General features: G+C 44.2%; 2 protein-coding genes across 2 annotated transcripts; both read right to left on the minus strand.

The window, feature by feature from the left end:
• Positions 1-18,379: 18,379 nt before the first annotated feature.
• On the minus strand, positions 18,380-58,697 carry SMC3 (structural maintenance of chromosomes 3). The gene is made up of 29 exons (XM_066354982.1): positions 58,558-58,697; positions 57,572-57,647; positions 51,267-51,305; positions 49,417-49,484; positions 47,821-47,892; positions 47,396-47,475; positions 47,065-47,143; positions 44,587-44,704; positions 42,729-42,904; positions 42,124-42,204; positions 41,729-41,893; positions 41,331-41,452; positions 39,896-40,109; positions 35,881-35,984; positions 35,600-35,699; positions 34,615-34,775; positions 34,100-34,241; positions 31,897-32,047; positions 27,956-28,108; positions 25,162-25,313; positions 24,240-24,398; positions 23,100-23,207; positions 22,509-22,617; positions 21,736-21,983; positions 21,437-21,649; positions 20,940-21,131; positions 20,613-20,790; positions 19,371-19,477; positions 18,380-18,793 (listed from the first exon to the last, which is right to left on the minus strand). The coding sequence occupies exons 1-29, from the start codon at positions 58,570-58,572 to the stop codon at positions 18,722-18,724; spliced, it is 3,654 nt and encodes a 1,217-aa protein (XP_066211079.1). The 5' UTR covers positions 58,573-58,697; the 3' UTR covers positions 18,380-18,721.
• Positions 58,698-120,243: 61,546 nt separating this feature from the next.
• On the minus strand, positions 120,244-134,953 carry DUSP5 (dual specificity phosphatase 5). Its single transcript, XM_066354988.1, has 4 exons — positions 134,349-134,953; positions 128,813-128,961; positions 124,988-125,207; positions 120,244-121,647 (listed from the first exon to the last, which is right to left on the minus strand). The coding sequence occupies exons 1-4, from the start codon at positions 134,725-134,727 to the stop codon at positions 121,241-121,243; spliced, it is 1,155 nt and encodes a 384-aa protein (XP_066211085.1). The 5' UTR covers positions 134,728-134,953; the 3' UTR covers positions 120,244-121,240.
• Between the last annotated feature and the right edge of the window lie 9,226 nt (positions 134,954-144,179).

Raw genomic sequence — 144,179 nt, forward strand, 5'->3', positions numbered from 1 at the left:
ATACAGAGTGCCAGACTTGAAAGATTCTCTGTTAAGTCACTACTGCTGCTCCAAGCATGTAAGAACAATAGATCAAACACTTTAAAAATTAATCTTGGCTTAAAAGCACAATGAACATCTCTGTGGACTATTCAGAATGAGCCAGAAAACCAAAATTCTTAAGCACACAAAGAAATATAACCTTAAGAAAGAAAGCTAATAAGACCAAACAATAAGCCCTGGCCAGGTAACCCAGCTGGTTAGAGCATCATCCCAATATCCCAAGGTTGTGGGTTCAATTCCCGCTCAGGGCACATACAAGAATCAACCAATGAATGCAAGGATGAGTGGAACAACAGATTAATGTTTCTCTCTCTAAATTCAATAATTTTTTTAAAAATTGTAAATCAAACAATAGGCATGGAAATTTAATACAGATTAAGTTAAAATAATAGGATTATTTTACAAATATTTTAAGTGATATGTTTAGATTACATTTTTCTTTTCTTTTTTTTTAAAAATTTTTTTTTCTTTTTTTCTTTTTTCTGAAGCTGGAAACGGGAAGGCAGTCAGACAGACTCCCGCATGCGCCCGACCGGGATCCACCCGGCACGCCCACCAGGGGACGATGCTCTGCCCATCCGGGGCATCGCTCCGTCATGACCAGAGCCACTCTAGCGCCTGGGGCAGAGGCCAAGAAGCCATCCCCAGTGCCCGGGCCATCTTTTGCTCCAATGGAGCCTCTGCTGTGGGAGGGGAAGAGAGAGACAGAGAGGAAGGAGAGGGGGAGGGGTGGAGAAGCAGATGGGCGCTTCTCCTATGTGCCCCGGCCGGGAATCGAACCCAGGACTCCTGTCCGCCAGGCCGACACTCTACCACTGAGCCAACCGTCCAGGGCCAGATTACATTTTTCTCATCTCACCTTAGCAAGTGGTACAGTTTCAGTCTGTCCCATTAACAATGGTGCTCATTTTTAAAAGATCTTATTTATTGATTTGAGAAGTGAGGGAGGAGGGGAGGAGCGGGAAGCATCAATTCGTATGTGCCTTGACCTGGCAAGCCCAGGGTTTTGAACCAGCAACCTCAGCATTCAAGTAAACTCTTTACCTACTGTACCACCACCACAAGTCAGGCTCTTTATTTTTTTTCTTATGGACTTTTTTCTTTCTTTCTTTCTTTTTTTTTTAGAAAGAGACAGAGAGAGAAAGAGAAAAGGAGAGAGAGAAAAGAATCAACTCATTGCTCCACTTAGGTGTGTATTGATTGCTCCTCATACATGCTTTGACTGGGGATTAAGCTGGTGACCCCTGGCTCAAGCAGGCGACCTTGGGATAACAAAGATTACATTTGATCACTTGGTTAAGATGGCACCTGCCAGGCTTTTCTACTGTACAGTCACTCTTTTCTCCTGTATAGTTAAGAAGAATTATGTGGGGAGGTCATTAGAATGTTACTGCATTTGTGCAAACTGCAGTCAGCAGTGCATTCAACTGAGATAATGGCAAAGAAGGAGACATACTTCATAAAACTCAGGAAATAAGATCCACAAGCTTTGGTAGCTGGTCAGCTATGAGGAATGAGAGTGGGGAGAAGCTAATGATGACGTTAAGTATTCTGGTGGATGGAGGTGAACTATGGCACACAGGAGAGCAAGCAGTCGTGGGGAGGTGGAAAGTCCAGACTGTGTAAGTTCTCACTCCCAAACCAACAGTCATTATTTTTATTTTAAATGTATTTACAATTTAATACTTAAGTAAGTAGCATATTTATGTGGTATGAAAATATTAAAAATAATCAGAACATTTTATTTAGAAACTAAACAACACACTTCTAAATCATCCATGGGTCAGAGTAGAAATCGCAAGGGAAGTTAGAATAAATTTGGAACTGAATGAAAATAAAAGCACCAGGTACCATCATTTGTAGGATGTAGTTAAAGTGGTACTTAGAGGGATATTTATAGCTTTAAATGCTCATATTAGAAAAAAAAGGAAAGATCTAAAATCAATGATCTAAGCTTTTGTCTTAAGAGCCAACTAAAACAAGAACAGATTAAATTCAAGGTAAATAAATAGAAAAAGGAAATAATAAAGACAAGGCAGAAATCCAAGAAATAAGAAATGGGCAAATGGATAAAAATCAATTAAACCGAAAGCTACTATGTACTTTGAAAGGATCAATAAAATTGATTTTTTTTAAAATCTAGCAAAAATAGCTTGACCAGGTGGTGGTGCAGTAGATAGAGCATTGGACTGGAATATGAAGGATCCATGTGCAAAACCTCGAGGTCACCGGCTTGAGCATGGGCTCACCAGCTTGAGCACGGGGTCTCTGGCTTGAGCATGGGATCATAGACATGACCCTGGGGTCACTGGCTTGAGCCCAAAGGTTGCTGGCTAAAAACCCATGGTCACTAGCTTGAGCCCAAGGTCGCTGGCTTGAACAAGGGGTCACTCACTCTGCTGTAGCCCTCTGGTCAAGGCACATACGAGAAAGCAATCACTGAACAACTAAGGAGCCACAACAAAGAATTGATGCTTCTTATCTCTCTCCCTTCCAGCCTATCTGTCCCAATCTGTCCCTCTCTCTGACTCTCTGTCTCTGTCACACATACACACACACACAAAATCTAGCAAAAATAATAAATTAGGTAAACACATAATGACAGCCCATATCAAATTCAGAAACACTATGTTGAGCAAAAGAAGCCAAACACAGAAGAATGCATAAAGTATCACTGAAATTAAGGTGACCGATCATCCTCCTTTAGGGAGGACAGTCCTTCTTTTTTAAGTTCCGTCCTCCCTCAAAAAGTGTCCTCCTACGTGTCCTCCTTTTTGATATTAGAAGACTAATCTGTAAATGTCCGTATTCAATCGATGCAGTCAGTCCATTGCATGTAATGTGACATATTTGTATCTAAATGAGTACTTTTTTCTTGCAATTATTATTAAAAATTAATAGATATGTAAACATAATTACAATATAAGATATTAAAAATGTTTTTATTATGCATTTATCATATTATAGTGTATTATTGTTGCAATGAATAAAATGTTTCTTTTATTTACGATATTGTTTTCTTCAATTTATTTTTGTCCTCCTTTTCATTGTAAAAAAGTTGGTCACCTTACTGTAATTCTGGAAAAGGCAGATCTAGTTTATAGTGACAGAAAGCTGACTGGTGGTTTCCTGGGATCAGAGTTTGGAGGATTAACTAAAGGGGAGGTGAGAGGACTCAGGATGGTAAGAATGTATTCATTTCTCTGAGGCATATAGCTTTGAGTAGAATAGCTAATCATAGGATGGTTTATGTTTAGTTTTTTGAAACTAGCGGACCTTTTCCAGACTGGTTACACCAGCTCCAGTCTCACCAGCCATATCCGGGACATTTCCAGGTGCCCTCCCCACCCCCACCAACACTGGGGTTTGTGAGTCCTGTTCCTTCTAGTTGTACGGAGGGCAGGCTGTGTGCAGTGGTGACTTCTTACATCATCTTAGTTTACATTCTCTGAAGACTTTGCACTGTGTCTTGGCTTTTGGGACATTCTTGTTGAGATCTTTCGCTCATTTTTAAATGAAAATTGGGTTTTCTTTTTCTGATTATTTTGTAGAATTTCTCTGTAGATTGAAATTGAGTCATTTGTTGGACATAAAGATTAGTACATCTTAAATCTTGATTATCTTTTTTGTAAGTGATGTTAAGCCTCTTTTAATATGCTTACAATCCATTTGTCCTTTCTTTTTCTGAGAACAGTCATCTTTTGCCCATTTTAAAATTAAGTTTTGGTCTTTTTCTCATAAGTGACTAGGAATTCTTTACATGTTATGGAGATTAGCCTTCTGCCTTAATATTGTAGTATTAGCAATTTCCCCCTGGCTTAGCATTTATATAATTTTATATAAATATATATATGGCTTTGTACAATTATAGTGTGGTTCTTTTTGGCCATGGGGGGTTTTGGGGTTTTGAGTGTGTGTGTGTGTGTGTGTGTGTGTGTGTGTGTGTGTGAGTGTGTGAATGCGTGAATGCAGTTGAATTTATCAATCTTTTCTACTATGTGTATGGTCCTTTTTAAGTCCATTTTCTCCCATTCGACACCAGAGAGAGATGACTGCAGGAAAGCTCTAGCAGCATCGGACAGAGCCTGGGACGGGCCTGAGCTGGTGGGGAAGGGACAGAGATCCACTTCCTCTCTCTGCTACGGACTAGCCCTGAGTCCTTGGACCAATTCCCTTACTCTCCTGGGCTCAGTCGGTTTCCTTATTGGCAACATAGGGATGAGGCCCGGCTTAGAGAGTTGTCAGAATTAAGTGAGAGAGCACGTGAAAAGCAGTGCACGTGCCCAGCACAGAGTACAGACCCTCCTACAAGGTACTTCTCCTAAATCTCCGCACGGTGTGTGTGCAGGTGTGTGTGTGTGTGTGTGTGTGTGTGTGTGTGTGTGTGTGTGACAGGTGGAAATGTGTGTGTGTGCTTGCGGGTGGGAGGAGGCAGACCCGGTGTGCAGGTGTGTGTGTGTGTGTGTGTGTGTGTGTGTGTGTGTGACAGGTGGAAATGTGTGTGTGTGCTTGCGGGTGGGAGGAGGCAGGGCCGGCTGTGGGATACAGCACACAGTTGGCTCAATTCCTCATCCTGAAACTAAAAATGTTGCTCTCAGCATCGACAGGCCCAGGAGGGTTACCAAGCCCACAGCCCTGGCCCCAGGCCAGCCCACTCCTTGCCCTTCGCTCCCACCTCCTCCGCTGGTGGCCACAGCCCTGCTGCCTTACTCCGTCTCCGGATGGCCTGACCCATGGGTGCCCAGGTCTTGGAAGGCCACAGAACATCAGAAACTCCAGGTGGGCCTGAAGGGTCCTAAGCACAGGCCAGGCCCCAGTGGTCTGCTGGGGGTTTGGAGACCCCCTCTGGACCGCTTGCCTGCTCTGAGGACCTCCCTAGGTTTGATCAGTCCAGAGCCAGTGCACAGAGGGACACTCAGCCTGGGCCAGCAGGGGAGCAGGTCCCAAGTCCCTCCCACCCTGGAGCCCCCAGAGCAGCTGGTGTGCTTTGGGCCCGGCCTTTCTGAGAAGGGCCGGAATTCCCGTTTCTGTACACCCTTTCCTGTTGAGCTTTGGGAGGCCCAGCAATTTAAAGGACTCCTGCTGTGAATCTACTTCTAAACAGATCAGCCACCTCCTCCCTGCTGGCTTTATAAAGCTGTTTTCCTGTGACTCTGCTAGAAGTAGCGAGAGGCACACAGACACCTCTGGAAAGTCAGCATGAAGCCAAGCAGGCCTCTCTCAGTTCCCCCAGAAGTTCCAGTTAGCCCCATGGGGATGGGAGAGGAGACCGGGGGGGGGGGCAAGCAGGCCTCTCTCAGTTCCCCCAGAAGTTCCAGTTAGCCCTATGGGGATGGGAGGGGAGACGGGGGGGGGGATAGGGGGGGAGCAAGCAGGCCTCTCTCAGTTTCCCCAGAAGTTCCAGTTAGCCCTATGGGGATGGGAGGGGAGATGGGGGGGGAGTGGGGGGCCAGGGGGGGTGTTGATCCTGGGGCAAGATTCCCTGGACAGAAAGTCCAATCCCCCTCTCATCCCGCTGACCAGAAAAGTGGGGTGTTGACAACAGGGCTGTCCTGAGGTCACCCACATTAGAAGCAGGTCCAGACTGAGGTCTGGCACTAGGAATACTTGCTTGCCTATATCTGTGTTCCCAGAATTAGATCTAAGACCTCAAGTGATACTTTAACAGGGGCTCAAAGTGATGCTGAGCTGGGCTCAAACCCACGTCTCGTTCTACTCCCCTAAGATGCCACTGAAGAAGTCCCGAACAAAGAAATACTTAGTAAGATTCTACATGAGGGTGACTGGGAAATTAAAGATGGCTGCAGCTCTAGCCAGGTAGCTCAGTTGGTGAGAGCGTCACCCCAATACCCCAAGGTTGTGGGTTTGATCCCCAGTCAGGACACACACGAGAATCAACCAATAAACACATAAATTAGGTGGACCAACAAATTGATGTTTCTATTTCCCTTTCTCTCCCTCTAAAATCAATAAATAATTAAATATATATATATATGGCTGCAAAATCTTGGCTCCTCCCCCCATCAAGAGTAGGGCCCCATCCCCTCACTTTGGAGCTGAGCCTTGTGACTTGCTTGACAATCAGCACCTCTGATGTCATACCAGATATGACATGATGCTATCTTAGACCCTCCGGGTGACCCAAATCCCACTTAGGTGACCATCATCAATGCCACGTGGTTGATGTCCTGCCCAAATTCTTGACCCACAAAATCATGAGATATATATAATACATGGGCAGTTGTTGTGTCTACTGAGTGTTGGTGTTCTGTGTTGCATGGTGATTGATAACTGTATAATAACTGTTCATCTTGAACATACCACAGCAGCTGTCTGTTGAGTCCTTTCTGAAGCGAGTACACACACCCCTACATTTTATATATGTTGTATGCATGGGTTTCTTTCAAACGTCTCTTAAATCTATTCCTGGTCCCAAAGATTACAAATGTGACTTGGATGCCAATTGGCACAAAATATTAAATCTATTATGGAGCAACCACTATATGCAAATCAATTTGTTCTCATTTAATTCTCAAACCACCTTATAAGATAGTTTCATGTGGTGTCTCCATGTTACTGGAAAAGAAATGGAGACAGGCTAACAAACTTGCCCGAGACCACACAACTAGCAGAAGGCAGGGTTGGGACTCCACACCCGTTTTCTCTCCATGCACTACCTCCCTCGGTGGAAGGCGCTTCCCTGGGGCCCTCCCCGCATGTGAGACAGCACACCAGGCACACCGTCCGGTGTCCATCGGGATGCTGGGGCAGACGCGCGGTGAGGGTCCCAGCGCCCCGCCCCGGGAGAGCTGCCTCCAGGATGATGAATGAGCACAGCCTCTGGCCCAGCCTCTCCCCACCTGCCCGAGCCCCCTCCTCAGGCCCCTGCCGCAGCTGTCACCATCACAGCCTCTGATCCGACCACCGACCCCTGAGCCTCTGGCTGCCTCCTCCTCTTCCTTCCAGGGCACAGGGAGGCAGAGACTGTCCGTCCTGGAACAATGCTAAAGCTGGAGGCCCAAGTTATCAGAGGCACTGCCAGCTGCCATCATCCCTGTGGCCCCGCCCTCTGAGCTCATCCCTGGGGTCTCAGGCGGCCCGCGGTGGCGATGTGCGGAATCCTGCAGTTGGCTTTGTTTAGATGTGGAATACTGCACAGGCCTGGCCTCTGCACCTGCTGCAGGAGGAAGTCCCCTCCTCCTCCCACCCAGAGCACATGCATGTGCACACGCACACATGCACACGCACACACACGCCAGAGGAAGTCCCCTCCTCCTCCCACAGAGCACATGCATGTGCACACGCACACATGCACACGCATACACACGCCAGAGGAAGTCCCCTCCTCCTCCCACAGAGCACATGCATGTGCACACGCACACATGCACACACATACACATGCCAGAGGAAGTCCCCTCCTCTTCCCACCCAGAGCACATGCATGTGCACAGGCACACATGCACACGCCAGAGGAAGTCCCCTCTCCCTCCCACCCAGAGCACATGCATGTGCACACGCACACATGCACATGCATACACATGCCAGAGGAAGTCCCCTCCTCTTCACACCCTGTGGCTTCCCAACACACTATTGGCTCAGGATCCCCAGGCCTGGATTAACTCTGGGCTTCACCATTTATTAATATGGTGACTCTGGACCTGCTCCTAATCTAAGCTTCAGTTTCCTCATCTGTAAAACGGGGTTCATCATAGCACCCAATTCACGGGTTTTTATATTCCAGCTCCTCACCAAATGCTTATTGAATAAAACCAGAGTCACCTCCCCTCCCAAATCTGTCCAGCCCTGATGGTGCAGGTCCTTGACCACCACCCTCCCCCACACCTCCCTTCCTTCCCTCCATGCCCACACCTTTTCAGCTGGACTTGACTTGAGTTGTTCTTGACTAGGACTCCCCCTTCCAACCCAGGAAGCTACTTTTCTCACGCTTCTGAGGGTTGGATGGAGTGGTCAGACAAGCTTCAGGTGTTTAGAAAATGTATCCAGTACTCAGAAATAAGGCAATAGGCCTACTGGGTGCTCTTTCAAAGTCACACTAGAGCACTGACCAACAGACCCCTATGGGTTATCTGACTCTCTAAGGCAGGCGTCCCCAAACTACAGCCTGCGGGCCACATGCAGCCCCCTGAGGCCATTTATCCGGCCCCCGCTGCACTTCCGGAAGGGGCACCTCTTTCATTGGTGGTCAGTGAGAGGAGCACATTGACCATCTCATTAGCCAAAAGCAGGCCCATAGTTCCCACTGAAATACTGGTCACTTTGTTGATTTAAATTTACTTGTTTTTTATTTTAAATATTGTATTTGTTCCTGTTTTGTTTTTTACTTTAAAATAAGATATGTGCAGTGTGCATAGGAATTTGTTCAGTTTTTTTTTATAGTCCGGCCCTCCATTGGTCTGAGGGACAGTGAACTGGCCCCCTGTGTAAAAAGTTTGAGGACCCCTGCTCTAAGGGAAGGTCACTTTGCTTATGCCCCTATTTTCTACTGAGTAAAGCCCAGACTATAAAATTAGATGTTTACTTCAAAGAAGTGGAGGGTTAGGGAGTTGGAAACAATTCTCATAGGCTAGAAAGATAACCCTAAAGGTATGGTCACATTGACTTATAGGTTTGTCATCCTGCTAGTTCTGTCATGAATGAAATAAATCCCTGCTACACACTCACTATATTGTGTATGAGAATTGTGTTTTCAACTTTTCAAAAGGTATGCTTTGACCCAGATCTCATGCTTTGGACGAGGCCGGAGCTGGAGCGGGAGGACCCCTGAGGGTGGAAATTGGTAGGAAGAAGGTCAAGCCCTTGTTGATGATGTCAGGGGGAGAGATGGAGGGGGAGGCAGAACTTAAGGTGGGAAGTGCACCTGTGTCCTGAGGAGGCGGCAATGCTTAGGGTGCTGGTGGTAACACTTGTGGCCGGCTTGCGGGCAGGTCGGGGTGATGGACAGACCTACAGACCAGAGATTGCTGAATAGTAGTGGGGAAGCCAAGTGGCCATGGAGAGCCAGGAGCCCATGGGTCCGTCTCCCTACACCTGCGAGGCGGGACATGAGAAAACGTGGCCTCCATCAGAACGGTCAGAGAGGAGAGATTTCACAGGAAATCCTCAGGGGGGCATTAAAAGAATATTTCAGGTCTTGAGATTGAGGCTGAAAGTTGCAGAAGGCTTAGAAATGTAAGAGGTTTTTTGAGAAGGTGGGGCAATACGGAAGATGGCAGACTGCAAGGGCCTGCTCCTCGGGGCCAGCAGCCTGCGGCAGGGAGCCGTCTGGAAGGGAAGCCTAGTGGTAAGGCCTGGACAGGCGAGGCCAGCGGGGGGCTTCCTGCCAGGACAGGCCTGGTGCAGCGTCCCAGTTAAGGACGCTTCAGGTCTGCCTCTGGGCTGCGGAGCAAGAGCCGCTGGGGGCTTCCCAGTGGGTGGGCTCGCTGCTGGGCGGGGGTGAGGGGGCAGGCACAGACGACTGACGGCCACCGAGTTGGTCTGTCTGTCTCCCTTTGGCGCTTTCACCTAAAGCTCCCTAGGAACCAGGGGTGCACCGGGCAGGCGTCAGGGCGGCAGGCCCTCCAGCTGCAGGCTCGGAAACCCCAAGGCTGCGGTTCTGCCCCAAATCCAGTCTTCAGAACTGCCGGCAGGCTTGGACCCTCGGCGGGGACCTGCCAGGTCCTGTCTACTGAGAAGGCCTAGGAGTCAAGCTGGAACATTTAAAACTACTCCCTCCTCTAGGCAGGAGTTTGCTTAAAGCCCCCACATAAAACGGGGGCCGTGACTCTGGTTCGGGCACCTCCGTCGATCCCGCCCTCGAGCTCCCTGACCGCTACTGTCCAAAGTGCTGCCAGTTACGGCCCCCACCCCCACATCCAGCCACCACCCACCGTTTACCTTAGATCAGATGGAAGTTTCACTTTCTCTCTGGATAAAAGCAAAACCTACCGTCTGCTGCTTTCCTTCGCACAGGTGCCTCCGAGGGGATTTCTCCCAGGTTCGCCATCTTTTGTTCCAAAGGTCAAAGGGCTCCACAGGCCTGGCCCCACTCTCTGAGGTCAGTAGGTTTTCCTGGTTAATAGGTTTTACGTGTGACCCTCCTGCCCCCCCCCCCCCCCCGACCTGCTGATTTAGAACCTTCATGGGGAAAGGCTGGAGAAATGAGACCTCCAACCACAGCTCCAAGTGAATTTGATCGTGAGGCAAGGCCTGGGTAACGCAGGTGTGGATTAGAACCGCTTCAGTTTGGTAACGAGATATTGTATATATGGGGTCCTGCATCCATTCCTAGACAAGGTTCTGGCTAAATTATTCCAGATTCTTACTTAGATACCATGTTCACCCAGGGGTGGGACCAAGGGGGGCCCACGCCCTCTTCTCTGTGGGAAGAACTGAGTCAAAGAGAACCACGTCTGAGGTAGACAGAGTCTGTGTGAGAAGCCTCTGAGGGGAGAGGCCGCATGGGGTGGCCCAGGAAACACCCACAAGCAGGTGGAAGGCTCCTTGATGGGAAGGACAGATCTGTGTTGAGTCTGGCTGCCCCACTTAGAGCCGCACGGCCATGGGTAGGCGAGTAGCCTCTGTGAGGCTCAGTCTCTGTTTTTGGAAAGTGCAGAGAACAGTCCTTCTCCCACGGTTGCTGTGAGGCTTGTCTGCTGTAAGGAATAGCCATCACTCAGCACAGGGCCTGGCACCTAGTGAGTGCTCAGCACGTGTCAGCTGCTGGTACAGTTATTCATCCATTTATTCAGTCATTTATTCCCTGGATAAAAATGGCGAAAACAAACAACTAAACCAGCCTGACCAGGCGGTGGCGCAGTGGATAGAGTGTCGGACTGGGATGCAGACAAACAACTAAACCAAAAATAGATATGGTCCCCACTCATAATGCTTATAGCATAGAGTCTTGAAGGGATTCGACTCTACAGTAAATAAAAGAAGACAAAGGTTTTGGTTTTTAACGTGACAGAGAAAAAGAACTGCAGGAAAAACACAGGTTTGATTCAGAATATGAGAGTCCTGCCCTCAAGTCCCGCTTTCCACTCAGTGGGTTGGAGCAGAATAAACTGTCAAGTCCCAGGAAAGGGGGGGAGCGGCGACACTGAGAACTTAGAAACGTCAACCTGTAGAACAGATAAAATTGATGCCCCTGCCCAGACCCCTGCGCTCATGTCTGGTAGCTTGGTAACGTGGAACTACACTTAGTTCTACCAACTTCCATAACCTTCGTGACCTCAAATGTCTCAAGTTACCATTTAAAAACCCTTCTACACCTGCACATGCTACAAAGTGGAGATTTGAGGACTGAAAGCGAAAGGGGACGATGGCGGACCCAGACCCACAGTCCTGCTCCTGGGAACTGGAACTGCAGGATGAATGAACCGAACCCAGGCTCTTCCCCGGGAGAGTTGAACGCTCCTGCAAGGGCTCCACGCAACCTTTCCCTATTTAAAAACTGGGAGCGCAGGGTAGGGTTGGGGGAGGTGAGCAGAGCTGAGGGTTAACCGCCAGAGGATCCCAGACCCCAAAGCACCCTGCTCCACAGAGATGCGTGCGGCTCCACTAGAGAGGGCAAGAGGCGGCTCCTGGCCTGGGTCTGCAACTTTCTTGGGTTCCTCGGGGATCTCGTTGCAACAAGGCCTTCTGCCTCTGGGGCCTGACATCCTGGGGATGAGTGGGGGGGCGGTGAGGAGGCTGCAGGAAAGAACAGAGCTCCACACATGCACCTCCGGTTCGTAGACAGCTCTGAAGCAGCTGGTCAGAGGTGCTTGCCCCCTGCCTAGTGACTGGTGGGTCAGTGAATCAAGTCTTAAAAACAAAACCAGAAAAATTAGGCAGCCATTGAGGTCTGGAGAAGCAGGAGAGACCGGGTCTACTCTTAGCTCCACCACTTTCTGATAGAAAGTTTTAGGCAAGTTACTTCATCCTCAGGGAAGCGCCATGTCCTCTTCTGCAGAAAGGTTACCAGTCACCCACCCCAACTTGTTGCCCTGGAGTTAGATAAGAGGGCCTGTTTGGAACTTGGTAGGTGATCCGTCAGCAGGGAGTCGCTTACACAAGGCCGCCCCGCCCCGTGTCAGTCAGGCAGACAGGGAAAGCTGCAGCTCTGAAGAGAAACAAGCAGTGCTGTTGCGGGAAAGGGCTGCCATTTCGTCCTCAAGATCCCACTGACCAGCTGCAGTGTAGCTGTAACAATGCAGCCTGTCGCAAGTACGAGGTACCTTGGCTAACAGCATCCAACTTCTAACTGAGCTGCAAGCAGTTAGGACTTAGCTCATAAACTCCTGCAACCGAGAAATCTCAAGGATATTGTCCATCCACCTTCTCATTGCTCCTGGAAATTTATTAAAGGAGGAACTAGAGAGGGCACGAGTTTGAAAGCTAGACTGAAAAGAAATGGAGTAAGGGTTGACATATGTCAAGGTCTCCCTCTAGCGGTGCTGGACATAAATGAATTAACTTGAGATTGAGGATATTGGCAGAAAACAGCAGTTTAGACAAAGCTGAAGTGTCAACCTTACCAAACTTTGCGGTCAACATTTCTAACTCTGAGATGGTGTGATAGATTTGTGTTTGAAAAACCTCTTCTAGCAAAGATGTGTGCCTTAGAAATGGCACGGTTCTTTACCATGTTACACGTTAACTGCCTCTGTGACCTTAGTCCCAAATGATTTGGCATTACACCCATGTCCTTCAAGTTCAATTTTCTACCGTGGTTTTTCTCTCTCATCTGTATATGCTCCTGTTTCCAGTGTCTCTAACCATTTTTTTTCCTGTTTTTTTTTTTAACTTTTTTTAAGGACTTTATTCATTTCTCAGAGAGGAGAGAGAGAGAGGAAAAGAGGAATAGAGAGCGAGAGAGAGAAGGGGGAGGAGCAGGAAGCATCAACTCCCATATGTGCCTTGACCAGGCAAGCCCAGGGTTTCAAACCGGCAACCTCAGCATTTCCAGATCGACGCTTTATCCACTGCACCACCACAGGTCAGGCTCTAACCATTATTTTTAATGGCTGAATAATTTCAGACTTAATTTATGAGGCTAGGGTAGGACTTGGTATCTTTATACACTTGAATGTTCTACATAACCAACATGCCAGGCCCTGGTCCAAACCACACAGGACCCATAATGGTTAACATTCAAGCACTAACAGCGTTCTCTCTGCAGTGGACTCATCCCCACCCATGCAATGACTTGAGAGAGTAAATATATCCCTGTTCTCCCTGCAGACCTACCGGTAATCTCTGAGCGGCCTCATCTCCCTGTGAAGTTACTGGCTGCCACAAGGGCTCTTACACCCAGGAGACTCTCTGTCTCTAGGAAGGGGAGACTGAGTGTCACACAGTGGCAGATTTATGGAACAACACTGGTACCTTCCAAGCAGGAGACTGGCAGCCAGTCCTCCTAGGACATTGAGACAAGTGATCAGAGTGTACCGAAATAGGTGAGGTCTAAAGAAAACAGGGGGAGGGCGGAAAGGGAAAGGGTAAAGATAACTAAAGATGGTGACTCACCCATATCTGTTACCCTGATATAGAGGATCGATCACCACTGTACAAATATAACACATCTCCCCCATTTTCAGAGTTAACCAGGAAGAACAGTTATTGCACCAGAAATGTTCTATATAAGTGGGACAGCCTGGGTTCTGTCTGGCTGTCAGTCACTAAACTTAGTGCGCTCAGTCATTTGGGTTGCTTACCTGGGCATTAACCTGAGCTTCAGATTTCCTCAACTCTAAGATGAAAGTATTAAACTAAAAAACCTTGTATCTCTAGGTCTTATGTGTAAGGTCTGGATGATTTTAGCTTAGAGTGTGTTGACCAAAAAAGCTGTATTTAAGAGGACAGGCTTTACAAAAATCTGAGTTCCTGCCAAACAAAGATTCCTTCTAGAAGTGTAACTGAATCAACCCACTTTATCAGGAATTACTTATCATGACCGAAAGAAAGGCCATATCACACTTCTAGGCAATAGACATTGAAATAGATTGTCATTCCTTTTTTCAGAAGAGCTATTTGTTTTTCCCAAAAGAAGGGGGTATCACTTCTTGCTTAATCCTTAGACAAAAGTAGAGGATAACCCTAGCCAGGTAGCTCAGTTGGTCAAGGCATTGTCCTGATACCCCAAGGTCGCGGGTTTGATCCCTGGGCAGGACATATACAACACTCAACCAATGAATGCATAAATAAGTGGAAAAACAAATAATGTTTCTCTCAAATCAATAAATAAAAAAATTTAAAAGTAGAGGATGATTTGTACCTAGTTACATGACTTTAAAAAAAAATCAAGAAGGAAAGACATTCCTAGTTTCTTGGTAGGTTAACATTTGCTGTCACCAATTTTAAAAGCATTGGTGTGCATCTGCATTCCGATTCCTCTTCCCCTGTTGAATATGCAAACTTGGATTACTCATCAGTATTCCAGGAGAACGAGAGGGCTGAGTAAAAGGTGAAAAAAGATGAATACCATTACTACTATAAAAACTGACAGCCAATACCTTCTGCACCTCTCTGGCCAGCATCCCAGCAGCATGGTGCCGCCCCAGGGTAAGGTGACCATTTGCTGGGTGACAGTGAAATCTCAATCTGTTTTCTTTTCCTTAGCACTGGTATCCTATCCTCCCTCTGCTGGAAGCTGAACAGAAGTGCCAGTCCTCTATCTTGAGAGCTGGTCCAAAAGAAACTCCATTTAAGAATTAACTGTTCTAAAGACAAGGTTGCTATTGCTTAAATTTTTTTTAAAAAAGAAACCCTTCAAAACTCATCTTGCACCTTTTTTATATTTCTATTGTATGACTATTATACTAGGATTCATATAGTTCTATACACTGAATCATTCTCCTTAAAATGAGTATTTGTCATGTATTTGGGGTAGACAAATGCTTAGCCCACTTTTGCTAATCATTCCATTATTTTATTTTTGAGAAAGGTGCAAAAATTATACAAAACAACCTTTATAAATGTTCAAACTCTGATTTCTAAGAATCAATCTTAGGAAAATAGTCCTAGATTCCTGAACAATTTTATGTATTGAAATGTGTTTGGTTTAGGGGTTGGTTTGTTTTGGGTAATATAGCTAAAAAAAACTAAGCATCCAAGTGGAGATATTTAAATAAATTAGCTATTTCTATTTGACAGAATTTTGCGACTATTAAAATTTGTTTCCAAAGAGATTAAACGCAGGGATACTTTATATTGTATTACTATGTAAAAAGTTTAGGACGTGAAATTATACACTTAGTATAAGCATAAAAATAACCATAAAACTTCGAATAAAGATTTGAAGGAAACACCCCAAAATATTAATAGGGACACTCTGGCTGATAAGGTGATTTAAAAATATATATTCCTGCCTGACCTGTGGTGGCGCAGTGGATAAAGTGTCGACCTGGAAATGCTGAGGTTGCCGGTTTGAAACCCTGGGCTTGCCTGGTCAAGGCACATATGGGAGTTGATGCTTCCAGCTCCTCCCCACCTTCTCTCTCTCTCTCTCTCCTCTCTCTCTCCCTCTCTGTCTCTCTCTCTCCATTTCTCTCTCCCTCTCTAAAATGAATAAATAAAATAAAATAAAAAGATTTAATAAAAAAATATATATTCCTCAAACTTACTAACATATACACTTCGTCTTTGTAACAGTATTAAAATCTCAAAGTAGCCCCGAAGTGCAGAGGTTGCCAGTTTGATCCCCAGTCAGGGCTCATATGGGAGCAGATCTATGTTCCTCTCTCTCTCCCTCTTTTGCTAAAATCAATCAATAAATTTTTTTTTTTAAATCTCAAAGTAGAAAAATCAAGAAAGGACTATCCAGTCACAGAAGCACTTTAGATTATCTTATAAATCACTCACTAATTCCTGGGGTCAATCTCCATTCTTTTCTCTAAGTTTCTGGGTTGACCAAGATTTTCACATTTTTTCTGTTCATTTTCATCAGGACAATTTATACTAAGATATAGCAAAAAATATGAGTTTTAAACTTGTATTCTATGTTTCAACATTTAGAATAAAGAACACTTACAATTTATTATCTGCATTCATAAGAATACAAATAGAATTTAAACATGATCAAAAGGTATGAATAGACATCTCACCAAATAAGATACAAAAGACCAATAAACACATAAAAAGATGCTTACCATCATTAGTTAGCAGGAAAATTAAAACGAGATAGCTCATGGAATGGCTATAATTAAAAAAAAGACTAACTAAGTGTTGGTGAGGATGTAGAAAAACCCTAACCCTCACACATCACTGGTGGAAATGTCAAATGATGCAGTTCGGTTGGGAAAGTTTGGCTCGTCCTCAAAATGTTAAACAGTTCCCGTACAACCCAACAATTCTAATCGTAGGCATGTGCCTCCCACCAAATGAAAACATGTATCCACACACAAACTCATTCATAAATATTCATAGATGTATTTATAATACCCAAAATGTGGGAACAATCCATGTCCAACTAACGAATGGACGAGGTGACAGCAGTCATCCAACGGGGTGATGAGTGAGGTGCCAGTAAGCGCTACGGGAATGAAACTTGAAAACACTCTAAGACAGAAACCAGTACAAGTCTCCATAATGTATGACCCCATTTATAGGAAAATCCAGAACCGGCAAAATCCACAGTATGAGCCATTTGTGGTTGCCAGGGGTGAGGGAACAGGCAGATGTAGATTGTGGACAGGTACAGGGTTTCTTTTTGGGGTAATAAAGGTTGTTTGAAAATTAAGATTGTATAGATGATTGTACAATATACTAAAAAACAGCACAATTTTAATGGGTGAATTTTATGGTGTGTGAATTATCTCAATAAAGCAACTTTTTAAACACAATGTTTCAATTCTAATCAGAAAAAACCTGTTTGATCTACTTTGCAAGGGCACTTGAAGTATATTTACTAATAAAGACAACTAACACTCTGCCTTTACCCTCATTAGCCTTGATGCCGAATTCACTCCCAGGCCGTAAGTTTTTGTTTCTTCGCTCCCTTCTGGGTTATCTTTTCCTTCTGCGCGACCCCTTCTGGGTTAGGACAACCCCGTCTTCAGTGAGGACCCTCGCACCGTGGCAGGGAGAGCCCGTGTGTGAGTTCATCTGCCCACAGACTCCAAGTTGTGCGCTGCACCTTGAGAGCTTTGTTCACCTGGATATGCTCCATGACCAGAGAATCTGTATCTAAACCCTTAAGTTGTTACTCCATATTTTTAAGCATGTGTGGCAAAGATTCAGCACTATTTTTGGGCCACCAACCTTGTGTCCAGCCCCACTATTTGGTATGAAATTTTCACTTGATTACATGATTTTTGTAGGATTTTCTGGGTCTATTGAACATTTTCAGAGGTCACCTTAGGTCACTTACAGGAAGAGGGCTCAATAAAGCAATTTAAAAACAATAAACAATAAAGATCTCATCTGAGAAAAAAAACCTGTTTCAACATTTTCCAAAACTATTTACTTACCCAGAAAAACAAGAAAATTTTATGGCTCAATTTTTTAGCTGTAGTGTTCGCAGTTACTCTTAACACTGTATTTCCAGATATGCTGTAATATATTGCCATCTTAAATTAAAAATAATTTTTAAAAGACTCATATATTGAGTTTAAAGAAGGGTTCTAGCCCTGACTGGATAGTTCAGTTAGTTAGATCATCATCCCAATAAGCAAAAAAAAAGAAGGGGGAGAGGAGGAAGCAGGGAAGGGGGGGGGGCAGGGAATCAGAGGTCTGCCCCCTGAAGATGATCAAGAGTAGTCAACCTTTCATACCTACCGCCCACTTTTGTATCTCTGTTAGTAGTAACATTTTCTAACCGCCCACCGGTTCCACAGTAACGGTGATTTATAAAGTAGGGAAGTAACTTTACTTTATAAAATTTATAAAACAGAGTTATAGCAAGTTAAAGTATATAATAATTACTTACCAAGTACTTTATGTCAGATTTTCGCTAAGTTTGGCAGAATAAATCTTTATAAAACAACTTACTATAGTTAAATCTATCTTTTTATTTATACTTTGGTTGCTCTGCTAATGCCCACTATGAAAGCTGGAACGCCCACTAGTGGGCGGCAGGGACCAGGATGACTACCACTGATATAGAGAATGACTCTTGAAGTGTTTAAAAGCTTCCCCCAGGGTATTAAGCATGCAGCCAGGACTGGGAATCACTGATGTAATTCAACTATTGTTTTTGAGGTAAAGGCAGATCTTCACTTTGCCTTTTAAAAAGCTTATTTTACTCTTTTTGTTTTGAAGGCAGACCTTTCCTTAGGCAAAATAAAACATAGATATCTAAGAAAAAATGTGTTTCTAATTGTATAACTATAAACGAAAAACCATATAGAACACAAAATTAGTCATAAAACCAATTATTTAATTGAAGCTATAAAAAAAGGAAATATAATTGATATAATAATTAGGAAACAATACTTAGCACATGTCGAAAGATTTAAAACAGGAACAGGACATTTTACAAAAAGTTGTGTGGGAAATAAAATTCTTACACTATACATAGAAATGTAACATTACAGAGTATCTTATAAAATACAATGACAGAAATATAAAAGGACTGTGGGTGTTCTAAGTCTGGAAACTATTAATAATGACCAGATATTTAGGTTTAAATTTACAGTTCCTGGGTACGAGTACCATACTATTATACACATCTTCCAAAACAGTGGGCAATGTTTTCCAATTAACCATGAGTGGTATCATCTTCTACAAAGTCTTTGGCCATCTCTGCTGTGATCACATCAATATGACTAACCTGAAGAAAAAAATGTTAAAATCTGTTAAATCTCAAAAGAAACATATCAGTGTTCCCAACATATTTAAAATATATAGACTATCACCTATAAAATTTATATATTAAATCAAATGACTCTAAAACACTAACTGATGAAACCTTTATTTATGTTTATTCAATGTTTAAGTTTAAAAATATTCTGCATTTTAGTGCTCTGAAGATACAGACAAGTACTTATGCCTAAACATTAGCTCGCTATTTCAAAGAACCTTAAAAACTTAAAACATCAGGAAAAACTTTGTGGTCCAGCCAAATATAAATCAATGTACAAAACTGTTAAAGACTTCATTAAATAAGCTCTGAATAGACTAGATAGAAAGATATTCTCTTAATGCCAATGAAAATAGAAACAGTGCAATAAATGCCACAAAAAATTGCTAAACTTCACAGCATCTCAATAAAAGTTTTTTCTTTGCAAAGACATCATCAGATAAGCAACAACTTTTGAAGGTGTTTTTTCCCCGTGCCTTAAGTAACATAAAATGACAACTCAACAAACATAATGGGTTAAACATTACAAACCACATAAGAAAATTACCTTATTTCTGAACTTTACGCCATAGAATTTGTCAGCTGACTCAAGCAGTTCAGGCCTAAAAGTAGTTGTAATAAACTGAGCATGTACAGCAAGTTCCATAATCATATCTGTTTAAAAAAAAAGGTAATAAAACCCTTTTCTCAAATCTTAAAATTTGAAAAGCATCTATCTTTAAACTTATTTAAAATTCAAAAACAGCTTGTAATTCTATTTTTCATGCATATACCTACAGAAATTACCACCTTAATTTCTTAAATTAGGGATAAATCTTTAACCCCAATATCTTAGTTATAGAATATAAAGAAGCAGTAACTTTTAAAAATTAATTACAACTTATTAACTGATTTTGAGAGAGAAATATCGATTTGTTGTTCCACCTACTAATGCATTCACTGGCTGATTCTTTTCTTTCTTTTTTATTTTTTTGTATTTTTCTGAAGTTGAAAACGGGGAGGCAGTAAGACAGACTCCCGCATGCGCCCCACCGGGATCCACCCGGCACGCCCACCAGGGGGTGATGCTCTGCCCATCTGGGTCCGTTGCTCTGTTGCAACCAGAGCCATTCTAGCGCCTGAGGCAGAGGCCACAGAGCCATCCTCAGTGCCGGGGCCATCTTTGCTCCAGTGGAGCCTTGGCTGCAGGAGGGGAAGAGAGAGACAGAGAGGAAGGAGAGGGGGAGGGGTGGAGAAGCAGATGGGCGCTTCTCCTGTGTGCCCTGGCCGGGAATCGAACCCAGGACTCCTGCACACCAGGCCAACGCTCTACCACTGAGCCAACCGGCCAGGGCCCACTGGCTGATTCTTGCCCGTGCCCTTACTAGGGATTGAACCCACAAATCTTGGCATATCGGGAGGAGCTCTAACCAACTGAACTACCCGACCAGGGCAAGAAGCAGCATTAGGAATAATGTGAGAGCAAGGTAAGTTTTCTCACACAAAAGACAAACCCTTTCCCCTGCTACTCACTCCACAAAGATCTTCTGACCTTACTAAAGATCAAATACAGATTCTTTAAACACAGAATCAACCGTGTTTATGACAGGAACTACTCAAACATTGAGAAATACTAAGTTTTAAAACGAGACTTCTACATAAAAGTTAAAGTAGAATTTTCAAATGATTCAAAGAATTACATCTTTCTCACAGAACTAACCTTTTAAAACCTGTTAAAAGAGGCAGGAATATTATTTACTAAAAACACATACCTACTTAGTACCCCCGATAAGCACACAGCAGACTGTACCTGACACAGCCTTCCTGTGCTGAGCATCCAGAGCCTGGTCAATCTCATCAAACAAGTAAAAAGGAGCCGGGTCACATTTCTGAATGGCAAAAATCAGAGCAAGAGCCACCAAGGACTTCTGTCCACCTGAAAGCTGTTGCATTTCTCTCATTTCACCTTGTTTTCCTGTAAATGACACCTAAGAAAACATCTGAGTTAACATCCTAAAGGGGTAGTCACAAACAACTCTTCAAATTAAATTGCATATAATGTATCAATTCAGATTTGCAAAATATTCTATAAATTCTACTATAATGAGTGAGGAAAACTGGATGGAAAGGTATTTACCCTAATTCCTACTCCAGTGAACTGGTCAACTGAGGGGACACTGCTCTGTGACCCTGAGCCCCTCTCACTTTCACCACTCCCTTCTCCTTCATCCTGAGACTGACTGCCCTCCACGTCTCCTTTCTTCATCACCAAAGTAGCTTTGCCACCAGGTACCAGCTTCTGGAATACTTCACTGAAGTTCTTGGATACCTTAAAATAAATAAATACATAATGTTGGGTTTCAATTCAAATTACATATTACTGCTTAAAACAGATAAATATTTATATGCAATCAGAAGGTCTTTTTTTAATAACAAGAATAACAGATTGAAACCTTTTCAGAACTATGTAAAACTTTCTATATAGTTATTATGTTAGCTACTTATATGCTGGATTTATTCACATGTATTAGATCCAACTATCCATGGAAAAAAGCTTTAAAATCTTTACAAACTGAACAATAAACTGAACAACAGCTGAAGCTTGTCTTGCGTATTTACTACAAAGGAACATACCTGTTTGAAAGTTAACTGAATAGCCTCATATTTTCGAAGTTCAAGCACATTCATCAGTTCCATGATTGACTTGTATCCCCTATCCAACTCTTCTTGTCGCTTTATTAACTTTTCTTTTTGCTCAGAGAAATTTACAAATTGATCTAAAGCTTTCTTGTTAACATGGCTATACTTCTTCAATTCTGTGTTGCACTGTTCAAGTTTTCGAAACAACTATAAAGAGGAAAAAATTGTATACATAAATTCATACACACAAACGTTTGCAATGAGATTTCAAATTTAAAACCAACATGAAGTACCTGTTTGAGGCTCAGTGTCTGGTATTTTTCAAACGCTTCCTGGGGAAGTGACCCGAGTTCTCGGATCTTCTTCATGCACTCTTCTTTCTTCTTCAGCAGCATGCCTTGCCGGTTTGTCATCTTTTCCAGCTCCTTAGTGTCATGATTGATAGCATCCATGTGTTCTTTCTCCATATTTTTCCAACGCTCCATACTCTTCTGAAGCTCCTTAATTCCAGCTTCTGTTTTATCAATGGAATTGTCCAAATCTAAAATGGGGAAAGAAACAAATTAAGCCATAACAACTATTTTATAGCCAGAGTATTATCTGACCAAAGGCTTTGTTTTAATAATCTAATCTATCAAAATAATTAGATTCTTTCAATGTTTGTTTAAATTTTACTGTGAAAATTCATTAAATGCTTAATTCAGGATAAAATTAGTAGTTTACACAAGAATCACTCAAGATAGTTTTTATTATTTGTTTGTTTATAAAAAACAAAAAATAATTTTCTTCTCAGCAATTAGGTGATAAGAAAATTCGTCTATTTCATACTTTCATCAACAAAATTAATAATTTACAGTCTCAAAAATTTCAATTAAACAAAGATTACTATTTATAATCAACACCCTAAACTTTATTCACTATAGATCATTTATGATGATGAAAAACAAAATCATTACTAGATGCTTTTGCCTATTTAGATATTTCATTTTGTAGTAAATAATGTTATAAAATGAATAGGCTAAATTTAACTAAATACTTAAAAAAACTTTACTAAATAATAATTCACCTTCTGATCGTGCCATAGTATCTTTTACTCTTTTATTGATGGCTTCAAGCTCTGAGGTTGTAGCAGTGAGAACAGTGCCCCCTTCTGTCTCTCTCAGTTCATTCAGTTCCTTCAACACAAAAGGAACTTAGAAGCATTAAACCAGGAAATAGGAATTTTGTTAGTTTCAAAATGTTATGACTACCAAGTTTCTATAGCTGTTATGTTTCAACAATCAAGAAAACAAAAGTATACTTCATATAATTTCAAATAGCACCATTACAGGGAAAAAAAAGTAATGTATATAATTAACTAAGAAATTTCTCAGAATCTAATTTTTACTGAGTTACCTAGATTGGGCCAGGACAATCCTACAAAACAGTATTAGTGTTATGCTTACTTTACACAGGAGGAAAACTAAAGCTTAGGAATATTCAATGATTTATCCGAGATCATACACCAGGTGGCAGTGCTAGGACTACAACTCCACAGGTGGTCAGACTTGCTAGTCTTTGTTCCCAAAGTCCATGCTCTCAAATCAGAACCTCTTATATGAGCACTTTCAAAAACTTAGTCAACAAGAACCTCTCAAAAAAAAAAAAAGAAACATACCTGTTCTACTTGGTCCAAGCGTTTTCTCAAATTCTCATTGAGATAAGTTTCTACTCGAGTAATAATACCTTCTAATTTAATTCTTTCATTTAGCAACTGTCTGTTTTCCTAAAAGAAAAGATAATTATATCTAAATAAGCATGTACATTTCACACACAGGAATGCTGTTAATTTGCTGTCATCTCCATTAGTTGTGTTCAAATGAGCTGAAGTGGAGTTTCATACCCTTCCAAAAAGCCCTATATTTTCATTTTTCTCCCTTCAGAATGCTAAATTTCTGTGCCTGGTTCTTTTTATAAGTATGCTACCAAAAAAATGTTTTTCTTTTCCTGCTTTTCACTTCTTGGATTTAGTGCCATTTACATCTCTGTTCCAATAATAAAATGTTATTAAAATGTTTAATCAGCCCTGGCCGGTTGGCTCAGTGGTAGAGCGTCGGCCTAGCGTGCGGAGGACCCGGGTTCGATTCCCGGCCAGGGCACACAGAAGTGCCCATTTGCTTCTCCACCCCTCCGCCGCGCTTTCCTCTGTCTCTCTCTTCCCCTCCCACAGCCAAGGCTCCATTGGAGCAAAGATGGCCCGGGCGCTGGGGATGGCTCTGTGGCCTCTGCCTCAGGCGCTAGAGTGGCTCTGGTCGCAACATGGTGACGCCCAGGATGGGCAGAGCATCGCCCCCTGGTGGGCAGAGCGTCGCCCCTGGTGGGCGTGCCGGGTGGATCCCGGTCGGGCGCATGCGGGAGTCTGTCTGACTGTCTCTCCCTGTTTCCAGCTTCAGAAAAATGAAAAAAAAAAAAAAAAAAAAAGTTTAATCAAAACATTACTAAACATGTAAAGGTGGTCAGCTCAATAAATACCCCAATAATAGCCCAATAAATACCTCAATAAAAAGCTAACAAGCCCCAACATTACTAATGATGTGTACTAAATAAGATCAAATAAAATGAAGATTTCTTGTATAATCTTAACATATACACAATGATTTAAAAAGACATTGAAATCTTATTTTATTTATGTTTATGGATGTAAGTCCAAGTGCCATTTTAACATTTTCTTAATAATCCTTTGCATTTATTTACTAGCAATAAAGATACTTCGCAGTAGCCAGTTTTCACCAGAACTTTCCCCATCAGTTGCACTTGCCTGCTGAAGCTGACGAATCTCATCGTTCAGGGCGTCGACTCGCTTCTGGTCCTCCAGACTAAGTTGAGAAAGCAAATCAGTTCCCAGCTCCGCTTTCAAAGATTCTCTGGTAGACTCCATAGCATGCAAACTTGCCTCCAAACTTTGTAAGCTACGTTGCTGTGAGACCGATGATTCATTTATTGACAGTATTAATGACTGAATCACTTATAATAGAAAAAAATTGGCAACAATCTATATTTGATATTAAAATGAGCTAAATAATCATATCAATACAAATAAATATTAGGTACCCATTAAATTTGATAATTAGAACTATGCAGCAACAATATTCATGATGCAATACCATGGGGCTGTGTAAACACTATATCCCATAATCAAACTATATAAAAATAAATCTTCATATTAATAAGAAAAAATAAGTTGTTAGAATATGTTCCGCTGAATAATTGTGGGCAATTTTTAGAAAACACCTGTTGTTCTAGCACTACTAATATACCAAATTAATAGTTTTTATCAAATGGCTTCACGTTTACTAAGAACAGTATGTATTATCATTTGTAACAGCAGTAACAATTTGCATTCTCATTTTAATACTCTGGACAAAATGCAATCAAATATTCAAATAACGTCATAAATAGTACTTTACAGATAAAAATCTCACTGACACATTATTATCAGACAGTATTATTATGCCACAGGTCAAAATGCCTATTTGTTTAATAAAGTTGGAAAGTCTAAATATGGACTATGAAAGGAGACTTTGGGTTCCCTTGGATGCGTGGTATAATAACTGTAGACACCGAAAAAAATATGGACTAAACAAAAATGGAACACATGAAATCCAAGGATAACCTCCCTAAGATGGCCCGCGCAATTCCCCAGAATTAAAACACCTGTAACACAAGGCTTACTTACGAACCTTCGGCATAAAGGTTTTCTCTGACTGCTGCCTCTTCTCTTTTAGCATCTTCATTTCTGATAATATGCTATCTCTAGACGCTTTAAATTTTCTTTGTTGTGTCTCTATCTGCTGCATCTGGTTCATCAACTGGTCAATTTCATTATTAATCCATATACAAGGCTAAGGAAAATTCTCTTCAAGTTGTAAATGTATCATATGTTCTAAATTCTCCTCAGTTCTTATAAACACATTTTGTATCCCCTTTCTCTACACTTAATAAACAGTTTCCTCGTATTTATGAACCATAACAAAGTTGAATTAAATGGTGCTCACCCCACCATTTCTTTTCAAAATAACATATTATTTTATAAGGTCTAACAGAAAGTTCTGTCCGTTTCTATCACAAGTTTCGACACGTAAGCACGTTTATTTGGCACATGTGTGCCTCTCTATTTTTATCACTTAATGTATATATACTGATGTAGCAAATTAACTAAAACAAAGTTTAGAAAAGAGGCCGGCGATATTCAATAGGAAGAATATCATACTGCATCATGATAATGCCAGGCCACATGCTGCTCTGGGGACTTGTCAAAAAATTGCAGAACTAGGCTGGGAAATTCTGTCGCATCCACCATATTCCCCGGACTTAGCACCCTCCGACTATCACTTGTTTTTGTCCTTACAAAATTTTTTGAAGGGCAAAAAATTAAAAAATGAAGAAGATATCAAACAAACACTGGTTCAATTTTTCACATCAAAAGATAAAACATTTTTCAAAAATGGGATATACAAATTGCCCTCATGTTGGCAAAAAATCATTAATAATAATGGCAATTATATTACTTAATACAGCTTATTGATGGCAAGAAAAATTTGTATTTTGTTTTATTCCAAAAACAAACAACTTTCCAGTAGACCTTATACTAATAGCTATACCAATCAACCAATAATCAATATTCTTAGGAAGCTAAATAAAATTTAATAGTATTATTTTTTTTTACAACTTTTCATTCAACAAATACTTGCTGTGTAATCTATTATGCTTAAAGCATCACATATGGAAGTTCTGTATGAAGAGGCCTGGTTTTAACCAATGTGGAAGAGTAATCCCACCTCACTGGACTATCTAATACAGGAGAGTAATTGGGGTATGCTATCAATTTCCTCCTATTCCTAGTACCCCACCACGATCTCTTAGTGCTAACATCTTGCCAAATTTGGACAGTTCTCAAAGTGAGGCGCACCTGGAGTTCTCAAAGACCTTTGCAAAGTGAAAACTAAGACGTTTACCTTTTTTCCTCTGCACCGTTGCTTACACTGATGGCTGCTCAGGAATCTTTATTTTCAATATCATGTGACATAATGTGAAGTGCACATAAAGCACTTTTGCCTTATACCATTGTTTTAAGAAAATGTACAGGCATAATTTCAGTTGTAAACTGAACTAGCCCATGTGTGTGTGTGTGTGTGTGTGTGTGAGAGAGAGAGAGAGAGAGAGAGAGAGAGAGAGAGAGAGAGAGAGAGAGATTTTGAAAGTATGTATCAGCCCTGGCCGGTTGGCTCAGTGTTAGAGCGTTGGCCTGACGTGTAGGAGTCCCAGGTTCAACTCCTGGCCAGGGCACACAGGAGAAGCGCCCATCTGCTTCTCCACCCCTCCCCCTCTCCTTCCTCTCTCTCTCTTCCCCTCCCGCAGCCGAGGCTCCATTGGTGTAAAGATGGCCCGGGCGCTGAGGATGGCTCTGTGTGGCCTCTGCCTCAGGCGCTAGAATGGCTCTGGATGCAACAGAGCAAAGCCCCAGAGGGGCAGAGCATCGCTCCCTGCTGGGCATGCTGGGTGGATCCCAGTTGGGCGCATGCGAGAATCTGTCTGACTGCCTCCCCTGTTTCCAGTTTTGGAAAAATGAAAGAAAAAAAAAAGTATGTATCAAAGCTGGGGAATGTCAAACAAACAAAGAAGGGCTTAGGATAAAAGAAGCAACAGGAGAGAGCCTGCTTTGACTGCCGGAAACATGAAAAGAACTGAGCCACACAGGGCCATGTGGACTGACTGAGAGGTAAGAGTAGATGACAGAAGTGAGCCACGGTGGGGGGCTGCATTTAGCTCACTGCAAAGTCAGAGTAACGGGAGCCTTGGAAACAGGTTCAGGGGGTTAGCCTGGGACGAGCTGCCGCTGCCACCGCCCCCACCACCGCTTGCCTGGTTGCAAGTCTCATGGGGACCCTTAAGAGTTTTTAGGAGAAGCCTGTCTGAAAGAAAGGTGTGGGTATGCAGGGAAGGGTGGGCACTAAACTAGCCACTCTTAATGAACACCATTTTTCTGAATTTTGACAGCCATCTCCTCCATTAACACTAAATCTGAACCAAATGACCTCAAGATAGTCAAATCTAATGGACATTTTCAATCCCTATAGATTTTACTCCTCTGAAGTATGTAGCACTCCTGATATGCCCGACCCCACCTATCTCCCATGAAACAATACTCTCATTTTCCCTCTACAATTCTGACTCATCTTCCTCAGTTCCCTTATAACCTTAATATTCAGTGCTTCTTGAGCTCTTAGAAGTAAGCTCACTGCTACTATCTATTTAACAGCAAAGCAAAGGGTCAACGTTAAAATAGTTTTTAGTGTTTTCCATCTTCAGAAGTTATATAGACAAATATAAGCTCCTGTGCTTAAATAAAAGTCAAAGTAAAACACATGGAATTTTCTCCCACAGCATTTGAGAAGACACACCCAACATGCAAAAGATTATATATTCCAACCAAAATGCAGTTCTTTATCCATAGTACACAAGACAAAAAGATATTTTCAATATTTCTGCGCAGGTTTTCATTGAGCTTTGCTTCAAGCTCACCTAGTTCTTCTTCTGCTTTTCTAACATCTTTTTGTAATTCAAGTCTAGACTTCCTTGTATCATAATAGCCTCCAGTTAGCGCACCCCGATGGCTAACTTGGTCACCTATAAACAAAACATAAGAAAGGCTTTATTCAAGGATACACTGACTTATAATCAAACAACAAATCTAAAGGCTTTACCTATTTAATGAGAATTAAAAATAATTTAAGTTATTCTGAAAAAGTTTGCTTTCTAATACTGAAATTTACATTTAAAAAATGTACCTTCCAGGTGAGTTTCAACATCTGCCATAAAAGAAGGAAGTGGTAAAAATTATTGGAAACGTGAACAGGAACAGAAACTAGCCTGAAATTCCCATGGGCCATATTTAGGAAAATTTAATAAAAAATAATAGTGACAATGTAATAACACATCATATAAGAGAAGAATCCATGAATTGCAGTGATAATTTAGAAATAATAATGAAAGGAGAGAGCTTTCTTTACAGAAGAGTACGAGTTAATAAATACAGGAGTCACCATTTTGAAACCCCTAGTGTATTAACTGAGTCAGCTAAGGATCAACAAAGGAGGCTAAATCATTGGTAAAAGTTTGGGGAAACATGGTTTGCAGTATTCTTTTTTTTTTTTTTTTTGTATTTTTCCAAAGTTGGAAACAAGGAGGCAGTCAGACATTCCCCGCATGCGCCCGACCAGGATCCACCTGGCATGCCCACCAGGGGGCGATGCTCTGCCCATCTTGGGGCATTGCTCTGCGGCAATAAGAGCCATTCTAGCGCCTGAGGCAGAGGCCACAGAGCCATCCTCAGCGCCTGGGCCATCTCTGCTCCAATGGAGCCTCGGCTGTGGGAGGGGAAGAGAGAGACAGAGAGAAAGGAGAGGGGAGAGGTGGAGAAGCAGATGGGCACTTCTCCTGTGTGCCCTGGCCATGAATCGAACCTGGGACTCCTGCACACCAGGCCGACGCTCTACCACTGAGCCAACCAGCCAGGGCCAGTTTGCAGTATTCTTAACTCTTTGAGTAGTGAGTTTTTTTCATGCTCGCTGACCCCCGGGAGTGAGTTTTTTTTTCAAATAAAATTATCAATAGTTCCAGTTACAGTTTTATTAACTTAAAGTCATGTTTGTTTGATAACCAATTTATGGAAACAAGAACACACATTTGCCTTTAATGTTGCCTTACACATGTATAATCATACTCTGGATGGTCAGGAGGCATGAGGATGTACATGAATGTTTGTACTACTCAAAGGGTTAAAGGTCAAGCCAATATATCATTTATTAATTACAATAAGGAAAAGGTACCTTTACAACCAAGAGACTTGCTATTGGCCATATTTAGCATCACTAACAGTGATACAATATGTACGTAGCACTTAAGCCAAAACATTTTAACCTGAATCTAATGATGAAGAAGCAAGGAGTCAAATCCAGAGGAAGGAGCATTCATTCTTTAAGACCATCAATTTCTGGGGGTATGAAGGAAAAGGGGAAACTTCCATATTGCAAGAATCTAAAAAAAAGACATTGTATGCATCTATTTTTTTTTTTTGGACAGAGAGACACAGATAGGGACAGACAAGCAGGAAGGAAGAGAGATGAGAAGTATCGATTCTTCATTGCAGCTCCTTAGTTGTTTGTTGATTACTTTCTCATATGTGCCTTGACCACGGGGCTATAACAAACTGAGTAACCCCTTCGGCTCTAGCTGGTGAGCTTTGCTCAAACCAGATGAGCCCACGCTCAAGCTGGCGATATCGGGGTCTCAAACCTGGGTCCTTCACATCCCCATCTGATGCTCTATCCACTGCGCCACCACCTGGTCAGACAGACATTGCATGCATCCTTCATTTGGATCATGGATAGAAAAATATTCGGAATGCGGTAATCACTTCATAAAGTATATAATATCCAATCACTATGATGTATACCTGGAACTAATATATCATTATATATCAACTATACTTTAAAGATTTAAAAAACATTTTGAGGCAATAGAAAACTTGAATATAGATGCTTTTTAGATTTTTATTAGGTCAATATCAAGTTTCTTACATGTAACAATGATCCTGTGGTTATAAAGGAGAATATCCTGCTCTTAGGAGATACATGCTTAATTTTTAGATATCAAGTGTCAGTATATTAAAACTTATTACCAGATGGTTCTAAACAACAACAAAAATGTGTATATAGAGAGAGACAAAGCATAAAGGTGATTTATGTTCTTTTATCAACACACAAATTATAGAGAAGAAAAAGAAAAAAAAACAATGAGGGCAGGTGAACCTATATACCAGAGGCTCTTAACCTGGATTCTACAAGTTAAATTCAGAAGATCCATGCCTTGAGTGGGGAAAAAAATTTGCATCTTTTTTTTTTTTTTTTTGTATTTTTCTGAAGCTGGAATCGGGGATAGACAGTCAGACAGACTCTGGCATGCGCCCGACCAGGATCCACCTGGCACGCCCACCAGGGGGCGACACTCTGCCCACCAAGGGGTGTCGCTCTGTCGCGACCAGAGCCACTCCAGCACCCGGGGCAGAGGCCAAGGAGCCATCCCCAGCGCCTGGGCCATCTTTGCTCCAATGGAGCCTCGCTGCGGGAGGGGAAGAGAGAGACAGAGAGGAAGGAGAGGGGGAGGGGTGGAGAAGCAGATGGGCGCTTCTCCTGTGTGCCCTGGCCGGGAATCAAACCCGGGACTTCTGCACACCAGGCTGATGCTCTACCACTGAGCCAACCAGCCAAGGCAAAAATCTGCATCTTTATTTCTATGCTGACCTCAAATGAAATTTAGCAATTCCCTCTATAATGAATAAGAACCACTGTACTATTATCAGTATTTGTGACTTTGTTACCAAGAGAAATAACAAATATTTTCTATCAGATAATGTCATAAATCTCAAAATTTTGCTTACATGCAGCAATGCTTCAAAATTATGACTTAGTATGCCTGACCAGGCGGTGGTGCAGTGGATAGCGCGTCGGACTGGGATCCGGAGGACCCAGGTTTGAGACCCCGAGGTCGCCAGCTTGAGCTTGGGCTCATCTAGTTTGAGCAAAGCTCACCAGCTTGGACCCCAAGGTCGCTGGCTCGAGCAAGGAGTTACTCGGTCTGCTGAAGACCCGTGGTCAAGGCACATATAAGAAAGCAATCAATAAACTAAGGTGTCGCAACGAAAAATCGATGATTGATGCTTCTCATCTCTCTCTGTTCCTGTCTGTCTGTCCCTATACTGCTAAATCTTGGTTTTAAATACCTTGAGAACTATGTCAGTTTTAAAAATGTTGCGATAACCATGCCAATACGATTATAATTGTTTACGATCCGAAGTACATGCATTTAAAAACACTGAAAAAAGGCCCTGTCATGTTGGCTCAGTGGATAGAGCATCGGCCCAGTGTATGGACATCCTGGGTTCAATTCCCAATCATGCCCACAGAGAAGTGACCATCTGCTTCTCTCCTTCTTCCTTCCCACTTCTCTCCCTCCTCTACTCCCACAGCCAGTGGCTCAAATGGTTCAAGCGTCAGCCCCAGGCACTGAGGATGGCTCAGCTGATTCACACATTGGGCCAGATGGGTTGCCTGGTGGATCCTGGTCAGGGAGCATGTGGGAGTCTGTCTCATTATCTCCCCTCCTCTCACTTAAGAAAAAAAAAAAAATTGAAAAAGTGTCCATAGGCTTTAACAAATGGCCAAGAGTCCAAGGTGTGAAAAAAGTTAAAAAAAAAAAAAAAAAAAAAGATTCTACTTAAGAAACATCAATTCAATATAAAGTGTGGACCATGTTTGGATTCTGACTTAAATAAACCAACTATTTTTAAAAATAAGAAATAACTGGACATGAATTTTCAAATACTCTTAAAATGGCAAATAAATTCCATGACAAACCTTCCAGAGTAATGCAGTCCATAGTGAAAGCACGGGCCAGCTGGGTTGAAACTTCCATACTACGACAAATAAGTGTTTTTCCAAACACATGTTTGAAGGCTTTGTCAAATCTGGGATTGTACCTCAATTTACTTATCATAGGAATAGCATCCTAAAAAAATGAATATTTTGTCAGCAAGCAGAGATCACAACACAAAACATGTTAGCAGAATTATCAATTACATTTTTATGAAGCAGAAATAAATACAAATACTCTTATATTTCAAAACTACTGGTTTCATACCGAAGAAGTCAGAAAAAATCATTCTCCTGAAATAGCCTGGAAATTGTGCTCATGTTGTCATCTAGGTTTTCAATAGTAGAGCACACTGATAGAGAGCTCAGTGACAAGCTGCCGAACCTCTCTATGTAATAGTTTCTTCATTGACAAAATTGCAATAACAGTATTTTCCTCATAAAGCTGTTAAGGCTAGATGAATTAATATGTGAAACAGGACAGCATGTCTCATAGAAGGGCAAAATAAATGCAAACTAATATTTCCTCAAAATGTTTTATGTCTTAGAAAACTATTTTTTTAGATAACTTATTTTCCCCCCTTTTTCCTAAACTGTTAAAGCAAAATTTTTAGAATTTTTGAATTAGGAAATAAATCCTATATATAAAAAAATGAAACGTGTTAAGCTTAAATTAGTAATTATAAAGAAAATAATAAAATCAGAAAGCAGGACAAGAAACAGAACACTGTTGAAATCCAGAAGCCATGAGTGTACCCCTTTCTAATCATGTAAAAGTGGTTGTCTCCGGGTGGCTACTGTTATAATTATGACAATTCTTCCTTGCATTTCTTTCTCGTTATCTAAGTTTAGTTTTGTTTAGGTAAAGAAAACCATACAACATGCATTCTTTTGTCTTGCTTCACTCACACATCATATTTATGACTCCATTTCTCCTTCCCCAAACTTCAAAGATTATTAGTAGATTTAAAAGAAAAAGTTGGGCCTTTAAGTAGCTTATAAGATTCTTGCGGCCCTGGCCAGTTGGCTCAGCGGTAGAGCATTGGCCCAGCATGTGGAAGTCCCAGGTTCAACACCTGGTCAGGGCACACAGGAGAAGCAACCATCTGCTTCTCCACCCCTCCCACTCCTTTCTCTCCACACCCCCAACCCTGCAGCTATGGCTCAAATGGTTTGAGCAAGTTGGCCCTGGGCGCTGAGGATGGCTCCATGGCCTCACCTCAGGTACAAAAATAGCTCGGTTGCCAAGCAAAAGAGCAGCGGCTCCAGATGGGCAGAGCATCGCCCCATAGGGGGCTTGCTGGGTAGATCCCAGTCAGGGAGCATGTGGGAGTCTGTCTCTGTCTTCCTACCTTTCACTTAAAAAAACAAACAAACTTGCCTAACCAGGTGGTGGTGTAGTGGACAGAGCATGAACCTAGGCTGCTGAGGACCCAGGTTCAAAACCGTGAGGTCACTGGCTTGAGTAAGGGGTCTCTGGCTCAGCTGGAGCCCCCAGTCAAGGCATGTATGAAAAGCAATCAATGTACTGAAAAGGTGCCACAACTACAAGTTGATGCTTCTCATCTCTCTCCCTTCCATTCTCTCTCTTGCAAAAAAAAAAAAAAAAAAATCTCACTTGTTCTTCTGCAATTTCTCATGGTTTCAGCTTTAATCTTAAAGAATAGTAAAATAGTTGCTACACAACAAACATTCTGAAACCAAATACCTCAAAGTAATTAGTTTTTTCCTTAAGAATACCTGATATTTTTAATCCATTTAAAAGTATACCAGCTAGTAACAAATGCAACACTATACTTTCAAGCCTATCATCTTGTTAGACATTTTACATTTCATTTATAAGCCATTTTAAAAAGTATTCAGAAAACTTAAAAATATTCATTTCAAATGACAGTTCCAAAGGGAATTCTCCAACTACCTAACCTTAATTCTGTCACCCCAGGATATATTCTCAAAGTATCCTGCACTTCTGTATTTTAACACTTTGCACATATTCAATGATTTGTTTCACGTTAAGGATGTGGCCTCTCTCACCCCACCCAGCACTGACTGTGCTCTATGGGAAAAAAGGCATGTTTATCTCACAGACCATGTGAGTCCTAATGGATAGTGCCTGTGCACTAAGCATGCGTTAAACGTGAGAGAAAGTAACTTATTGAAAGAAAGACCTTAACAGAGACCAACTCACATTGGTTTCAGGATAGGCAGTATCCCTTACATCTAGCTTGTTAAGAGGCAGAAAAGTGACCTCTCCAGGAAGATTCATTTTATTAAACTCCATCAAAATCTTCGTGCTCACTTCATCTGAATCAACAATATGATAAAATAACCTACATGTAAACAGAGCAAGACACATTTTTATTACTAGACATTTTTTAAATTGCTCAACTTAAAAGTGCTATAAACATTTAAACAAACAATGCACTTCTTTTCCATGCAAACCAATTTATATGGGGGCTGGGGAGAGGGGGGAGAAGAACTACTTAGAAAAACGAAAATGAGAAAGAAAAAGCCCCAAAAAGGGAAAGTTCTAGATTCTACAATTAGAAACAAAAACTTGGCACCTACACATTTAATTAGAAAATTAAGTAACTGAGGATACAAGAAGCTAATAGGAGACATATACTAAAACTACAGTTGTTTCTTAGATTATTCTTACTTCCTTTCCTTTAAAAACTCAAGATACCAAGCAAATAAACTCACCTGTTTCCAGCAGTGACTTCCACACATGTGTAGAAAGCAGGCTCGCACTCAAAGTTATTCATCACTATGCCATGATAGCCATTTTGAACATGCTGGTTTATTCCTTTTCGACGAAAGTGGTCTAGCACTTTGTTTATGCTGTCTATTCCATTTAAAATGGCCTGTTTAGAAGTAAAAAATATTAAAATAATTTGCCAATTGCACTCTTGCTGGTAAGAAAAAATAAACCCACTACTCTATATATTTAAAAATATGCCAGACATTAAACTGAAAACACCCTCCCCAAAAGCACGCCCCCCCAAATTATGCCAATTTTGTAAAATACCATATATTATGGGTTCTGATCTATGACACTAGCATTAAAAATGGGCTCTTCATCGAAAAATCTAAAAATAGAATCTTCATCTAAAAATCAAAGCTTAAGTGGTTGGCTCAGTGGTAGAGCGTCGGCCTGGCGTGTAGAAGTCTCGGGTTCGATTCCCGGCCAGGGCACACAGGAGAAGCGCCCATCTGCTTCTCCACCCCTCCCCCTCTCCTTCCTCTCTGTCTCTCTCTTCCCCTCCCGCAGCCGAGGCTCCATTGGAGCAAAGATGGCCCGGGCCCTGGGGATGGCTCCTTGGCCTCTGCCCCAGGCGCTAGAGTGGCTCTGGTAGCAACAGAGCGACGCCCCGGAGGGGCAGAGCATTGCCCCTTGGTGGGCAGAGCCTCGCCCCTGGTGGGCGTGCCGGGTGGATCCCGGTCAGGTGCATGCGGGAGTCTGTCTGACTGTCTCTCTCCGTTTCCAGCTTCAGAAAAATATAAATAAATAAATAAATAAATATCAAAGCTTAAACAACACCCAACACTTCATATTTATAGGACGTGACGTGTGCTCTGCTCTTACTTATCGCCTGGAACCAATGACCGACAGCAGGAAAGCTAATACGTTTCTGTGCGAGCACCTGACTCAATGTAAACTTCAGGTAAATGAAAAGAATCTACCCACCTTTCCTGTTGCTGCTCGAAGAAGCTGCTGTTTCTTTTCAAGATCTTCCCTCTTAGCAGCAAGCGCTTGCTGTTCTGCATTCTCCTCTCTCCACAAGTAACTAACCAATAAAAATCACTGTCTTTAATTTCAAAAGCAATAAGTAGGTGCAATAACAGTATATAATTTAGACTAAAATAATGAAATCAAACAAAGAGTTAATTTATAACTTAAGGACCATTTAACAGCCAGTAACTAGCATTTCTCAAAAGAAATTAAGGCACATTTTAGTCTATACTAACTTTCTTTCACTTTGTAATTCATCTTTCTTATTTTTTACTTCATAGTATTTTCTGTCCAGTTCTTCTACTCGAGCTTTGACTTCATTAAGGTCCTGATCCAGTTTCTATGGAAATAAAAATAATTCAAATTTAAAATCTAATTTAATGCAACCTAATCCAAAGTGACAGAAAACAGATCAGTTGTTGCCAGGGAATGAGGGGGCAGAGAGGAATCTGCACAGGGTATGGGAACATCTGGGGGTGAACAGACTCATTATCTTAATTGTGACACTTTCACAGATATATATATATATATATATGTGTGTGTGTGTGTGTGTGTGTGTGTACGTATGTGTATATATATATACACACACATATACCAAAACTTATCACATTTAATATGTGCAATTTATTGTATGTCAATTATACTTCAACGAAGCTGTTAAAGAATAAAATTTCAATTTTAAAAAATTGCCTTTAGAAAAAAAGAAAACATAAACTATAAAAATGCTCTAGAAAATATTGCTAAAATAAAATTTTCACTAATGATCTAAACTTTACTACTTCTATAATACATACTCCAGAATTTTAGGGGAAAAAACTTGATAAAATCTTAAAACTGCAGTGCATACCTTTTTTTAAAATTTTTTTTTTAGGGGGGGGGGAGAGAGAGAGGGAGAGAGAGGAGACAGAGAGAGAAGGGGGGAAGGAGCCGGAAGCATCAACTCCCATATGTGCCTTGACCAGGCAAGCCCAGGGTTTCGAACCGGCAACCTCAGCATTTCCAGGTCGACGCTTTATCCACTGCGCCACCACAGGTCAGGCGCAGTGAATACCTTTTATATTGCCTTTCTGCACACATATAGAACACAAGAGATTGAGAATTATACTGAAAAGCTAATGGTTATTTTGCATAATGTAATCAGCACTGTGAAATCATATCTATCCAGTATAAAGGAGACTTCACCTTCACAAGTGGTTGTTTTGATACCCTAAGGTGTGACTGAAATATTGGAAAATGAGAAACAGCAAGCTTGAAAAAAAATAAGTAAAACCTCGCACTGGAAAATTCTGCTTTATCACCAGGCTCTTTCAAAAAAGAAGAGTATGTTTCTAAGAACTCAAGACAAAATGCACTTTCTTTATTTCAGGAAAGGAAATGTAGTTATTACTGTTAGAACTATACTGTCTACCTGGATAACCCTGTTTTCTACATCCTCTATAAAATATGCCAACCAAAGACCAAAAGCACACTGGACTCTCAAGGCCAGCAGGCTATTACTCCTGGGCACTGCCCACCAATTGACTTGTTTATGGTTACAGAGTCAGTTCTGTTTGCTTCCACTGGTTTTCTTCTGGGGGCGGGGGGTGGTGGTGGCGCCTAACTGATTAAATTAAATATTAAACTGAGACAATGGTATAGAGTTGTTTCTTTAAAAACTTGATTTAAAAAAAAAGACTTGATTTAGTTTTGGACACAAAGGTGAGTCACTAAAAATTAAATGGGCGAATCAACTTTAAAAGACTAGGGGAAAATAATTATATAATGTTAATACATAAATATATATCAACATATAATATATACTTTACTAATTCAAAACATCATGTCACAAAAAATCATTTATATACCTTGCTTTGTAGGGTATATAAATTTCATTTTTTATTTTATTTTTTTTAACGGAGACAGACAGTCAGAGAGAGGGATAGATAGGGACAGAAAGACAGGAATAGAGAGAGATGAGAAGCATCAATCATCAGTTTTTCGTGGCGACACCTTAATTGTTCATTGATTGCTTTCTCATATATGCCTTGACCGTGGGCCTTCAGCAGAACAAGTAACCCCTTGCTTGAGCCAGCAACCTTGGGTCCAAGCTGGTGAGCTTTTGCTCAAACCAGATGAATCTGCACTCAAGCTGGCAACCTCAGGGTCTCGAACCTGGGTCCTTCCGCATCCCAGTCTGACGCTCTATCCACTGTGCCACCGCCTGGTCAGGCGGGTATATAAATTTCATGCCAATTATAATTGAAAAAAGTCACAAAAAGTTAAGGAGCTGATCTAGATTAAAGGAGTTAACAGAAACATAGAAACTAAATACGATATATGATCCTAGACTGAATCCTGAATTACATGGTTTTCATCCAAATTTAGAAAGAACTATATTTATATATGTGGCTCATAACAAAAGAGACCCCTGGGAACTCCAATTATGATTTATACAAAAACAAACACATCATTTTGGGCTCTACACTTCAAGATAGGTACATACTCTGTTGAAGGATGTTGGTAACAGGAGGAGCAATAAAGTGCAGGGAAAATACAGAGAATCTCTATAGCCTCCTCTCAATCTTGCTATGAATCCAAAACTGTTCTGAATAAATCAAGTCTAAAGAAAAAAGATTGGTCCTGACCAAGTAGCTCAGCTGGTTAGATAGGCCCATCCCGATAGGTCAAGATTGTGGGTTCATTCAATCCTCAATCAGAGCACATAAAAAAACCAACCAATAAGTACATAAATAAGTGGAACAACAAATCAATGTTTCTTTCTCTCTCAAAAATAAAAAAAGACACACGGCACATAAGCATACATTTACCTGTTTAAAATAAAACCCTTAAAGATATGTATGTGTACACTTTTATGTTTATAAATAGTACATATACACACTATATATAAGTATATACCTATATTAAGATATGTTTTTAGTGGCTTTTTTGATAAACCACCACACCAACTGGTACAGATTGTATCTGATACAAGAGGTCCTTCTGGTGTGTGTGTGTGTGTGTGTGTGTGTGTGTGTGTGTGTGTGTGTACACTCTCTTCACTACCATCATCCTCTAATCACCTATACCAGTGTGTGTGTGTGTGTGTGTGTGTGTGTGTGTGTGTGTACACACTCTCTTCACTACCATCATCCTCTAATCACCTATACCAGTGGTCGGCAAACTCATTAGTCAACAGAGTCAAACATCAACAGTACAACAATGAAATTTCTTTTGAGACAAATTTTTTAAACTTAAATTATATAGGTAAGGTACATTCCTTATCGAGGTAGCGCCTGCACGTGGTATTTTGTGGAAGAACCACACTCAAGGGGCCAAAGAGCCGCATATGGCTTGCGAGCTGCAGTTTGCCGACCAGGGACCTTTTACTATGGCCAAACATATCACTTAACAAAAGCATTTTTCTCCTTTTCATTTTAAATACTATGAGATCTATCATACTCTGAAATTAATTTTATCCTCCATTTCAATTTTTTTAAAGATTTTATTTATTCATTATAGAGAGGGGGGAGAGAGAGAGAGAGAGAGAGAACAGGAAGCATCAACTCCCATATGTGCCTTGACCAGACAACCTCAGCATTTCCAGGTTGACGCTTTATCCACTGCGTCACCACAGGTCAGGCCTCCTCCATTTCAATTTTTAAGGAAAAACTATCTAAACATTCATAATAAATGTTTAATTCATATAGAAAATGTTATAAAATCACCATCGCTTTAACAAGAAATACGTTCTGCATTATTAAATTGACAGAATTACTATAAAGTTGTTTTAGATTTATATATGATAAAATTAAGGGTAGTTCAGATATACACTACCAATTCATAAAAATATACCAGTATATCAAAAATATACTCAATCTACACGGACACTCATTGATATAAAAAATTTTTTTAATTTCTTAACTTTTCCATTGATTTGAGGGGGGGGCATCATCTTGTTCCAGTTAGGTGCTCCATCTAGTTGTGTATATTCATTGTCTCAGATGTGCCCTGACCATGGACCGAACCCGAGACACCTCAGCACAGGGGACTACACTTTATCCACTGAACCATCAGGCCAGGGCTAAAAAAAATATCTGAAAAAAGGAACTACCATATGTATAATATTAAACTGTGTTGGTCTTTTCTAAATTAGTGCCTGTCTTGTGTATTTTAAGAGTAACATGGAACTGTTAAAAATAAAACTAAAATTGGTAAAACTACATAATTTATCTCTTTGGAAAATTTTTATAAAACAGTTGTAAAGGTTCTTACATTATACTGCTCCAAATTTTTCTCTTTATTTGCCTCAGTGTCCTCCAAATCCTTATGTATAGCAGCAATCTGTCTTTTCTTATCATTAATAGCTTGATCTAAAGACTTGAGTTCCTTTTTAATCCATTTATCCCTTTCTTCTTTTGATGTAAATTGGCTCCCACGACCCTGCTTTGCATAAAGATCCGTTCTTTCCTGGGTAGCTTGAGCCAATCTACACAGAGTAAAATAGAATGGATTGAAAAACAGAACAAGAAATAATCGAATTTAACCGCAATCAATATATCAAGAGTATATAAAGACAACAGTCCTTTTAAAAATAGTAAGCATCAAAGCAACTGCTACCTAATAGAGCTCCTTGGCTGGTTCTATAGAAAATTAATTTTACTTCAAAATCAGTTAAGGTCAGGTAAAACAGCCCATCCCCTAAGAATTTCAAACAGAAAATATCTTTACTCCAGGTTTGGGTTAGTCAGTAAATCTAAACAGTTCTAGTTTATATAGTTAACTATATAAACATTTAAACCCCTTACAATAAAAGACACTATATAAAGATTAAAAGGCAGGAGAAAGTATTCACAACACATAGAACTATTAATACCCATATTATATAAAATAACTGAAACAAATATAAATGGAATAAAAACATGACAATGCACTAAATCATAAAATCAGCAAACACTGGCAAGGCCAAATCTATAGACATATTAAAGTCTAGATGTTAAGACAGCCCTGAGTGAAAAAGAAAGTGGTAGAATAAAATATACAGTAAGATGTCACTTGATGGGAAATAAACAAATGTGAATGTGTTTAAAAGACCAACATCTAGCTCACGGGTTGGAAACCTTTTTGGTTGAGACAGCCATGAATGCCACATATTTTAAAATGTAATTCTGTGAGAGCCATACCACGACCCGTGTACGTTACACATTATCCAATAAAAATTTGGCGTTGTCCCGGAGGACAGCAGCTGTGATTGGCTCCAGCCAACCGCAACCATGAACATGAGCAGTCGAAAATGATTGGATTGTAATACATGAGAATGTTTTATATTTTTAATGTTATTATTTTTTTATTAAAGATTTGTCTGCAAGCCAGACGCAGCCGTCAAAAGAGCCACATCTGGCTTGCGAGCCATAGGTTCCCGACCCCTGATCTAGCTGTTATCTTAGGAAGTAATTTAACCTACCAGAGCCTCAAGTTAGTTGAATTTAAAGTGGGGCTAATATGGATCTCTTAGGGCCTTGAAGTAGAAAAAAAGTAGGCAACATGCAGACAGTAATGCCTGGCCCACAGTATCTGTTTAACATTGACTATTATTTTGTAATGGGCATTTATTTAATTTTTGCCCATAATATTGTGCCTTCTTAACCGATAACTATTTAGGTTCTACAGAAAAACTATAGTTATGAGTTGGTGAAAAAAAATCCCAGACCTAGCAATTCCTCGCTCTTCTTTTTCTTTTACACTGTTGAATTTAGGTTCTGTTTCTGCCAGTTCTTTCTGCTTTTCTTCTATTTTTTCAAGCAGCTTCTGCCTCTCTTTTAACAAGCGTTTCTGTAAATAAAGCAAAATAAAAATGTGATCTGATTAAAAATTTGTTTATATCTAGCATGAAATATTTCCTCATGAGAAAATCTTGCATCACAAAACTTAATTTTTAAATGTAAGAAACAGAGCTAGTGCTGAGTTGCAATGTGAGTGCAAATTATTTTATTGTGCCAAATTTTTTACAAAAATTCAAGCAGGCACACCTATTACAGAAAGACCTTAGTTCTGCAACTCCTACTCACCTGAACACTTATGTCTTTAATTTTTAGCATCTTAACTTACCCTTTGCTCACTGTTGCCTGCCAATTCATCTTGTAAATCCTTGGCTTTAAGCTCCAACTTAGTCCTCTGCTTAATTTGTTCTTGTCTCTCAGCACTGAGCTGCTCCTTTTCCTCTTTCATAGCGGAAATTTTTGTTTTCAGCTCTCTAACTTGGCGCTCAATATCCTATTCAAAAGTTTAGAAGAGAAATGAATCGGCAATTGAAAGTATAACAGCAGAACTATGACACTATTAGTTTTGTCCTGTCTTCTTCTTTCATTTACACCTTCAGTGCTATGCGTTTCCAATTCTCAATCACAACGACACCCCATCTAAAGTTGCCATTTCTAATTTTGGTAAAAAAGTTTACTGTGGTAAGAAAACATGAGTTAGCCCAGCTTAGTCTGCAGTCTCACCTCCATCTTATCTCGTGCATCCTGCTGGGCATCTCTTAATTGCCTGGATTTTTCTCCACTGGTTTCTCGCTTAGCAGAAAGCTACAAAAAACAAAACAAAACAAAGAAAACCACTATGATTTTTTATTTATTTTGTAGTTAATATTTCATGACATCTAGTAAAATTTTTAGATATCTGCTAAAATATTCACTTAAAAATTTTTACAAAAAAGAAATTTAGTTTCTTAAAATAAAAAATTCTTACTTTTAAGTATTTCTTAAAACAAATTTTGTACAAAATGTCAGCAGTAGTAATTACAAAATACATTTTAAAAAGCTAAGAAAAAAACTCCTAAGGTGTTAAAGGTGGCTTCCTCTCATCTTGGTCTGTCTGACACCACCACCTGATTGTATTTCAGATACAATGACAGCAAGGCCAAAATAGGCCTATGCATTTGTCTTGGAATATAAACTGAAAGAACAAATTTGCTAACTAATAAATCCATTAAGGGGTTTTCAAATTTAAATGTGTATTTAAAAATCATTAAAAAGTATGACTACAGCACAAGTTGAACATATTCATAATAAAGTCAATCTGAATGTAGTGGCAAAAGTAAATATTGTACCTCATCCAGTTTAGCACGAGTCTCATTCAGTTCCTGATTGTAAATGGTATATTCCAGGGCTCGTCGCATTTTATCCCACTTCTGGTACTGAGCTAGCTCCTCCTTTTCTTCCTCTAAGGTATGCAATCTCTCTTCAATGTATTTTAACAACTCATTGATTTTTTCCCGTTTTCCCTCTTTAAAAAAAAATAGGAGGGATGAAGGAAATGAATAAAATTTTATGTAGTATCACTTCTTGACTATACCATGAGTTAAACTTCATTTTAAGAACAATAGTATTATTTTTTTGATATTATGTGGTAACCAAATCTAAGATAATAAAATGGCAACTAATATGCTTTATTATGAAATGCAACAAAGAACACAGGCCCTGGCCGGTTGGCTCAGCGGTAGACCATCGGCCTGGCATGTGGAAGTCCCAGGTTCGAGTCCCAGCCAGGGTACACCGGAGAAGCGCCTATCTGCTTCTCCAACTTTCCCCCTCTCCTTCCTCTCTGTCTCTCTTTTCCTCTCCTGCAGCCAAGGCTCCATTGGAGCAAAGTTGGCCCCGGGCGCTGAGGATAGCTCCATGGCTTCCACCTCAGGCGCTAGAATGGCTCTGGCCACAATGGAGCAACGCCCCAGATGGGTAGAGCATCGCCCCCTGGTGGGTATGCTGGGTGGATCCTGGTCAGGCGCATGTGGGAGTCTGTCTGCCCCCTCCCACTTCAGAAAAATACAAACAAACAAAACAAGAAAAAGCAACAGAGAACAAACATTATATAGGGTGACACTGAATTTCTTTTTTTTTTACAAGATCTTACATACAATTTTTTTTTATTTTAGAGAAAAAGGGTGGGTGGGCGGAAGAGAAAAACATCAATTTGTTGTTCCACTTATTTATGCATTCATGGACTGATTCTTTTATGTGCCCTGACCAGGGATTAAACCTGCAACCTTGGTGTATCAGGACATCACTCTAACCAACTGAGCTACCTGGCCAGGGCTGACATCAATTCTTACACATGTGGTAAGGGCCTCAGTTTGAGCTTCCTTTAAAAACCAGTGCACCTTCCCACAATATTAAAAAAAAGGCCTGACCTGTGGTGGCACAGTGGATAAAGCGTCAACCTGGAAATGCTGAGGTCGCCGGTTCGAAACCCTGGGCTTGCCTGGTCAAGGCACATATGGGAGTTGATGCTTCCAGCTCCTCCCCCCCTTCTCTCTCTCTTTCTCTCCTCTCTCTCTCTCTCTGTCTCTCCCTCTCCAAAATGAATAAATAAAAAATAAAAAAAACTATATATAAAAAAAAACCAAAACCCTAACATCACTGGTGTCACTGATTATCAAATTTACAATAACAGCACCATCTACAGCTGCCATACAAAATATGAAAAAGTGTTTTACAGATGAGGAAGCTTTGGACCAGAGAGACTGCATCAAAAGTCACGTCAGTTAATTATTACTAAGATTTTGAATCCAGGACTGTCTGACTCTATGCTATCATAGAACACAGCACTTGAAAAGCAAAGTGGTGTTTCCATAATAAATATACTAATGAAGTTTTACATTTACTTGCTCTTGAGTAAAAAAAAATTTTAAGGAATACATCCAAGATTGTTATCCTCACACAATGACGAGGGCACTAAAGGCACAAAGCAGTTGATTTAAAAAGGCATTACAGTAATGATTTTTATTCAAAGAAATAAAGTACTGAAAATCTCAAACCTTAAATTGCTTAAAACTCATTTTCTTTCCATTCAGCACAAAAGCAAATTATTTTACAATATATTCCTGAACAGACATAACTCTTTTCCACTATAATACAATAAAAACCTACTCACAACAAAAAAATAAAGTAGAAACATATTTATTTTACCTGTTTCTTTCATTAAAGAGATGCTTTCTTCTTTTCGTTCATCATACACTCTAGTACCAGCTACTTCTCTTAATAGCTTTAGTCTTTGAGAATCTGGCGCTGTTGCCATCTGGTTGATCTTAAAATTTTAGAAAAACAACTATTACAGCACAACAGTCTGTGATTTAAGAACTCTATCTTGAAAGGGTATTCATTCATATAATCAACTGAGTATGAGTTTGCCAATATAGTCTGTATTCAGCAGTAGGTTTACAGTTGTTCATGTGGAAAATGATTCAATTAATAAGTAACACAACACACTCTGCTTCAAGTATTCACAACTATAAACCTACTTTTGCCCACCCCTGTATACCTATATAGCTGCATTCCCTTTTAGTCCAATGAAATTTACCAAATATCCAAATAGAACTGATATATTCTTAAGTCTAATTTATGGATAAAACTCACCAAACTATAAACGACAAAGGAATATCCCACCAACAGTTTTTCTTAGTTAATATGATAAGAGACAAAAGCTGAGCTTCTTCCCTGGCAGGGTAGCTTGGGTGGTTAGAGCACCGTCCTGATGCACCGAGACGCCGGCTACATCCCAGGCCCAGGCACACAGGAACAGACTGATGTTCCTGTGTCTCCCTCTCTCTCTAAAATCAGTAAGTAAATTAAAAAAAAAAATTTAAGATGAGATTTATTCTAAAATGTATTTTTAAAAGGGGAAACCATCACTACACATTTTTTAAAAGCTATAATGATATTAAAAGTATAACAAAAATGGTATGCTTAAAATATAGATAAAAATAATTGTCTCACAGGGGTAGTACACATTAATAGGCAAAAACATCTTTAAACTCTCATTTACAAATACAGAGCAAAGAATACATGACAAAAAGTGGTAAAATTTAACTGCCATGCAACTGTGTATATAACACGCATGAGTTTTAGATACTCATAAAAATAAAATTAGGCACTAAAAGTAAAAACTGTTATCATGCATTATAATTTCAAGTAACAGTTACTTTAACACTTTTACAAAAAAATAAAATAAAATAAAATCCAGCTCTGAACTAAGAAGAATGGTCTGTTGAAATTATATTCAGCCTGATTGGTGGTGGCAGTGGATAGAGCAATGACCTGGGATGCTGAAGTCCCAGCTTGAGCATAGGTTTACCAGCTTAAGCATGGGATCATTAACATGGTCTATGGTCATTGGCTTGAAGACCAAAGTCACTGGTTTGAGCCCAAGGTCATTGGCTTGAGCAAGGGGGTCACTGTCTCAGCTGGAGCCCATCAGTGAAGCAATCAATGAACACCACCATAATCTTCCTAATCACTTCTGAATGCTAACTTTCCAACACATATCTTAAAAAGTCTCCCATTTAGTAAGTGGAAATTTGTCAAGAATTTTTCCCCTAGACCAAAAAAATACTACAGAAAACTTTAGGATATTACAGGTATGTTCTAAGAAAAATTACCTTAGATATAGTTTAAAATATATGAGGAAATAATAAGACAATTAGATATAAAGTACATGAGAAAACAGTAGAACAAACAGCTGAAGTATATAGAAACTAAAGTATAAAGAATATAATCTCTATAAGGAAGATAATACATAGCATTATGTAAGCTTTTAGTATTTTAATTGTGATATTCTGAGTAACAGAATATCAATTTTATTTATTTTAATTTTTCCATCGATTTAAGAGAGAAAGGGGAGAGGGGGAGGGAGAGAGAGGGAGAGAAGAGAGGGGAGAAGGGAGAGGGATAAAAGAAGGGAGAAGGGGGGGGAAGGGAGGTATCAACTCATTGTTCCATTTAGTTGTCACTTACTGACTGCTCCTCGTAGTGCCCTGACCAGAGACAGAACTCTGTGACCTCAGCACTCCAGGACAATGCTTTATCCACTGAGCCACCTGGCCAGGGCCTAAAGTTTCAATTTTAGAAAGTAATTTTTTTCAAATGTGATTTTATAGAATTTCTACAATATTTTCTTTTTAAAAAAGTTTTTATTAATTTTAGAGACATCGATTTGTTGTTCCTCTTATTTATGCATTCATTTGTTGTTTCTCGTATGTGCCGTGAACCAGGGATCGAACCTGTAACCTTGGTATATCAGGTGATGCTCAAACCAACAGGGCTATCCTGCCAGGGCTCTACAATATTCTTAAATTATGATTATCATGGACTTTCACAAACCAAAAAATGTCTTCAGGTACAATACACCTTAGTAAGTGATAGAAGTCATTAAGGAAAGGTTCACTTAAACTCTGCTGAAATAGTTCCATCTCATTATGCAATTGATCTATTTTGTATTTTATGGTCACATAAAAGGTAATACTAACTTCAATACAAAATAAATCAATGAAAACCAGACATAAGGTATATTTTAGCTTGAACTAAACTACTAGAATCAACAAACAATTCATCATTCAATGAATATACTCAGAAAGCAAATTATACTGAAAAGGACATAGCATTTTTTACCTTTCCTTGTTTAACAATATAATAAGGATTACTTCGAGAAAAACCAGCACTTTCAAGGAGGTTCATGACATCATTTTTCCTGTTGATAAAGATGAAAAACTTCAGATAAATAACAACCCAACAATAACCAAAAATTGAGTACATTAACTTTTGAGTTACAGAACGTGAAAGAGTATAGGACAGTCCTTAAACCATCTGTTTTACCAGCTTCAGAGAATCTTCGGATTCTTATGTTTATGCTCTAAATACTGATTTTTTTGAACACGAGGCAAGTAAAATAATACCTTTACTCTTTTGTAAAAAAATTAAAAATGTAGAGAAAAATGCTTACGTGACCATTTTCTTGTCTAAAAAATACTGATCCTTTTTGGCACCAATAACTCTTCGAAGTGAAACCTCCTCTTTATCAATCTATGAAAAAAATGTAAAAGCCCAAAGTCAATTTAATAGTACAAGTTAAAACCGTTTTAGTTAAAGAGATCATTTTAGAGTCCCTCACCATAATAATGACTTAAAATTTTCAATCTCACTAAGGGCATGCTATGAATATTCAATTCTTATGATTAAGACATTTTTTTCACAGCAGCGTGCACATTCCCATTTATTTAAAGAATGTCCATTATAATTTTAAGATAAAATTAGCATGTAAACTGTATAGTTATTTTCACATAAACTAAATGTTTTAAAGCATGAAAAAATAAAATCAGCTGCAACAACAAAATTCTCAACATTGCTGGAAAAAAAGCCACTACTCACTGGCAACCGGTTGTCCGAATTGTCAAAAATGATCTCCACAAAAGCAGAAATGACACGAGGACCAGTACCCTCCTAGAATATGAGATAAAACTTTAATTCAAATGGTATTTTCATATCCTTTAAACACATTCAAAGTTTAGTACTTGGTAACAAGCCGGATTCAACAGAGAAAATGTTCTACCACACTAGTATATACAACTCTTGCCAAAACAGCAGACACTGGAATAGGATAATGTTTTTCAACCAAAGGTTTCTAATTGTCAATCACAATAATACAAGAGATATCAAAGTTAGGTCCTTTAATTAGAGTACAAGACCCTCAGAGACACTAAAAACTACCTATTTAATATCCTAAAACACTCTGAGGCTTTTCTTTAATAGACTCATTTTAATGCTGAAAATGAACCCTAACAAAACATACTATTCCAATTTTTTAAACATTTGAGATAGTCTGTGCAGTTTTAAATTTGCTAAGAAGACACACATTTAACACGTGTCACATTTAGACCAATTTATGACCCCACCACTTACAAAGTCCAGGGAATTTCCAGATTCTGGACACTGTTATTAATGTAGTGGCTCAACATAGTGAAAAATATCTAATAAAATTATTCTTTTAATGCCAATCTGAGAAACCTAAACAGAATTTTTTCTATAGGGAATTAGTACTGATTACCAAGCTATAAATTCAAATGGGGGGAAGGGGCAGGAAGATTAAAAAAAAAAATCCTAACTGTAAGATATTATTGAGATATATGGAGGAATCTTGCTTTTCTGGTCTTTAAATTATAAGCCATATTGAAACCAGAAAAATAAATAACGAACTAAAATTACTTTAGTTCATTATTTATAATAATCTAATGAAAGCTTATAATTTTTTTACATGTACTTTCATATTAGGAAGTGTTACCATTTAATATGTACTTTCATATTAATTGTTAAAAATAGTTAACAACTTCTTTGTTGCTTAGTTGCAATGTTTCTCTATGCTCCCACTTATTTTCTGGTTCTAAGTCTAAAAAGTTCCAAATTCCAAATCTCAAACTCTTCTTTCTCCTCAGCAAACCTTCTTCTAGAGCCTTACCAGATAATACTCTTAATAAAGAATTTATACTTCTAGGGAAGACATATCCATTTATAGGTAAATCTTATCATTTCCTTATCCTTATATAACATTAGGGCTTTATCCTGCATTATTAGTATAGCAAACTAGCCCTGACTGGTGTCACAGTGGACAGCTCAACCCTGGGGTCACTGGTCAGGATACATATGAGAAGCAATAAATGGGTGCACAACTAACTGGAACAAGTTGATGCTTCTCTCACCTCCTTCCTCTGTCTTTTTAAAAATATAGAGAGCTGACCCTTGTACACCATAGGTTTGAAATGTGCAAATCCACTTATATGTGGGTTTTTTAAATTGACCTGCATGATTCAAACCCATGTTCAAGAATACAATGGCAGCTGGGAATCCGCATATTCAAAGGACCAACTAGTTACATGCAGATTTTTAACTGAAGGCATGGATGCCATTGTCCCTTGAGCTGTTCAACGGTCAACTGTAAAATCAATAATGTCTTAAAGCAGTCTCACTCACATGCAATAAAGCCAATCGTTGTTCCGGACGAAGATGACTAAACTCATCACTGAGAACAAACTGAATTGCTAGAAATACAAAAACATACCTATTAGTACAGTCTAAAAAAGAATTTATGCCTTATCAATAATTTCCCATACCTTCAAAGAATACAGTGTTATCAGGTAATGAACAATGCATAAGTAAGATTACCTGCCTTGTACAGACAAAAGCAATACAAAAAATTTGCCTGTACTTCAGACTAATCAGCTAGAAAATTATGATAAAAAAAATATTAAGGCCCTGGCCGGTTGGCTCGGCGGTGGAGCGTCGGACTGGCGTGTGGGGGACCCGGGTTCGATTCCCGGCCAGGGCACATAGGGGAGGCGCCCATTTGCTTCTCCACCCCCCCTCCTTCCCCCCTCTCTCTTCCCCTCCCGCAAGCCGGGGCTCCATGGGAGCAAGGATGGCCCGGGCGCTGGGGATGGCTCCTTGGCCTCTGCCCCGGGCGCTGGAGTGGCTCTGGTGTCGGCAGAGCGACGCCCCGGAGGGGCGGAGCATCGCCCCTAGTGGGCGTGCCGGGTGGATCCCGGTCGGGCGCATGCGGGAGTCTGTCTGACTGTCTCTCCCCGTTTCCAGCTTCGATAAAAAAATTAAAAAAAAAAAAAAATTAAGAAGCTTTCCCTGAAACATTTAGGCAAGAAAATAAAAAGAAAACACAAACATATAGGAAGAGACAAGGAGAACTCAAGTCTACTTCTTAAAACATTCACTGACTGGTTAAGTTAATAAATTAACACTTTACTTGTGTTTACCCACTAGACATAAGTAATATAAATTATTAACAAAATTGGATATATTACTACAATATCCTTAACTGGATACTTTGTCAAAAAAAATAAGAGCCCTGGCCGGGTACCTCAATTGGTTAGAGCAGTGCTTTTCAACCACGGGTCAGACAGAAATTTTGTGTCAGTCCACAAAAGAGTTAACACCCTGATGTTGTATGACCACAGACCCAATGATCTTAGTCAAATTCACCTACCCTCAGGGTGATTTCTGAGGTAAAGGTCCCTGAAATAATTCTATTTCCACAGGTCCCCAAGTGTAAAAAAAGTTGAAAATCATTGATACAGAGTAACCTTTAGATGTATGAGCATAGACAGGACAGAACCTTTGCTCTTTTAAACCCTTTCTCTCAAACACTACTATAAGGTTCAAAATTGTTTCAGCTCACTCCTTGTACACTCCAATTCTGTTAACATGATTTTTTCTCCTCAGAGTATCTGGTAACAGGCATTACTATACTTAAATGCATTTCATCTTTAGATATAATTTCAAAGCTCTATTTACTATCTTCAAACTGACAACAGTCTTTGTTGAGTCTATAAAGTTTTTATAACCCCTCTATCCTTTATAAAAATAGTAATAGGGTTAGAAAATATTTTTAAAAGATGAAAAAGAAATATAAGCCACCTAGAAAAAATATTAGTTCCTGCATTTATATAAAAATGCATTTATAACATTTATATATTTCAGTCAAGTTTAAAAAGCACCTCCATACATATTATCTCATGTGATTCTCACAACCTATCCAAGTAAGGTAAGCAGGGCAAACACCTCTGTTCTTAAAATGGAAAGAGTAATTTGAGGGTTAAGTGCTTTGCCCAGTATCACACAGCTCATTAATCACTCGGTATAGAGGACAACTCAGATCCTTACACTGAACTCTCTACATGAAACTACGACTCTCTAAAAGAAGTATTTCTAGAGCTTCATAAAGACATAATTTCTGAAGACTAATTTTTTAAATTATTGATCTTTAGATAGCTAGATCCTAATATATTTAGAATTCAAAAAACAATACCTACCATAAAAAAAGTTGCTTTTTCCAGATCCATTTCTGCCCACTATAAAATTTCAAATAGTACATGTTATTTTGTATAAAAACCAAAAGCAAAACTTTACTGAAAGTAAAATTCATAAATCCAAGTTTCTAATTTAACATCTTAATATTTTCTATTAAATACAACAGTAAACAACTCAATAAACAAAACTTTAGTCACCAAATGAATGTAATTTTTGTATAGACTCCAAATAGTAAAGAAATTCACTTCACTGTTGATTCTTATGCTTTTTATCAATAGTTTAAAATTAATAAAAATAACTAAATACACGACCTGGCTTTCATATTTTATAACCATTACAAAAAATAGTTCTATTTTAGTTGTATAAAATAAAGTATTTTTAAAAATTTAAAGACTCACATATTGCTAACATTTAAAAAAATACTTAAAGAATCATTTTAAATTCTCAAACTACTCACATGTTAAGCTATTTATGATCATCCCTATATATAATGCAGTTCACAGACTCACAGAAGTATAGACAACTGTAAGGCACTGTTTTTACCATCAAAATTCAGAAATAGGACCCTGGACAGTTGCCTCAGCTGTAGAGCATCAGCCTGGTGCGTGGAAGTCCCAGGTTCGATTCCGGGTCAGGGCACCAGGAGAAGCGCCCATTTGCTTTTCTTTCTTTCCTTCTTTCCTTCCTTCCTCTCTTCCTCCCTTCCTCCCTCCCTCCCTCTCTCTCTCTCCCCCTCCTGCAGCCAAGGCTCCATTGGAGCAAAGTTGGCCCGGGCACTGAGAATGGCTCTATGGCCTCTGCCTCAGGCACTAGGATGGCTCTGGCTGCAATACGGCCCAGATGGGCTGAGCATCGCCCCCTGGTGGGCATGCCAGGTGGATCTGGTCTGGCACTCGTGGGAGTCTCTCTGCCTCCCCACTTCTCACTTCGGAAAAATACCCCCCAAATAAATAAATAAAAATCAGAAATAAGCAATCCTATACATAAAAGGGTATCAAATGTCTCAAATTTAATAAATTAATTTGAGTTCTTTTGATTAGAAAAACTTTCAATAAGAGTCTTAATCTTGACTAAAATATGGACAATTTAGCTCCAAAGTTATCACCTGTAATGCAAAGTAAATCGTAAACAGATCGTTCCTGTTATGCCAGAAAGTAATGAAGTGCTTTTATTTTTTTTTTTAATTTTTAATTTTTTATTTTTTTTATTTATTCATTTTTAGAGAGGAGAGAGAGAGAGAGAGAAAGAGAGAGAGAGGAGAGAGAGAAGGGGGGAGGAGCTGGAAGCATCAACTCCCATATGTGCCTTGACCAGGCAAGCCCAGGGTTTCGAACCGGCGACCTCAGCATTTCCAGGTCAACGCTTTATCCACTGCGCCACCACAGGTCAGGCAATGAAGTGCTTTTAAAAAGAGGGATATAACAGACACAGAGGTCAGGCAGAGGGCTTCCACTGGCTAAGTCTAAGACAAAAGAGTACTAAAATAATTAGATGAATTATAAATTAGTGCTGCAAAGAATAATCCATAAATTCACACTAATAAAAAGATACATAAACAGCTTAGCTGCTCATGATAAATGTGAAGAAAAGTGCTGGAAATGGGGGGGGGGGGGAGAACGTCATTTTGTAGCCATCAGAATAAAAGCAAGAATTATCAAGGGATACAAAATCTTGAGGAACATTTTTATAAGCAGCACAATATTTGCATGTCTAAAAGTATCTCCCCATCCCCACAGTACCTATTAGTTGCAAAGTAAAAACACTAACTCTACAGTGAAAACTGGATACTACCTTGACTGGGTGATTAAAAGTTAACATCAATAAAAGGTAGACGACTATCATATACCTCCCGATGTAATACCCAGAGGACATTATTGTGAAAAACAGCCAATTATCAACATATTACACTACAAATTCATTTTTTAAATTTTATTAACTGTTTATTTTTTTTATTTTGAGTACGTTTATTAAAGCTGGGACAGTGAGACAAGGAAGGGCTTAGGACAGAAGATGCAACACGAGAGCCTAGACCGGGAGCTTCAGCTCACTGAGAAGTCAGAGAAAAGAGGTCCTGGAGACAAGTTCACCAGGTTGGCCCAGAAGGAGCTGCCACCGCCCACTGCTCCTGTAGTGGCAGGTCTGGTGGGGACACGAAGAGTTTAGGAGATGCATGCCTGAGATGAAAAAGGGTGTGGGCGTGTTCCCAAGAGGGAGAGAGCCCATTTTTATTTTAAAAAGTGTTCTTACAGCCTGGCCTGTGGTGGCGCGGTGGATAAAGCGTTGACTTGGAACGCTGAGGTTGCTGGTTCGAAGCCCTGGGCTTGCCCAGTCAAGGCACATACAACAAGCAATCAATGAATAACTAAAGTGAAGCAACTATGACTTGATAGTTCTTGTTCTCTCCTCTCCTCTCTCTGTAAAATCAATCAATAAAATTAAAAAAAATTTTTTTTAAATATGGAAATTAAAAAAAAAAGTGTTTTTACATATATGTACACAAAGACTGAGAGGTTTTGATGTAGACCCAGTTCATATGTGCTCCCAATTCAACTACCCTCAAAACCCAGTCCTTAGCTGTCTGTCAGTGATAGGTTTGATTTCCCAACACTTTAGAATGTTTCAGCCTATCCCCAGGACAGGGAGTCCATTCAGGTCAGATCTGTGAAACCTAAAGGTCATAGTTCCCCAACTACTTTGGGGGGTTAGTCCCTAGAGTAACACAATCCAAAAGCATGGGGGAATTAATGTCCTATGTGGTAAACTCTGACCAATTAGAAACAGAAATCAGCAGACCAAAGCCTCTCCACTCCTCCCATCTGAATCTTCCAAGACATGGGTTCATCAAGTCTGTCTGGAAATTATCCAATGTGACCACAAACCAGCTGTCCCCCCTCACTCTTGCCCTCAGACTGCACCCTCCTATTAAAGTCTTAATAACTAAGCAGGCCTCGGGCTCGGTTTTCTAAGAAACCAGGGCAAATACAAGTTGTAGCCTGACTAGGGGGTGGCGCAGTGGATAGAACATTGGACTGGGACATGAAGGACCCAGGTTTGAATCCTCAAAGTCGCAGGCTTGAGAGTGGAATTATAGACAGGACCCCATGGTAGCTGACTTGAGCCTAAGGTTGCTGGCTTGAGCAAGAGGTCACTAGCTCTGCTGTAGCCACCCCCTCTTCAAGACACATATGAGAAAGCAATCGATGAACAACTAAGGAGCCGCCACAAAGAATTGATGCTTCTCATCTCTCCCTTCCTGTCTGTCCCTCTCTCTGACTCTGTCTCTGTCAAAAAACAAAAACAAAAAAACCTTTTGTTAAAAGGTTGGGAAAAAAGATAACCTTAAAAAGGTGTATGTTTGGTATGTTCAAACACCAAACATTTAAACATCAGGAAAGAGATATCTGCCTTCAAATCTTGTTTTTTTAAAAGGGTCAAAATCCTTCAACAGTCAAAGCAGTATGCATTCACAAGATTATTTTTAGGGTCAATCTCAGTCTATATTATTTTTGGTCTGACATTGTTAAGGTATTAAAACATGTTAAATTAATAAAATCATATTGTTTTTATTCTCAGTTAATACAAAAAGAACATTTAGATAATTTCCTTTGTAACTGTAACCATTAACAATGCTAATGTTATACCCAAAGTACAGCAGTAAAACACCAGTCTCTTTAATAGCTAAAACAAAAATACATGATAGGCCCTACAGACATAATTTAATCATTCTAGGTAATAATGGTCTTCATATTAAATCTCACTTATAAAAACGTACAATTGATATATTAAAGTGTGTCTATATATAAATTAAAGAAATAATATATATCTAGTTAATATTCCTTGTTCTCTTTCTCTTTTCTTTTTTTAAGTGAGAGAAGAGATAGAGACAGACTCCCGCATGTGCCCCAACCGGGATCAATCCAGCAACCCATCTGGGGCAGATGAACCCAGCTATCCTCAAGGCCTGAGTCCTGTGATTGGACCAGTAGAGCTACCCTCAGCACCCAGGGCCAATGCTGGAACCAATCCAGCCACTGGCTGCTAGAGTAGAGGGGAAGAGAAAGAGAAGGGGGATAGGGACGGGAGGAGAGGTTGCTTCTCACCTGTGCCCTGACCTGAGATCAAACCCAAGCCGTCTGCATGCAGGGGTAACACTCTATCCACTCAGCCAATTGGCCAGGGCCATTGTTCTCTATTTCTAAAGATTTTCTGATTCAGAAAAATCAGAAAGCACTTACTTATGATCAGAATGTAAATAAAACCCCTGTATGGTTAAGTTACCCTTACTTCATACCAAAACAAAAAGTACGTTTCCTTTATTCCCAACTACAAGTTGTAACTGATATGTTAAAAGCAGAGTTTTTTTCTTGCTCTGAATTTTTAAAATGGATTCTCCATGGTTCTCCAGGAACACCAGCCTTGAGAAGTCACCCTTTACTGATTTCTATGATTTTCACTTTAACCCATGCTATCACTGAATTATGCGCCCTCCCATTCATATGCTTAAAATCCTAACCCAATATAAAGCTTCCTGGAGAAAGGGGCCTTAAGAGACATCTTGGATTCAAGTCATGGGGGTGGGGCCTTCGCGATAGGATTAGCACTCAAACCGTGGGGGAAGGGAAGAGGAAGAAGACAAAGAGGAGGTGAGGCCCTAGTGAGGTAGCCCAGTTGGTTAGGGTATAGTTCCAATACCCTGAGCAGGTTCAACCTCTGGTCAGGGCACATACAAGAAACCATCAATGAATGCAAAATAAGTAGAGCAATAAATCAGCATTTTTTTCTTCCAAAAAAAAAAAAAATCAATATAAAAAAGGGAAAAGGAGAGGGCCTGGCCTGTGGTGGTGCAGTTGATAAGACCTGAAACGCTGAGGACACGGGTTCAAATCCCTGGGCTAGCCTGGTCAAGGCTCATATGGGAGTTGATGCTTCCTGCTCCTCCCCTTTCTCTCCTCCCCCTATCTAAAATTAATAAAGTCTAAAATAAAAAAAAATAGGGCAGAAGAAGGGGAAAAGGGAGGGAGGGGAAAAGGGCAGGAGAGGTGCAAACAGAGCATGATAGAGATGGCCCCCAGAATGTGGTCATGCTGGCCCCCTAACGATGGACTTGAGCCTCCAGAACTGTGAGACAATAAGTCCCTGTTGTTTAAGTCACCCAGTCTATACTTTGTTATGGTAGACAAAGCAGAATATCTACCACTATATATTACTCCACAAGGAGGATGCTCTGTGGCAGAACTATCAACAGCACATTCTATGCTTTTCTGGTGTCTAGCACTCATTCCATCTGTCCTTTAAAAATTCAGAACATCCAAACACATTGTTGCTGGCACTATCAGCAAAATGGAACCATGTCATTTGAAGAACATAAACTAAATATTGTATCATAGGCCCTTCGTATTCATACATTTGCTTTCTCATTTAATCTTCCCAATAACCCTATGAGATGGGTTCCATCATCTCCCCTTTACAACTACAGCTCCTGAGGGAGTGGTCTGAAAAAGAAGACCTGCCAAAACAGGGATACGAATCCCATTGTTTTGCTCCTAAGTTTATGCTCTTTCCACCAAGCTGCATGGTCTATCCTCAGCCATTGTGACAAAGAAAACAAATCTGACCACAATGTAATTTGTGAATACAGAATAGTCATCTTTGCCCTGGCTGGACAGCTCAGTCAGTTAAGAGCCACATATCATAAGCCAAGGTTGCAGACTAGATCCTAGGTCAGGGCACATAGGAGACTCAACCAATGAATGCATAAATACATAGAACAACAAATCTATGTTTCTCTCTTTCTAAAATCAATTTAAAAAAAGAAAAAGAATGGTCATCTTTAAAATAAGGCAACAGTGAGCATTTTTGACTAGGAAATCACAAATAAAGAACAGAATAGCTCAACACTAAATTTAGTGTCACTATAAAGTTATTAAAATACATACACAAATGAAATCTGTCCAAATAAAAATAAGTAATTTATGACTTAATTCTTTTTTTTTCCCCCTTAACACTGGGGATCCTTTCCATTTTTTTTAATTGAATTCATTGGGGGGACTCTGGTTAACATAATTATACAGGTTGCAGGTGCCCAATTCGACAACACAGCTGTCTGTACACATTAAGGGTCTTATTCTTTTAACCGTAAAATAAGCACTTCATCAGTGTGGACAGCGAACAAGAAAGTTATTTCATATGGGAAAAAACACAAACTTACTTATACTCAAAGATAATTCTTGTCTCCTTAAGCCTAGATACAGCAAGAATAAATGGCTTTAAAGATATAAATACGACCCAGTAAACTGTGAACACTTACCAATAACATTATGTTTTGAACTGAAGGGATCTACAATTGTTTGATCTCTATAACTTCGAAAACCTTGGATGATAACCTAATAAATAAATGAGATGTTTTTCAGAACGCACACAAAGAAATGACTCCTAAACATTCCCTTTTGCACTTCCTTTTCTGGTTTCTAATGCAAGACAGGAAACGTTCCATTTCACACAAGGAGACTTACATTTTGGAAAGGTGCTTAAAAATCGTCGTTAAGCCCAGTCCGCCGATGAGTAACCCCCTGTCAGCGTTTAAGGACTTTTCAACCAAGTGCCCTGCTGCGAGTGTCGCTGGGTACCAGTCAAAGCAGCACGCAAGCAGGCCGGCCCCGGGTCTCCCGGGTCTCCCGGCTCCGGGACACAGCGCACGGCCAGAAGGAGATGCTCCGAGGAAGGAGGGCTCAGAGCCCAGCACTGCCCACGGGGACCCTCGTGCCCCGACCGACCGCGAGCCTCCCGCGCGGGAAGACCACGCTGACAGCAGCACACACCGCGACCCGGCCCGCCGCACTCCCCGCCGGGAGGTCCCTTTCACTCCGCCGAGCAGTCGGGGAGAGAGAGGCCCCGGGGAGGCTGGCATCCCACCCCTGCCCCCAGGGGTCCCCCGGGACCGGGGTGTCACACCCCTCGCGACAGCGCGCGCCGGGTCCTCCCCTACCCCCAGGGGCCCCCGGGAAGGCCGGGTCTCCGCACAGGGCCCGCCCCACCGACCCCTCCGAACCTGTCGGAGGTCCTTCCTCCCACCCGCGCCCTCCCTGCACACAGGCCCGGGCTGCAGGGGGGCGCTCCGATCCTCCGCGCTCCCCGCGCTCCCGCGGCCGGGCCTCTTCCCTCCCCCCGTCCCCGTCCAGCCCGGGTCCCCTCGCCCGGGAAAGGGGAGAGGCCGCAGCTCGTGCCGCGACACCCCCGCCACAAAGAGCGGTCCTTACGGGCCCGCGGCCGGTGGGAAGAATGCACGGGCCTTACCTGCTTTATGTACATGATTCGGCGACCCGAGCCGGGGAGGAGGGCTGCCCCACGAGAAATAACAGCGACCCAGGGGCCCGGTGAGACACCAGCGCGACCCCTCCCCCCAAGAGCCACTCACTCCCCGCCAGCCCAGCAAAATGGCGTCGCCCACGGAGGCGGAGTCCGCGCCTCGGGCAGAACCACCCTCGTTTTCCTCACAAAGCGTAGGGGGAGTCCGGGTCAGGACTGCTCTTTCTTCTCTGAAAAAGGAGGCTTCTACGGCGTCCTTCGGTGGATTTCATTTGGGTCTTTAATTTTCAGCTGAAACTTCCCTGAGGGTTGAATGCAAGCTTCATTCATAAAAGCCTTGATCGTGAAGCTGGCCCGTATTCCCTCCGAGCGCGGAGCCAATGGTTGCGTCCACAAGGGGGGAAAGCTTCGGCGCCAAAGCCAACTAGGAGAGTCGTAGAGCCAATAGCAGTGCTTGCCAGCGGCCACGTGGTCTGGGTTATTTAAGGAAGTGTACACCGCCGCGCCCCGGGGCGATGTCACGGAACGCACAGAGTGATGTAGTTCCCTGGATTGTGTGCGCCGAGTCTTTGCTGTTACATGTTTTCTCAATTGCTCTGTCTCTCTAGGAATTTTTATACATTTAGGACGGCGCTCATTGACTCCGGACCAACTACTGTCAGGACAGCCCCTAAGGGACTTGACGCTCGGAAATCTGTTTTAATAACGATAATTAATACCGCGGGAGCTGTTACTGCTCTGCCGCTTGCTAAAAATCTAGGCAGCTGTGGACAGTTGCAACAAATAAGTGTATCTGATCTGTATCAGCCTTGGGGAAAAACATTAAATTAGATTTCCGGGCCACACAATTTGTCCTCGCTGCCTCTCCCTCTCCCGCTGCTGCGGGCAGTTCCAGCCCTAATTATTTCTAGATTGAACTGTTTTAATAACCTCCTAACCATCCCTGTCAACACCCTTTGGCGATGGCAGAATCCTTTATCAAGACCCCATCAAATCCTATCCAGACTTTGGCTTGAAAAAAAAAATCTCTTTAAATATTTCTCTGGGATTTAGCGTCTCTACACTGAATTTATAACTGCGATTGCAGACATATTAATATTTAAAGTTTTACGCCTTCATGTCCTAGTGTATAAAATCAGGATGACAAAACCTGTCCACATTTATAATTAAAAATAGGGCGTAAAAATTTTACCTCGATTTTCCTACATTATATAAATAATATATAAATGAAAGGATGATCACCAAACGTCTTGAGTCAATGTCTTAACAATGATGACATTTTTACTTCCTTACACTTTTCCATATTAAATAAACCTTATACAACTAGTTTATATAATTTATACAGGCAGAAAAAACAAAGCAGTAAAAACTTAAAAGAGAAAGGTGTTTCTGAGAATATTAACACACATATTCATGTATTTATTGATTCTCTACTACAATATCAATCTAAGAGAGAAGATACTTTATCTTGTTCCTGCTGTCTCTTTAGTAACCTGTTCCTTAACAGTACTCAAATACCTATAAATGAAAAATGCAGGAAAGCAAAGTACTGACCATAATCCCTGGTTCATTTACACCAGCAATTGGTATTCAATATTCCCCATGACCCTATCCCACCCACATACCATCCTCATGGCAACGTCATTCTTTTCTGGAAAGCATTTAACAGTAGAACACGTGGACCTCCTTCAGCAGGGAGATTCATCAAAGCCCTGCACACTGGAGGCAAAGGGACGTTCCCAAAAGAAATTGACACCATAAAGCAGATAACTACAGGCCCTGGCCGGTTGGCTCAGCGGTAGAGCGTCGGCCTGGTGTGCAGAAGTCCGGGGTTCGATTCCGGCCAGGGCACACAGGAGAGGAGCCCATTTGCTTCTCCACCCCTCCCCCTCTCCTTCCTCTCTGTCTCTCTCTTCCCTTCCCGCAGCCGAGGCTCCATTGGAGCAACGATGGCCCCGGCGCTGGGGATGGCTCTGTGGCCTCTGCCTCAAGCGCTAGAGTGGCTCTGGATGCAACAGAGCGACGCCCCAGAGGGGCAGAGCATCGCCCCCTGGTGGGCATGCCGGATGGATCCCGGTCCGGCGCATGCGGGAGTCTGTCTGACTGCCTCCCCGTTTCCAGCTTTGAAAAAATGAAAAAAAAAAAGCAGATAACTACAGCAAGGCCTATGCTCCTCGTCAAGCAATTGAACACTGCAGCTTTTTACATCAAAAGACCCTATTAACACAGCATCATTTCCTTCAGTGCTTTTACTTTTCTCCCTCGACCTTACCTCATTGGTTCAGCATGATCCTCAGACACCCTGGAGTTGGAGTGGGGGTAGGGGTGAGAGGAGGCACTGATAATAAAGTCTCTTTAAGAACAATTCTGTTCAGCCCTGGCCGGTTGGCTCAGTGGTAGAGCGTCGGCCTGGCGTGTAGAATTCCCGGGTTCAATTCCCGGCCAGGGCACACAGGAGAAGCGCCCATCTGCTCCTCCACCCCTCCCCCTCTCCTTCCTCTCTGTCTCTCTCTTCCCCTCCTGCAGCAGAGGCTCCATTGGAGCAAAGATGGCCAGGGCGCTGGGGATGGCTCCTTGGCCTCTGCCCCAGGTGCTAGAGTGGCTCTGGTCTCGACAGAGCGACGCCCCGGAGGGCCAGAGCATCGCCCCCTGGTGGGCAGAGCGTCGCCCCCTGGTGGGCGTGCCGGGTGGATCCCGGTCGGGCACATGCAGGAGTCTGTCTGACTGTCTCTCCCCGTTTCCAGCTTCAGAAAAATACAAAAAAAAAAAAAAAGAAAGAAAGAAAGAACAATTCTATTCAATACCCAAAACATAGACGCAACAATTATAACCTCTTATATTTGGATAGCTCTTTATCAGCTTCGATATGCTATCATGTGTATGACCTCATTTTTCCTCACTATGATATTGTGAGAAACAAGGATGTTTGTTATTCTGCACTGAACTGGAAAACAAGGGGTCTTATAATGACTTCATCTTGCAATTCCCACGACTCCGAGATACACCATTGTCCTGTAATTAAAAATGGGATCTCTCTGCCTTCCAAGCAGCGGAGACAAAGAATGCCTCCACAAAGAGGCATGAGTAGGCTGAGGGCTCAACTTTGGGAGTTCCATGTCACATCCCAGCTGTGCCACTTGGTGGTTATATGAACTGAGGAATATTAACCTCTTAGAGCCCCTGTCTCCTAATCTATAAAATGGGGATTATAATGATACCTACTAAAACCTCTATACAGCAAAATTGAGATGATTTTTGCAAAACAGCTTACACAAGAGATAATGTTAGCAATTGTTGTTCATAGTTTATAAAACAGACCAGCAAGTCCCTGGGAAAAGACAGCAAACAGCTAAATGGAAAGGTCAAGCCTGACCAGTGGTGGCGCAGTGGATAGAGTGTCGACCTGGAATGCTAAGGTCACTGGTTCAAAACCTGAGGTTGCCAGCTTGAGCTCAGGGTTGCAGGCTTGAGCCTGAGTTCACCAGTCAGATTAAGACATGTACAAAAAGCAATCAGTGCATAACTAAGCAGAGCAACAAGTTGATGCTTCTCTCTCTCTCTCTCACTCTCAAAAAAAAAAATGGTAAAGACATCAGAGGAGAACTGACCAATATTTTTGGACATCCTAATTATTTATTCAACAGATATTTACTGAGTACCTCCTCTAGTATGAATGTGTCTTACTGCTGTTGGGAAAGAAAAAAACTTTCCTCTACCTTCTTAAGTAATTGGGAGCCTTCGACTTAAACTCAAACTGACAAATTAGCAAGAAAAAAAAAACAGATTTCAAACATACAGGTATTGATCAACTTACGACCTATGCAACTTACAACCATTCGACTTTACGACCACAATCGCTAGCTACGACTGCTCCGCGTCTGGCAGCACAAGCATTGCCCAGCTGGGCATACGACAGTGCTGGCCAATAAAATGTTTCATACATGTTTATATATTTTGATATGTTTTGCAATTGGGAAAATGTTTCCTATGGTATTTTTTACACCTGTATTTTGTATTTTTGTATGCACCTGTATTTTGTAATTTTGTATGTTTTGCAAATATTAAACCAGTTATACTGGTAATGCAGTGTTTTACTTAAACCTGACGAATGTAAAAATAAGAAACAAAATGGTGTAGAGATGATACAAATGGCATAAAATAAACAAAGAAAATTATGATATATAACAGTAATGAAAGAAAATTATGATAACATATGAGTTAAAGATTTTTATAACATCATTTCACAGTACTGTACATATAGCCTACTCAACTTACGACCAAATCGTGTTACGACCAGTCTGTCGGAACCAATCGTGGTAGTAAGTTGAGCACTAGCTGTATACGTACTTTTCACAAAGAAATTTGACTCAAAGTGGTGGTTAGAAATTGAACTTTAGATATAATTTTAATAGATAAAAGGGCCCGCATGCAGCCCCCTGAGGCCATTTATCCAGCCCCGCAGCACTTCCGGAAGGGGCACTTCTTTCATTGGTGGTCAGTGAAAGGAGCATAGTTCCCATTGAAATACTGGTCAGTTTGTTGATTTAAATTTACTTGTTCTTTATTTTAAATATTGTATTTGTTCCTGTTTTGTTTATTTACTTTAAAATAAGATATGTGCAGTGTGCATAGGGATTTGTTCATAGTTTTTTTTATAGTCCGGCTCTCCAACAGTCTGAGGGACAGTGAACTGGCCCCGTGTAAAAAGTTTGGGGACCCCTGACTTATTAGAACAGGGATAGAGAAAGAGCACTTAAGGGAAAACAGATGACTTTTAGGAAAGATATGCTAGTTTTGTGACATTGTTTGGGTGTAGCATGGAGACATCTTACCTCAGTAGAAGAATCAGATTTCCTCAGAAGGGGATTTATGACAATTGAGTTACTTTGAGCTCTTTGGGAGACTATGATTTAAGGCAGAGGACCCCAAACTACGGCCCTCGGGCCGCATGTGGCCCCCTGAGACCATTTATCCAGCCCCCGCCGCACTTCCGGAAGGGGCACCTCTTTCATTGGTGGTCAGTGAGAGGAGCATAGTTCCCATTGAAATACTGGTCAGTTTGTTGATTTAAATTTACTTGTTCTTTATTTTAAATATTGTATTTGTTCCCATTTTGTTTTTCTACTTTAAAATAAGATATGTGCAGTGTGCATAGGGATTTGTTCATAGTTTTTTTATAGTCTGGCCCTCCAATGGTCTGAGGGACAGTGAACTGGCCCCCTGTGTAAAAAGTTTGGGGACCCCTGCTTTAAGGTAACTAACAGATTTCAGAAACTCAAAAACTTTTCACTCAAAATAATTTTTATGCCACAGGGGTGTATTCTTTCTTCTCTAGGATATCCAGAGTACTTGCCACTTCCTCCTTCCCCAGTCTCAGGAACATGATATTATCACATAGTGGCCCAACATCATGTTCTTAGACTATAGTATGACACAATTAATGTGGCCCAGAGGTATAATGTTGAATATGAATTGCTGCCCGATACCACAAGAATGCTCTACTCCTTCCAGATGGAGATTAAAAAGAAGGCATTTACCAGATAACAGCTGCATAGTAAGTGCCAAAGACTGTGTTGATCTCTTCTAGTGAAGATTCCACATCCCATATGGCAGTTGAGTCACCTCTTGCTTAAATGATACTACTCGTAATTCACTATCATCTGACAGGATCCATCTGGTTTTTGCAAGGATGTAGGAGGGACCACTTCACTTCATTCTTTACGCCTTTGAGGGTGGCACTCATCCCTGCCATTCTGCCCAAGATGCGGCTGCTCCTAATTTACTATCTTGGCTGGGCTTGAGGGCAGCTTTAGGGATTTCCTCTTGGTCTCTCCTACACTAATGGCTCTTCGTCCGTAGATCTGGAAACTAAAGGGACTACTGTCAGTTACTAAGCATATCAGTCACCATGACTGCACTCATGTGGCCAGGGAAATGACCACAGAATGAGTTTTTGGACCCATTGTAACCAATGTGAAACAGACCTGGGCCAGAACTTCATTTATCAGCTGGCCTCTACCCGCCTCCACTCTTAGGGGGGCATGAATGCGTTTGCACTCCGCCTGTGTTCCTGTCAGCTCAGATGGGTAAAGTGTCGACCTGGAATGCGGAGGTCACTGGTCTGAAACGCGGGCTTGCCTGATCTAGGCACAGATGGGAGTTGATGTTTCCTCCTCCTCCCTCCCTTCTCTCTCTCTCTAAAGATCTGGGTGTTCACCTTTTCCCAGGGTTCAGTTACTCTGATATCTTTTATATTGAAGACACTTTGGAAGAAATATTATATATCTTCCTCAGGACCCAGCCTACCCCGCAGTTGCTGGGCTGTGGTGTGAGATCAGGCTCCCATCTTGAACTGGGGAGGGCGGTGTGCTCTCCCTCCCGGGATCATGCCCATGTCTTTCTTCCCTCTCAGACGTGCATCTCCTAAACACCAAGGGTCCCCACAGGACTGGCAGCCGGGGGAGCAGTGGGCAATGGCAGCTTGCCCTGCGTTAACTCCCTGAACCTGTCTCCAAGGACCCTTTGCTCTGTCTTCCCAGAGAGCCAGAGCAGCTCCCACAGGCTCTCTCCTGTGGTTTCTTTTATCTTAATTAAACCCTTTCTTGTTTCACTGTCCTCAGCTTCAAGAAATGTACACTCAGAATCACCTGGGCTTGCCCTGGCTGTGTAGCTTAGTTGATGAGAGTGTCGCCAAGGTTGCAGGTTCAATTCCAGATCAGGGTACATACAAGAATCAACCGATGAATGCATAAATAAGTGGGACAACAAAAAATGTTTCTCTTCCTCTCTCTCTCTCTCTCACTCAAATCAATCAATCAACAACAACAACAAAAATGTTTTAAGTACCTGAACTAGAAACTGGGAGAGGGGTGATTTTCCATCATGGCGACTGACAGCCTCTGCTCATCCAAGTATAATATAACTAGAAAGCCCGGCGGTCATACGAAATGACCGCTGTTCTAGATATTATAAATTGTAATTAAAATGATTTGTGCAAAGGTGTCTGCTAATTCAAACTGAATTACCCAGGGCAGGCGGCGAGGACGCCCCTTTGCTTACTGCCCCACGGGGTTTCCCCCTTCTACTTGCTTAATTGCTTAGAGTGCAATGAAGGAAACCACTGGCGGTACATTTCTTAAGAGCCACTGCTAGCTCAATAAATAAAGGTGATTTAAATAATAAAATGTTAATTCACATGTCAAAGATCTCTTTGTACACAACATTTCTTGTGTAGATCTTTCCATCATTTTTAAGCTCGCCTTGCAGAGGACCAACCATCAATTATTTTTAATTTTACGTCCATTCTTTCATGAACTCTTGAACAGGCAACATAAAGTTGACCATGTCCAAATGCAGGCTCAGGTAAAAAAATGCCAACACGCTTAAGCGTTTGGCCCTGAGACTTATTGATGGTCATAGCAAAGGCAAGTTTTACAGGAAATTGCCTACGTCTCAATTGAAACGGCAACCCTGTTTGAGATGGAGCCAAATCAATTCTTGGAATGACATGTATTTCACCTTTAGAGGAGCCAGTCAAAGACTTAGTTATTATGACATTATTTTTCAATTGGAGAACCTCTAGTCTTGTACCATTGCAAAGACCCCTTCTGGTGTTAAGATTTCTTAACAGCATAATAATTGCTCCAATCTTTAACCTCAATTTGTGAGGAGGCATGCCAGAAGGCGGGACTATTTGAATGCCGTGGCAACTTCACCCCATTGGCTAGTACAGTTACGCAAGCAACCAATAAGCTATCGGTGACAAACAGACACTTAAGCCGCATATAATAAAGATTTGATATGTAAATGAAGCTCTAGCCTATCTGCTCACTCAGTAGGAGCAACATGGTCTATTAGCCATAGCGACAGATCTCTGTGGATCATAAACTTAAATGTAAAAGCTAAAACCAGTGGTGGGATTCAGCCTGCTTGCACCAGTTCAGCAAAACCAATACCTAATTTTTTGTTGAGTTCGGCAAACCAGTTGTAAAATGGCACCTGTAATCAGTGTTCTCTCTAAGGTGAGCACCTGGGCAGCCGCCCAATGTGGAAATTAGAAATTTACATTCTTTACTCTCTTTTAACGTTCATCTGCACAACAGCATATTCTAAGCACCCACAGTAATATTCATTCTGTCCACGGCTGAAAAAATTGCAAGTAAGAATGCCAATCAAGAAGCGATATGGGAATATCTTTTTTTTCTTTTTCTTTTTAACTTTTATTATTAGGTGAGAGGCGGGGAGTCAGAGAGACAGACTCCCACATGCACCCCAACTGGGATCCACCCAGCAAGCCCACTAGGGGGTGATGCTCCGCCCATCTGGGGCCATTGCTTCGTTGCTCAGCAACTTGAGCTATTTCAGCACCTGAGGCAAGGCCATGGAGCCATCCTCAGCACCTGGGGCCAACTTGCTCGAATGAGCTATGGCTGCAGGAGGGGAAGAGAAAGAGAGAGAGAGAGAAGCGTGGAGAAGTAGATGGTTGCTTCTCCTGTGTGCCCTGACCAGGAATCAAACCTGGGACTTCCACACACTGGGCCAATGATCTACTGCTGAGCCAACCGGCCAGGGCCAATATGGAAATATCTTAAATACAAGTTTTATTGTTTTTGTCAGGTATTATTTAATATTTTTTCATTAATATTTTAAAACTCTCATAACATCATCTAGTTTTGTGTACCTCTTTTATTGTTCCTATTTAAGTATTAAATGCATGAAATAATAAACTACCTTTTGGTATATTATTCTTTTTATACTTAAAACAGTCATTAGGGCAGAAAACTGGTTATTAAATTATTTGAATCCCACCACTGACTAAAACTATGAACTCCTAGATGAAATCATAAGTAGTGAATCTTTGTGACCATGGGTTAGGGAATAGTTTCTTAAATACAATATGATGCTAGCCTGACCAGGCGGTGGCGCAGTGGATAGAGCTTTGGACTGGGATGCAGAGGACCCAAGTTCGAGACCCCGAGGTCGCCAGCTTGAGCATAGGTTCATCTGGTTTGAGTGAAGCTCACCATCTTGGACCCAAGGTTGCTGGCTTGAGCAAGGGGTCACTCAGTCTGCTGTAGCCCCATGGTCAAGGCACATATGAGAAAGCAATCAATGAACAACTAAAGCACCACAATGAAAAAAAAAACTGATGCTTCTCATCTCTCTCCCTTCCTGTCTGTCTGTCCTTATCTATCCCTCTCTCTGACTCTCTCTCTCTGTCTCTGTCCAACAAACAAACAAACAAACAAAAAACACAAAAAAACCCCAATATGATGCGAAAGGCACAAGTGACAAAAGAAAAAAGAGCTAAATGATACTTCGTCAAAACTTGTGTGCAACAAAAGAATTGAAAAGACAAGCTACAGACTGTGTGAAAATATTAATGAATTATACATCTGACAAGGGACTTATATTCAAAATATATGAAGAACTCTTACAATAAAAAGACAAATAACTAAAAAATAATACAAGGAATTGAATAATCACACATTTTCCCCAGTGGCCAGTAAACTTATGAAAAGATGCTCACTATCATAAGTCATCAGGGAAATGCAAATCAAAACGACAGTCAGTACCACTTCACACTCACCAAGAGAGCTAAAATAAAAAAAAAAACAGAATAGGCCCTGGCTGGTTGGCTCAGTGGTAGAGCATCGGCCTGGCGTGCAGGAGTCCCGGGTTTGATTCCTGGCCAGGGCACACAGGAGAAGCGCCCATCTGCTTCTCCACCCCTCCCCCTCTCCTTCCTCTCTGTCTCTCTCTTCCCCTCCTGCAGCCAAGGCTCCATTGGAGCAAAGTTGGCCCCGGCACTGAGGATGGCTCTGTGGCCTCTGCCTCAGATGCTAGAATGGCTCTGGTTGCATCGCCCCCTGGTGGGCATGCCGGGTGGATCCCGGTGGGCGCATGTGGGAGTCTGTCTGACTGCCTCCCCGTTTCCAACTTCAGAAAAATACAAAAAAAAAAAAAAAAAAAAAAAAAAGACAGAATAACAGTCATTGGCTAGGATACAGAGAAATCAGAACCCTCATATTACTTGCTGGAGGGAATGTAAAATGCTGCAGTAGCATTGCCATGACCTGGCAATTCCATTCCAGGGTACGTGCACAAGAGAAACGAAAACACACTTCCACACAAAAATTTGTATTTGAATGTTCATAGCAGTGTTATTCACAGAAAGTAGAAATAACCTAAATGTTCATCATCTGATGGATAGCTAGATAAACAAAATAGAGTCCATCCATACAATGTAATATGATTCAGCAATTAAAAAATGGGTTCCACCCTAGCCAGATAACTTGGTTGGTTAGAGCTTCATCTGGAAGCAAGGAGGTGGCTAGTTCGATCCTGGTCAGGGCACATACAGGGACAGATGGATGTTTCTCTCTCTCTCTCTCTCTCTCTTTTTTCTTCCCTCCCTTCCTCTCTTGTTAAAATTAAAAAGTAAAATATTTTTAGAAAATGGGTACCAATACATGCTTAAGGATGTACTGATACATACACTTAAGAATACTAATGCAGCCCTGGCCGGTTGGCTCAGCGGTAGAGCGTCGGCCTGGCGTGCGGGGGACCCCGGTTCGATTCCCGGCCAGGGCACATAGGAGAAGCGCCCATTTGCTTCTCCACCCCCACCCCCTCCTTCCTCTCTGTCTCTCTCTTCCCCTCCCGCAGCCAAGGCTCCATTGGAGCAAAGATGGCCCGGGCGCTGGGGATGGCTCCTTGGCCTCTGCCCCAGGCGCTAGAGTGGCTCTGGTTGCGGCAGAACGACGCCCCGGAGGGGCAGAGCATCACCCCCTGGTGGGCAGAGCATCGCCCCTGGTGGGCATGCTGGGTGTATCCCGGTCGGGCGCATGCGGGAGTCTGTCTGACTGTCTCTCCCCGTTTCCAGCTTCAGAAAAATACAAAAAAAAAAAGAATACTAATGCAACATGGATAAATCTTGAAAATGTTATGCTAAGTGGAAGAATCCAGTTACAAAGAGCATATATTGTATGATTTCATTTCTATTAAATGTCCAGAATAGGAAAATCCATAGAGACAAAAAATGGATTAGTGCTGTCCAGGGCTGGAGACTCGGTGGGAAGATTTAACAACGAAGCACCAGATTTTTGGGGGAGGGTGTTCTAAATATACTAAAACTAGATTATAATAATGGTTGCACAACTTTTTGAATATAGGAAAATACCTCTGAATTATATACTTGCAATAGGTGAATATTTTTGTATGTAAAATATCTCAATAAAGCAGAAAAAAGCTTTAAAACTTAATGCTTATTTTTTAAAAAAATACTTTTTTTTCTTTCTTTAAAAAAATATTTATTTTATTGCGTTTTAGAAAGGGAGGAAGGGAGAGAGAGAGAGACAGGAACATCGAGTTGTTCCCATATGTGCCCTGACTGGTGCCGGGATCAAACCGGCAACCTCTCTGCTTTGGGACAATACTCTAACCAACTGAGCTATCTGGCCAGGGTTCTTTCCTTTTTTTACTTTATCGATTTTAGAGAGAAAGGAAGGGAGAGACAGAAAGACAGAAACACTTACCTGTCTCTGTATGTGCCCTGACTGGGGATTGAATTGGCACCTTCGCATTTCAGGTCAGTGCTCTAACCAACCGAGCTATCCAACTAGAATAATACATACTTTAAATCACATACAATCAAATGTAAGTGAAAACATTCTGAGGGATTACATTCAGTTATCAGTAACAGAAAATACCCAGTATTCTTGAGAGAAGGTAGGTGCTTACTGTCCCATTAAAGAACCAGGTCAAGCCAACCATTGCACATTATATATATAATAGCGAAACTAACTCCCATGTTCTTTTCTTCAGAGCACGATTGCAGATGTCATGATGAAGGAAGAACACATACTTACCAGCACTATCAACAGCATAAGCTGTTTCCTATGCAAATGAGACCTTCTACAGATATAACCTAGAAAGGAGGGAATCAGATAATATTTCCATGCATGAAAGGCTGAATTAGTTCCCTGGTGGACACAAGAGCGGTTACAGAAAAAGCCAGACTCTGATGGACCTTCGAAGTGAATCTTGTAAAGACATGAATGGAAAACCACACCTCTAAGAAAGTGTAAGAAAGAATCTTACCTACAGGCAGACTCCCCAAATCTAGATTTTTTTTATCATATCACAGGTATCTCCCCTTACATCAAAATACAACCAACATGCCTGTCAGAAGAAAAATTCAAAAGCACAAGGTCAAATATCAAAGTGACAATAAACATAAAAAGACATCTTTTCATAAACTTGACATACATAAAATTAACCCCAACTTTTTTTTTGGTAAAGAAAAAAGAGAAAAGTCTGTTATACTCACTACCCCCGAAAAGGAGCTTTGTCGGTAAGAAACAGAGAATGGAGGTAATGCATTAGGGCTATCCACAAAATTTCACAAAGCCAGTAGGAAAATTCAAACGGCAAAATCAGAGATAACAAACTCATTTTTCAATGTTCCCTTAACACAAAACAAATAAAATATCATAAAAAATAGGCCTGACCTGTGGTGGCGCAGTGGATAAAGCGTCGACCTGGAAATGCTGAGGTCGCCGGTTCGAAACCCTGGGCTTGCCCAGTCAAGGCACATGGGGAGCTGATGCTTCCTGCTCCTCTCCCCTTCCCTCTCTCTCTCTCTCTCTCTCTCTCTCCCCCTTCTCTAAAATGGATAAAAAAAATCATAAAAAATAAACCTACTCAAAATAAATTAATAAAAAAACCTATTGCATATTAGAAATACACTTGAATTCACACAATTTAAATCCAGCAGGCTTCAAAAAAGTAAATAGACAATATTAGTAATAAAAAAATCACTCCTTATTAATAAGCAATATTGTTGAAAGACAACTCCCAAAGTTATCTCACTGCAATACTTATTTCTGAAAGTATTTATAATTAGTCCTTGAAAAGCACAGGGTTGAACTGCATGGGTTCACTTACAAGCAGCAGTTCAAACCCTCATTGCTGAAGGGGAAACTAGTTTCTTTTCATTTATGGTTGGGAGGCCACGTGGAGGACTGGCTGAAGTTATACAAAGATTTTTGACTAGAGATGGTGCTGCCTCTAATCCCCCCATTGTTCAAGGGACAACATTCCTATAACACACTTAAAGAAAGTTGTTAAACACAATTATTATAATTTTAATAACACTCATTAACCTTAAAGATTTTCTGGAACATTATGTATAAATTAATTTTCAGCCTGACCAGGTGGTGGCTCAGTGAATAGAGTATCAGACTGGGATGTGGAGGATCCAGGTTAGAAAACCTAAGGTCGCTGGCTTGAGCCCAAGGTCGCTGGCTTAAGCCCAAAGTCACTGGCTTGAGCAAAGGGTCACTCACTCTGCTCCTCCCCCCGCCACCCCCCCCCCCCCATCAAGGCACATATGAGAAAGCAATCAATGAACAACTAGGAGGCCACAACAAAGAATTGATGCTTCTCATCTCTCTCCCTTCCTGCCCATCTGTCCCCATCTGTCCCTCTCTCTGTCTCTGTCACAAGAAAAATTGTTTTTCATCGAGCTTTATCAGGTGATTTATGATTTTATGTCTTTCAGTGGAGTTTTCACATGTAAAGATGTGTGCTAACTGAAGTCTTTCCCACACTATAAACACTCGTTGTTTGGTGAGCCTCTTGTGCCTTTGAAAGGAAGAGGGATCATTGAAGGCTGTCCCACAGTCTTCCTATGGATATTGTTTCGCTCCACTGTGCACACTCTCAAATGTAATCGAACGGTTGTTACACGTGAAGGCTTTTCTCCATTTCTCACATTTAAACGGCTTCTCTCCGGTATGATTCCTTTGTGTATATGTAGGGAGCCATGATCTCCGTAGGTTTGACCCCATTGTTTGCATTCATAGGGTGTCTCTCCAGTGTGAGTTCTTTCATGTCTCTGATACCACCTGGGTAGATGCCTTCCCACAGTCCTGCTGATAAGGAGTATAGCCAGTGAGCATTTCTCTGTGTGCTTGAAGGGAGCTGTGATAACTGTAGCTTTACCAGAATGTTGACATCCACAGGAGTTCTGTCTTGTGAGTCTCTTCATGTGTAAGAAACTGTAGTGTTTGAGTGCTCTTTCCAAATACATTCATAGTGTTTTTCTCCAGTGTGACATCTTTCCTGTCTTTTAAGGTTTTCAAACATCTGAAGGTTTTCCCACAGTGTTCACACCAACAGGGCTTCTCTCTAGTGTGGGTTCTGTCATGTGTGTGGCGAGCAGCTGAAGAATGAACGTTTCCCCCATGCCTCTCGCATTTATAAGGAGCATCTGCAGTATGTGCGACCATGTGTCTCAGAAGGAATTTGAGTGCCGTGAAGGCTTCTCCACATTTCTTCCGTTTATAGGTTTTCTCTTCCTTGTGGGTTCTTTCGTGTTTTTCAATACACTAAGGAGCACTGAAGGCTCGCCTGCATATGTTACATTTATAAGGCTTCTTTCTGTATTTCTGACACTCAGAGAGCTTGCATCCAGTGTGACAGCTGGTGTGCCTGTTCTAAGATGAATGATCCATGAAGGCTTTTCCACACACTCTGTATTCTTACAGTTTCCCCAGAAAGCAATTTCTTGTTCAGGCTGAGATTTGGAACAAGGCTGAAGTTTTCTCCACACCGACCAACCATTTTCCCTTCACAGAATCTCTTTTTTTTTTTTTTCATTTTTCTGAAGCTGGAAACGGGGAAGCAGTCAGACAGACTCTCTCATGCGCCCGACCAGGATCCACCCGGCACGCCGACCAGGGGGCGATGCTCTGCCCATCTGGGGCGTAGCTCTGTTGCGTCCAGAGCCATTCCAGCGCCTGAGGCAGAAGCCACAGAGCCATCCCCAGCGCCCGGGCCATCTTTGCTCCAATGGAGCCTTGGCTGCGGGAGGGGAAGAGAGAGACAGAGAGGAAGGAGAGAGGGAGGGGTGGAGAAGCAAATGGGCGCCTCTCCTGTGTGCCCTGGCCGGGAATCGAACCCGGGACTCCTGCACGCCAGGCCGATGCTCTACCACTGAGCCAACCGGCCAGGGCCCACAGAATCTCTTTAACAGAAGAATTCTGTTTTTGCCCCTGGCTTTTGCACTGATCTTCAATATCATGGTCTTCCCATTGTTTACCTATTGAAGCCCAGTTCCTGGTGTTTTCTTTCTCATATTACAATCCCTGTAGAGTTTCTTCTGTGCAGGGTTCAGTAAAGCTCACTCCTTCAGGGTGAACTTTACAGCCGCATCTTCAAGGAGTCCACTTCTTGGTTTCCTGGGTCTGTCTGAGTCCTTCCTATGACTCCAACCACCTGTACAGATAGATCACAGCATGACCTTAACTGTGAATTTTTAAATCGTACCCAGATTTAGACCATGTGCAGATTCATATAATGTACAGATTATCTGGGTCATTCTAGAACCATTTCATAAAAGACACCAGTAGTGTATATAAGTAAAATACATCATTGCAAATATGCTATTAAAATCTCAGGTTTACATCATCTTTACACAAAGCTTTAGCTAGATTAGTAAGGAAATTCAAATTCTGGCATGAAATCAAACATGTCATGTTCTATATTCCTAATTTTGCATTTTGTAGTAATCTCAGCATTATGAAGTTAGACACAAAATTACATTCTTTAACAATAAATTGAGATAATAATTTTTTAAAAAAATTTAATTGATGTTTTAAAATTATTTTTTATAATTTAAAATGTAGTTAATATAAAATCTCCAAATTCAGTATAAGTATTTTTTTGGAGAAAGGTAACAGCCTTTTTCTAGAACCAGAGTTTTCGCTATAGGCAAGGTTCACAGACCCTAACCTCAAACCCAAGCTTCTTTCCGATTCCTTGGCCTGTAGTCCAAAGTTAAATTTCTTTTTTTCAAGTTGAAATTCAGCTAGAAAAAAAGTAATTATTACTTTAAAACCCATTTAACACAGTCACTGTATCTAATTTTTTGAGGGGGGCTAAAAAACAAACCTGCAAATAATAATTCATTCAATCACTTTTCTCAAAAGCAACTTCACATTTTATAATTTTACCATATATTTAGCTGTTTGTTTGGTGCCTTTTCCAAAAGAGGTAATTTGAAAGATCCTGAAATCTCTGAACATTTTAAAAGCTGGCACATTTAAGATTTGTTTTTACACCACTAAACACCCATTAGAATGGCTGAAATTAAAAACACTGACAATGCTAAATCTTGGCAAGGTCTTGGAGCAACTGAAACTTTTATACATTTAAGATAGAAATGTAATATGATACAATGACTTTGCAAAGAGTTCTACTTTTTCCTAAAACTAAATATTCATCTACCCTATGACCTAAGCCCCTGATGAACACATATGTCCCCAATGACCCAATGATTTGTATAAGAATGTCCATAGCACTTTTGTTTACAACAGCCCCAAACTGTTAACAACCAAAATGTCCATCAATAGGTGAGTTAATCAATAAATTGAGGTATATCTTTACATTGACAATAAAAAGAATCTGAAGTACAAAAATATACTGAGTGAATCTCAAAAATATACTGATGATTCTTATACATATAGTCAAATAAATGTATTCTAAGTGATACACTGTATTCCAATTATACACTGTATAATTCCGTGCATATGAGGTTCTAGGACAGGTGAAACAAATCTATGGTGGAAAAAAATCAGAAAAGTGGTGCCTAACCAGGTGGTGGCGCAGTGGATAAAGCGTCAGACTGGGATGCCGAGGACCCAGGTTCGAGACCCCGAGGTCACCAGCTTGAGTGCGGGCTCATCTAGTTTGAGCAAAAAGCTCACCAGCTTGGACCAAAGGTCGCTGGCTCAAGCAAGGGGTTACTCGGTCTGCTGAAGGCCCGCAGTCAAGGCATGTATGAGAAGGCAATCAATGAACAACTAAGGTGTCGCAATGCGCAACAAAAAACTAATGATTGATGCTTCTCATCTCTCTGTTCCTGTCTGTCTGTCCTTGTGTATCCCTCTCTCTGACTCTCTCTCTGTCTCTGAAAAAAAATAAAATAAAATCACAAAAGTGATTGTTTTGGAGAGGGTAGGAAGGAATTGGGAAGGAACATAAAAGGAGTTTTCTGGATGATGATGGTAATGTTCTATATCTTTATAAGGATTTGGGTTCCAAGGTTTATGCATTTATCAAAACTCAGTGACTATTTGCTTAAGAATTTTGTATTTTGCCTGACTTGTGGTGACACAGTGGATAAAGTATTCACCTAGAATGCTGAGGTCGCCAGTTCGAAACCCTGGGTTTGCCTGGTCAAGGCACATATATGGGAGTTGCTGCTTCCTGCTCCTTCCCCCTTCTTTATCTCTTTCTCTCCCCTCTCTAAAATGAATAAATAAAATCATTTGGCCCTGGCCAGTTGGCTCAGTGGTAGAGTGTGGCCCGGCATGTGGGTGTCCCAGGTTTGATTCCTAGACAGCGCACACAGGAGAAGTGCCCATCTGCTTCTGTACCCCTCCCCCTCTTGCTTCTCTCTCTCTCTCTCTCTCTCTCTCTCTCTCTCTCTTCTCTTTCCCTCCTGCAGTCATGGCTCAATTGGAGCAAGTTGGCCCCAGGCACTGAGGATGGCTCCATGGCCTCCATCTCAGGCACTAAAACATAGCTCCAGTTGCAACAGAGCAAGGGCCCCAGATGGGTGAAACTTTGCCTCCTAGTGGGTTTGCTGGGTGGATCCCGGTGGACCCGGTCCGGGCATATGTTGGGAGTCTGTCTCTGCCTCCCCTCCTCTCACTAAATTAGAAAAAAAAAAGAATAAATAAAAGAATTAAAAAAAAGAATTTTGCATTTCATTTTATGTGAATTTTACAACAAAAGAAAGAACATAAATACAGAATTGTAGTTAATGAGAGGTCAGTGTAGGCCAGGATGGGGTTTCACTCTGGCTCAGGGGCTGTTGAATGCACACAGACTGCTCACATGGCCATTGCTTTGATATAATATACAATTTTTTTTTAGTTCTTTTTTATTATTATTTTTTATTATTTATTCTTTTTTTTTTTTTTAGAGAGGAGAGGGAAAGACAGAGAGAGAGAAGGGGGGAGGAGCTGGAAGCATCAACTCCCATATGTGCCTAGGGTTTCGAACCGGTGACCTCAGCATTTCCAGGTCAACGCTTTATCCACTGCGCCACCACAGGTCAGGCTCACAATATACAATTTGAACATGCTGGAGATACGAGGAAAAGATTTTTTTCAGCTTCACTGATGAGAAACATAACCAGTTCTAGATTGTATAAAACTATGAAGGCTCACACTGTCAAGGGATATGGTTTGAGTTTAAGTTTGATGTAGCGACATGCTCCAATGGCACAGCTAAATACATTTACAGAAAAACATTCTGAAGTTATTACCCAAATTAAAGATGTTGCGTGAGGCTGTAAATCAACACACTGTTTCTTCCTTGAGAAAATTCCTCAATGACCAAAAATTTTAGCTGAACTAAACAGTGTCTGGTTACATAGTAAAAAATTGTGAATTAAGCAAAAGGTAATGTATTAAACTTGAGATGATTATTTTTATTATGTGATCACATGAAAGCTGATGCTAAACAGCTGTTGTTGCATGCTGAGGTATGATGCTTACCGAAAGACGAAGTTCTGGTAGAAATATTTGAATCTCAAGGAACTTTCAGTGTTCCTAGAATGTAGAACAAACAGAAAACCCCCACCTTTACAGGGTCTCAACCTTTTAACAATGTGATTTGGACAAAAGATTTGTTTGTGTGATATTCTTGGCATTTTGGGTGCTCTCGCTACTTTGAAGGAAGGAAAGAACGCAATATGATTTTCCATGGCAGATAAGATTGAAGAGCAAAAATGGAAGTTAGATGCTTAGAAGAACAGAATTCCCATAGATTGCAATAACATGCTTCAAAATTTAACAACAATTATCAATAAAATGCTTTGATGGTCTTGATATGGCCAAATGCCTTACAGATTTGCAAGAATTGTTTACATTTTATTTCAATCAAAAGAAGACCTATGCATGATAAATCCACAGGTCCAGAAACCATCTCTTTAATTGAAAAATGATTTGATTTTATATAACCTTACAGGATAAATTGGTGGAACAGGCAATACTGATAGAAAATTAAAGATAAATTTTGAAAATTAGTATCATCTGCTTCATTTTGGATACAAGTAAACAATGTATCCAAATGCACATGTTAATGGCTTGTTAGCCTATCTAATCCAGGTAGAAGTATAACAATGTCTGCAGAAACTGCTTCTATGTCTTGTTTTAATAAGAGCTCTAGTGCAGAAGCCAGCCAGGCAGCCTCACTGAAATTTGTTAATGGAATGGAAGAAGAAATTTTAAAGCAATTATAGGAAGCTCAGGATTTTCATGTGTTTTTTAAATAAATAGACCTTTTTATTTCTTTTTCTTTTTAGTAAGAGAGAGAGACAGACAGAAAGGAAGAGAGACGAGAAGCATCAACTCATAGTTGCAGCACCTTAGCTGTTCATAGATTGCTTTCTCATATGTACCTCGACTGGGGGGCTCCAGCAGAGCCAGTGACCCCTTGCTCAAGCCAGCAACCTTGGGCTCACACCAGCAATTTTTGGGTTTAAGCCAGCAACCATGGGGTCATGTCTATGATCCCACGCTCAAGCCAGTCACCTCAGGGTTTCAAACCTGGGTCCTTAGCGTTCCAGGCCAATGTTCTATCCACTGCGCCACTGCCTGGTCAGGCAATAGATTTTATTTTTTAGAATAGTTTTAGATTTACAAAAAAATTTGAGCAAAAAAGTACAAATTGTATACACACACCCCACCCCAATTTGCACAGTTTCCTCTATTAACACCTCATATTAGTGTGGCACATTTGTTGTAACTGATAAGCCAATATTAGAATGTTATTATTAACTAGAGTCCATAACGTACATTCGGCTCACTCTGTGTTGTACCTTCTGTAGGTTTGACAAGTGTATATGATATCTATCCGCCATTACAGAATCGTACAGAATAGTTTCACTGCCCTAAAATTCCTGTGTTCCCCACCCGTTCATCCCTGTCCCCCCCACACCGGACAGCCACTGGTCTTTTTACTGTCTCTGAGGTTTCACTATTTCTAGAAGGTCATATAGTTAGAATCACACACTGACTTCTTTCACTTAGCAATATGCAGGTAAGGTTCCTCGTGCCTTGATAGATCTAGGACTTTTTTGTGTGTGTATTTTTTCTTAAATGAGAAGCAAGCAGGCAGAGAGACAGACTCCTGCATGCACCGGACCAGGATCCACCCGATGCTCTGCCCATCTGGGGCATTGCTCGTAGCAACTAGAGCCATTTTAGCATCTGAGGTGAGGCCACAGTGCACTCCTCAGCGCCCGGGCCAACTTTGCTCCAGTGAAGCCTTGGCTGTGGGAGGGGAAGAGAGAGATAGAGAGAAAGGAGAAAGAGAAGGTTGAAGAAGCAGATGGGCACTTCTCCTGTGTGCCCTGGCCAGGAATCGAACGCTGAGCCAACACTCTACCACTGAGCCACCGACCAGGACCTGGCCTAGGACGTTTTTATCTGCTTTTCTTTTCTTTCTTTCTTTCTTTCTTTCTTTCTTTTTTTTTTTTTTTTTTTTTTTTTTTGTATTTTTCCAAAGTGAGAAGCGGTGGGGAGACAGACTCCCGCCTGGCCAGGATCCACTTGGCATGCCCACCAAGGGGGCATGCTCGGCCCATCTGGAGCATTGCTCTGCTGCAATTAGAGCCATTCTAGCACCTGAGGGGAAGGTTATGAAGCCATCCTCAGCGCCCAGGCCTACTTTGCTCCAGTGGAGCCTTGGCTGCAGGAAGGGAAGAGAGAGATAGAGAGAAAGGAGAGAGGAAAGGGTGGAGAAGCAGATGGGTGCTTTGCCTGTGTACCCTGGCTGGGAATCAAACCCGGGACTTCCACACACTGGGCTGACGCTCTACCACTGAGCCAACTGGCGAGGGTCTATCTGCATTTTAATCAAGCATTATAAGTGAGGCTAATGCTGAACCAAAGTATAAGAACTGCTTCTTCAGAGTTACGGGTTGTTGTTGTTTTTTCACCACAACTGTTTTTGGGGTGTTTTGTTTTGTTTTGGGGGATTTTTTTGTTTTTGTTTTTGTTTTTTACAGGGACAGAGAGAGAGTCAGAGAGAGGGATAGACAGGGACAGACAGACAAGAATGGAGAGAGATGAGAAGCATCAATCATCAGGTTTTTGTTGCGATACCTTAGTTGTTTATTGATTGCTTTCTCATATGTACCTTGACCGCGGGCCTTCAGCAGACTGAGTGACTCCTTGCTCGAGCCAGTGACTTTGGGTCCAAGCTGTTGAGCTTTGCTCAAACCAGATGAGCCCAAGCTCAAACTGGCGACCTCAGGGTCTCGAACCTGGGTCCTACGCATCCCAGTCCTATGCTCTATCTACTGCGCCACTGCCTGGTCAGGCTCACCACAACTGTTTTTTAAAATTAAGGTATTATTCATATACCATACAACTTCACCTATTTAAAATTCACATTCCATGCAAATGGAAAATTTTTTAAATGAAAAAAAAAAAGAACAATTACATGGGTTTTAGTATATTCACGGAGTTTTGCAACCATTCATCACTACAATCAATTTAGAACATTTTCACCTGCCCCCCTAAAGAAACCTTGTACCCTTTAGCTATCAATTCCCTATTCCCTATTATTTCCTCAGCCCTAGGCAACCATTAAATCTACTTCTGTCTCTGTGGATTTGCCTATTATGGACATTTCACATAAATGAAATCATGTAACACATTGTCTTTTATGACTAGTTATCTCCACTCAGAATGTTTTCAGATCTCATCCACATTGTAACGTCTATTAGTCCTCATTCCTTTTTATGTTTAATAATATTCCACTGAATGGATATATGACATTTTAAAAATCCATTCAGCAATTAATGGATATTTGGGGTTTTTCTATCTTTTGGCTATTACGAATAACATGTTATGAATATTCATGTACAAGTTTTTGTGGGAACATAAATTTTCATTTCTCTTAAGTATATGGCTAGGAGTAGACTTGCTCAAATTGTAATGTAACTTTTTGAGAAACTCCTAGACTGTTTTCCATAGTAGCAACATCATTTTACACTCACACCAGCAATGTATGAGGGTTTCAATTTCTCCACATCCTTGCCAACACTTACCTGTTTTTTCATTATATCCATCCGCATTCATGTAAAGTAACATCTCACTGGGGATTTGATTTTCATCTCCCTGACTACATGACTTTGAGCATCTTTTTATGCGCTCATTGAACATTTGCATACCTCATTCAGAGAAATGTCTATCCATAATTTTGCCTCTTTTTTACTTAGCTTCTTTCTTTTTATTATTAAGCTGTAAGAGTTCTTCATATAGTCTAGATTCAAATCTCTTACTAAATGTATAATTTGCTAATAATTTCATGTTTTTGATATCCTCCGAAGCACAAATGTTTTTAATTTTGATGGCATCCAATTTATCCATTTTTTTTTCTTTTGTTGTTTGTACGTTTAGTATCATTATCTTAGAAGCCATTGCCAAGTTCATGGTCACAAAAATTCACCCACTTTTCCTGAAATTTTAGCTCTTACATTGAGGTATTTGACCCATTTTGAGTTAATTTTTGTACACGGTATGAAATAGAGGTCTAACTTCATATCCAGTAGCTGTCCCAGAAGCATTTGTTAAAAAGATAGTCATTCTTATCATCAAATTGTTTTGACACTCTTATCAAAATCTATTGTAAGTGTATTTCTGGATTCTCACTTCTGTTCTATTATCTACATGTCTATCCTTATACCAGGATCATACAGTCTTGATTACTCTAAGTTTTGAAATCAGGAAGTATGAGTTCTCCAACTTTGTTGTCCTTTTTCAAGATGATTTTGGTTCTTGTGTGTTCCATATAAATTTTAGGATCAATTTGTCAGTTTCCCCAAAACACCCAGCTGACCAGATGGTGTCGAATCTATAGCTTAATTTAAGAAGTATTGGACATCTTCCCTGAACCTCCAGACTAGTCTCATAGCACCCTGTACATAGCACAGTGGTTCTCAACCTGTGGGTCGCGACCCCGGCGGGACTCGAACGACCAAAACACAGGGGTCGCCTGAAGCCATCGGAAAATACATATTTATTATACAATACATTTTTAAATAAAATATGTATTTCCGATGATATGTCTTTTCTGATGGCTTCAGGCGACCCCTGTGTTTTGGTCGTTTGACCCCCGCCGGGGTCGCGACCCACAGGTTGAGAACCGCTGACATAGCAGCATTATAACAATTACATGTCAGCATCATTCTCCATCGTCACTTGTCCCAACTTTGTTCACAGTTGTTCCCCCATCCCAAATGTTGATACAAACTAGCCTCATGTATGCTGCTCTGTTCCGGAGCTTGCCAAGGATACCGTTCTAAAGGTTCCACGTCTGCCTCTGCACCTCAAGGATAGGACCCTGCTTTTATTTTATTTTATTTTATTTATTTATTTTTTTGTATTTTTCTGAAGTGAGAAGCAGGGAGACAGAAAGACAGACTCCCGCATGCACCCGACCGGGATCCACGCAACCTGCTCACCCATCTAGGTCATTGCTCCGTTGCAACCAGAGCCATTCTAGCATCTGAGATGGAGGCCATGGGGCCATCCTCAGTGCCCAGGCCAACTTTGCTCCAATGAAGCCTTGACTGCAGGAGAGGAAGAGAGAGACAGAGAGGAAGGAGAGGGAGAAGGGTGGAGAAGCAGATGCCCTGACTGGGAATCAAACCTGGGACTTCTACACGCCGGGCCGATGCTCTACCACTGAGCCAGCTGGCCAGGGCAGGACCCTGCTTTGTTCAGCTTTACACCCAGCACAAAACACAGAGTCTGGCACAGTAACCTTTAGTAACCTCTGCAAATCATTCTGAGGCTACTCAAGAAAATATTAAGAAAGGTTACATGTAATTTTGCCCAAGAACAACAGAAAAAGGAAACTGTACCTTTAAAAGGGCCAATTTGATGGGTTACAGCAAATCTAAGCACTGTTTCTTCTTCACTGTACAAGGCAGAGACCTGGTCTACACTCAGCGGCTGAGTGGTGGGAGTGCCCAGGAGTGCCTGCTGGACGCCGTAGGACAGTGTGTGGTTGTTCCAGAGAGCAGTCGCTGCAAACTGTGGAAGTCACAACTGCGTCCTGGTGGTGATAGAGCTCCTCACTGGGAGCCACATGGGCTGTGAAATTTGTTGGAATATAAGGCACCTGGCCTGGAATGTTGGTCTTCATGGTCAGATAGTTCTCTGGGCCAAACCCCTCAAGCAGTGGGAGTGATTCAAAACCTCTTCTTTCCCGGGAAGAAAGGAACTGCCATGTCAGGGATAAATGATGCACAGCTGTGAAGCTGCAGCCATTCACCCAGCCTGGTGTCTCTAGCAAAGAGCCAGCCAAACAGTGCTCGGATTGGTGTCAGGGGAGAAGGACTGGGCCGTGGGCTCTGGGATGAGACCGGTGGCCTCGCAGGCTCTGCCGTCATTGCTCACAATGTGAGCGTGCAGGTCCACATCGGTGAAGGTCACGGGCTATGGGATGAGACCGGAGGCCTCGCAGGCTCTGCCGTCATTGCTCACAATGTGAGCGTGCAGGTCCACATCGGTGAAGGTCACGGGCTATGGGATGAGACCGGAGGCCTCGCAGGCTCTGCCGTCATTGCTCACAATGTGAGCGTGCAGGTCCACATCGGTGAAGGTCACGAGCGTGTGGTCCATGCAGAGGCGGCCCTCACTTTCCCATTCACTAGATGAGGAGCCCTGCTGGTGGACGGTGCTTCCCATTTCCATAAAACCTGGACTGGCAGCGGCCGCAGAGGCCAGTGGCACAGTACGCACCAAAGGCGTGCCGTGAGCACCATCTGTGGTTGTGTCCACAGGTCTCCTTGTGGGATGCTCTGGACATGAAGATGAGACAGGGAGCCTGTGGAGGAGCAGGGTTGTAGGAGATCAGTTCTAGCAGCAGTTTTAAGGCAGGAAAGTTTATATTAAAAACCCTTAGTGTTAATATACATGGTGTTCATTCAAAGTAAGGAAATACTATGCCTTACTTAGAATTTTTCATTTAGTTTTGATTGCAGAATAACAAAAAACACAATAGCAATTCTCTGTATTAATCACCTATATATAATATATACATTCAATGAACACGTACAAATTTTGCAATTATATTATTTCTTTCTGTTACATTTGTTCTGATTATATTTATTTAAATGTGATTTTTGTCTGTTGAATCTGATAATAAAAATTAGATTTTAACTTTGTATGTCCTTGTTTTAAATGTAACTATCTATGGATTCATCTTTATCATATTTTACAAATGAATTGGTTTGCAACATATAAAACTTTTTTAAAAACTGGTCATTCACTACTGTTTTATGTGTCCAACTTCATCTATATAAGTTGAGGATAAACGGCCAACTTTGGATCGATCACAATTTTGGATGGTGTGACATCCAGTGAGTTAGGGGAATAGGGCCTCTTCATTCCTGCAGAAAAGATGACCAATGTTCTGAGTTTCACTTCTTCATCTTTCCACAAGAGGGCAGTCAAGAAGTGCTTATAATTGTCAGGTGCATTGTAAAGCCAAACTTGCTCTTAAACCGAGATTAAAGCACACAGTAAAAAAATAATAAAACAGAGCAAGACCAATTCCCAGTGAACATTTATTGAGCACCAACACTGTCCTGTACCACATTAAAGCTCACTAAAAAGTTCGAAACCCATTGTCTGACACAGACTAAAGAGTCAGTTTTGCAAGACAAAGAGTTCTGGAGATTGGTTGCATGACAATGTGAATATACATAACACTAGTGGACTGTACATTTAAAAACTGCTAGGATGGTGAGTTTTGTATTATGTGTATTTTACAGAGAGAGAGAGAGAGAGAGAGAGAGAATGAGATGGGGAGAGGGAGAGGAAGAGGAGATTTTTCAGGGCAGAACTCCAGTGGTTAAGAGTACAGGTGGGCTGTGCACAACCGTGTATGTTGACAGCTCCAGATCACAACATTAGAAGGGAGGAGTGGGGGACATGGGCCAACACATCACAAGGGTTACTGAGACTTTACTTTGAGGCACACAGCACACACATGTATACACACACGTACTTTTTTTCTGGGGGCTACTACAAATATGAGCTCCTCGCTCTACCCCTGTTTTCTGGCTGAGTACTTTTGGGAGCTCCTTTTCCTAATTAGTGCATCCATTCAACATTTCCTGAGCACCTGCTTTGTTCCAGACACCGTGTAAGGCTCTGGGGCACGACTGTGAAGGAGATAGACCGGTCTGCTCTCAAACTGTCTGGAGAACCTATCTCTTTCTGTTTGAGGCCCTGAAGATCTTGGAGACTTTTTTATTTTGGGTTAGCACTGTCTTTGAACACTGATAAGTGGGCCACGTGGACCTGCCATCTCTCCTGTACTCTCTTGAAAAGGTGGGGAGACAAGAAGAAGCCAGAGGGAGGATAACTACAGAGCTACACTGCCATCTAGGGTTGCCTTGACAACAAGATCAGAGAAAACAGCCAAGCCCTTGAGGTGCCAGGCCTGGACTCCGCGCCTTGGCCAATTGTCCACGGAAGGATGTCACCTTTTGACTCCACTGAAGTGAGTCTTTGAAATCCAAAGGAAGACAGGCCCACGCACTGAGGAACTCATCCCACGTCTACTCCAGCCTTGTTCCGATCGGGCAGGTACACAGGACGTTCTCACTCCAAGGCTTTCTGAGACTGCTGGAGGCTGCCTAGGGTATGGGTGAGAGTCTGGCTTAAGATTCCAACAAGCCTCAGTGAAAACTCAGGCAGGGTCTCACGGTAGCCATGTAACCTATATCTATATGTCTGTGCCCAGTTTCCCCACTTCTATGGGGAACTAATAATAGGAGTGCCTTGGAGGGCTGTGAGGATACAGAACACACGTGAAGTTCTCAGCACAGTGCCTGGCATGCAATAAGCACACAATTAATGCTGGCTTTTTAAAAAGTAAGCAGAATTGGGCTCTGGTTGGTTAGCTCATTTGGTTAGAGCACCGTCCTGAAATGACAAGGTTGTGGGTTCAATCCCCCGGTCAGGGCACACACGGAAAGCAACAAATGAGTTCACAACTGAGTGGGACAACAAATGCTTCCTTTCCTCCTCCCCTTTCTCTCCCTTCCTTTCTCTGTCTCTCTAAAAATCAATCAATCAATAAAAAATGAAGCCCTGGCTGGATAGCTTGGTCGGTTGGAGTGACATCCCGAAGGACAGAGGCTGCCAGTTTGATCCCTGGTCAGGGCACATACAGGAACAGCTCAATGTTCCTGTGTTTTTGTCTCTATCTCCCTGCCTCTCTAAAAAAAAATTTTAGCTCAGAATTGGAGCTCAGAGATTGCCTCACCCAGCTCCTTCATTCTACGGAAGACAGAGCCGAGGGGAGCCTAGCAGCCTGGTAGTAATGGAAAGATGATGAATCTTGGAGTTACACAGACCTGGTTTGGAATCTTGGATTTACCAGTAGATTGTGTGTGTGTGTGTGTGTGTGTGTGTGTGTGTGTGTGTGTGTGTGTGTGACAGAGACAGAGACAGAGAGACAGAGAAAGAGACAAATAGAAACAGACAGACAGGAAGGAAGAGAGATGAGAAGCATCAATTCTTTGTTGCGGCTCCTTAGTTGTTCATTGATTGCTCTCTCATATGTGCCTTGACCGGGGGCCTACAGCAGACCGAGTGACCCCTTGCTCAAGCCACTATGCCACTGCCTGGTCAGGCTCTACCAGCAGATTTAAAAACTTTATGTAATCTCTCTAAACCTTAGTTTCCTCATTGTGAAATGGACATTAAGGTGGTACCAAGGTCCTGGCATGTCGTAGTTGCCCAATAAAATGTTCCTTTGCTTCTTTCCTTCTCTTTGGTTGTCCGGAGTCATACTTGGTCCTCAGGGAAATTCATGCTGACCCTGATGATACCAATGTGAAAGCCAAACATATCTCCACTCAGATCCACTTCCTGACCATCAGCAAGTTACTTATCTGTTTTCTGCTGCAGTTTACTTCTCTGTGAAATGGGAAAAATAAGAGGACCTGCTTTACGGTGCTGGCGTGAAAATCACGGTCTTTTCTGAAGTGTCCCATAAATGTTTACTATTATGTCCTGCAGCCATGGCTCTGACCTACAAGAGACTCTCAGGCAGATATGTAGTAATGCTCATATTCATTCACTCATTCATTCATTCATTCATTCACTTGTGTGACAGGCTGATATCAAAGCTAGGATTCACACAATTGGACACGGCCCCTGTTCTCGACTTGCTCAGTCTAGAGGAGACTTCAGCAATGGCTGTTTGACTGTGGGTAAAGGGTTTTGTGGAAAGGCCAGGCCACCAGTGTTTAAGAGTACAGGCTTTATAGTCAGAAAGCTTAGGCCTGACCAGGCAGTGTGGCGCAGTGGATAGAGCGTCGGACTGGGATGCGGAGGACCCAGGTTCGAGACTCTGAAGTCACCAGCTTGAGCGTGGGCTCATCTGGTTTCAGAAAAGCTCACCAGCTTGGACCCAAGGTCGGTGGCTTGGGCAAGGTGTTACTCGGTCTGCTGTAGCCCCATGGTCAAGGCCCATGTGAGAAAGCAATCAATGAACAACTAAGGTTTCGCAATGAAAAACTGATGATTGATGCTTCTCATCTCTCTCTGTTCCTGTCTGTCTGTCCTTATCTATCCCTCTTTCTCTGTCTCTATAAAAAAAAAAAGAAAAAAGAAAAAAAGAAAGCTTAGGTTTGATCTCAGACCTGCTGCTGTGTGTTCTCGTGCAAGTTACTCAACCTCTCTGAGCCTCTATAAAATGGGGGTTACCACTCCACGTAGTAATAAGCACTCTGTGCAGACTTGTCCAAAAAATAGAAGCATACAAATGGCATCAGTAGCATTCAGGGCAGAGAGTGAAGTTGCGGAGGAAGAATTAGAGAAACTCAGGAGAAATGCAGTGTAACACTTACACCTCAGTCACTTCCGTTCTCCTGCGTTTCACATTTCAAAATATTCCCACCAGCCAAACCTAGAAAGGACCCTGAGAGCTTTTGGCCGAAGACTCACATTTTGCAAGTGAGAAAGTCAGGCCAGGGAGGGAAAGCAACTTGCCCCGGTGAGGCGGACAGAAAAATGACCATGACTCTGTCCTAGTCTGAGTCCCCAGAACCTATGGTACGTGACCTTACGTGGCAAAAGGGACTTGGCCAAAGCAATTAAACTAAGAATGTTGAGACAGGGCAATTATCCTGGATTATTTGGGTGGGCCCAATGTAATCACAAGGGTCCTTGTAAGGCAGGGGTCAGGAACCTATGGCTTGCAAGCCAGATGTGGCTCTTTTGATGGCTGCATCTGGCTCACAGACAAATCTTTAATAAAAATATAATAACGTTAAAAATATAAAACATTCTCATGTATTAAAATCCATTCATTTCCTACCGCTCATGTTCATGGTTGCGGGTGGCTGGAGCCAATCACAGCTGTCCTCCGGGACAACACCAAATTTTTATTGGATAATGCGTAACGTACACGGTTCATTGTATGGCTCTCATGGATTACATTTTAAAATATGTGGCGTTCATGGCTCTCTGAGCCAAAAAGTTTCCCGACCGCTGTTGTCAGGGAAAGAAGACAGGAGAATCCGAGAAGCAGATAGGATGAGAGAAGCTGAGGCTGGAGGGGGCCAAAGAGACAAGAAATGCACGTGTGAACCCCGCCTCTGCTTTCTCCCCGCCCTTCCCCTCCCCCGCCCCCAGCAAGGGTGCCCTTCCTTTGATCTGAACCCTCATTTCCTGCTATTTGTCCCAGGAATCCTATTTGCTCCTTTCGGCTTTGATAAAATGCCCTCCCTCCCCAACCCTGACTTTAGAGACAAAGCCAGGGCCTCACTCTCTCTCGGAAGTGGAAACCAGGAGTGTCAACAGAACATGAACGACAGGAGCTAACTGTGGCAATCTTCTCAGGAAAGAGTTCGCCCTGGGTGAGATGTGTGAACAAGGCTGATGAGATCGGGGACATGGAGCCAATAGCAGATAAACAGTCATCTAATCACCATGGTTCCTCTGTGAGACAAGCCTTGGCTGCCATGGAAAATTAGCAGGATAGAATAGTCAAAGCTTATGTTTAGAGCTAGACAGGGCAGAAAAGGCCTTATGAGGCGAGGAGACCAGATTTACGAATTTGGACAGAAATGTTTCTAGAGTGGAGGAGAGAAAAATTACGACTGCTGATGAAAACTAAGGTTCACCTGCCATCCAGATGATGGACGTGGCTGGCCTTGGTAGAGGGAACACACACCGTCAAGGTTTGGGAAGGCTGTTTGTCAATATGGACCAACAATTCTTCTTCAGAAAATTCATCATTGGGGAGTAATGAAAGAGGTTCATTTCAGCATGGTTTATAAAGGAGAAAATAATGCTCAATAATGTGAGATCTGTTAAAGAAATGATGATCATATGGTAGGACACCATGCCAGACATCTTTTAAAACAGTGCTGCAAAAGATCTTTTCCAGCCTGACCAGGTGGTGGCACAGTGCATAGAGTGTCGGACTGGGATGCCGAGGACCCAGGTTCGAGACCCGAGGTCACCAGCTTGAGCACGGGCTCATCTGGTTTGAGCAAAAGCTCACTAGCTTGGACCCAAGGTCGCTGGCTTGAGCAAGGGGTTACTCCGTCTGCTGAAGGCCCCTGGTCAAGGCACATATGAGAAAGCAATCAATGAATAACTAAGGTGTCTCAACAAAAAACTAATGATTGATGCTTCTCATCTCTCCATTCCTGTCTATCCCCCTCTCTGACTCTGTCTCTGTATATAAAAAAAAGATCTTTTCCAGACACGAAACAATGCTAATATTCACTCATAAGAGAAAAGAGCAGGTATAAGACAGCATAGAAGCAGGATTCCAGTTTTTCTTTAAAAAATAATGATACACAAAAAGCCTGGAAGGACAAATATTACAGTACTACCAACAAATCCCTCTGTAGGATAGAATTAGGGAATGTTTTCATTTGTTCCTTTTGGTTTATAATATTTTCCATAATCAATAATTAACATGCATTATCTTTGCAAACTGAAGTTTCTATAAAAAATAGTTGAAAGGAAGTGACTACTTGGTGATGCCTAGTTTGTGCCGATTTTTCCTGTGTTACCTCATGTATACTTTGAAACAGTGTGAGTTAGGAGCTCCTGTACCCATTGCACTGACAGAGAAACTGACACAGTGTCTTTAAGTAACTCAGCCAAGATCACACAATTCGTAAGTGTTGGAGTCAACATTTCAAGCCCCGCATTCTTCTGATTCTAAGGTCATTCTTTTTCTACAACATCATTTGCCTCCCTTTAAAGAATTCCCAGGTTCCTCTGTGCTCTTTCTGTGCTCTGAGCAACCTTCTGCTTACGTAGTAGCTTGGCTTGCCTCATCCTCAGGAGCGAGAACAATACCGCTGCTTCTGGACTCAAGGAATTGTCTTATAAACTAACACATCCATTTCCTGCTTCATTGTTCCTACTCTTGCTGATGACTTGGAATAAATTGGTCCCTCCAGACGTGATTAGAGCTGGGGGAGCCGGACGATCAAGGCCCGGGATCCATGCTGGCATGCTCTGGCTACCCTGTCTGGTTTCCTGCCCAGCCTCTTCACTCTAGCTCCCATTGGGTCATTTAAAGCAAGCTGTGGCTTCTGCAAACACCAGAATCTGGGTGATCCTCCAGCATGTTAGCCCAGGCAGGACACTGGGATAAATGCGCAGTTCTCATCATGCCAGTTAAAAGGAGAGGAACTGGTCTAAAGGGACTCAGTTTCCATACCACTTAGCATGGTGCACGACTGGAGAAGAGATTTGATCAATAGAGAAGGTATCCATGGTTACAGGAAACAAGCCAGGTCAATCTCCCTGCCAGCACCGCCTTCTCTCTTCTCTTTGGTCACACATTGACCTACTGGTGGAGAAATGAGCAAACTTAGTATTTTCTGAAGACCTGCATTACATCCTATTATCTGAAATGACTAAAGGAAAGGTGACAGGAAGAACAACTATTAAAAAAAAAAGCCCTGGACAGTTGGCTCAGTGGTAGAGTGTCAGCCTGGCGTGTGGAAGTCCTGGGTTCCTGGGTTCGATTCCTGGTGAGGGCACACAGGAGAAGCGCCCATCTGCTTCTCCACCCTTCCCCCTCCACTTTCTCTCTCTCTCCCCCTCCCACAGGCAAGGCTCCATTGGAGCAAAGTTGGCCCGGGCGCTGAGGATGGTTCCATGGCCTCCGCCTCAGGTGCTAGAATGGCTCTGGCCACAATGGAGCAACGCCTCAGATGGGCTGAGCATCACCTCCCGGTGGGCATGCCAGGTGGATCCCAGTGGAGTGCATGTGGAAGTCTGTCTGCCGCCCTGCTTCTCACTTCAGAAAAATACAAAAAAAAAAAAAAAAAAAAAAAAGAACGACTATTGAGTCTTCTTTCTGATATTCATTCATTCACTCATTTGACAAATATACAACTTCGTGAATGTCTACTGTAAACTAGATCTTGTACTGGGTGCCAGAGAGAATAAACAGGTAAAAAATTGCCATAAAAAGAGCTTCCTACTAAAAGTAAAGAATTATTTGTGTGTCTATCATGTTTTTGTTGTTATTGTTGTTGTTTTTACTTAATACCTTAACCTTTTCCACCCAGTCTCCCAAACTCCTCCCCACTGCCAGCTGTCCGTCTGTTCCCTGTCTCTATGAAATCTGTTCCAATTTTGTTTGTTAGTTTATTTTGTTCATTAGACTCCACATATTAGTGAAATGATATGGTACTTGTCTTTCTCTGACTGGCTTATTTCACTTAGCTTAATACTCTCCAGGTCACAAAGTGTAAGACTTCCTTCCTTTTTTTACGACCAAGTAGCATTCCACAGTGTAAATGTTATCACAGCTTTTTAATCCACTGATGGTCACTTGGGCTGCTTTCAAATCTTAGCTATCATAAAAATAATCCTGCAATGAACACATGGGTACATATATTCTTTCGAGTTAGTGTTTCTGGTTTCTCCAGATATAGTCCCAGAAGTGGAATCCCTGGGCCAAAACGCCATTCCATTTTTAATTTTTTTTTTGAGATAACTCCTTACTGCTTTCCACAGCAGCTGTACCAATCTGCATTCCCACCAACAGTGCCTGAGGGTTCTGTTGACTCCACATCCTCAGCAACACTTGCCGTTTGTTGATTTATTGAAGATAGCCATTTTGATAGGTGTCAGGAGACATCTCACTGTGGTTTTAATTTGCATTTCTCTGGTGATTAGTGCTGTTGAGCATCTTTTCATATGTCTACTGGTCATTTGTATGAAGAAGTGTCTATTCAGATCCTTAGCCCAATTTTTAGATTATTTTTTTGTTGTTAAGTTTTATAAGTTCTTTACAAACTTTGGATAGTCACCCCTTATCAGATGTTGAAGATGTTCTCCCATTCAGGGGGCTGTCTTTTCATTTTGTCGATGGTTTCCTTTGCTGTGCAAAAACTTTTTAGTTTGATATAGTCCCATTTGTTTATTTTTTTTCTTCTCTTTCCCTTTCCCGAGGAGATATATCAGAAAAAAAAGCATTGCCACAAGAAATGTCTGACAAGCATAAGATTTAAAAGAAAAATTGTTTTCAAGTTATTATACAGAAAAAAAAATGACATTTTCTTCTGGTATATAGTTCTTTGCATTTTAACATATATAGATGTATGTAACCAGCATCACAATCAGAACAAGGTGTAGAAATGTTCATTTCTAGTTGACTTGAGGAAATTGAGACCCAGAGAGCTTCAGCGGTGCCCCCGGGATTGACAAGGCGATGAAAAAAATGGGGGTTTTGCCGAGGAATTACGGGAAGGCTCTGTGGTCCAGCTTCGATCTTGACATGGACGTCCCCTCTCCTTTGTGAATGATTGCAGACTTCTTAGTGTCAGCAAAGTCTGCTCTGTCGACCTTCAGAAAGCCTGCTGGGAGTGAGAATTTAGCTAGGTCCAGCAGTTTACTCTCCCTGATTATCTGCCCAGTCTCAAGGTGTAAGTCTTGTCGGGAATAGCCAATTTTAGCTAAGAAGGATTTTGACTCACTTTCGTTTTAAAAAAAAATGTGAATTTAAGGTAATGTTTTACCAATAACTCCTGGTCATCTCGGTGACTGTCAAAGTGATGTAACCAAAATGAAACCCTCGAGTGTCTGACTTTTCTCTTGGGGAGCGTGTCCCTCATCACAAGCCCACTGTTGACCTGATATGTATAAGGGAAACCATATGGCTCTCTACTGGAAAATAAACGCTTCAGTGTTGTGATACTTATAAACTGAAAGTCAATAAAGTTGAATAAAAGGTCAAGAGCCTCTTCGGCCTGACCAGGCGGTGGCTCAGTGGATAGAGCATCAGACTGGGATGCGTAGGACCCAGGTTTGAGACCCTGAGGTCGCCAGCTTGAGCGCGGGCTCCTCTGGTTTGAGCAAAAACTCACCAGCTTGGACCCAAGGTCACTGGCTCGAGCAAAGGGTTACTTGGTCTGCTGAAGGCCCATGGTCAAGGCACATATGAGAAAGCAATCAATGAACAACTAAGGTGCCACAATGAAAAACTAATGATTTATGCTTCTCATCTCTCTTCGTTCCTGTCTGTCTGTCCCTATCTATCCCTCTCTCTGACTCTCTCTGTCTCTGTAAAAAAAAAAAAAAAAAAAAAAAAAAGAGGGGCCTCTTCGAAGGAGTGTCACACACATGCAACATCTAGTACTTATTTACACCTATTAAATCACTTGCTGTGGCAGTTGAAAGCACTTTGGAAACTTTTGAACCCAGCATTTTTATTCTAGTTGATATAACTAAAAAACACACATGATAAAGATGACATCGCCTGCCCTGTGGTGGCACGGTGGATAAAGCATGGACCTGGAACACTGAGATCACCGCTGTGAAGCCCTGGGCTGCCTGGTCAAGGCTCATACAGGAAGCAACTACTATGAGTTAATGCTTCCTGCTTCTCCTCCCACCTCTCCTTTCCTCTCTCTAAAAATCAATAAATAAAAATTAAAAAAAGAAAATGACATCAAGTGACCGATATTCTCCCTCCATTCCCGGACCCATGTCCCCTATGTCTCCCTTTTCAGAAACAAACACCATGGCTTCCCATGTAGCCTTTTGGAAAGTCACTAAACTATCAGAAGGCATTTATTTATTGTCTATAGAATGTATATACTGCCCAAAAGAAGTATGCCATCCTGACTCTATTCGTTCAATTAATTCAACTGGGGGCTGGCCCCAGGGTACAAGGACCGACAGGCAGTGGTGGCCCTCAAGGAGCTCCTGCCAGAGCAGAGGAAGGAGCGCGTGTACACAGGACTGCACACAGAGCGAGCAGATTGGTGGCTCTCATGCCCCTTCAGTCTGCCCATTTGGTCTAGTCCCACCTTGTGACAGTGGCTGGTTTTCTAGATGTAGCCACAGGCTGGTCCAAGGCCTCCAAGGCAGGGCTATGTTTGCCTTCTTGGTAGAAAAGGGAATTCTTCTTCTCCAAGTCCCCAACAGGTCCCCTGAGGCCACCCTCACAGCTGGCAACCCCTAGCCTAGAGTACGTCTCATGAACCCTTTCCTTCCAAAGTGCTTGAAATGCCCACCCTAGCGTCACTGGACTGGAAGGGACTCTAGAGCAGCGGTTCTCAACCTGTGGGTCGCGACCCCGGCGGGGGTCGAACGACCAAAACACAGGGGTCGCCTAGAGCCATCGGAAAATACATATTTATTATACAATACATTTTTAAATAAAATATGTATTTCCGATGGCTTTAGGCGACCCCTGTGTTTTGGTCGTTCGACCCCCGCCGGGGTCGCGACCCACAGGTTGAGAACCGCTGCTCTAGAGGCTGATCCACCCTCTTTCTAGACTCCCCCTCCCACACATCCTGTCCCTATGCAAGGGACTTGTGACCTTGATGGGTATGCAAACACACCAGTGACTAGGTACCACCTCCCTAGGGCAGCCCAGTGGTCACACAACACAAATGGTTGGAAAGAGTTGGCACACGTGGCCAGTGACACCATCGCTGTTCCAGTGCAGGGTTATTTAACGTGGCCCAGTGACACCATCGCGGTTCCAGTGCAGGGTTACCCAACAGGCTAACCAAGCAGAGCTGACAGGGTCAGCGGAGTCAAGGCGCTTGAAAGAATAAAAATGCTTTTTGATTTTTCCATTGATTTTGAGAGAAGGGAAGGGAGGGGGAAAGGAAAAGAGAGAGAGAGAGAGAAGCATCATCTTGTTGCTCCACTTAGTTGAGCACCCATTGATCACTTCCCGCATGTGCTCTGACCGGGGGTTGGGGTTGGAGCTTGAACTGGCGACCTCAGGGTGGAGCCAGCAGGCTCAGCATTCGGGGAGGGTGCTCTATCCACTGCACCACCAGCCAAGGCAAAGCATAAAAGTGTTCTTCAAAGGACACTAATAATGAAGAGTATCAAAAAGAATAAAAGCGCTGAAGTGTTTATCATGCAGGAAAAAATCAGAACTTTGTTAGATTTCCTTAGACTTATTTTTAAGGTTTATATTGCTTTATTTTGTACTACCTGAGGAGGTGGGAGGTGGGCAAGAAATACCATAATCTCAGAGGCTTAGAACTAAAGATCTGAAACGGTCCAGCTGGTCCCAGATTCTGCTCTCTGCATGTACCCAGAGAAAGTCCCCTCCTCCAGGCAGCCCCTCAAATAGCTGACGACTTTCCCCGCTCTCACACTCAACATTCGTTTCAGTTTGTCAACGTCCAGGAAGTCCTTTCTGAGCAACTGGGAGAAAATCGGGGTTTCCCCGCAAGACACAGAACCCTGTCTGCGTTTGTCTTTCCACTTGGTTTGCTGACCCGTGCACAGAGACAACAGTACCCCCTGAGGGCGTGTCCACGAGCTGCCCACAGGCTCAGCAACGGCTCCTTTACTGCACAGCTGGTGCGTGAACACCGCCCACCTGCCCCCAGCAGCCTCCTGTCACCAGTCTGAAGGGATGGGGGTTACCCTTTGTCCCCTTACACAGCCCTGGAATAACTAGGGACTGCAGGCCCTCCATCCAGGGTTGTGGGATAGGGCTGACGCTAAGAGCTGGAGCCCCTCTGCCTGGCAGGATGAGGGCATCAGAGGGGGTGACTAAGCCTTCCTAGCAGCCCAGAGGTCATAGATATCATGGCTCTTATTACTAAACAGGGCATGGCAGAGCGAGGGCCCCAGAAAACAGGGGACCCTGAATGGAACAGGAAGTGGTCACTGTGATTCAACCACAGAGCTTTTTCCTGACTGTCATTTGTTAAGGGTGACACAGCTTTTGGGGAAAGTCACTGTGCTGAGGTGAGGGTGTGGGTGGGTGGGAGGATGTTCAAGTTGCAGGCTAGTGTCGCCACAGAAACTGGGCAACGAGACCAGGAAGGAGAGCAGCCCTGCAGCATCGGAGCCCCGGCCAGTAGCGGGCCCTCTCACGTGGGAGAATGCTTCCTTCTCTGACCCCTCTTTCCTTCTCAGTATCTAATGGGAATAATAACAACAGAGTCCCCCAGCGGGGTTGTTGTGGTCATCAAATGAGATGTAGAGGTTGGTATAAGGTGGGCGATAATAAACAATGACTACTATTATTTTATATTTATTATGACCAGGGATTCTCAGAGGTGGAAATCTCAGCCTGAATCATCTGTAGGCGTCAGGAGGGGCAGCGACGTTCCCAAGGTCTCACATAACTAACCAGAGCCACAGCTGCGCCTAGAACCAAGGTCACCTGCTTTTCCGCCCATCTCTCTCTTTCTCTTCCCCTTCCCCCTCCTTCTTCATCACCCACTTTTCACTGGGGTCTTGTTACATGCCAACCCTTTCATATACGTGATTGCGGTCAATTCTCACGGAAGGTAGGGAGAACTGTGCCGTCTCTCAGAAGCCATGTCATTCAGAATGCTTCTGTCCAATCTTCTCATCAATTGCTTTAAAATTCTGTCCTCAACCTCCTCACCTCCAGGAAGTCCCCCTGGATTAGACCTCCTCCAGAACTCTAATCCCTCCCAAACTATGAGTCCTCTCAGCTATTAGCCAAGAGCCTGATTTAGGAAATGCTTCTACCACTATCAACAATTCACACAAACATATGGGGAGGGAGACTGCATCCTCCAAACATGGGTCTTTAAATCATCGAACTTGTAAACTTGTAGAAAATATATTTAAAGTACTTTTCTCATTTCTGCCCTTGGAGGAGGATCAGTTACAGGTGAGGCCACAGAGCACCAGGATGGGGGACAAGGACTGGAGGGCGTCAAAGACTTGAGGTACATCTGGGGACAACCAGCCAAACATATTCATTGTCATCTTAAAAATATTTCTGTGGCTTATGTCTGATTCCCTCAGATTAGTGGCAGCCTGAGGGTAGGTCACCAGGTCTATGGTGTAAAGTCCAAAAACCTTAGGGGACATTCTTGGCCTGGTGGCTTCTGTACCGCCCCAACATACCTGCTCATGACCTGGCCTCTTTCCCTGGCCCCTGACCCTGAGTTTCCCACATCAATGAACTTTGCTGCCATTTCCTGGGATAAACTGGTGGTGTCATGCAGCTGGATGTCTGTGTATTCCCTTCCCTGTTTCGAACACGCCCCCTCACCCCTGCTTGTCGCCTAAGGACATTCACTGAGAATTAAATAAATACTCCATTTGGATTTATCTCCTCTGATCAAACTGTGGGTTCCTCAAAACAGGGACTGGGATTTTGTCTTAAGAAACCCTTATTTACAAAAACAAGCTGCAGGCCTTTTGGCCATAATTTGCTGATTTGATTTTTTAAAAATATTGCATTAAAATATTTATTTATCCTGTTCACTTAGGTTTTTGGCACACACACATCCCCCCTTAGGTTTTTTGTTTGTTTGTTTATTTGTTTTGTATGTTTCCAAAGTTAGAAGCCAGGAGGCAGTCAGACTCCCGCATGTGCCTGATCAGGATCCACCCAGCATGCCGACCAGGGGGTGATGCTCAGCCCATCTGGGGCATTGCTCCATTGTGGCCAGAGCCATTCTAGCTCCTGAGGCGGAGGCCATGGAGCCATCCTCAGCGCCCGGGCCAACTTTGCTCCAATGGAGGCTTGCCTGTGGGAGGGGAAGAGAGATATAGAGAGAAGGGAGAGGAAGAAGGGTGGAGAAGCAGATGGGCGCTTCTCTGGTGTGCCCTGGCTGGGAATCGAACCTGGGACTTCCACACGCCAGGCCAACGCTCTACTGCTGAGCCAAACAGCCAGGCCCCCCCCCCTTAGGTTTTTTATTTTTATTTATTTTTATTTTTTATTTATTCATTTTAGAGAGGAGACAGAAAGGGAGAGAGAGAGGAGAGAGAGACAGAGAGAGAAGGTGGGGAGGAGCTGGAAGCATCAACTCCCATATGTGCCTTGACCAGGCAAGCCCAGGGTTTCAAACCGGCGACCTCAGCATTTCCAGGTCGACGCTTTATCCACTGCGCCACCACAGGTCAGGCCAGGTTTTTTTTTTATTTTTATTTATTTATTTATTTTTTTTACAGAGATAGAGAGAGAGCAGAGAGAGGGATAGATAGGAACAGACAGACAGGAACAGAGAGAGATGAGAAGCATCAATCATTAGTTTTTCGTTGCGCATTGTGACACCTTAGTTGTTCATTGACTGCTTTCTCATATGTGCCTTGAACATGGGCCTTCAGCAGACCGAGTAACCCCTTGCTTGAGCCAGCGACCTTGGGTCCAAGCTGGTGAATTTTTGCTCAAACCAGATGAGCCCGCGCTCAAGCTGGCAACCTCGGGGTCTCGAACCTGGGTCTTTCGCATCCCAGTCCAACGCTTTATCCACTGCGCCACCGCCTGGTCAGGCCCCTTAGGTTTTTTTACTCACAGCAAGGGCTCTAATCTCCTCACACTGTTTGTATTTCCAGAGCCCAGCATACCTCCCGGAGGTTTATGGGCTCAGTTCTCATAGTTGGATAAATCAATGGAGGAATGAATGAAAGCCAAAGGACCCCAGACTGCGCATTGAGAGCTCTGAGGTCCAGACTCTGCCACGAGGTAACCCAGGCATACCTTTACCCTGCAGACCTCAGTCTTCTCATCTGTGAAATGCACAAAGCAGATCGGACAGACCCACAGGATTCCTTCTGCAAACACTCAACCAACATTCATAGATAAAGTTATGAATTAACCACAGAAAAGATGGACCTGATTCAGTTCTTTGCCCTGGAGGTGCTCACAGTTCAATGGATTTAGTACATCTCTGAGCCTGAGGTCTTTTTTCTGGAAAATAGGGTGATTGTCACCTAAGGCTCAAGTGAGAGATAGCCAGCATTCTGCACTGTGTTACTACAAGCCCTCTCAAACCCTATACTCCAAGGACTTGATTTCACACTTTTTCCATAAACCAGTTGACAAAAATACTAACACCAGACCCTGTACTGGGCTGTGGGAGGCAGCTGAGTGCCATGATTTCAGCCCTGCCTGGGCACTTGCTGTCTGTCCTTGGGCAGGTTGCTTAAGGACTGGGAATGACAGATGAGGGTTCCCCCACGCCATAGCACTGTCAAAAGGTGCCCGGAGACGGCCACAGCCCGTGCACTGAAAACTGAACACACACCCTCGTGTGAGGGCCCCTCCTGCCACACTGAAGTTCTACATCTCCCTTCACTCCCTCCATCCCAACTGCCCTCGGGAAAGGAACAGAAACTCCTTCTCAGTGACATGGGAAGCGATCCCTGCCAGAGGAAGCTTAACTTTCCATTGGCATCAAAGCCCTAAAGGGAAGGGAGTGACATGAAATTTGGGGACTGGGAGTAGAAGGATTTGGGATCAGAGAACCTCTGTCCGTCACTGCGGGTTGCAGCCAACGAGCAATGCTGGGGTAGCACTTTCCAATGCACCGGTCTCTCATTTGGCCATTCCTTATAGAAATGTGAAGTAGAGTACTTCACTCCTCGGGGACCTCAGTTTTCTCCTGTGTGAAATGGGAGAGTCGGACCAGGAGATCTCTGAGCTCTCCCCACCCGCCTCTGCTTCTTTTAGGTTCTAATGGAGATCTGGAAGGGTGGAGGGTCAGCAGGGAAGGGTCGATTTCATTTCCCTTTGGCCTGCTCAGATACCGTTTGGTTACCCCCAGTCCCTGATGGGGGGGGGGGGGCAGAGCCTAGCCACCCAGTGTGGGGCCCTGGGTAGGCCCAGGATGGATTCAGGACCATGTGTGCGTCCCTGCCCCGACACTGCAGGGGAAAGGTTAGTGCTCCGCCCCTCCCGCCTATCCAAGCTGGTCAGGCCAGGGCACATCCTCCGCCGGCCCGGCCCGGCCCGCCCCACCCTGGGAGCCTGCGGGTGCCCATTGCGCAATCGCTGCTGGGGGAATGCGGCCAGGGCAATTCCCACGGGGCTCCCAGCTCAGGGTGGGACCCTCTCCTTGGCGGGGTGATCAGAATCACACTTGGCAAAATATTAATTATTGTTGCTTCCAAAGCCCCACCACCGGCAGGTGTCTTGCCCTGCCCAGGAAGTCCAAACAATCAGCATCACTGGCATTTTAGTCACCCCCAGTGGGGAGCTCGGTCACGTGAGGCACATCCTGGAACCCAGCTTGGGACCTGAAAGTGCCAGAGGCTGGTGGGAGTGACCGGAGGTGGGGGTGGGTGACGAGGGTGGCGGGGGTGGTGGTGGGGTGGTGGTGGAGAAGGTGGGGGTGGCGGGGGTGGGGTGGGGGAGAGAAGGTGGGGGGGAGGTGAGGGTGGAGAAGGTGGGGGGGGGTGGCGGGGGTGAGGATGTGGGGGTGAGGGGGGGGTGGGGGGTGGCGAGGGTGGGGGTGGGGAGGTGGGGGTGGAGAGAATGGGGGGGTGGCGGGGGTGAGGATGGGGGGGTGAGGGGATGGTGGAGAAGGTGGTGGGGGTGGAGGGGGTAGGGGAGAGTAAGGGAGAAGAGAATATGAAACTCTCCAAGAAAGAAAAAAGCTTACTAAGAGATTCTTTTAATTTTCTAGAAGAGGTTGAGAGGCATAAGATAATCACCCCAGGTCCCAAGCTGGCAAGAGCAGAGCTGGGGGCACTTTCCACTAACATCACTAATGGCAGGAAATCTCACAGGAAGGGTAAACCACCCAAGTCTAATCCGTGGGTGAGCGTGTGGGGCACGTGAGAAAGCAGTGGGCAGGCTGGCAGTGTCGAGCTGAAGACGGGACTCTGCAACTCGCAATCTCTCAGTGGCAGCAAGAAGGGACGTCCCGTCAAAATGCAGCGAGGTGGTCCGCATCCAGGTTACACCCCTTCACCTGCATCCGATTTCTGGGCATTGTAGGAAGCAGCCTCTTGAACAAACATTCCTTGAAACACGGCGCTTAACTGATGTCAATTCAGCATCGATGGGGATTCGGACACAGCAGCGGGGAGTCAGAAGCGTTATTTTGAAAAACACCCATAATTTATAAATGCACACGGCTCCCTCTCCCCTGCCCCCTCCCAGACAGTGGAAACAATGCATGGGGGTTGAGTCCATCCCGCCGCCCAGGGAGATTTTGCAGCACTTAGGAATGATGATTACAAAGAGTCTTTAATAACACAAGGAAGTGCACGTGCGACACGGTGGGGCACACAGCTGCACACACAGGACGGTCATGCAATGGTCATCGCTGTTTGCATGAAAAAAGAGGAGGAATGAAAGGACCCAAACCCAATATGTAGTAAACAGATCGGTAGGAAACACCAAAATGTTGACAGTAGTTTTCTGTGGGTGGTAGGCGATTTCTTTCTTTTCTTTCAACTTTTCAGTATTTTTCAACTTTTCTGTCTATGGCAGGGGTCCCCAAACTTTTTACACAGGGGGCCAGTTCACTGTCCCTCAGACCGTTGGAGGGCCGGACTATAAAAAAAAACTATGCACACTGCACATATCTTATTTAAAGTAAAAAAAACAAAATGGGAACAAATACAATATTTAAAATAAAGAACAAGTAAATTTAAATCAACAAACTGACCAGTATTTCAATGGGAACTATGGGCCTGCTTTGGCTAATGAGATGGTCAATGTCCGGTTCCATATTTGTCACTGCTAGCTGTAACAAGTGATATGACGCGCTTCCAGAGCCGTGATGCGTGCATTTCGCATCACCAGAAGTAGTACTGTACGTAAGCGACGCCATGCTTTGCGGTGCCGCCACATACAGTACTCCAGGAGCACAGGATGCATCCTCTCACTGACCACCAATGAAAGAGGTGCCCCTTCTGAAAGTGCTGTGGGGGCCGGATAAATGGCCTCAGGGGGCCGCATGCGGCTCGCAGGCCGTAGTTTGGGGACCCCTGGTCTATGGCCTATGTTACTTTATAGGCCATAAAGGACCAATATATAAAAGTATATTTTAGCCTGACCTGTCGTGGCGCAGTGGATAAAGCGTCGACCTGGAAATGCTGAGGTTGCCGGTTCGAAACCCTGGGCTTGCCTGGTCAAGGCACATATGGGAGTTGATGCTTCCAGCTCCTCCCCCCCTTCTCTCTCTCTGTCTCTCCTCTCTCTCTCTCTGTCTCTCCCTCTTCTCTCTTAAAATGAATAAAAAAAAAAGCACCTCTTACCTAAGAGTATGCCTTAAAAAAAAGTATATTTTATATTTAAAACACTATTCATATTTTACTTTACAAGAAAGTGGCTAATAGTAATAACCCAACAACAATAATGGTAAATTAACACTTACTGAGCATTCACTGGGTGTCTGGCACTGTGCTAAGTACTTTATTTGCTTTTTTTGTTTTTGTTTTTTAATGCTCATAGCAATCCTGTGGGGTGGGCATTATTAACGTCTCTATTTGACAAAGGCTCTGAGATGTTAGGGCATGTCCTGGACATTGAGTTTTTGGCTGTCCGGGATCCACAGCTTCCTGGATAGTGTGCAGGACTTGCCCTTGTGTGTTGGCTTGCAGGAAGGGAGCGCCTGACCCCTCACCACTGAGGCCCAAGGGCAAATCTTCCCTGTTCCAGCTTGCTGGCAACGGATGTGAATGAACGATAAAGGCCCAGACAGTTGGGTGCTGGAAGGTTAGGACTCCATTCCCTGGGCTATCAGGCTACAGTGGCCTCAGCGTCCTGATCAGACGCTTCCCAGCCAAGGGATGGTTTTGTGCCTCCTGCCAGTCTGGGCCTGAAGGACTGCTACCTTAACATCTGCCCCTTCCCTAAGACTGTCCCCTCTTGCACCTCTGCCAGTTCTATTGCATTTGATTCCCTTCTCGGTTTAAGATAGCTGGGATCCATCTCTGTGGCATGTGACCAGGAGCTCTGATTGACACTGGTGGTTCTCCAGCCGTCCCAGAGCACGTGGGAAGCAGGACTCCACTCCGGATCCGTCCCCCCAGAGCCCAAGCATTTAACCAATCCTCTGTGGGACCCACTCTTCCCCAGAGAATGATAAACATTTCCTGACCTTCTGCAAAATAACCGGAAACAGTGTCTTAAACATTTTCTCAAAAGTTAGGGGTCCACCACCCACCCTAGCACCGTGGGAGCAGGGCAAGCCATTTTGTGAAGGGCAGGAAGCTCAAGGCAAGAGCCAGGTCAGGGAGGAGCCGGCCCTAGGGGCCGGTCCAGCAGGATCCGGGGAGGACAGGAAGCAGAGGCGTCTCAGGCCTCTCTGGCACTTCCTGACTGGTGCCAGAGGGCTGACTCAGCATAGGGTCTCCTCCCTTCGGAAACCTTCTATGACCCTTGGGGTCTGGGAGAGGAACCCCTGGTTTGACCCCATGGTAGCGTGTCCTCCCCTCTCCCATTGAGGTTATGAATGCTTATTTACATGTTCACCCCATGCAACTGAACTTCTAGGAGACAGAACTGGGTCTTTTCCCCCCTGAACCCCTCATGCTTGGCATATCAGTATTATTGGAATGAATGAGAGAATGAATGAAGGGCTCTCCTCATCCCCATGCAAAACAATGAAAACTCCTGGGACTTTTTGAAGGCATCTTGGCCAAATAAAACAACTCTGGGCTTTGGAGTTGACAAACTTTGCTTCAAACCCTGGCTCTCTCGCAAGCAAATTATTTCTTCACCTCTCTGAACCTCAGTTGCCTCATCTGCAGTACTGGGATTGCACCTAATTCTCACACCGAGCAGTTGGGAAGACAGCAGAAGTGGTGAGCACATAGTAGGCCCTCACGGTATCCTCACTTGCTTCCTCATCCCAACACTCCATTCTCACCCACTTCCTTCTCTCTGCCCCTCACCTGAGTAAATGTCAAACAACAGGGTAAAGATTAAATAAATGGTGGCATGCTAATAAGAAAATGTTAGGCAGTCAATAAAAATGTTGTTCAACTAGTCATTTTTAACAGAATAGAAAATGCTCTTGTATTCGGGTGAAGTAAGAGAAGGCTAAATTACTCATACAGTGTGAACTCAACCACGTGAGATGCGTATGCACATGCCTGCTTGTATGGGTAATGGGCAATTTCTGAAAAATGCACAAGAATCTCCTAACAATGTTTCCTCTGGGGTGGGAATAGAAAGTTGGGGTGGACTTTGACTTTTTACTCTATAACCTGTCCTATTGTATGTATATGAAATCACATAATATAAAATATTATAATATAGATCATTTTTGCCATAACCATATATTGGTTTTTAAATCAAAAACAAAACAGAACAAATAGAAACGAAACAGAACAAGATTTCAACAGTGGTTATTTGGGGAATGGAAAAATTATGAAATTAACAGAATATTTATATTTTTTCTCTGTTTATATAATATCTAATATATGTAATATTTATCTTGTCTACTTTATATTTTTCTATATTTTTAAGTGTTTTTATAATGAGCTTATAGTTCTTCTATCATCAGGAATCAGGCAAACATCCCTCCAAGTGACCACCCGGGGGTAAGGGGAGGAGGATGAAGGAGCAGGTGACGGTGTCCACAGGGACAAGGGAGCAGGAGGTAGAACTGAACAGGGGCAGTGGTATTTTTGGAGCCATGTGGTTCCTGCTGAGTCAACTAACTAGTTGTTTGGCCCCAGCCTGCCTGTGGAGGCCGGAAATGCTCCCACTCCTGCCCTGGTTCTCTCTGCGTCACCCTCTGGGAAAGAGGGGAGGGGTGGGGAAGAGGGCAGCTTGAGGCCTCCATCTGCCCCTGGGTCATTCCTCACAGAAGTCCTGGGAGGCAGTCTAGACCTACACGCGCTATATCCCCTGGCATTGTCATCTTGGGGACAAGCAGCAGCTGGGGGTGAGCAGGAAGGGTTGGGGAGGGGTACTGGACAATGCCCCCACTGGCCTTTGGCAGGCGGCACCCACCCCATCCTCCTCGGAAGCTGCTGTGAAAATTAATTACCGTTTGTCCAGGGCTTTCAGATTCCCCAGATGAAAGACACGGCAGAAGGCGTGTCATGATGAGTACGTGTTTATGGTATTGACTTTCCTCCCAGACACCCATCATGATGATCACGTGCCCCTCCCCTCACCTCCTACTGCCCTGACATCCTGGCCTCAAAGCACAGAAGTTGGGCATCGGTATCAAATGCTGCTGAGGGGGAGGAGGGAGGGGCAGGGGATTGCTCTAGGCCAGAGCCCAGGTCTCTGAGCCTCTTGTGGATTGAGGGATGGGAGGAACTCCAGAACTCACAGGCTGGGCATTGCCAAACAGATCCATCCCTAGAAGCACAAGGTAGAAGGAGCTTATTCCAGTTTCTACTTCCCCTAGCGAACTGACTTGATTCTTTGTTGATTGCTTCTGAACACTTGCCCACAGCTGAATTCTTTCATCTCTTGGCTCTATGAATTTGGGTGGGAAACCCTTTGGTTTTCTGAATTCTTCACGTTCTCTTTCCTTTTTTATTTATACAAAAAGATAATTGATCTGTAAAACTGCTTAATGTGTTTCTGGGCAAGTATACAGAGCAGATGCAATGGGAGAGAGGATGAGGAAGGGGCCAGCCCCTTCCTCAAGGAGACTACATTCTTATTAGAGAGTCGGGTCCTTGCTTAGGAGACATTTAAACAATCGTCAGAGCGGGCAGGCAGAGAAAAGTCCTGAGCCGCCAAAAGAGCAGGACAATTGTGGACTAGAGAACTCAGAAGACTTCCTAGGACCCACGTATGGAGGTAAAGGGTCACAGCCTAAGTGGAGACAGTGAAGAGCCCTTTGAGGCCAGAATGGAAGGTTCATGTGAGGACAAGGCGGGCAGATGGGCAGGCTGGGTGAGATTGTGAAGGCCCTTGAGCTTCAAGCTAAAGAATTGGGATTTTGTCCAAAGGGCAATGGAAACCCACCAAATGTTTCACAGCCAGAAAATGATAACAATGTGGAGTTTGAAAGGAGGTTAAAATATTCTCCCCAGGAAGGTGAATCTTAGCATCTCTGAGTCAGCAGCCTTACCGTGAAATTCACCATCCTCCTCCTCAGTCCAGCCCCTGACTTCTGTTTCAGCTAATGGCGTGGAAGCACAAATGTCACCTCCCCCGCTGCTCTCTGACACCCTACCCGGTGTTATTTTCTTCATAGCATTTATCACCTTTGGAAATGATTGGGTTTATGTACTTGTTTACTTCCTTTTTCTCTGTTGTCCCATAGAATATAAGCAAAAAGGGGTAGGTGGTGGAGGTCGTTCGTTAACTATTTTGCTTGCTGTCTCATCTCTGGCACCTGTGACAGTATTGGGCTGGTGGGAGGTGCTCGATGTGTATTTCTAGAATGCATGAGTAGATGGATTGATACACAAATTAATGGTCTTATTTTCTCAGCTACCCTGGCCACAAACCCTTGGTGATTAATTTTTTTTTTTTTTTTTAACTGAAGCTGGAAACGGGGAGAGACAGTCAGACAGACTCCCGCATGCGCCCGACCGGGATCCACCCGGCACACCCACCAGGGGCGACGCTCTGCCCACCAGGGGGCGATGCTCTGCCCCTCCGGGGCGTCGCTCTTTCGCGACCAGAGCCACTCTAGCGCCTGGGGCAGAGGCCAAGGAGCCATCCCCAGCGCCCGGGCCATCCTTGCTCCAATGGAGCCTTGGCTGTGGGAGGGGAAGAGAGAGACAGAGAGGAAGGAGGGGGTGGGGGTGGAGAAGCAAATGGGCGCTTCTCCTATGTGCCCTGGCTGGGAATCGAACCCGGGTCCCCCGCACGCCAGGCCGACGCTCTACCGCTGAGCCAACCGGCCAGGGCCCCCTTGGTGATTCTTGACGCCTCCTTTTCCCTCCTCTGCAGAATCCAGTCATTCAGTCCCTGCATATGGATATTATTTCCGGAATCCCTCCATGCCCTCCCCCTCCCCTCCCCCTTTGCATTTACACCTCTACCCTAGAGAACAGCTCTAAGCTTTCTGAAGGCAGGAGCTCCTCCTCACCATTTCCCCCACGGGGCTCAGCACAGGGCTTCGGCAATGACAATTCCCACTGGTCCGTATTGACAGTTTTACAGACGCTTTTCACATGATCCTGGTGTACCTAGGGCAGATTCAGGACTTGAACCTCAGTCCACAACTCTAAACAACACATTTAGTCTGTTATTGTTCTGACTTATGCATAATTTATGATGAATGAATGAATGAATGAATGCTGGAAGTGGGAAGAAACTTGCAGAGGGATAAACTGGAAGTGGGAAGACCTCTGGGGACAATGCCACTCAATATTGACACAAAAGGAGGGAAAAGAAGAAGGGAGTGATTGAATGGGGTGGGGGAAGTGGGGGGCTGGAGAGGGCTGACTCTCAGGGGTTAGATTACTTTGTCCTGTGTGTCATGTATCCCCTCCCCCATTGTCTTGTTTGTTTTTTAAGACAGAAAGACAGGCAGCCAACCTGGGATAAGAAACCAGAGACAGCCTGACCAGGTGGTGGCACAATGGATAGAGAGTCGAACTGGGACGTGAAAGACCCAGGTTCAAAACTCCGAGATCGCCGGCTTGAGCATGGCCTCCTCTGGTATAAGCAAGTCTCACCAGCCTGAGCCCAAGGGTCACTAGGTCTGCTGAAGCCCCTCAGTCAAGGCACATATGAGAAATCAATCAATGCACAACTAAGGTGCCGCAACGAAGAACTGATGCTTCTCATCTCTCTCCCTTCTTGTCTATCTGTCCCTGTCTGTCCCTCTCTCTGTCTCTGTCACATACACACACACACAAAAAAGAAACCAGACACAAAGTTAAAGGGGTAGGAAGATTCTGAATCCAAAGGAGACATTATTTACTGGTTTGTGAGCATTCGTGTTTATAAGCAACGAATGAGTATTAAAAATATAAGCAATGGACAAAAATTGCAAAGAACAAAAATGTATGAAGAAAATATGAAATGAAAATTGCCAGTTATTTCTCCACCCAGAAAAAGCCATTCTAACTTTTTGATATACATTCTTTCAGACTACATAAATGTGGACATTAGTATAAAAATCTATATCTATATACACAAGCACACACATTTGTTGTTTTTAAAAAAAATAAAATGGGATCCATACAGTTTTGTAACCTGCTTTTTGTTCAGTTAATATGTAGTGAACACAAAAGAGATTTTATAAGCCCAAAAGGTGGTTTGAAAAGATAACCTTTGGGATAAACAGGAAGCCAGAGGAGATAAGTGAGCATAAAGTGAGCGGCTGAGTTCTACGGGTTTGATAAACATTAGTAAAGTAAATAAATCTTAGCTGTCCTGCCAGTTAGGTGATTATTAGTTATCAGCAAGGTCACTAATTCATAGACTCATAGAATGTCAGTACTTGAAGGAGCCGTTGCAGTGATCTAATTCAATCCCCTTACCTTATGTATTGAGAAACTACAAGCTCAGAGATATTAACTAATGTGCCAGAGGGGATATGACTGGTGAGCCACAGGACTGGAATGAGAACGGAGTGCCCTGAGCCCCAGCCCAGCGCTCTTGCCACTAAACCACATGCATCAGCAGTACATGTGCTCTTCGACCACAGTCACTGATGTGCAGAATGAAACAGGGAGAGATGAGAACCAAACCCAGCGGTTCTCAGGTGTATAACATCAATGGAGGTACCGGTAAGTGAGTTAAGAGGGCAGCAAAACGTGCCTGGGCAGGTCACTGGGGAGAGGTCCAGCATAGTAGTTGAAAGTGCGTGGCTCTGATGTTAGACACTGAGGACCAAATCCTGGTTCTGTTATGGACCTTGTTGTATGGCTTTGGGCAATTTACTTAAACCTTCTTGCCTCCATTTCTTCACTTGTAAAAAGGGTAGCGGTGTCTACCTCATCGGATTGCAGTGAGAATTAAGAGATAGGCCCTGGCCGGTTGGCTCAGTGGTAGAGCGTCGGCCTGGCGTGCGGGGGACCCGGGTTTGATTCCCGGCCAGGGCACATAGGAGAAGCAGCCATTTGCTTCTCCACCCCCACCCCCTCCTTCCTCTCTGTCTCTCTCTTCCCCTCCCGCAGCCAGGGCTCCATTGGAGCAAAGATGGCCCGGGCGCTGGGGATGGCTCGTTGGCCGCTGCCCCAGGCGCTAGAGTGGCTCTGGTCGCGGCAGAGCATCGCCCCCTGGTGGGCGTGCTGGGTGGATCCCGGTCGGGCGCATGCAGGAGTCTGTCTGACTGTCTCTCCCCGTTTCCAGCTTCAGAAAGAAAAAAAAAAAGAGATAATGCACACGAAGGGCTTAGCAAGGTGTTTGGCATATAGAAAGAGCTCAATTAATGTGAGCCATGATGATCATTCATGCTCTAGCATGAAGGTTGGCGTTCTTGTAAGCGTTAAAGAAAGCTTAAAGGCATTTTACAACTATTCTTGGCTGTGGGTATGAGTAGGAAAAGGGGACTTAGAAAGAAGGCCAGTTATGAAGCTCTGTGAGCCTTGTCCACTATGAGGGCAGTACCTAAGAAAGACCGTTATCCAAAGGATGACATGTGGCCTGGAGTGGAGCTGTAGGCATCCGGGGACTTAGCAACTGTTCAGTATTCTACTGAACAATTTCTGAGTGGTTGTAACCCCCCAGATGCAGAAATGAGGCATCCTCATGTTCCCTGTGCTAGTCAATTATTATACAAATCAAGGACCTAGAAACTTTTTTCCTTATTTTTAAATCCATTTAAAAGTTAATCAACTGTTTAAAGCAAAAATGATAAACTATTATGAGGTTTGTAACTTATGTAGAACTAAATTCATTTCAAGAGTACAAAGATTAGAAGGGGGACATAGAAATATATGATTACAAGTTCTTTTACTATATACAAGGCAGTATAGAATAGTACCATTTGCAGGTAGTGATAAGTTAAAGATGTGCATTTAAACTTAGCACAACCATTAACAACAATAAGATAAGTATAACCAATAAGCCAACAGTGGAGAAAATATGAAATGATTAAAAAAAATAACTTATCTAAAAGAAGTCAGGAGAAGAGGAGAAAAGTCACAAAGAACAGCGAGGAAAAATAGAACACAAATAGCAAAATAGTAGATTTAAACTCAACAATATTAATAATCACATTAAAGGTAATTTTAAAGACAGAGATAGATTGGATAAGAAAAGCAAGATCCCGCTATATTCTATGGACAAGAAAATAACTCTATAAATATACATAGCCTGACCAGGCGGTGGTGCAGTGGATAGAGCGTCGGACTGGGATGCCGAGGACACAGGTTCGAGACCCTGAGCTCTCCAGCTTGAGCGCGGGCTCATCTGGTTTGAGCAAAGCTCACCAGCTTGGACCCAAGGTCGCTGGTTTGAGCAAGGGGTCACTTGGTCTGCTGTAGCCCCATGGTCAAGGTAATATGAGAAAGCAATCAATGAACGACTAAGGTGTCGCAACGAAAAACTGATGATTGATGCTTCTCATCTCTTCGTTCCTGTCTGTCTGTCCCTATCTATCCCTCTCTCTGACTCTCTCTCTAGCTCTGAAAAAAAAAATACATATAAATATACATAGAGGTTAAAAGTAAAATAAAAAGCTATACCATGCAAACACTAATCAAAAAGAAAGCAAGAGTAGTGACATTAATATCAGGCAAAAATATAGACAACAGAATGAGAAATACTACCAGAGACAAAGAGGGACATTTCATAATGACAAAGAGGTCAACTCATCAAGTGGACACATCAATTCTAAACACTGCTGCCCTAACGGAACTTAGAATACATGAAGCAAAACTAATAGAACTGAAAGGAAAGACAGGCAAATTCCAACTTTAGCCGAATCCTTCAACACTTCTCTCTCAGTCACTGAGAGAAGACTAGACAGAAAATCAGTAAGGCTATAGAAGATCTAAACAACATTATTAATCAACTTGACCTAATTGAGATTTGATAACACTCCACCCCAAAGCAGCAGAGCACACTTTTGTTTTCTAAGTGCACATAAAACATTCACCAAGATAGACCATATTTTGGGCCATAAAGTTAGTCCGAATAAATTTAAGAAATTGAAATCACACAAAATATGTTCCTTAACCACCACAGAATTAAACTAAAAATCAATAATAGGATGATATATAGAAAATCTCCTAAATTTTGGAAAATAATCAAAGAGATCAAAAAGAAATTACAGGGAAATTAGGACAGATTTTGAATTAAATGAAAATGAAAATACAACATATCAAAATTTGTAGGATGCTTAGAGGAAAATTTATAGCTTTAAATGCTCATATTAGAAAAGAAGAATAACATCAATGACAGATTTTTGAAACTATAAAAAAAAAAAGAGTAAATTGAACCCAAAGAAAACAGAAGGAAAGGAAAACAAAGATAAAAGTAGAAATCAATGAAATAAGAAAGTGCATAAATAGTACAGAAAAATCAATGAAACCAAAAGCCAGTTCTTTGAAAATATAAATAAAATTAATAAATTTCTAACCAGAGTGATCAGGAAAAAAACAAGAAAAGACAAATATTACTAATATCAGGAATGAGAGAGGGAATATCACTATCGGTCCTGAGACCTTAAAATGATAAGAAGGAAGCATCTATTCACAACTTTATGCCACACAGTTCATTAACTTTGATAAAATGAAGAAGTTATTTGAAAGACACAAACTAACAAAGCTCATTTAAGAAGATATAAGTAACTGGAATAGCTCTGTATCTATTAAAAGAAATGGAATGTATATCTAAAAAGCTCCACAAAAAGAAAATCTCAGGCCCCGATGACTTTACTGGTAAATTCTACAAAATACTTAAGAAGAAAGTCATATCAGTTCTATACAATCTCTTATAGAAAGTGGAAGAGGAAGAAATTGTTCCCTAATAATTTTATGAGAACAGCATTATCATGATATCAAAACCAGACAAATACATGACACGAAGAGACTATAGCCCATACCCCTCATACACATAGATACAATAACTTTTAGCAAAATTTTAGCAAGTCAAACCCAGCAATAGATAAAGGAGATTATAATTCATGGTAAGTGGGGTTTAATTCCAGAAATGCAAGGTTTGATCAATACTCAAAAATCAATCCATGTAGTGAAAATAAGAAAATGGCTCCATTTACAATGACATGAAAAAATACTCAGGAATACATTTTTTTTCTTCTTTTCCAAGTGAGAGGAGGGCAGATGGAGAGACAGACTCCTGCATGTGCCCCAACCAGGATCGACTTAGCAACACCCATCTGGGGCCAATTTCACAACCACACTATTTTTAGTACCTGAGCGAGGCTCCATAGATCCATCCTCAGCACCTGGGACCGATGCACTTGAACCAATCGAGCCATGGCTGCGGGAGGGGGAGAGAGAGAGAGAGGAGGGAAGAAGGGAGATAGAGAAGCAGATGATCACATCTCCTGCACGCCCTGACCAGGAATTGAACCTGGGATATCCACACACCAAACTGATGCTCTACCACTGAGCAACCAGCCAGGGCCAGGAATACATTTAACAACAAAAGTACAAGGCTTGTACACTGAAAACTACAAAACACTGCTGAAATAAATTAAAGAAGATTTAAATAAATGAAAAGACATCCCATGTTCAGGGATCAGAAGACTTAGCATTGTTAAGACGGCAATACTCCCCAAATTGATTTACAGATTAAACACAAACTATCAAAATCCCAGCTTCCCTCTTTGCAGAAATTGGCAAGCTGACACTAAAATTCATATAAAAATACAAAAGACCCAGAAGAGCCAAAACAATCTCAAAAAAGAAGAATAAACAGTTGAAGGACTCATACTTCCTGATTTCAAAACTTGTTACAAAACTACAGTAATCAAGATAGTGTGGTACTTGCATAGGCTGGACATATAGATTGATGGAATATATAAATAACTCTTAAAACAATAATAAAACAAACAGCTTATCTAAACAATTCTCAACAGATGTTTTATAAAAGAAGATATATGAATGGCCAATACGTTCATGAAATAATTCTCCACATCATTAGTAATTATGGAAATGCAAACCTAAAAATCCAGTGAGGCCCTGGCCAGGTAACTCAGTTGGTTAGAGCATCATCCCAATATGCCAAGGTTATGGCTTTGATGGCTGGTCAGGGCACTTAAAAGAATCAGCCAATGAATGCATAAATAAGTGGAACAACAAATAAATGTTTCCATCTGTCTGTCTCTCTTCCTCTCTCTCTAAAAATCAATAAGTGAAAAAAAAATCCCCTGAGGGACCACTACATACTATTAGAATGACTAAACTGAAAAAAAAAAAAAAGAACAATACCAAGTATGAGCTAGACTATGGAGCAACCAGAATTCTCATTCATTAATGGTAGGTATGCAAAATGGTATAACCAACTTTAAACAAATGGCTTAACAGCCTGACCAGGTGGTGGCTCAGTGGATAGAGCGTCGGACTGGGATGCCGAGAACCCAGGTTTGAGACCCCGAGGACGCCAGCTTGAGCGCGGGCTCATCTGGTTTGAGCAAAAGCTCACCAGCTTGGGCTCAAGGTTGCTGGCTCGAGCAAGGGGTTACTCGGTCTGCTGAAGGCCCGTGGTCAAGGCACATATGAGAAAGCAATCAATGAACAACTAAGGTGTTGCAATGTGCAACAAAAAACTAATGATTGATGCTTCTCATCTCTCCGTTCCTGTCTGTCTTTCCCTGTCTATCCCTCTCTCTGACTCTCTGTCTCTGTTAAAAAAAAAAAAAAAAGGCTAAACAATAGTTTGCCCATTTCTTATAAAATTAGGTATATACTTACCATATGTCCAGAAATATCATACATCCATGAATGTTCATAGCAGCTTTATCTTTAAGAGCCTAAAGTTGAAAACAACCCAAATAATCATCAATGGGTAAATTGATAAATAAATGTTGCCATATCCATATCATGCAATATTATTACAATAAAAAGAAATAAATTATTAGTACATATGAAAATATGGATGGCTCTCAAATGTATTATGCTAAGTAAAATTACCCAGTGTCCAACACCTACATACTATATGATCCCATTTATATAAAATTTTAGAAAAGGCACAATTAAATTACCAGAGGATGGGATGGGGGAGGGGCACAAGGAAATTTGGGGGGTGAATAACATAGTCCATATCTTTTTTTTTTTTCATAGTCCACATCTTGATTGTAGGGATGGTTACATCACTGAATAGGTACAGTTATTAAAACTCACTTAACTAGAATGAAAATGGGTAAATTTTATACTATGCAAATTATACTTCAATAAAGCTGAGCTTTAAAAATTATGAGCATCATAAATTTCTACTGTGATCATGCTCTGAAGGGAAAGTATAGGTGCTAGGGACACATTTGATATAGACTCTGAGGCGGCTTTCTTAACGAAGTGAAATCATGAGTGAGGTGTTACAGAGGCCCAGAATGAGATGGAGGGGTGTGTGCAAAGGCCCTGAGGCTTGAATCCTCTCCACTGCAGCCTTTCCAGTAGAAACCCCACTTCTGCTTGCCCAACCCTCACACCAGTGGGTAGTTCACTGCTGCAATTATTGTAATTAATAATCATGACCGCTATTCATGGAGCACACATTATGTCTTTAACCTCATGCTAGGCAATTATTTCTCATCACATTTACTCTTCAAAATTGTACCCACAAGGTAGATTCAATTAGTGTTCCCCTTTTATGAATAATAGTTTCAAGGTTTAGAGAGATGAAGTAATTTGTCCATGTCCACACAGCTAACAAGTAATGGAGCCAGAATTCAAACTCAAGGTTTTGAAACTCCAGCCCAAGTTCCTAGACACTGCTCTACAACTTCAGTTAAACACGTCACTGGCTCTTCCCTCCAGGCTAAATACCTCTACCTTTCCCAATTCTTCTTATAACATACTCAATCCCTTCATTGCCCAATATCTGTAAACATACTAGTTCGTCCACGTCTTGAAATTCAGCTCCCAAATATAAACCTAATAATCTTGGAAGAGAAGGCTTTGAAAAGTTAACAAACTACAGTGTGTCCGTAAAGTCATGGTGCACTTTTGACCGGTCACAGGAAAGCAACAAAAGATGATAGAAATGTGAAATCTGCACCAAATAAAAGGAAAACCCTCCCAGTTTCTGTAGGATGATGTGGCAGCATGTGCACATGTGCAGATGATGACATAACACCGTGTATACAGCGGAGCAGCCCATGGCCATGCCAGTTGAGATGTGGACAGTACAGAGGAAAGTTCAGTGTGTTCTGTGGCTCGCTAAATTCGAATCCGTGACCAAAATGCAACGTGAATATCGGCGCATTTATAACGAAGCGCCACCACATAGGAATGACAATACTCAGTGGGATAAGCAGTTGAAGGAAACCAGCAGTTTGGTGGAGAAACCCCGTTCTGGTAGGCCATCAGTCAGTGACGAGTCTGTAGAGGCTCTACGGGATAGCTACCTAAGGAGCCCTAAAAAATCTGTGCGTGAGCCCACATCGAACTGCACTGAATAGGTATGAAACTGGGAAAGTTTTCCTTTTATTTGGTGCAGATTTCACATTTCTATCATCTTTTGTTGCTTTCCTGTGACCGGTCAAAAGTGCACCATGACTTTACAGACACACTGTATTACAGTGAAATCACTTGAAACCCCACTCTAAAAGAACAGATAGATTTCATAACCACATTTAAGGTCTATAGACCTGGAGACATATAACCGAGAAGCTCTTGAATTTCCTCTTCCTGGAAACACTGCAGTGTAGGGGAAAGAACAGCCTTGGGGATCCAGTGCAAGTTGGGTATCTTGGCTTTGACATTCACAGGCTCTCGCTGGACCACCTTGGGCAGGGTATGTAACTTCACAGTAAACAAGGATAACAGTATTCATCCTGCAGGATTTTGTGGCTTTTAAATGAGAGAACATATGCAAAGCATGCAGCATACAGCCTGCCTATAGTAAGTGCTTTTTTTGGAAGGTTTTTTTAAAGGCACTAAGCAGTCAGCTTCCTTGTGGTCTGACAGCTACGCTTCCCGATTCTAAGTCTACTGTTGTTTTCCTTGAAGGCTGGACATAATATATATTTTTCATCTTCCTACCACAGAGATATACTGGAGCCTTTACTACCTGGGAGGTTTGTGTCTCTGGAGCAGCACATTTTCTCCTGGCGACTGGAGAAGCCTAGAACAAAAGTGTTTACATCACCCTGGCTGGATAGAGCCTTGTCTTGACATGCCAAGGTTGTGGGTTTGATCCCTGACCAGGGCACATACAAGAATCAACCAATGAATGCATAAATACGTGGAACAAGTAGATGCTCTTCTCTCTCTCTCCTCCTTCCCCCACCCCCAAATAAATAAATAGAAAATTTTAAGAAGTCTGCAAATGCTTCTAGGGTCTATTTTAAGCTCCTACCTAACGGCTTCTTAAGTGGATGCTGTACATGTGTGCACAGGATGGATCTGACCTGTCACTATAAATAAGTACTAGCAGGATTTTTTTTTTTTTTTTTTTTTTTTTTTGTATTTTTCTGAAGCTGGAAACGGGGAGAGACAGTCAGACAGACTCCTGCATGCGCCCGACCGGGATCCACCCGGCACGCCCACCAGGGGCAACACTTTGCCCACCAGGGGGCGATGCTCTGCCCCTCTGGGGAGTCGCTCTGCCGCAACCAGAGCCACTCTAGCGCCTGGGGCAGAGGCCAAGGAGCCATCCCCAGCGCCTGGGCCATCTTTGCTCCAATGGAGCCTTGGCTGCGGGAGGGGAAGAGAGAGACAGAGAGGAAGGAGGGGGGGGTGGAGAAGCAAATGGGCGCTTCTCCTATGTGCCCTGGCCGGGAATCGAACCTGGGTCCCCTGCACGCCAGGCCGATGCTCTACCGCTGAGCCAACCGGCCAGGGCCAGTACTAGCAGGATTTTAAACTTAGGTACCATAATTGATCACCCTAGGGTGCTCACTGGAGGTGGGACAAGAGGGGTAGGGTTGAGTTTTTTGTGCCCAGGCTATGTCAGTCTTCTGGGCCTTCTAACTGAATAGTCCGCTGGTGTTAATTGAGCGCTATACATGGCAAGTTAGCCAAACGTATAGAAGGATCTCCGCTCCTTGTAGCTGACACTGCCCCATCTCCAGCCCCAGCACAGAAACTCTGAGCTAGGCAGGTCTCTAAACTTAGAGGAAACTCTTTGGTCCTACGGTGGGCACCTGACCCACTCATAGGATGACCAGTGACCAAATGAGGTGATGTGGTGACATGAACTCTGACCAATAGGGTAGCAGTAATTGAATCTAGGAAACCTGTTTCCTCCAGGATGGGGGAGGAATTGGCCAATGGCATGGGATGAAGGATGCTCACGGGCAGACTGGTGCACACGGGCTGAGAGAGAGAGAGAGCAGCTTCTGGCTTGGACAGCTTTTCATTCCTAGCTTGTCATTCATTCACTCCTTCGCGTGACCGGTACTTACTGAACACCCACTGTAAATGAGACCTTGCGATGGGTTCCTCTTAAAATGCAATGTGATCTCTACTCTCCTGGTATTTCCAGTCTGGAGAAGATGGACATTAATATAATAATCACAGACGAATACTTTTTAAGCTTAGAGACAGGGAGCTATGAGGGACAGAACAGGGACATCTAACTTAGTCTGGGTGTCTAGGAGGGCTTCCCTGGAGAAATGAAGTTTTAGTTGAGATGTGAAGGACCTGTAGGAGTTGTTTAGTTGAAGACTGAGGTGTAAGGTATAACCTAAGGTATAATGTCCTATAAAATTGCCAGAGGTAGGCTAAAAATTTGGTTCTGAGCTGCCTAGCAGCCTGAGCAAGGAGAGGAAAGAGGAGTCAGAGCTTTATGGTGTTCCTAAGATAAACTGACGACTCAGAGAGATAACACACAGCCTTTCAAGGTTTGGAGAGCTGAGGGGCAGTTGCCCCAGGCCTCATGCAAAGGAGACCCATGGGCACACAGGGCCCCCGCCAGCCCACTGGTGTGAGGCTGCTCACCCCTGCTTGCCCCTGCCGGGCCCAGGTCAGGAGCTAGGGTGGGCCTGTGAGGGAACCAGAATAGGGGGGAACATCTCTATTCTCCTCGACACATCTGGAGAGTTGCTGGAGATCTGGGGATGAAGAAACTGGAAAACGACAGCTTTATCTCTCCACCTAGCACTGAAAGCCAGCGTAAAGTTGGTCTAGGCCCCAGTGGAGCTGTAATTAACAAAGAGCCAGTTAAGGGAGTGAGGGTTCCAGAGCCTCCCCAGCTACGAGGCTTCACTTGGCTTGCCCTCCACTGACTCACTGGCTATGAGTAATCCTCGCAGGCCTGATTTAGAGGACTTACTCACCCTTCAGAGAAAGACTTTAATGCAATAAAGCAAATGTCAGCAAGTGGGATGCAGCTTAGCACATCACCCAGCCTGCGCCCAGCTTCCCACTCCCTGGCTCTCCCCGCCTGAGGCCCCTCCACCGCGCAGCACCTGGACAGGCCCGAACAATGGGCAGGCTTCCCGGACAGGTCTCGAGGTTGAGCACAGGTTCAGAAATATGAACCGAGGAGGGACCTTCGGCTTCACTGCTAGACCAAGCCCTGGAGAAGTCTGGTCTAGAGCAGAGGTCAGGAACCTTTTTGGCTGAGAGAGCCATGAATGCCACATATTTTAAAATTTAATTCCATGAGAGCCATACAACGGCCCGTGTATGTTACGCATTATGCAATAAAAATTTGGTGTTGTCACGGAGGACAGCTGTGATTGGCTCCAGCCACCCGCAACCATGAACATGAGCGGTAGGAAATGAATGGATTGTAATACATGAGCATATTTTATATTTTTAACGTTATTTTTTTTATTAAAGATTTGTCTGCGAGCCAGATGCAGCCATCAAGAGCCACATCTGGCTCGCGAGCCATAGGTTCCCGACCCCTGGTCTAGAGAGATTTGAGATTAATTCCAAAATCCTGGAGTTTGGGGTGTGTGAGGGTTAGGACCCAGGACTTCCCCGTCTTTCTTTCCTCCCATGGAAGCCCTGCTTGGACTATGCAGATGAGAGGCACGGACTGAAGCAAATGCAATGTCCTCAGTCTGAGTGGCATTCTTATTTGAAGGTTTTCCAAGAAAACTGTGGAAAGGCATGAGGAAAGCAAGTTCTCAAGCAAAGCCTTTGAGGTGAGATGTCTAGAAAGCGCTGGGCTCCCCAAGGCTTGGCCGCCATCTTGGTATTTACTGACAGGCCACCTGCTGTGGAAGCTGCAGGCTCTGGGCCCTCCGGAATTGAAGGGTATGGTTGGAATCCTGTCAGGCACCAGCTGACAGGGTGGCATAATGCCAGCGTTTCTGATTCCTTCTGATTAGGAAACAGGTCCCAAGAGTCAGACTGGAGTGGAGGAGGCACAGCCCGCTGTGGGGAGATGTCAGTACAGGGGAAATTACTCAGAAGGCATGTCACCGTGGCCTTAGATTTAAACCCCCACTCATTGAGGGATTTACCTAGGAACTCCTGAGGGAATTACCTGAAAGGATTAGTTCCCAGGGTAAAAAGGGGTGGGGGGGGGGCAGGCACTTAAGGCGAACCTTCACCTAGTTCACATCTCCATTCTGTGGCCATTTTCCCAACCTTTTCTGAGTCTTTGTCATGTGCCAGGTACTGAGAGGAGGAGGCTGAGACTTTGGGGCTCTAGCTCACTTTACTCCTTTTACAGATGGAGAATCTGAGGTTCAAGTCAAATTCGTAGCCTGGGCTCATGGGACTGAAGAGCCCCGAGCGAGCAGATATGCTGACCACCTCGCCGTGTGGCCTGTGCCCAGGACTGCTCCTGCAAGTGAGCAAGCAGATATGCTGACCACCTCGCCGTGTGGCCTGTGCCCAGGACTGCTCCTGCAAGTGAGCAAGCAGATATGCTGACCACCTCGCCGTGTGGCCTGTGCCCAGGACTGCTCCTGCAAGTGAGCGAGCAGATATGCTGACCACCTCGCCGTGTGGCCTGTGCCCAGGACTGCTCTTTCAGTGAGCGAGCAGATATGCTGACCACCCCGCCGTGTGGCCTGTGCCCCAGGACTGCTCCTGCAAGTGAGCGAGCAGATATGCTGACCACCTCGCCGTGTGGCCCGTGCCCAGGACTGCTCTTGCAGTGAGCGCAGGAAAGCATTACGTGCTGCATTGTTGAGATCACTTGTGAGCGGATGTGTAGCCTCGCGTCTCCAGCTGCGACCCACCACCAACGCCCTAGTCCCTTCGGAAAGAACACCAAGGCTGCTTCCCCCCAAAATGTATTCATCCCTCCCTTACCCCAAATCACCAACACGGAAAAGTGGCTTTTTTTCTTTTTACTATTTTTATTTTACACTATAAAAAAAACAATGACAATGACAACAATCAGTAACATACTGCTTTTCTTCACATTCGTATGGGTTTTTAGGAAATTATTGCCTTTTCCCCTGGAGAAATAACCTACAGACAGAAACAAAGTAGTACCACACTGTGAAATCAGCAAATCCTAGAAGTCAACAGTTTGAAGACAACCCCCAGGGGCAGGGGAAAAAACAAGTGTCACAAGAGACAGACAAGCACAGATAAGGACAGCAAGCTGGGGAAAGACCAGGTCAGTGACACAGACCCAGACAGCAGGTACCTTTTCCTCCTGGCACCCACTGCCACCACCTCAAACAGGTGGTTTTTAGTCTAAAAGAACTCTCTTCAAAACGACACCCGAGTTGCTTTGAGTAGAGGTGCAGCGAGAAAGGTTCAAGTATGAGTAAGAGTCATGCCAAAAGTCCGAAGTCAGGGAATGGCCCACAGTGACAAGGCAAACCCCGACGTGCCGACGACTCGCTACTTCAATGAACTGCCTCCGTGGGACCCAAGAGGGAATCTCAAAAGGGTAGGAGGGTCCAAATCAGCCTCCTTCATGAGTCCTCATGAACCCTGTAGGGTTGCTTTCCCGACTGGATTGTCAGCTTATTCCCTGAAGCGACAGAGACAGATGTGGAGACTGCCAAAGGTAAAAAAAGTCCGGTGGAAATTGTGCTTCCTTCAGAATGAAGTGGCTTTGTACCTGCCCTTTCTCCCGTCCGGCAACTGCTCTCTCCCGTGTGGCTGCAGGTGGTTATTGCCTTATGCTTAAAATGAAAAGGCGAACTTGGAGGTGCCAGGACTGGCGGTCCTGAGAGGGCAGGGGGTCTGGAAGTACAGTAGTCGGCACAGGCTGTGCTCTCATAATGGCTTGGCCTTCCTTCGGTCCCAAGAACCTATCCCCGAGGTCAGTCTGAAGTTCATTTGCAAACCTGGCGACCCCTCGCTAATCTATCCCACGGGGGCAGCGGGAGAGAGCGAGGGGTCTTCAGTATTGCACGGGTATGAAATGTCCACAAGTTTAAAAAACAGGATCACAGTTGTTCTTGGGGCTGGGCAGGTTCCCCCATCCAGGTCTAGCAGGATGTGGCTGTGGCCATGGGGTTCCTGCTGAGCTCTGAGACCGGCGAGTGGGTGGGCACTGGCGCCAGCACCGAGGTAGGGAACGTGCAGTAGGAACCCTGCACGTCAGGGCTCAGTGTCTGCAAATGGGCTAGGAACGAAGAGCTGGCTGCCTCCCCTTGGCAGGAGGGAGCCTGGGGGGTGGGCGTGGAAGGCAGGATCTCAGACTCATATTGCAGGAGCTGGCCCATAAAACCAAAGTTGGGTGAGACCACACCCCGCCTCTGCTTGATGTACTCGAAGGCGTCCTTCAGGCGAAACTGCCTGGTCTTCATGAGGTAAGCCATGCAGATGGTGGGGGAGCGGGAGATCCCAGCCTCACAGTGGACCAGGACCTTGCCTCCCTTTTCCCTGACACAGTCTGGAAGGAAGAAAAGATGGGGGAGTTGGGATTAGAATCCAAAGGCAATGGCAAACACAAGCACTAAATACAGAAGTGATCTAGTTATCATACTGTCACGTCTGCTCAAGAGTCATCATGCTACAACAATCTTCAACCCCCCAGTGATGAGGACAGAGCTTTGGGGTCCCACCAATGCCTCCCCACATAGGACCTTTCTAATTCTTAGAGCTACTTCCCAGAGCTCCAGGATGGCTGCGCAGATTCTACCACTGAAGGTTCTAGACCTGGAGCAATCCCTTCCTGAAGATGCTTTTTTTTTTTTTTTTGTATTTTTCTGAAGCTGGAAACCGGTAGAGACAGTCAAACAGACTCCCGCATGCGCCCTACTGGGATCCACCCGGCACGCCCACCAGGGGCGACGCTCTGCCCACCAGGGGGCGATGCTCTGCCCCTCCAGGGCGTCGCTCTGCTGCGACCAGAGCCACTCTAGCGCCTGGGGCAGAGGCCAAGGAGCCATCCCCAGCGCCCGGGCCATCTTTGCTCCAATGGAGCCTTGGCTGTGGGAGGGGAAGAGAGAGACAGAGAGGAAGGAGGGGGGGGGGGTGGAGAAACAAATGGGCGCTTCTCCTATGTGCCCTGGCCGGGAATCGAACCCGGGTCCCCCGCACGCCAGGCCGACGCTCTACCGCTGAGCCAACCGGCCAGGGCCGAAGATGCTTTTTTAATATGGATGATTTTCAAGAGGGCATTGGAAAAGCCTTGAAATTGCATGTAAATTTTCATTGGGTATGCCCACTTTCCTAAGAGGGTCCCAGGCTCAAAGACGGACTTAGAAAAGCAATTCATGCCTTTTGGGGTCTGAGTGTAATGGTGATGACCTCGTCGCCATCTTGGTAGATGCCTTCTGACCTCCCCAGGCACCCCGTCTGGCTGTGCCAGGGAAGGATGCTTGGCTTAGCTCCCAGGGTTCCCAAACATACAACATACAGTGCACAGCCACTAATTACAGCCCAGGCTAAATGACGCTCACTAGGCGGAAGATATAAATGGCTTTCACAAACTCCACCTTGCACAACAATGGGAGTCACGGCTATAAAGCGACCCCATCAGTTAGCATTCTTTAGCCCAATGTGACAAAAGGGAGGGTGAGGGCACCCTCCTTATCTGTTATCCTCATGCCCCCAAAAGAGCTACAGCTGTTTAAAAATGGGAAGAGGTAAAAGGTTAAACATATGTATACCTCAAATAAAAATAAAAACCACCAAAAGGTCTTTCCAAGCCCCTCTCCTCCTACTAAAGATACAATTACATTATAGGACGTTAGATGTGACACTAGGTAAACCCGTGGTATGCAAAAACATTTAAGGTTTTAGTGATTTCTTTTTTAGAGACAGAAAGAGGGGGAAAGATGGAGGAGGGAGGGAATGGGAGGAGAAGGAGAAGGGGGGGAAGGGGAAATGGAGAAGGGTAAAAGAGGAGGGGCAGAAGGAGAGAGGAAGAAAAAAGTATTCATTTGTTGTTCCACTTAGCTGTGCCTTCACTGGTTGCTTTCCGTATGTGCCCTGACCAGGAATTGAACCTGCAACTTTGGTGTTTTGGGTCAATGCTCTGACTGAGCTAGCTGGCTAGGCCAAAACATTTAAGTCAGCCCTCTCTCCCCCCCACCTCCCTCAAGCTCGAGGAGTTTGCAAGAATGAATCTACAAGAGCTAAAAGATCGAGTTTCTGAGGAGTCAGGGAGTTTCCGCATCTGAGAACACCCCACTGTAGCTCATCAGAGGTGCCTCGGATTCCGTCTCTGACTCAAAAGAGAAAAAGGCCCTATACAGGAGTTCAAAGGGGACCCCAAGTCCCCAGGACTATAGGGTCATGACTCATTTTTCTTTGATTCTCTGTTGGCCTCCTTGCAGTCTAACTTTTAATTGGCTCAATGCCACATCCAAAAAAGCAAAAGGTCTAGAGCGCATTGCTTCTGAATGCCACTCTACCCTTCGGGGCTGGCCTTCCCCTTGAAAAGGGTCAGGGCACGGCTGAGCCTCAGTCCCCCCTTCCATCAGCAGGGCAAGAAGACGGGGGGGGGGGGGAGCATCCCGTGCTTTCCAAACGCTGTGGGTGTGTGGGGTTGTGTACACAAACGGGCACAATACACACACAGGATGGGGAGGGAGCCTCCTGAGAAATGGATGGGGTGGGTTTCACAACCTCACTGAGCAGCTAGCAGGTTGAGAAGGGCACGGCTTTCCCACCCGAGCACATCCTTTAGCTGCCTTCCTGAGATTCCAAAGGAACCGTCTCTGCCACGAGGCTCAGAGGACAAGGACAGGCTGGGCCTTTTGCCTCTGGTAACTTTCTCTATAGCTCCCCGTGGAGCAGAAAACACCTGTGACGGGCACTGATGGCCACCATGTGGCTCACAGGGGGCCTTTTAATCGCTACCTGCACTAAGTAACTACTGCTGTGCCCAACACCTACATTTTCCTTTCCAAGATCCTTCGGAACAAGACACAGGAAAATCACAACTCAGCTGCAACAACTATGCATGTTCAAGGGAAAGGACTCTGGAAAGCAAGGCAACACCACAAGGTTGGGGAGAGGTGCTTGCAAATTTGAGACAGAGAAAAGGTCAGTCCAGCCTCCAGGGGAGAAATGGGGGAAAGAGATGTCAAATGGGAGGACACTCGAGCTACATGCGGAACTGGAAAGCCAATGCCCAAGAGAACAGGCCAAGGGACCGGAGGTTACCGACCAGCCCTGCACAGCAGAGCACACGGTAACTGACTCACAGAATACAGAAAGGATGCAAAAGATGCCAACTTCCCTGTGCACAAAGCTTGGAGCCTGAGTCAAGTGCTATTCTTTAGTCCAAAATTAGCTGGAAATGCCAAACAAATTGCCTCCTAAGCGGTGTGCTAAAAACTGTGGCAAACTGCCAGGGCCCTTGGGGCTTAGTGCATAAGTAGTGCTCTCTCAATCCTTCTGTTTGCTTTTAAAAATATCCCAACCTACGTACAAGTACGGTTAGGATGATTCTTTCTCTCCCCTGCTTCCCTTGCGCGGAGATTTCGCACAGACGCGCCGTGCTTCCTGCCCAGCCAGAAACCAAAACCGGAGCGGCAGTGCCTATTGCCATAAAATTGTATTAATTTATCTTGCAAATTAAAGCTCCCATTAATAGCAACTTAAATCTTCCCCTCTGCCTTTTGGGTGGTTGCATCCGCTCTTGGCTCCAACTCTTGGCGGCCGCACACAGAATACACTTTCCTCCTCTGCAAAGGTAGCCGCCGTCAGTCCATCCAAATCCAAGGACCTGTGTCCCTATGAGGCGCCCAGAACAGCTGCGGGGAAATGGCTGAACCTACCAATGAAGTCTATTGCTTCTTGAAAGTGGGAGCTAATGTCAGCCGTGTGGCTGTCTTCCACGGGGATCCATTTGTAGTGTAGGTGGCCTGAGCCAGCCTCGGAGGTCCGCCGCGAGACGTTCAGCAGGGCCGTGATGCGCAGGTTGGCGAGGAACTCGCACTTGGATGCATGGTAGGCACTTCCAAGGTAGAGGAACGGAAGGATTTCAACTGGGCCGCCCTGGAAGCAGGGGCAAAGGACAAGCAGGAAAGATTGGATTAGCCTGCTCACTTGGGAGAGGAAACAAAACAACCCTGACCTATTTGTTTTCAGGTGGGAGGTTCCCTTCCTGGTTTCCAGGTAGAAAGAGTTCAGAGACAAGGCCGCTCAAGCAGGAGTCTAGGTGAAGAAGCCTCCATCCTGGCAGACTCTCTACCCCACATGACTGCTGGTGACTCAGGGACGGCAAAGCCCACATGGCAACGATTTCCATTTTCTTACACGTATCAAGGAGGCAGGCGATGCCAGCAGCCTGCCTGTACTGACGAGGATGAGCAGTGCAGTGCGAGGGGAATGGAGATGCCCGTGTTCAAGTCCTAGCTGACCCGAGAGCACCAGGGCACGCTCTTCAACTCGAGGGCTGTCCCAGTTTCCTTGCAGATAAAATGCTGAGGGGTCAACAAGATGAGCCCCCCCCCCCCTAGTCCTGATGTGTTTTTATATAGCGTATTTCATCAAACCCAGGACACTGTTGATCCTAAGAGGCATCAGGTTTCAGAGACAGTAAAACGGGGTCCCTCGCCTTCTAAAAAGTATGCTTCTTAGAAGTGAAAACAGCCACTATGTACTAAGAATCCTCAGACAAAAAAAAAAAAGCAGTTAGGCCAGGTGCAGAGGGGCTTCCCCACCCCATCATCTTCCCGTGGGGTGGAAGGTTTTGGTGAGATGCTCACATCCTCTCCCTTTTGGGAGACCACCTACACACCAAGTTTTGAGTTCCGGAGGATCCCCCTTGAAACCAGCGACCACCCACCCTGAGGCAAAGCCAGAAAGATCTGCCAGCTGGTTTGATTGTGGCTGTCTTAACATTTCCAGGACCCCAACTCCTGGCTCTCCCTCTGCTGCTGCTGGAGCTGTGGGCTCAGGGGCACCCCACCTCTGGTCCCTGGGTTCCACTGCCCCCCACAAGGGCTCTAGGATCCATTCCTCCACCCACCCACAGCTGGGAAGGCCAAGGCTCCACGCTGGATAGTTCAGTTTAGGGGCTGGCTTCCTGGGCGCATAGATAAACACACTCAACATTAACAAACGAAGAAAGACAGAAAAGCCAGTGATAGTTGGAACAATGGGAGCCCCTAGGGATTCAGAGGAACACAATGGGCTAGAAGGATAGTGGCTGGTCTTTGGGAGCCTTTTCCTATCATCCATCCGCTTCCTGTGTTTCCACTTCCTGTCCTGGAGTAAGAGTAGAATGGAAACTGACCAGACCTAAAATAGGAAAAGGGGCATGGGACAAGGGCGAGCAGCAGGCCATTCTCACTTTCCTCACAGGTGTTGTTTGCCTTTTCTTTCCTGAGAAGTCAGATGTTTACGCAAAGACCAGTTTGGTCACTTGGAAGAAAGTTAAAGAGCAGCCCTTTCCTACCAGTGTGCCCCAGAATTTCTAAAACACGCAGTACCTGACCATTTAGTCAGGGGCACCGACCTCTTTTCCCAAGACTGTCAGATAAAAAATGACAACAGGCAACAAACAACAGCCCTCTGGTGTGAATGCCCTGTCTTGAACTGTAAATAGATAGGTCGCATAATAGAATTACATCCTATTGGCCACATCACATAACAAGGTTGCACCTGACTGGTTAATTCTTGGAACCAGAAATCCTTAAATACTAGTATGGGTACCTGATTTTTTAAAAAGTCATCCTGAGACAAAAAGGGTAGGTAATTACTATTATTATCTTTAGTAAATCAATCAAAAGTATACCTGGGTGGGGTTTTTTTGTCAGATTGGCAAAAAACTTTTTTTTTTTGGTGTGCAGCATAACTTTAGTAATTAGTTTCTACATGCCATGAGATAAAAAAGGTTGAAAATCACTCTACTGTAGGATTTTGTGAAAGGCAGTAACAGTAACAACCACTATTTTTCTTAGGGCTTACTGTGGCTGGCCTCTAGGCTAACACTTCAGTTAGATGGACCTATGGAGAGCTCACTCTCACCTCAGCGCCTGGAAAACGCGGACAGACCAGGCCCAGGATCCTGTCCAGTTTCTTCTGGAGCTGAGCCCCACACACCCCTTGAAACCATGGGTCTTTCCCTTTCTGAACCTTCTGCTTACACGCAAGAGGCAGAAGCCAAGGGCCTTCAGAAATCCCAAAGGTTAACACGACCTCACCCTGCTTCTTAGAAGTAGCACTAAGGGGTACCCTAGATGCACCCTGGAGACACAGGTGGGCCACCCTGGTCCTCGCTGTGCCAAAGGTTCGCAGCACTTTTACAACATCCTGCCGATTCTTGTTTCTCTTTCATTTTTGGAGAAACACGGGGGGGGGGGGGGGGGGGGGGATATAACCCAAACAACAAACAAAAATAGAAATCAACAAAGCTGGATGACCCACATCTTGTCAGTTGAGGGTTCATCACAGAGTGTATCTTTCATAAAGGAAAACAAACAAAATAAAAACGCTGGCATGTTGCCAAACTAACAGGCTTCCTGACCAACAATCCCATTCAAAGAAAGGTCACCTGGCTTGACTCGGAATTCACCCCCCGGCCAGAGCTCCGCTCCACTCATGGTGCGCAGCCGGCATTTTAGGCAGCATAAAGAAATCTGCCTTCTTATGATTCTGGGTACAATCTTACTTGGGGGGAAAATTAGAATAGCTCCTCCCACCACATCAGGTGCCTAGAAGAGAAAGGCCCCTTTCCAAAAGAAGGTGTGTGGAAAGCAGAACAAGGTCCTGAAAAGCAGAAAGGGGGGTCACGAGCCAAGGATTCTGGGTCTAGTGCTGCCACGACCCCTGCCACAGGATTCTTGGCAAACTCATCACCTTGGTGGCCATGAAACAGCTCTTCCCTTCTGTAAAACAGGAAGGTGGGTTTTGATCCCTGGTTCCTGCCAGATGTGGGTGCCTGCCTGTTCCTCACCCTCCTCCCTTCTACTTCATGCTTCCTTTACTGAGTTGTCACCAAATAAAATTTTTGAAGGAAAGGAAAACAAACAAACAATACGTTTGTAGAAATCTATAATCCCCTGGTATCTCTTTATCTCCTCTGGTTCCAGAATTTAGGGAATTGGAAGCATCAGAAACCCTTAGACAAGCCTGCTTAGACTAGGGTTGTCGTTTCTCCACAACCCTTCTTCTACCTCCCCCTCCGCACCCCTCCCTCACACCTCATTTCAGTTAAAAATACCAAGAAGACACACCTTGACAGGTACTGGGTTGGCGTGCAGAAACTGTAAAGCATGAGCAATTACAAAGATCAACACAGGAAGCCTGAAAGTCAGCTCTGAAACATCTTCAGGGAAACCTAAACCGAGATTTCGAAGCTTCTCTGCACCTCCCAGGCCAGCTAAGAATAATACATTGTTCACTTCCTCTTTTCTCCAGAAGCTGTCAAGCATCCTGTGGCTCGTTTGCTCTTGTCAGCTTGTTTGCTGGAAGGAAGCCATGTACTCTTGGATGGAAACTCAAGTTGGCACGCCACAGAGGCTCTCTAAAGCTAGAGGGCTCCGCCAAAACCCTGAGCCACAAGAGAAGCCGCCATGGCCGCTGAGCAGGGAGAGGAAGTCAGGGTGCCGAGGGAGGGACAGGGCCGGGAGCCACAGAGCACTCACACCACATACCTGGTCGTAGGCTGGCCTGTAGCTGATGCTGAGCACTGGTCTCCCACACTGGCTGATGAGGGCTCTCTCGGTCTCCGTCTTCTCTTGTGAAACGGGTTCTACGTCCACGCAACACTCAGGATATTCCGAGTAGAAAGTCTCATATCCTCCTACAAGAAAAAACAAGTCAGACAGACGTAAGCATTGATTTCTCAGGCTGCCAGAAATTTTTCCACAATTAATCAATACCCTGAGTGTGGAAGTGTCAAAAATACTAGGTTAATATAGATTTTGGTCATATAAAAAAAAAAGCCAACCCAAACCAATAGTTTTATAGAAAATAAATTTGCTACACACACTCACACAACACAATTCTAAAAAGCTATAGGTCAGAGAGGCAATGATTAACTTTTTCTGTCTATCAGAAGCAGCTTAAACCTTGAAAGGAAATATATCTGACATCTGGCAAATATTAACCAGATCCCTCCAAAAAACAAAAGCTATTTTCTCTCTTATTTATGTAGGTGTGATTGTGCAGTTTCATTAATTTTCTAGAAGAAAGAAATTCCTAAACTGGTTGGTTTCATCCGTAGCCCATCAGCTCTAAACTAGATTACAGAGGAAACCCCTCCTTTCATAAGGAGATGGGGGCTAATATGAGATTTAAACTCAGGGCAATAAAACAGCCCTGCCCTTTCTCACTCCCAAGGTGCTAAGAACACTGCTGACAATTCTCTCCATAGGTCCAATTTAGAGTAATCAATCTAGATTATTACCTTCCAAACCAAACTGGAGGAATGGGACCTTCTGAACTTAAATCTCAACCTCCTAAGTAAAAACTGTCCCCTTGATTTAACACCTACCCTCCCTCTTTATTTCCTTATTACCCTTCCCTCCTGAACTTTCTTGCTTTTTTCTTTTCTTTTGTATTTTTCTGAAGCTGGAAATGGGGTGGCAGTCTGACAGACTCCCGCATGCGCCCAACCGGGATCCACCCGACATGCCCACTAGGGGGCGATGCTCTGCCCCTCTGGGGCGTTGCTCTGTTGCCACCAGAGCCACCCTAGCACCTGAGGCAGAGGCCACAGAGCCATCCTCAGCGCCCGGGCCATCTTTGCTCCAATGGAGCCTTGGCTGCGGGAGGGGAAGAGAGAGACAAAGAGGAAGGAGAGGGGGAGGGGTGGAGAAGCAGATGGGCGTTTCTCCTGTGTGCCCTGGCCGGGAATCGAACTCAGGACTTCCGCACGCCAGGCCGACGCTCTACCACTGAGCCAACAGGCCAGGGCCCTCCTGAACTTTCTGTCCCCCACATGCCCTCCAACTGATAAGTCAACTACTATACTAACAGGTGCGATTCTGTAAACATTCTTAATAGCACACTGAAACTTCTCCAAATGGATCCCTTAAAGTGAAAATGTACTATCTGGTAAGTCACAGAAATATGAGCGCATCCGTACATAGACAGGAACGCCTTTTCAGGCCGTACACTCAGTGGGGAAGAACCAAGTGAAAAGCTGGCCTCCGAAGGCTCAGAATGCGGCGAGGGCTGGTGGCTGACCTGGCCAGCCTTGCCTGGGAAACCCTTTGCTGCCAATCCAAAGGAACCTGAGGCCATTCACAGTGTCCAGAAAACCGCTTCTGTCTTTTTCTGGCCCAGAGAATTCACTTGGGGGTCAAACCATCCATTGAAAAGACACATTCTGAGGCCATGTATTTTCCAACCCTCCCCCCCTTTTCTTTGCCTTTTGGTGTTGTGAGTCCCACAGCAGAGCACATGGTGACCTTTCAAAGCCCCTGCAGTAAACAAGTGGTTAATGGATTGCATGGCAGTCTCCAGCTCCCTCCCAGAAGCCACCAATTCCTCGAATGAGTCATCTCGCCATTACCGCTTCCTCTCAGCTTGCTGGAACTGCCCCCTGCCCCCATTTAGTACACCCAAATCTCCCCTGTAGTCACTTCAACAAATAATCCATCAGGCCTTCCAGATGACCTTCTGGTCCTCTGTAGTGACCAAGTTCCCGGTTACCAGGACAGGAGCCGTGCCAGAGAGGGAAGGCAAAGGCAAGTATTTGTGGCTTAGTGTACCCCTGCCCCCAACCACCGTGCCTGGCCCCCTGCTCTCCTAGGAGGCAGAGAGAAGCCAGACATACAGATACAGAGCTTCTCTGATACAGGGCTTCTTTGGAAGTGGAAGTTAGTAAATCACTTCCTGTGACTGTGCCTCAACATTCTGGTTCCAGGGAATAAACAGTAATATGGGATGGGAATTTGGAGTAAGAGTGGGTCAGCACTTCCAAACAGCAGGAAGAAGCTTGGGAAAGAAGCCCTCAGGCCACCCCATCTCTTGGCTTTAAATAGAGCATTTAGGAGCTGGCTGCCAGGAGTCCAGAAAGGAGGTGCGGGTAGGTGTATGCTGGCTCCTGACTGCCTGTTGACAAAGGGAGACAGGCAGACAATGCGTCTCAGTGCTGCTGAAGCGCAGATAAACAGAGCCCTGCCTCTTTAAACCTGGGTCAGGAGGAGTCCTCCAGATTAGATGGTCTCTGTCTTTCACCCACTCCCATCAGAGGCGTGGAGAGACAGAACATTCCTCTCTGGTGCCTCACTTGAGAGCGTTGGCAATTCTTTTGGCTGCCTCATCCCTCTTCAGAGCGATTCTGTGTTCGATCACCATCGCACTACAGGGGAGCATGACTGCATGTGTGGGGTGTTTTGGGAGGGGGGAGATTAAGGGAGATTAAAAGGCACTGTATCCCCAAGATCTGGGATGCCACTAGATTAAACTGAACTCATATGTGAACCTAAATTAGATAAGGAAATAAAAATTTTCTTTAGCAACAACTTGAAGTTTAGCAGTGTTATAAGGGGAAGTAAGTAATAAGCAATTGTTACTGAAATTTAAAATATAGATAACTTTTGACCTGGCAAGCCTCCAAATATTCTGAAAGATAGTGCACACACAAAAGCATCTGGATAAAAATACACTGTACCACTCTGTCTCAGAGAGTGACGTTGGCAGCAACCCACTGACTATCGCCAAGGGACTGGTTAAATAAGTAAACCAGACTTGTATGCTCTGATAGGAACAAATCTCCCAACATCTAGTTGGGTGATATAGACAAGGGCAGGAAATTTATAAAATTATTAATTTTTAAAAATTATTACATTTTTAAAAGATACGGAAAACTCACTTTAAAGATTAACAATAAATAACTGGTGGCCATCTCTGTGGAGTGGAACTTGGTTCTAAGGGTGTGCAGAAGACTCATTTTGCATCACACAACCTTTGTAGTGTTCAAATTTTTACCTATGTATTATTACTTTCCTTAAAAAATATTAAACATGAATTTTCCTGAGCTGTAAGTCTACAGAGCCGCCTACTTCCTATGGCAATAACCTCTAAACTGTCAGCAAGGCCCCCCTAGAGAGGGGTGGGGAGCAGAGGTAGGACCAGGAGGGATTTCCTGGAACATACCCTTCATGCTATTGTGGAGGTGGAAGCTTTTCCTGTACTCATTGCTAAAAAGGAGACAAAAACCACATCAGGAAGAGAAATCAGGGGCCATGTGTGAAAGCTTCACAAGGTTGGAAGGCATCCCTCCATAGCCTGGGGCTGAAGCTGGCTGCAGAGGAAGGAGTACCATCACCTATCTGCCTTTGTCATCGCCCTAACAGGAACCAGCAGGGGACACCCTGCTAGAGGTGCTAATAGAGTGGAAGCTGTCCTGGTGCCTAAGGAATGTCCTGGCCTGGAGGTGTGTGAAATTCCCCTAGCCGCAAGGTTTTAAAACAGGGCCCCCACTCTCAGCTCACTGCACACCCGAGTTCTGAACCACATCACTGTTACAGCTCAAGATCTTGGCATCAGGTTTGGCAGAGCTTTGGGGCGTCGCCTGGTCTGAACCCTCAATTCTGCACTTCGGAATAGGTCTTCCACACATTTGAGGTTACAAAGTACTCAAATATGAAGCAGAGGGGGCAGTCATAGGAAATACCCAGAGATCGATGTTCTTGGCTTTTAGAATCAATCACCCACCCACCACCGGAAGTCAAAGTCATCTCCCCAGCAGGTGTAACGGGCAGACGGGTGGCACAGCTTCTGGGGTCTCAAACCAAAAGCGACACAACCCCTTCCACCACCACCCTGCGGCTCGCTTCACCAGCCACCCAGCGTGGCTCCGGACCTAGGATTATCCCGGGGCGAGGGAGGGAGGAGGTGAAAAGGGTGGGAAAGCTGTTAGCTCCAAATTGAACTAGAGAAAGGCCTGGGAGGGGGAAGGGGAGGCCGCAGGAAAACAATAAAGAGCAATAAAACGAAATGGAAAGGCAGGGGAGGGGCTCGCCGGGGTCAAAAAGGCAAGAGGGGGTCGGCGAAGACACTGCCTAAAGTATGTTAATTGTCCGGGCGGGAGGAAGGGGGACACCGCGGCGCCACGCTCCTGGGGAAGTCGTGACCTGCCGATCCTGCCAGATACGTCTATCGGGAAGGCTCGGAGCCCGGGCCCCGGTGAAACCAGCGAAGCCCGCGCCAGGAACCGGGGCCCGGGCCCAGCACGGCCCGATAGCCCCCGGCCGGCTAAGGAGCGGCGCCCCCGGCTGCTAACCACCGCACCCACCGGGGCGGACACGCTGTCAGGCGCTTTCGAGGAACGCAGGTGGGGATGGGGAAGCGCTAACACTGGCAGCACCCTCCCCGGCGCGCTCGGGCTCCAGCGTGCCGACTCCGGCCAGGGGAGCCTTCCCGGGTCCCAGGGGGGCTCCAGCGCGCCGACTCCGGCCAGCGGGGCCTTCCCGGGTCCCAGGCGGGCTCCTGCGCGCCGACTCCGGCCAGCGGGGCCTTCCCGGGTCCCAGGGGGGCTCCAGCGCGCCGACTCCGGCCAGCGGGGCCTTCCCGGGTCCCAGGGGGGCTCCAGCGCGCCGACTCCGGCCAGCGGGGCCTTCCCGGGTCCCAGGGGGGCTCCAGCGCGCCGACTCCGGCCAGCGGGGCCTTCCCGGGTCCCAGGGGGGCTACAGCGCGCCGACTCCGGCCAGCGGGGCCTTCCCGGGTCCCAGGCGGGCTCCAGCGCGCCAACTCCGGCCAGCGGGGCCTTCCCGGGTCCCAGGGGGGCTCCAGCGCGCCGACTCCGGCCAGGGGAGCCTTCCCGGGTCCCAGGGGGGCTCCAGCGCGCCGACTCCGGCCAGCGGGGCCTTCCCGGGTCCCAGGCGGGCTCCAGCGCGCCAACTCCGGCCAGGGGAGCCTTCCCGGGTCCCAGGGTGGCTCCAGCGCGCCGACTCCGGCCAGCGGGGCCTTCCCGGGTCCCAGGGGGGCTCCAGCGCGCCGACTCCGGCCAGGGGAGCCTTCCCGGGTCCCAGGGGGGCTCCAGCGCGCCGACTCCGGCCAGGGGAGCCTTCCCGGGTCCCAGGCGGGCTCCAGCGCGCCGACTCCGGCCAGCGGGGCCTTCCCGGGTCCCAGGCGGGCTCCAGCGCGCCGACTCCGGCCAGCGGGGCCTTCCCGGGTCCCGGGGGGCCGTCCCGGAGGGGGGGAGGGGAGGCAGGGCGGCGGCGCCGACGCGCTCACCTTTGAGGAAGTAGACCCGCGGGCCGGCGGGCAGGCAGGCGAGCAGCGAGGTGAGCACGACGCGCGCGGCGCTCTCCTCCCGCAGCTTCTGCCAGTGGCGGCTGCCCTGGTCCAGCACGACCACGGCCGCCACGCCGCCGCCGCCCTCCTGCAGCAGCCGCTCGCGCGCCGCCTCGTCGGGCAGCACGTAGCGCGCCGACACCGCGCCGCCGCGGGCCCGCCGCAGCACCACCGAGTTGAGGTTGACGTTGAGCGAGCCGCGCACGCAGGAGGCGGCGAAGGCCAGGTAGGGCCGGCAGTCCAGCACCACGCAGCGCGCCGCCGCCTCCTTGCGGAGCATCTTGCGCAGCTGGCGCCCGTCGAGCGACGTGACCTTCATGCCGCCGCCCAGCGGCCCCGCGCCGCGCAGGTGCTCACGGCCAGGGTGCCCGCTGGCGGGGCACAGGAGGGCGCTCCGCGGGGCCGCGGCCGGCCAGCCGGCCTACCGAGCCCGGTGCCGGAGCGGACGCTCAGCTCTTCTTTCCCGCCCCGCACGCTCGGCGGCCAGCCCGGCCACTCGCCGCCTCAGAAGTCGGGGATTCCGCTGCCAGCGCCGCGTCTTAAGTGGAGTGTGAGGGCTCTGACGTGGCTGCCCATATAAGGCCGAATATGGGTGTTTCCCCGCCCCCTCGGGCCGTGGCCACGCCCCCGGGGGCCGGACGCGCGGGGAGGGCGCAGGAGGTTAGTCAGCCCGAGAAAGAGGAAGTGGGAGGCTCCTCCCTCGTGCTCTCTGTGGGGTTGCGCGGACAGACTCACTCGCGCATCACGGAGCGCTGCTGGTGGGGTGTCAGGAACGCCGCGAAGCCGATGTGACCCACGCTGTGCGGGAAGTGGAGGAAGCGGAGGAGGCCGGGCCGGCGCCGCGCAATCGGGCTTAGAGTTTCATAGACGTAGGTTAGGAACCTGCTGGGGTCCGTGCCCGGCACCAAGGGGGGCCCTCGGCCAATGCCCAGGATGAATCAGAAATGAATTCTGACCCCTACCAGCCTTGACGCGTAAACTGGGATGGCAGTTGGGATTTGCTTCAAGGGGTGGTTTATAGATGAACTGAGATCGGGCTGGTGTTGGTGTAGCTGAAGCTCAGTGACGGGTACCGGAGTGTTTATTACTTTGCTTCTCCACTTTTCTGTATCTGTAATTTTCCGTAATAAAAGTACCTCCAAGTAAAATTGGGGAGAGAAGAACCAGCAATTGATCTTTCCAAATGGATTCTGCCCTTAAAGGATTGACAGTCCTTTTCTCTGTCGTATTCCAATAATAATTAGAATAATTGTGTTTTGAAGAGCCGTTTTCTGGCCCCTGAAAAGCCTGTCGTGAATTCAGCTACCGCATCACTATACATCTTTTGGCGGAGCTCAGTCCAGACAACTGTCCAGGTGGCTTCTGGCTTTGGGGGATTATCTGTGGATCAAGTATAATCCCAGGCTGTCTGTCCCCGCCAGTCCCCAGCGGCTTCAGGCTTCCCAACCTCAATCTTGGGGAACTGGGCACGATTCACCCTTTCAAGTATTTACTGAGGCTCAGCATTATGCCAGGTTCTGCTAGCCGCAGGGACACCTGCGAGGGAAACGTGTCTCCACCCCCGTGTTCGTGACCAACCGTTTTATTGTTAGCTCGAGGGGGGAGGGGCTGCCTAATGGAAAACTGCCTGCCTCCGCTAGAGGGGCTGCTCTACTGCCGACAAAGGCGAATGTGGCTTTTATGAGGAAGCAGAAATCAAATTCTGAAATCAAAGGTAATCAAACTGGACACCAGCTAGCAGGCATTACCTCTGGGTCATAGCCACGTTCAGCCAGAGGCGCCACCGCGCCCTGCCAGTGGGGTCTTAAGGAAGATGTGATGTGGGGTTTTTCTCTTCCTTTGGGGGTTATCTGGGCCAGCCTTCCCTGAAATCGGCTGCTCTGCCAGTGCCACCCACCCCCAGACACCTGAGCCCGGAGCCCCACAGGTAGGGAGCATTTGCATGGGCAGGCTCTGGTCTGGGTGCTGGACTCCAAAGCAAGCAGGACTCACTGTCTGCTCCAGCCTCCACCAGCCTGGAGAGCAGGCCTGGCCCAGCCACCGGGCTCTTTAAGTTCCTGTAGTCAGTGTGGAAGACCATCCAGGGAGTGCGTGGGAGTGGGGCGGGGCTGCAGAAAGCCTCCCAGAGCAGAGGAGAGCAGAGGCAAACTTGGAAGAATGCCTTGAGGTCAGCCAGGCCATGGAGGGGGAGGGTCAGCCAGGCCATGGAGGGGGAGGGGGAGGACATTCTGGGCAGAGGAAAGAAACTGCTGGAGGTAAAGAAAGCATGGTGTGTGCTGGAGGTGTGTGGGAGACCAAAGCACTTCTGGCATTTACTAGAAAATTAAGCAGGGTCAGATGACTGGGGGCCTTGGGAGAGATTTTTTAAGACATTTTGATTTTATCCTTTGGCTGGAGCAGCCCCAGGTGAGGGGTCTTACTTGGTGGCTTGAACAAGTGAGCATTTGTGGACTTCCCTGAGGCAGCGCTGTGGAGGATGGGTCTTTTATTTAAGAGCAGGGAGGAGTCCCAGACCACAGTCAGAGGGATAGATAGAAGCTTGTGTGGGTAATCCAGGCCTGAGCTGATAAAGGCTCTCCGGAACTGGGCAGTGATAGCAGCAGCTGCAAAGGCCACACAGATGGGAGAAACATTTAGGAAGTAAATTTTCCAAAGTGATGGGATAGAGAGGAGTAGAGGGTGACTCAGGGTGTTTACCTGGGGTGATTGGGTACATGGTGACATCTTTAGATAGGGACCCTACAGGAACAGGTCTAGGTGAGTAGCAAGAGGAAGGAGGGGGGGTGAAGTTCAGATGTGTGAATAAGTTAGAGTTCATCATGGGCCACCCAGGGGGTGCCCAGTAAGTAGTTGGGAGGCCTGTTAACCAGTAGAGGAGGGTCATCTGTCAGCTGGATTGCTCCCTCCCACATCCAGTAGAGTCCCAGGTCGCAGGACTCTGCCTTCCAGATCTCTCTTGGGACGCAACCCTTCCAGTCCGGTCGTCAGGGCCGCCTGCTCCGTGGGTGTGTGAGCTGTGCACTTGCACAGGACCCAGGACTTAGAAGGACCCCATACTTAGTTTAATGCTCTGCCGTCACTCTTCTGCAATTCCTGATGCTCTTTGGACAAGAGGCCCTGCATTCTCCTTTTGCACTGGACCCCACAAATGACGTAGCTGGTCCTGCCCATGGCTATAGTTAAAAGGTCCCATTATCCCTCACACTGGGCCCTACAGTAGCATCCTGTTTCCTAATGTCCATGCCCTCTCCTCACTCTCATCCTCTGCAATGTGATCTTTCTGATCATAGTTCAGAGCATAGAGCCCACCTGCTCTGCTCAGAAACCTTCAATGACAACCTACGTACTGTCTGATAAACCCCAAATTCCTTAGCAGAACACCAAAGTCCTTGTTCTGGCCAATTAGTCATAACCCACCTCTAACCTACCTACCTTCCTTCCTTCCTTCCTTCCTTCCTTCCTTCCTTCCTTCCTTCCTTCCTTCCTTCCTCCCTCCCTCCCTCCCTCCCTCCCTCCCTCCCTTCCTTCCTTCCTTCCTTCCTCCTCTCCCCCTGCTCTGTTTCCTAAAGTGGCCCAACATTTTGCTTCCTCCACCCTTTCTACAGAACAGGAGTGCCTCACCCACTCCTGTGTATGGAACTTTCTCTTCACCTTCACACACCTGCTCCAGAGTACTGTGCGCCTCCAAGAAGCGCCCTGTAGTCCCCTCCCCTGACTCCTGGGGTTCCCCTCCCCACAACCTGAAGCATGAGTGGGATCTGTCCTGCCACTAGCCTGGCCCCCAGGCCGCTCTCAGGACTTAGCCCACCACCTGTGACTCCATCGAAGCACCTAGCACACGGCAGGAACTTAACGTTGGAGGAATGGAATTCAGCCTCTTGCTAAGACTTGAGAGCCGCTGGCATTTCAGGAGGTACCTGGCAAGAAAGTTGGCCATGGCATAAATCAGGGTCTTAGATCCTGGGTAAGGAGGTTATCGGACCGTGTGGATGCACAGACCCCAGGATCAGAACTAGAATCCATTGGCCAGAGGCCCAGGAGGAAGAGGAGGGTGTCAGGCTAGAATTGTGTAAATCCTGCCTGTGCTCCCTACTGCTTTGGAATGGAGGTGAGCGTGGGTTCAAGGTGGGGGAGGAGACGCAGGATTTAAATGAACACTGTGAGTCCATTAGGTAGGACCTTGTTCTCCTTGTCATTCTTTCCTTCCTGCCAGTTATTCCCAGAGGGGGACAAGAAGATATTTAGGTTTCTTGGACCTCATTTGACCCAGTCATCCTAACCCGCAGGCCCTGGTTCGTCATTGTCAGCTGGTGTCCTTACTCTTTGGAGGGTCATGAGTGCCTCTTTTAAAAAAGTTGTGTGCCTGCTCCTTGGAAAACTGCACACACGGTATAGTACTCCGCTTCCAATGTCAGGGAGTTTCACAGACCTGGGAACCCCTGTCTGTCCCTGCTCATCACAGCCTCAGTGGGGGCCGTGGGATTCCCTCCCAGCCCTGCTCCCCCCATCCCACGGTAACTGGGCCCTCTACCAGCCCCAGCCCTGTCAGCAGGATGCATTCTGCCTCCTCTCTTCATTGGCTTGTTTGTTCCTGATTATGAAAGTAGCACGTGTTCATTATTGAACATGTGGAAAATGCAGAGAAGTAAAAATGATGCTTTTCTAAAAAAGAGCACTGCTTGCTCTGGCTTAAGATCCCAAATGAAGGTCTGGACCCAAGACCCGCCTCCTGCCATCTTGGATAAAGGAAGGAGCACTGGACTAGGAGTCACAGGTCCAGATTCCTGACCAGTCTCTGCTCTTTCCAGATTTTACTCATCTGTCTAATACTTACATTGTGCCTTTTGTGCAAATAGGTCTCCCTGTCACCCTGCCATCTCCCTTGCCCCCAGACTCTCAGAATGGAGCAAACACAGTGCTCACTCAGGGGTACAGACAGCACTGGCTGTGTGACTGTTGAGAATCACACAGCCTCTTCGAGCCATAGTTACCTCTTCCATAAAATGGGGATATCAGTGCCTGTCTGCTAATGGTGAGTGACAATGACATCATGTACATAAAGCTGTATTGCATGATGCAGGCATGAGGAATTTGTTGCTAATAACATTATCTATCAGCAAAGCAGTCACTCATTTACTCATCAAATCCTGACGCACTGGTCCACTCAGTTTCCTCTTCTGTAAACGGGGGTGAAAATAGGACTTGGCTCATAGGTTACTGTCAGGAGTCCTTGAGTCAATATATGTAAAGTACTTAGAACAGTGCCTGATGCATAAGAATTCAATAAATGTTAGCTTCTTGAATTTACTGTAGTGTTTGTTCTCGTCAAGAAGAGACTTTTCTAAAGGCACAGGGAGACGAGAAGGGGGTAGACAGGGCAGGGGAGAGGGAGTTACTTGCTGTCTAATTCAGCTGGCAAAGAAAAAATTATTGAAAGCCTATGAATTGTTCTTCTCAAAGCCTGCTAAGTATAGAGAGATATTTATTTATTTATTTTTTAATAAATTTTTATTAATGGTAATGGGATGACATTAATAAATCAGGGTACATATATTCAAAGAAAACATGTCTAGGTTATTTTGTCATTAAATTATGTTGCATACCCCTCACCCAAAGTCAGATTGTCCTCCGCCACCCTCTATCTAGTTCTCTGTGCCCCTCCCCCTCCCCCTAACTCTCTCCCTCCCTCCCTCCCATGACCTCCCTCCCCCCACCCCTGGTAACCACCACACTCTTGTCCATGTCATAGAGAGATATTTAAAGAGCAAAAATCTGCCTGATCAGGCGGTGGTGCAGTGGATAGAGCGTCGGACTGGGATGCAGAAGACCCGGGTTCAAGACGCCGAGGTCACCAGCTTGAGTGTGGGGCTCATCTAGTTTGAGGAAAAACTCACCAGCTTGAACCCAAGGTCGCTGGCTCCAGCAAGGGGTTACTCGGTCTGCTGAAGGCCCGTGGTCAAGGCACATATGAGAAAGCCATCAATGAAACAACTAAGGTGTTGCAATGTGCAATGAAAAACTAATAATTGATGCTTCTCATCTCTCTCCGTTCCTGTCTGTCCGTCCCTGTCTATCCCTCTCTCTGACTCATTCTCTGTCTCTGTAAAAAATAACTAAATAAATAAAAATTTATTTATACCCAGTTATAGTAAGGTAAGAGAGACAAGTCCCTGTTCTTACAATAAATGCTACATTGGATGTTTTGATATTGAGAGCTTAAGAAATTTTTTTTGTATGTGAGAGACAGAGACAGACAGAGAAAGAGACAGAAAGGCAGAGAGATGAGAGAAGCATTAACTCGTAGTTGCGACACTTTAGTTGTTCATTGATTGCTTCTCATATGTGCGCTGACCAGGGAGCTCAAGCCGAGCTAGTGACCCTTCCTTGAGCCAGTGACCTTGGGCTTCAAGCCAGTGACCTTTGGGCTCAAGCCAGCGAGCAAACCCACACTCAAGCTGGTGAGCCTGTGCTCAAGCTCATTTCGAACCTGGGTCCTCAGCATCCCAGGTCAATGCTCTAGCCACTGCCACCATCAATCAGGCAGAGAGCTGAAGAAATTTTAAAGAAGAGAGATCAATAAAGGCTGAAATATCAGAGAGGGTGAGCCTGGGAGAGGCATTTAAATTTCATAAATAACACCTCTAATTCTAAGAGCAAGGTTTCTGGAGGGTGACACCCCGAGGTTTAAGTCTCTGGCTGCCATTACTGATTGTGTGACCTTGGGCAAGTTGCTACATCTCTGTAAGCCACAATTCCCTCATCTGAACATGAAGGTGGGAGGCAATAATAAATAGTTCCTGCCTGGCTGAGGAGGAGATTAAATGAAGTCCCTGTGCAAAGCCCTTGTCTGCTGGCTTGGAACCTGGTGAGGACTCCGTGTGAGCCAGTATTTTTCTTTCTGAAAAGTCATGGCAGCAGCGAAGCACAGAATCTTGGCAGTAAGGAATTATAATTCTATATTGAAATTTTCCAGAGAGGGAGCTTCCTGCTTCATGAGACATTTTTGAAAGAGGCCAAGAAAGGCAACAAGTATATCCTGGGATTTTTAGGAGATGCCAGGTATTTTTTCCCATTGATTTGAGAGAGAGAGAGAGAGAGAGAGAGAGAGAGAGAGAGGAAGGGAGAGAGAGAGGGAAGCTTCAACTCATTCCACTTGTGCACTCATTGGTTGCTTCTCATATGTTTCCTGACTGGGGATAGAACCCGTGACGTTGGCACACTGGGAGGATGCTCTATCCAGTAAGCCACCCGGCCAGGGCTGGATGCTGGGTATTTCTTGAACCCTTAATCCTCATAACCCCAAGATGTAAGTACTGTTGCCGTCATTTTACAGCTGGCCCCAGTCCCAGAGCTGAAGCCGACTTCCCTGTATTTTCTACCCTTTGCTTCCACGTCTGGAGAAATAAATACGGTTAAATCCAGACCCTCTTTGAAATATTTGAAGGTTGTCATCTTGTCCTTCCCCCACCTCTTTTTTAAGATAACAGTCCTGGTTCCTTGCCATCACTGTTTTTCCAGACTCGTAGAGAACTTTTTGTTTGCCAGAATTCTTCACCTGTGGTCCCTGAATGAAACGGGGGTACGGCAAAGAATGTCCATTCACTCGAAGTTTAAAGGTCCTACAAAAAGACTGGCTGTGACCTGACCTGTGGTGGCGCAGTGGATAAAGTGTCGACCTGGAAACGCTGAGGTTGCCGGTTCGAAACCCTGGGCTTGCCTGGTCAAGGCACATATGGGAGTTGATGCTTCTAGCTCCTCCCCACCTTCTTTCTCTGTCTCTCTCTCTCCTCTCTCTCTCCCTCTCTGTCTCTGTCTCTCTCCCTTTCTCTCTCCTCTCTAAAATGAATTAAAAAAAAAATTCAAAAAGACTGACTGTGAAGGGTCCTGAACAGAGAAAGGATGAGAGCAAACACTTGAAAGTAAAGAGATGCCCTGTTGAGGAGCCACAGGCAACCCCTGGAGAAGGGGGTGTGTGTTTGTATCTCAAGTTCCTCCCCCGAGCAGCATTTCCCATCTGGTCTGGATGGAGGGGGGGCATCCTAGAAAGCTCTGGGGAGGGGGCTGGGGGCAGGAGGGGTTTGGGAGGAGCAAGCTTGCCATCTCTCCAGCCCGGCTTTGGAGCTTCTGCCCAGAAAGATAGGCCTCGTGTATCTTGATTTTTTTTCTTAATTTTTCTTTTATTAATTTTTAGAGAGGAGAGAGAGAGAGAGAGAGAGAGAGAGAGAGAAGGGGGAGGGAGGAGCAGGAAGCATCAACTCTCATATGTGCCTTGACCAGGCAAGCCCAGGGTTTTGAACTGGTGACCTCAGCATTCCAGGTTGACGCTTTATCCACTGCGCCACCACAGGTCAGGCAATTTTTTTTTTTAATTGGAACTATGTGCCCTGGAGTGGGCATTGTATTTGCTCCCACTAAGACCCTGGGGGCAAGGAGGATGGGTGGGCCATGGGAAAAAACCACCTGTGTATGAAGTGTCAACCAGCTCTGGTTGGAGCTCTCCGTGGCTGCTGCTGCTGCTGCTGTGCTCTCTTTCTCTCTCTCTCTCTCTCTCTCTCTCTCTCTCTCTTTCTTTGTCTGGAGATGTTTCCAGCCTTCAATCTTTTATAGACTTCATGGGTTTTGCAGTATATGCGTGCTATCTCCTCTGTCATTCCTGAAATTGACTTTACAGAGACTCATTAACAAAACAAAACAAAAAACCCTTTTTCTGTCTTAGACCATAATGTCTGGGGTTTGATAATCTAATTCTATTTTTGGTGGTAGAAATTAAAATCCATGACAATACAAAAAAAAAAATAAAACAAGAAATATCTTAGAAGTTCTCATCACAGGAAAAACCAATTTGTCACTTTGGTGAAGGATGATAACTGGACTGACAGTGCTGATCATTTTGCAGTGGATATGAACATCAAACCATCACACTGTATACCCGAAACTAATATACGTCCATTATACTTCAATGCAAAAGAGAAACAGATGACAATTCAGTGGGAGACTTTCATCTGTGCACACCTGCCACCAAGATGCTACCCTGCACTTGGGGAAACAGTAATTGGTTTCTGGAATAAAGGAGATGAGACCCCGTCACTGAAAATAGCCAGCATGCAGCCTTGGACAAATGGCTTAAAAACTCTTCTGAGTGACAGTGTGCTCTTGAGAAAACTTGGGATAATTTGTAAGATGTAAAGTAAAAATAAAATAATGCACATGAAAACACCTTGTCAAGTGCTTGAGATGTTCTTTTTCATCAGTAACTTCCTTGCTTCTGAGCAAGGGGTGGGGGTCGGGGGGTGGTGTCTGGAATCCTTTCTCGTGGGAAGGACATTCCTAAACCTCAAGTGTTCAGAGCAAGGGTATTGCCCAAGATGTCTCCGGAGCTCTGCCACCTGGCTTGCCGTGGGACACTGCGAGAGTCACTTCCCCTCTCAGCATCTGTTTCCTCATCTTTAAAGTGAACATCAAGTCTCAGGAGCCTGTTGAAAGGCAAATTCTCCTTCTGGGCCTGAGGTTCTGCATTTCCAACCAGCTTCAGGTAATACTGATGCTGCGGGTCCACAGCCCATGCTCTGAGTAGCAAGGATTAGAGTACTAAACTCCCATGGGTGTTGAAAGGCCTAACTTAGGAAATATATCCTAAACATTTAGCCTAGCGCTCACTCAGGGACTTAGCCAATAGAGAATAGCTCTATCAGTATTATAGTGATCGGTGTATGTGGTGGATAGGGATGGGTTGAGGAGTAACCCCGGACAGAGCGAGGATAATAAGACTTA

The sequence above is a fragment of the Saccopteryx leptura genome, chromosome 13 (assembly GCF_036850995.1).
Source record: "Saccopteryx leptura isolate mSacLep1 chromosome 13, mSacLep1_pri_phased_curated, whole genome shotgun sequence".
Taxonomy (NCBI): domain Eukaryota; kingdom Metazoa; phylum Chordata; class Mammalia; order Chiroptera; family Emballonuridae; genus Saccopteryx; species Saccopteryx leptura.

What these genes read in the sequence shown, in the direction of transcription:
- SMC3 (XM_066354982.1), bottom strand. An exon ending in GAAGAGCGAGGAATTGCTAG is followed by an intron (nt 40,110 to 41,330) that starts GTCTGGGATTTT and finishes TACTCTGTGTAG; the next exon opens with ATTGGCTCAAGCTACCCAGG. An exon ending in GAAGTCACTGCTGGAAACAG is followed by an intron (nt 34,242 to 34,614) that starts GTGAGTTTATTT and finishes GTTTACATGTAG; the next exon opens with GTTATTTTATCATATTGTTG.
- DUSP5 (XM_066354988.1), bottom strand. Translation starts at nt 134,727, where the DNA reads ATGAAGGTCACGTCGCTCGACGGGCGCCAGCTGCGCAAGATGCTCCGC. An exon ending in GCGGGTCTACTTCCTCAAAG is followed by an intron (nt 128,962 to 134,348) that starts GTGAGCGCGTCG and finishes TTTTTCTTGTAG; the next exon opens with GAGGATATGAGACTTTCTAC. An exon ending in AGAAGCAATAGACTTCATTG is followed by an intron (nt 121,648 to 124,987) that starts GTAGGTTCAGCC and finishes TCTTCCTTCCAG; the next exon opens with ACTGTGTCAGGGAAAAGGGA.